Here is a 144,179-nt window from a genome sequence, read left to right as displayed (position 1 = left end):
CTGCTATAACAATGCTGCCTAGGCCCTTCTGACACAGTAAAATGACAACACAACAAAATCCCTATACACTTCAAGTATTATAAACAGTATCAATTTGCTTCTTACAGTCCTGGGGCCAAGAAGCCCAAGATCAAGGTGGGTATGCTTGGAAGCTGCTGAGGGGCTACTTCTTGACATACTCAAACAGCTGTGCCTCTGGGTCATTCTCCCACCGACCTCCAAACCCCAGAGACAGGGTTTCTCTGTGTAGCCCTGGCTGCCCTGGAACTCACTCTGTAGGCCAGACTGGCCTCATACTCAGAAATCCGCCTGCCTCTGCCTCCCAAGTGCTGGGATTAAAGGTGTGCGCCACCACCGCTTGGCTTTGGGTCTTTTATAAGAACACTTATCCTGGTCATTAGAGCTCCTCCTTTATAACCAAATGTAAGGGCAAATTTAAAATTGTATTTATGTACAGAATATTCAGCAGTGTACATATAACCTAGCTTAGTGGTGCGTTCTAAGATGTTGCCTCCCCAGTGGCGATTGATCTCACTGTATCCATTGTATTTGCTCCCAATAGCTTCCACCAGCTTAGCCAGAGCTCTATGTAAAGGCAACAGTGGTGTGTGTCTTCCTGTGGACCAGCCACACCCACCTGGCCTTCCCCTTGATGATATGGTAGGAGATCACCCTCTTGCAATACAGGGTAGGTAGGGAGAACACCAGCTCAAAGGGATGACCCTGTGAGATCACCACCAGTGACCTTCCAGTTCTCCACCAAGCTGGTGGAGCTGTTCTCCACCAAGGTGGTGACTGTATTGATCCCTGCTGGAAGGGCAGGTGGTCTCAAAGGAGAGGTGCCCACTTTGCCAGTGTCTTCCTTCTTAGCATGAGTCAGCAACCTTAGCTTCTCCTCTTTTGTCTCAGGCCTGTACTTGGGGGCAAGCTTAAGCGGCTGGGTAGATGTTTGCTGGTCCATGGCCTGAGTGAACTGGCTAATGATAGGAGGTACTTTTATATTGAACCTTTTATAGAGTAGAGCTCTTTGACACTACAGCCTGATGCAGCAGGGTCATTTGATAAAGTAAGTGATTGGTATTTCTTTTGGGCTTGATGTCCTGTCCAATGTGGAAGTTCTTAGGTCTTTTTGCAAGTAGAAGATTCAGCATATTTTTGTCCTGTTTATTTACCATGGTGGAGATTGAGGACACTTTCTTCCCCTTGGCTTTCTTTTCTCTGGGATCTTGCTCAGCTGAAGAAAAGGGACTTATTAATTCTTAACATACAAATTTGGGATGGTCCCAAGACCAGCATCAAGCCTACAGGATATGTGCTTACTAAACATTTCCATTATAAAATAACTGTATTTTCCTGCAACAAACCAAATAGGTATACAGAATAGTAAAGTTAACTTAAGGTTCTTAAAATCAGTATTGCATTTTGCAATGAATCTTGGAAACTCTTAGGGCGGTAAGAGGACAGAAAGAAAGGCCACTTAAGGACCATTCTCTATGAAATGAAACTTGAATTACAGTGTAATACATCATTTAACACTATATTCATTTGAGGGTCCTTATCCTATATTGTAACTTCTCATTGAGTGTGCTCTTCGTTGCGTCACAATCAAGAGGCACCCACTTCATCTCTGTAGCAACCCTACCAGAATCACTTGTAGGTTTACTTACATTAAATAATGGGGATCAATTTTTCTATTACAGACAAATTAGAATACTCCCAAATCCATGTGTGAATAAAAGATGAACCAAGTCACTACTCTGTCATTTGGAAGATTTAGAATCTTAATTTAATTCAACTGACCAAGGCAAAGCTTACTGTGAGTGTGATAACCTTAACACCCAAACCAAGCAAGTCTTATAGAAATAGCAGCTCCCCTGCAGGCATCTGGGGTTGGATGAACCCCACATCTGTGCAAGTCTATTTTCTGATTTCCTTCCTACCCATTGCAAAGGAACTCTCTCATTAAGAAGATTACCAGAATTTCCAGCTTTACATTTTAATCTCCTCACACTCTCAATTCCCTATGGAAAAATCCCCTAGAAAGGCTGCCATGGATTTGATCTCATCACTCTCCTATCTGTCTTTATCACTTTTTCTGTTGCTCCAATAAAATACTTTGATAAAAGCATAGGGTTTATTTTGCTTTATAAAGCATAGAGATTGCTTAGGGTTGCAATCTCTCATGGCAAGAAAGTCCTGGTGGTAGGAACTTGAGCCAGTTGGTCATGGTGAACCCACAGTCCAGGGAACAGAGAAAATGATGGTCTCATTCATATAACCCAGGATCTTAGCCTAGGGAATGGTGCTACCCATGATGAGTGCCTCTACCCACCACAATTGATCCAATCCATGTTATTCTCTTGTAGGCTTGCTCAGGGGCCTGTCTCCAAAGTATATTTGGGCATCAAACTGACTTTTGAGATTAACCATCATATCCTTCTCAGACATGTCTCTGTGTCCTAGGGAGTGAGAAACTATGACCTTCCACATGAGCATGACTGAGGGATAAGTTGAGGCGCTAGTCTATTGGGTGTGACTATTTGGTTCTCTACATGGAGATGTGTCAAATGGGCAAAATCAACACAGACTTCAGAGGTGTGTGTGTGTGTGTGTGTGTGTGTGTGTATGTGGGTATTTGGAGTAAATCTTACATTGATAGTATTTGCTGAGTCTCAAGCTTAGCATTAAAGGTTGACAGGCCGGTGCTTCCCATTAATACAATTAAAAATGGAAATAATCAGAGAAATGGTTTATAGTTTTGCTCACAGATTTTAAAGTTTCAGTTTATGGTCAGCTGGTTTCATCACTGCAGGTCCTGCAAAGACTGTGCTTTGTGGCAAGAAGCACTTGGTAGAGCCAGCTAGACAATTCCTAGTGGTCAGAAAATGAAAATCAAGAAGAGATCAGCACCCCCCAATTCCCTTTAAGGGCATGACCAACAAGTAGACAACATCTTTTAAAGATTTCTCTAATTTTTCAATAGCATGCTGAACTGACGAGCACATGGGTTTTTTGAGGGGCATTCACAGTCTAAATTAGGCCGGTTGAGCTCTCCAATAACACAGGACTTAACGTTGCCTTTTAAGGAGTTCCCAGAGCACCCATGCAGATCCAAGACTGCTCGCCCACTCATTTGTCTCGTGTTACTCGGAGATCAGAGTTCCCTTCCCCAGGCTTCTACCTGCCCCATATTCCTTTGCTCTAGTTGTACATAATCTTCATGTTTTCTCTCTTAAGACAATTGTCATACATTTTAACCGCTATTGAGTAGCCTGGCGTCTTCCTTTCAGAGGATAAGCCTGTGAGGCCGAGGTCATATTTATTTAAACTCTCTACTCTGTCACCAGCACTGAGCAAAACACAGAATAAAGTATGGAGGTAATTGCTAAACATGCCATCATGAGCTATAAGAATGAGAATTCCTGGAAGGAAGCTGTGTCTGCAAAGGTTTGTTGAGTGATTACAACTTCAGCCATGTGGAGAGGTTGGGATAATGCCGGTTCAGAGCCTCATTACAGTTAATCTTGGGCGATCCTTAGTTTCCTAAATAGTCATCCTTGTCAGACCTAAAATCCTGTCTCTAATAGAGAAAGTTAAACCTAACATCTTGAAATTAGGAGATTAAAAAGAAAAAAAAAAACCTCTTGGAATCTATTAACAAACTCTTGTTTGTTAATGGTTTGAATGAAAATCCCCCCCCCCATAGGCTCATAGGGAGTGGCACTATTAGGAGGTGTGACCTTATTGAAGTAGGTGTGGCTTTGTTGGAGTAAGTGTGTCTCAAGCCAGACCAGTGGCTCATATCCTCTATCTTCCTGCTGCCTGCAGATCAGGATATAGAACTCTCAGCTACTCCAGTACCATGTCTGCCTGCATGCCACTATATTTCCTGCTATAAGGATAGTGGACTAAACCTCTGGAACTGAACACTGGCCCCAATTAAATGTTTAAAGAGTTGTCCTGGTTATGGTGTCTCTTCACAGCAATAGAAATCCCAGATAAGACACTAGTTCTTCCAATTAAAGGACTAGAAGTAGTCTTAGCTAGCATTTAATGCCTATGGTAGAATTTTCTCCATATGGTTATAACTTTCTCTCCGATGTTTCCACCAGTATATTTGAGAAATATCTCTATTTGTGACTTTCTTTGCTCTGTTACCATATAAACTTCATGAAACTATTCTGTTTCTACATTGGAAAACAGAATTTGGAGTAACCTAAATCTGTGTGTCCAGGCCATGAGCACTCATATTTGGTTCCAGAATAAACTAACTCTTATCCCTTAGAGGTGAAAGCTGTGCTTTTGCACTGATGACTACTTACTTGACAAGGTGTGGAGAAAAAGCAAAACTGAGAATCAGGTAGTGACCCAGGGAAGCAGAGGCAATGATGGACCACAAAGGATACTTGGCTTGCAGGGTGTCACTGTGACCAAGCTAGGAGGAGGCTTCAATGAAAACAATGAAATTGAATTATTTACTGAAGTGCATCAGGAAGGAATAAAAATGTAAGAAGTCAGTGGGTGGGGAAAGTTCTTATTTAAAAAAAAAACAAAACGAACTTGAACACTTGATCTGGAGCCCAGCCTGTGTTAAAGATCCAGGATCCTCTTAGGGAATAAATTTAGGAAAATGAATAATTGTGGACCTTTCACTTATTCGTTTTGTTAAAGCTGAGACTCGTTTCCAGTGGGAGACAGAAGTGATTAGGTCTTTAGCTATGCAAAATGGTGCAGAATTTTATACTGGAATGGTAAATCTAAAACAGTGAACAAGGACAGTTTCATTACGTTATTGTAGTTGTACAGTAAACCACATGCAGAGGTTTTGAAATGTAACTGTATCCTGGCATCAGTTCAGAACGTGGGCATCCAAATCTCCACAGGAACAGTCCAATCAATCACTAAAATGCTTTAAAGCCCCCTGGGAGGCACTAATGCATAGCCAGGGCTGGGAATCAGGAAACTAAATTGCTTTATGTAAGGGAAAGTTTAGCTTTCTGTGGGGTCAGATATTGCTAAGAGACTTTCGGGAGTTTAACTTCTAAATGGAGCTAGAATTGGAATGTTGGGACTTGGGGCCAGAAATGTGAGAAGGAAGTTGTTAATCTGAACAAGGAATGCCCCTCCCCGTCCCTCTGAACATGATAACCAGCACTGAACATGATAACCAGTCAGATACTCACATCAGATGCCTTCGCTTTATCCCTGTTCCACTATGAAAGGCAAAGCCAGTGAATGTTAGGATGAGGTCTCTTGGTTATGATTGGTACCATACTTAACTTTTCTTGTCCTAGATGATAATTCCTCACATAAAGTAGTGTTGTCAGAACTATAGGGAACGAGGCAAGGAGGATATATATATATATATACTTGGCAACAGCTGTTCAGATGGCGAAGGGTCCCCTTTGTAGTTAGCTTTAACTGTGACTGATACAGCCAAGGGTCGCCTGAGAAGGTAATCGCAACCGAATGATGCTAATGTAAGACTGGCCTGAGGGCATGTCTGTGGGGGCCCTGTCCTGATTGGGAATTGATGTAGCAGGTCCCAGTCCACTGTGGGCAATGGCATTCATTGGAAAGTGGTTCTGGGTTATAAAAGGAAGCTACCCAGCTGAGCGTGAGCCTTTGATGATGATGTCAAGCATGTTCTTTTATGGTTTCTGCTGAACTTCATTCTCTGTGAGTTCCAAGGTCAATGGTAATGCGGCTTGAAATAGCAAGCATGGGTACCTTCGGAGTTCTCTCTTCTGCCTTGTCTTTCCTCAATGATGGACCATGACCTGGAAGTATAAGACAAAATAAGCCCTTTCATCCCCGTGCTGTTGGTAAGAGGGTTTTATGACAGTAACAGGAAATGAAAGTAGACCCCCAAAAGTATCCATTACTCAGGAATCTTAGGCCGTGTCTGACAGGCAGCTGGGTTTCTTGCTACAATGCTGAAAGTCACAGGAAGCAGGAATCATTTTGCCTGGGGACAAGAAGACCAAGGCTCAAAGAAGACTTTTAGATTCATCATTAAGATTTGTGAGGCACACTGGCTGTGGCACTTGGTAGAGATGGCTCCACCCCTCACCTGCTGACGCACTGGAGAGAGGGGGCCTGCACCTCTCCTGGGCAGCACAGTAAGCTGACTGTGGTGGTGGTGGAGGGGTGGGTGAGCTGGCCCCGGGGACATGAGGGCAGGAGAGCCGGCCCTGCCCCTTGCTGGTTGGGGCACTGAGTGAGGTAGCCGGGGCAGGGCTGGAGAGCTTGCCGTGATGTTGAGTGCAGAGAGCTAGTGAACTGATCTCAGCTATCACTCAGGCCCAGATCCAGGGCTTTGAGCTAACCCAGCCCAACATCTACTCTATCTATGAACTTCTGGAGTGCATGAAAGGGCTTCCATATCCAAAGCTGCAGGATCTCTGATGCGGAGTAATAGCAGATTATCTGAGAGGAGTCCTGGTGAGGATTCAGTATTGACAGTGGAACAGAAGTCAGAGGCCTATAAACCAGGCCAACGACTTACTGCAACGGACATTTTCAAGTAGAGATAGTTGGGGGAAAAATGGTATACTGTAGGGCACTCTACAGCTTCCACGTTGAGATTTTGTTTGTTTTCTTTTCTTTTGAGGGTAAGGTGGCAAGGGCGGAGGGTGGCTATGAAGGAACAGGGAGGTGAGAAGGAATGGGAACATGACGTGAAAATCACCAAGAATCAATAAAAAGTTTAAAAAACAAAAACAAAACAAACAAAAGATTTGTGAGGCATGAAGTTGCACTCTGGGGTTTTTAAGACCAGTGTCTGAGCACACATGTGTGCTGGGCATGGTATTGAGGATGAAACCATGCATGTACAATTCCTCAAGCCACACATCACCTGGTGGGGAGCATGTAATTTATAAGCCTGGCAACAAAGAGGAGAGAGAGAATCTCAGTGCGAGGCTAACGGTTAAGTATGAATGCTGGTGTGTGCTGGAGTTTAAGGAGGCATCTTAGAGGAGCTACAGATGTTGGAGGGGAAAGCTGGGGTGTGAGCTCAGGAAGGCAAGGAAATATGCATTTTCCAAAGTGTACCCCCTTAACATTTTATGATCATTTTATTTCCTATCAGGGACATATTTTTAAGAGTTTACTCTTCACAGTGTGTTTTCTTATTTTTAAATTATTCACATGTATCATTCTCATGTGCAATTTAAGACTGTCTAAAATTGATATTTTGAAAGGAAGATATGAAAAGAAAAACCTTTAAAATAGTTTTATTTATCTTGAATCGCAATTTAACAGTTCACATGCCAGCAATGTGAATGAAGGCTCTGACTTCAGCTCGGCTCACTGGGCATTTGATTTTCCGCCACAGTTGTAGAAATACAACACAGGGACGTGCGGGTCCAGCTGGAGGGAGGGCACCCTTTATTCTGCTCACTAAGTCACGAGGTTCCCTTTTCACTCTCATCCATTGGTTACAGAAGGGTTGCTGCTGAATTCGCCTAGGAAATTTCTACCTTTCCAATGCCAATCACTTGTTCTTGCAAACAAATGAAAAAGTATTCCATCTCTATACTTCTAACTTGGGGACCAGAGAAATCCTTTACTGGAGAATTTTTTTTTTTCTTGAGTGGTAACTTACCTAACAAAATACACTTATCCAAAAATCAATAAAGATTTTCAAAGGACTACAAAATTCAGCTGTCCAGTTTTCCTAGTGTATCAGCATGGCCACTTTTATAAGTAAAAGCATAACTTGTTTGAAGAAACATCATGAAATCATGGAAAACTTGTAATATCAGTTTTTAAAATAATATCTCTGTAGCATAAATGCATTTTAAAGAATAATGACTTCTTAGCTCATCTATTCTGGCTGACTTTTATAGTGCAGAAAAGTGCTGTGCATGGTGGTGAAGACAGGTGCTGTGTATGGTAGTGGAGGCAGGTGTTGTGTATGGTAGTGCAGGCAGGTGCTGTGCATGGTAGTGCAGGCAGGTGCTGTGCAAGGTAGTACAGGCAGGTGCTGTGCATGATACTAGAGAAAAGGAATCATCAGTGTTGGCATCTCTGACCCTGCCCTGTGTAATAGCGACCAACTTGGCAAAATATGCCCTCTGATACCATGGTGTTACCAAGGTCACAGTAGTAACCAACCACTATTTAATTGGATTTAAGGTCTGCCCCACAGACAGAACCCATTCCTGAAACTACGATCAGAGCCAAGAACCTGGGATGAGATAGGTCATAGCCTTTAGAATCTACTACTATTTTGTGAATTGTGCATGGTGATACGCTAACTTTAAATGACTTATCAATATACCCATGTTTGATGGTTTGAATGAGAATCCCTCCCACGAGCTCATATATCCTAATACTTGGTCCCCTATTGGTAAAACTATTTGGGAAGGATTAGGAGGTTTAGCCTTGCTGCAGGAGGTGTGTCACCGGGGCTTTGAGGTTTCAAAAGTTCTTGCCATGTCCAGTTTGTTCTCTCTGCTTAGTGCTAACATCTCTAGATGCTAGCTTTCAATGACTTCACCAGTTCCACACTTGCCTGTCTGACTGCCTGCTTCCATGCTACCTGCCTTGCTGGTCATCAGTTCTAACCCTCTGAAAATGAAGATCCAAAGCACATGCTTTCTGTTATAAGCTGCCTTGGCCATGGTGTCTTATCACAGCAATAGGAAATTACTAAGACACTGTATATGAGTACAGTTTTCAAATCTAAACAAAGAGTACCTCCCCCCAACAAGTAAATGGTGGTTAACACAGAGGTGCACAACTGGTCAATGTGCAGAAGATATGAAACTGTGGAATACTTAGCTCTGAATTTTATATATATATAATTCCCTCTTCTGAAGACTCTGGGGTCATTGCAGAAGAAGGGGTGGAAAGATCGTAAGAGCAGATGGCAATAAGGAAATGAATTTTCTGGATGCAACATTGTAAATGCACATATGGACTCAGTGATGGTGAGAGCATGTGCAATCCCTATATCCCTATGAGATGCTGAGGCCAGACAAAATCTCAGCATAGAGTGGTGTTGAATTCTCACCCCTTGCCTAGGAGGTCTTGGCAAGTGACAGCTACTTAGAGAAGGAGAGTGCTTTTCCCTTAAGGGTGTGACCACTAACTAGTAGGTTGAAAACCGCTGAAAGTTACCTTCTGACTTGTGCAGCCCGATGCTTTCACCGCTGCCTAATGCTTGTATCTTTCAGAAATGGACCTTGTTGTTCCAGAACAGTCGGTCCCCTTCCAGTCTTCTCTGGCAATGTGAAGCCATTTCCCACTTCCTGCACCTAATACCTATTTTTTGCAAAGACAGAGAGAGAATCTTTGTACTTCCTGGAAAGAGGGAGATCATGAGATGGTAAAAGCCATGGACCAGATGATACTTGAGGTAGCAGGATTTCATGCTGCTCAGGAAATAAAGCAACATGAGCAAGGAAGGAAGCAAACTGCAAATGGATTTCTTTTTAATAACATGGCCAAAGAGTAAGACAAGGAGCAGTCGGTCCCCTAAGGGGAAGGAGGACTGATTAGATTTGTTGTCAGAGTGGACTCTAAATCACTGGCAAGTGGGCGGGGTTTGCCTCCTTACCCAGCCTCCCCTGTTGTTAGCAGGATCGCTAATATTTCTTAGAGCCTTCTGCAGTTTACAGACAGCTTTGCTTGCTGGTGGTCCCTTCCCTACATCCTTGCTGGCTCCCATGAGCTTTCTCAGATCTGATCTCAGGAATGCATTTGCTTAATTCATTCCCAGCAAACAGCATGAGATCCTTCACGGAAGACAGGGTCAAATGGAAAAAAATATTATTCAAACAAAGGCAAAAATTACTGACAGTGTTGAATGTGTGACCTTTCCAGAGGCGCTCAAAATTTCTCCAGAAAATGAGGTCCTAAGTTAAACAGATGAATCTCAAATTCTGCACATCAGTCAGCAGGAGAGGTTTTCTGAGCATTTTCTTGAAAATGTCCTTTTGTGACATTCTCAAAACAGCTTTTGCGTTTAGGAAGCCATTTTGCTTGCTGGGAAGGCATCCCTTTCTCTCTCTAGGTCTGCACAGCTGGTAGCAGGCACTTCTTAGATTGGTTGAAATGAATTATTTAGTGTATACTTCAAAATTATCCAAAAATATAAATTCTCAGGATGTCAGCAATTGGGGGAACCACACACTCATGTGGTTGAGACTTTTATAGATAAGGGGCTAAACCAAGAGGAATTCTGGACCATTCTGGAGTTAGAACCACAAGGCTCACATGTTTTAGTAATCAGAGAAGTTGGCAGTGTGTAAACAAAGCACCAGGTTGACCAAGAAAGTCTCTTTAAATGTATTACAATTTAGACACATACCAAGGGTCATTTGCTTTGTAGCCTTGTTGTTGTGCCACAAATGTAAGTGAACTACATTGGAGCAGTGTAGAAAGTCCCATTTCTATCAGTGCCTGTCAAGACATTTGCTTGCCACAATGTAATCACTACTTTTCATTCCTATATCAATCATTAGATCTTGAGTTTAGTCATTCATATTCAGTATAAATACAGTATTTTTGGTATATCAAAAAATGAAGATACCAGAATTCTGAAACAGTTACATGATTTTTGTTAATACAACTTTTTACTACATTATGCAATATCTTCTTCCATGAAACAGAGCATCATTGAGCTGTTGGGCCCCGTGGTAGCTTTATATCATAGATTTCCTTTTCTTTTTGATATAGAGATCCCTATTGCAGTTCAAGCCCCAACCTGGTTATGTAGGTCATGCTAACTTTGAACTCACCATCTTTCTACCTGAGGATTCCCAACAAGCAGGATTACAGCTCATGCCACCATGCCAGATTCTTGAGATGGTCTTTAGAGATCATCTTGTCTAGCCATATCATGTCATTTGGTGATGACAATTTGGTGATACAATGATGTATACTCCTAGTTTCTCAGCAAGACAAGAATGAGACTCAGATGTTCCGAGTGCTAGCTGGGTCTCTGTCTGCCATAGCACAGGGCACCAGTTGACACTTTCAGAAGTCCCTGGCTCCAAAACAACGCTTGTCCCATTTCCTTCAAGGCCAGGGCCAGTTGGCTGGCATGACTCCTTCAAACAAACCTAATTTTATAGGAAGAGAGAATTGGTGATTCTCTCTCTAGGTCTCCTGAGATCACCGGCTGTGCTATCAGGTGATGTGTGATCTCTAAGAGTTTGATTTTCCATTCAGCTCCACATTTTCCTTTGGTTGGCCTTGAGAGGAAGGAAAATTCCATGTAAATGATAAAGTCATTAACATCTTGATTGTTTGTTTTGTGCTTTCCGAAGTATTTCCATTTTGTATTTAAAACTCAGGAGTTCATTTTAAAGGGCAGAGGTTACAATCAAGGTTAAAGTCACAAAACACTGTGGAACTGGGTTCTTAGGCCACAGAGAGAATTCTCTAAGATGGGCAGAGCCTTGTGCTGGTTATAGATAACAGAAGCTAGAACATTTACAAGCCAAACGATTTCTTGGCTTCATCCACCCAGAGTCATCTAGGGAAAAGCTGAAAAATAAACCATAAAAAACCCACAAGAAAATAAAACAATAAACCAATACAATAAAAAACCAATACAATACAAATCCCAGTGGATGGCTTGGGTAACTTGGCCACATCATAACAAATACAGCTGTTTGTAAATATCATATGACACCCTGATATATATTTTTTAAACTAGCTGTCTTTATAGCCATCTACTCTGAAATTCAAGCTTTTATTATCATCAAGGAACAATTTGTTTCCACAGGAACATAATTGGAAATTTCAGCTATGAGTTTTGATGATTACTATCTTAATGAATGAACTGAGTTTGGTGAGATGTGAAATTGTGCAACTAAAAATAAGCAAAAATTAGTTGAAAGGAAAATATCACGTGAAAGAAAGGATATAGCAATCGAGATGCGAGTTGCAATCAGAAGCCAGCATCCTTTAGGCATAATAAGGTGCTGTTACATGTAAATGCTCATCCAGTAACCATTTTAAAGTTTTCAATATGATAGCAGAGTCTCAGCAATGCTGGGCCCAGAGTTGTCCTGCTGATTGACAGGAGGAAATGTCTACATAGAACTTGCAGTTTCAAAGGCTAATAGTTTCTGTGTAGGAGTCTGCAAAGAAATCTCTGGGCCCACAAACACCTACTGGAGCAGGGGTCATTCCATGTGACCAGTCTATTCGAATCACATCTCTCAGATACTAAACCTTTCCCAACCCGTAGCTTGGACTTCATTTTCTTTGCTTTTTACATGTTTGCACAAGCAATAATCATTGCTATTAAGTTTAGTCATTGAATGATGAATATAATTTGGTGCTTGTTCTAGGCTTAGTTGTTAACTTGACATAGCTTAGAGCCATCAGAGGGGAGATGCCTTAATTGAGGAGTTGCCTAGATTAGGTTGGTCTGAGGTATGTCTCCAGAAATTATCTCCATTACTGATGGAGGTAGCAGGGCCCAGGCCAATGTGGGTAGCATCATTCCTAGGTTGTCCTGGGCTATATACAAAGTCGAGCCAAGCATGAGCCGATGAGAGAGCCAGAGAGTGAACCACTTAGCAGCATTCCTTTGTGACTTCCGCGTTCAGTCCCCTGCCTTGAGTTTCTGCCCTGACTTCCCTCTCTGATGGATTGTCACCTGGAAATCAACCCTTTCTTCTAATAGCTGCTTTTGACTGTGGCATTTAACACAGTAACAGAAAGCAGCTAGAAGGATGCTAATGACTACAGAAGCTTGATCTGGCCTTGTTGACTGTCACAGATGTCCCTGGCCACTCTGTCTTCATCTCAGATACAGCACCTTGCCACCAGGTATCTTTCCCACCCAAACAACCAGGACTATGTAAACTGTTCCGTATTTGAAAAGGGTGTCTGTTTGCAGTTCATTCCGTTGTAGCGTGCAAGCACTGTAAGAGCTGGTGGCTTAGCTGCCCTATTTGTAGCTGTGTCCATTGTTTAGGATGATCCAGTAAATGGAAGATACATCATAAACGTGTGTCAATCAAATATCTGAAACTTTAAGGCACATAGGCTTAATCGGATTTCTCTCTCTCTCTCTCTCTCTCTCTCTCTCTCTCTCTCTCTCTCTCTCTCTCCTAGAATGAAATTCAGATCCAAGTTGCCATGCAAAGTAGGCCTGGGTAAAGAATCATAAAGACAAACAGAGAAACTGGAAACAAACCAAAAAAGCAAAATGCAAGACTAAACAGAACCTGTAGAGCCAGACAGAAAAAAGGGAATAAGAATGAAATTTACACGATTTTACAGGTAAATGCTCAGAAGCAAAACAAAAAGTATTGTTTTTTTGGGGAACCCGAAAGAGGCATAAGTAGGGTCAAAGGCTTTAAACTGTAGACTCTATTGAGACGTCAGGGAGGGCAGAGGACCTGGACTTCCTGGCACAGCACATGAGCCTGGGCACTGGAAACATTTAGCTCAGATTAATGCGGATTTTCCATTTTCTGCCATGTGGCCCCAGTGAGCCACACGGTCCATGCTCCTTCTCCTCTGCTGATGTCTTAGATCGCTGCCACCGGATACATCAGACAGGCTTACTCGTAAGCAACACAAACCTATTGCTTCTAGCTCTGGAGGCTACAGAGTCCAAGACTGAGCTACTGGCAGAGCTGTTCTCTGGTGAGAGTCCCTTTCGGCTTCATAGTTGGTGTGCTGGATCTGTGTTCTCACTTGGGGTAAGGGTTAGGGTATCTCTCAGGCCTCATTTTAAAGGACAATTCTGTTCTTGGCAGCAGAACCCTAATGATTTGTTCATGGTTTAGAAGCCCTCATCTCTTAATACTACCTACAAAAGAATTAGATTCCTTTTAAGCTTTAAAAATATTTTATTTGTTTGTGTATTCATTCATTCATTCATTCATTCATGAATCCTGTGAGTTCGGGTACATGTGTGAGCACATGCATGCTACAGTGTGAGTGTGAGGAGGAGGACAGAGGACAACATGTGGTAGCTGGTTCTTTCCTTCTACCATGCAGGCCCTGGGGATTCAACTCAGACCATCAGGCTCAGCACCAAGCATCCTTATCTGCTGAGACATCTTGCCTATCTAAGGATTAGATTTCAACATGAATTCTGAGGGGGGCACAGTCAGACCACTGTGGCTAAAAGTATATACAGATAATTGTGATTTAGAGGATCCCATACTCTTTCCAATTCTTACTAAGAGTTCAGAGCTGCTCCTTTTATTTATACATTTTCTGTTCATAAGCAGAGAACTCATGAGCAAAGGTATCATGCTTCCCTTTGGGACTAGGTTGTTCCTGAAATCAAAGGAGAAGTGGAGGTCTGTAGAGAAATATAGTAACAACCTGCATGGAATAGTCTGTATGTTCCTATTCCTCACTACCACTACTTGGGTTTTTAGGGAACCCTACATCTGGAATGGAGAAGAATAAATTAGAGTTTAGACTTGGACTTAGCAGATCAAGTCCTATACACAGGGCTTGTCATCAGAGGCTCTTTCACATCCATGTTGTGCATTCACCCTATTCTCTACACTCTTCCATGGAGATACCCAGTTCCTACACCTGTGCACACATGTTCATGCCCTCTCCTGGAGCAAATCCTTCACAGCAGAGGCTTGTTCCACTCATTGCTATGAATGTATTGTGGTCTCCCCAAATCCAAGGTGGAAGTCCTAGTTCTTTTTTTTTTTTTTGGATTTGTTTTTTTTTTTTTTTTCAAGACAGGGTTTCTCTGTATAGCCCTGGCTGTCCTGGAACTCACTCTGTAGACCAGGCTGGCCTCAAACTCAGAAATCCACCTGTCTCTGCCTCCCAGAGTGCTGGGATTACAGGCGTGCGCCACCACAGCCCGGCTGGAAGTTCTAGTTCTGATTCAACTATATTTAGAGACAGGCCCTTGAAAGGAGTAATTACTGTTAATTGAGCTCATTAGAGTCAGACTTATTCCAGGAGGAATGGTGTCTTCATAAGGAGAAAAGAGATAAGACTTTTTTCAAGCTTTGGTGCTCACAGAAGATGCAGTGAGAATGCATCATGTTCCAACCAAAGAGGAGAGAGAATCCAGGAGAAATTGTAACAGCATGACCTTGGGTTGCTAGTGTCCAAAGTTTGGATAAATAGCTGTCTGTTGTCTAGGGCAGCCTGTCTGTTGTGGCTTTAGCAGACTACATTTATCCACTGAGACTATGAAAGTATCTTTTCTGACTTTATCCCAGTGTTTTCTTCCTACTATCTGAGGACTGAACTGTCCCCCTGCCCTGCTTCCAGATATTAATTTGATTCCCCAGTTAGGTAAGCTCATAAGAGATATGGAGGGTTGAGGTGCAGGAAGGAACCATTTCCAGATGCTACAAGTGCTGTTGCAATGAGCACAGTCCGGAGGGTTTTCCTGCAGAAGACTGTAGTGCCTGGTTCCCAGCTGAGAGTGTCCCAAAGGCTTCGAGACAGTGGTCGAGATGAACTCTGATTCATTAGATGGCAACAAAGCAGTGTGTCCTCAAACTCAACAGTTCCTAATGGTGGTCATCCCCTCCTCCCACTGCTTGAGGCAGAAGTAGCAGCTACCTTGGTGGGCCACTTTGGGGGGGGGGAATTTCAAGGCATCAGTTCCAGATGGGGTCTAGAATTTGCTGAGCTCTTCCAACTATTTTGTTTTAAGTGTTTAAACAGTCTTTCCCAAATGTTCTTCTGTATAAAAAGTGATGCCTGGTTTTTGCAGATGAACTGTAACAGATACATGCTTATCTGCCCTTGGTATTGAGTACAATGTTTGGAACATAAAAAAGATTAAGAAAGATTTACTGTGGATGTTTCCACTGGTGGTTTTCAATCAGTGTGTGTCACTATCAGACAGGAACCTAGTATTGGACATGAGAGCCTGGGATCACTGGGCTAGACTAAGTTCCCAGTCTTTGAATTTTTATCACTTTCTCTCAGGAATCCAAATACACATCAAAGTTTGAAAAGGACTGGTTCAAACCTTTTAGGAGGCCTATGAAGAACAAGACATACCGTGAGGTACATGAGGTTCAGTGTCTCAGGTAATTTCCCTAATAACCTAATAAGGTATGACATCTATTTTATAGATGAGAAAACCAAGGTACAGAGACCTTAGAAAAGTACCTAGATCACACAATTAGTGAGTAGGAGATTTTGATATCTAACTTTATGAGCATAAGCCACAAGCTCACAACTCACAAACTCTTCTATTTGGATGATTTCCCATTTGCAGTGTTTAAGCCGGAATCTTATTCAAGTTTAAACTTAATTCCTCTAAATATTTTTCACTTACTAATACCATAATCTTTCTGGCCAAGGCATTAATGTGCTAAAGACAGGAAATGGACTCATAGCTCCTGTCTGTCCAGGGAAGAAATAGTGGCTTAAATAAACACATATGCACTTCAAAACCTAGTAAGATTTATTTAAGTCAAGGAATGGACTGAGGAAATAATTGCTCTCAGACACAAATCATCATGTCTCAAGTTCTATTATTATCTTTGAAATGGGGGATGCCAACAGTGACCCTGGGTCTATCCATTTATGGAAGAAAGCATTATGAATTTTCAAGAAGAATAGGTGGAAATATGATTACTTAGCTGCAGAATCCCACACTCTTTTTCTTACTAATCATGTTTCTAACATTTTAAAGATTGAATCTCTAAGTTTAATAAAATCCCATTATCTTTTAATATTTAGAAATTAATAATGTAGAGTCTTATATCCAGCTCTGTAGCAGAAAACCTGCTGTGGTCTTCCTTTTTTATCTGACCCCATCCCCAAGGGACCACAAAGATCTTCTCTCTCACCCTTCCTTCCCCCGACTCATCCTATTATCCCAGCTTCCAACACCCACAGGCACTGGCCAAGATCTTACCATTAAGCAGAATAGGGAAACAGGTAAGCAAACTGAATTCTCTCATCACTATCCCCTCCTCTCCAAATCAGCCTCCCAGTCTCATTCCCAAGTGCTACAACAGAACACCAGCTGCCGCCTTCCTTCACCCCTGCCCACATTTTCTATGGACCCCACAGTGCATTCCTTCCCAACCCCCTACCTGACAAAGTCACTTTATCCCAGGCCCCAAGCCCAGTAGCAGTCACCTTCTGTCACACAAGGGCAGCTTTTCTCAGAGCAACAAGTAGTTTGAAGGCAGACCCATCTCTTTCCTACTGCTCCTGAGATTCACCCCCACCCCTAACACCAAGTCTCACCAGCTGAGCAAGCCAGTAACACAGGCAACATCCAGCCATCACACCTGATTTCTCAATGGAGACTCTAAAAGCCAAAAAGACCTGGAGAGATGTGCGGTAGACTCCAGGAGACCACAGATGCCAGCCCAGATGATTGTACCCAGCAAAACTTTCAGTCACTATAGATGGAGAAATAAGATACTATGATAAAACCAAAATTAAACAATATCTGTCTACAAATATAACCCTACCGAAGATGTTAGAAGGAAAACTCCAACCTATCATTAACTACACCCACAAAAATGCGTGAAATAAATAACTTTATACCAGCAAAATCAAAAGAAGAGAAGCACACACACACACCACCACCACCACCACCACCACCATCACTAGCAGCAGCAGCAGCAGCAGCAGCAGCAGCAGTGGCATTACTACCTCCACCAAAATAACAGGACCCAACAATCATTGGTCATTGATATCTCTCAATATTAACAGTTTCAATTCCTAATAAAAAGATACAGACTAACAGAACGGATGTGAAAATAGAATCCATCCTTCTGATGCATCCAAGAAACACACCTCAATATCAAAGATAGATATTATCCCAGGGTAAAGAGTTGGAAAAAGATATTCCAAATAAATATCAAGAAGCAAGGAGATGTAGCCATTATAACATATAACTAAAAAGACTTCAAAGCAAGACTAAAGGAAGAACACTCCATGCTTACCAAAGGAAGAACCCACCAAGATGACATCTCAATGTTCCCAAACACAAGAACATCCAAGTTAGAAATACTACTATAGCTTAAATCACATATTGATCCTCACACAAGATAATGGGAGACTTCAGTACACCACTCTTATCAATGGACAGATGATCCAGACAAAAACTAAACAAAGACATATTGAAGCTAATGAATGTTATAAATCAAATGGAACTAACAGATATTTATAGAATATTTTACCCAAACACAAAACAGCATACCTTCTTCTCTGAACATCATAGAATTTTCTCCAAAATTGATTGCATGCATACTTGGACACAAAACAAATCTCAACAGATACAGAAAAACTGAAATACTTCCCTGCATCCTATGAGACCATCACAGATTAAAGCTAGATATCAACAACTGGAACCACAAACTCTGTTTCTCAGAGACAGAAAGCTTATAAACTCACAGAAAATGAACAACTCTCTACTGAATGAAAAATGTGTCAAGACAGAAATTAAAGAAATTAAGGTTTTCTAAACTTTGATGAGATTGAATACATAGCATAGCCAAACTTATGGGACACAAGGAAAGCAGTGTCCTGAGAGGAAAGTTCATAGTGCCAAGTGCCTACACTAGAGAGAGAGAGAGAGAGAGAGAGAGAGAGAGAGAGAGAGAGAGAAGGAGAGAGACAGAGACAGAGACAAAGACAGAGACAGACAAACACATAGAGAGACAGAGAGAGGAAAGGAGAGAGAGAGACAGGGAGAGACAGACACACACACAAAGAGAGACAGACAGATAGACACACACAGAGAGAGACCTCATATGAACAACTAACAGCACTGAAAAGCTCTAGAACAAAAAGAAGCACACACATAAGAGAAGAGGATGGCAGGAAATAACCAAACTAAAGGCTGAAACCAATAAATTAGAAACAAAGGGAACAGTACAAGCAATCAATGAAACAAAGAGTTGGTTCTTGGAGTAAATAAACAATAGACAAACCCTTATTACAATCTAACTAAAAGACAGAGAGAATATCCAAATTAGAAACAAAAAGGAAGACAAAATAACAGACACCAAGCAAATCTGGACAATCATAGGGACATACTTAAAAACTTATACTTCAAAATATTGGAAAATCTTAAAGAAATGGATAATTTTCCTGATTGGTACCACTAACCAAACTGGTAGTTAACTAAGTTAAATACAGATCAGATAAGCAATTTACATAGACCTGTTATGGGCACAGAGGTCCTTGTACTCACAGGGAAGCACTAAAAGACCCAGGAATGTTAATCATGCATGAAAGTCCCCCAATGCAGGGATAAAATCAAATACCTGCATCCTATCCAGAAAGCTGAGAGTGGAGACTGTTTACAACCTGTTCAACATTTTGCTATCTTAAGGGACAGACTTCCTCCAAATTCCCTAGAATGATTATCCCAAACTCCTTCCTCTAGACCATTATCCATTCTTAGGGGAGATGTTATGAGTACTTTATAGTCTGCTGACCTCTATGCTATCAGTCAGAGACCACATTAAATTCTAGGCCTTTTAGCTATAGAACCCACCCTCATATCACATGTACCTTGTAAAAGAGTTTCTATGTAGTCACATCTTAAACTTTGTTATGTGTGTATAACTGGAATTGGACTGATTGGACTGATTGTTGCCTAGTAACCTTTTCTCAAATTGTACTGTGTTTTAAATATGCTGATAATGAACAAACAGGCATTAGATTCCCCAGAGTCTGGTCCAGGTGGACTGAGTCAATTTACACAGGATTTTCATTCTTATCTTTTTGTGGGGTTTGTTTCCTCATCTGGATACCTTCAAGGACCCCCCCCCCCCTCATAGAACTATAATCATTAGTGAAATAGAAGTAGTTATTAAAAGTTTTCCAACCAAAAAAAGCTCAGGGCCAGATGGTTTTAGAATGGAATTTAACCAGACTTTCAAAGAAGAGGTAATGCCAATACTCCTTAAATTATTCCACAAAATAAAAACAGTAGCAACAGTCCAATCCATTTTATGAGGCCACAGTCACCCTGATACCCTAACCACATAAAGACTTAACATATAAACAAAATTACAGACAATTTCCCTGATGGACATAGAATAAAAATATTCAATAGAATACTTTCAAACTGAATCCAAGAACACACCAAAGAGTTCATCCACCATGATCAATAAATAGGCTCATCCCAGAGATGTAGGGATGATTCAATATAAAAAAAATCAATAAATATAATCCACCATATAAACAAACTGAAAGCCTTAAAAAAATCACATGATCATCTCTTTAGATGCCGAAAAATCTTTGACAAAATCCAACACCTTCATGATAAAAGTCTTGGAGACATTAGAGATACAAAGAACATACCTAAACATAATAAGGGGGGATTTTATAACAAGCCCATACCCAATATCAAATTAAATGGAGAGAAGCTCAAAGTAATTCTACTAAAATCAGGAACAAGACAATGTCCACTTTCTCCATATCTATTCATTATAGTATTCAGCATCTTAGCTTGATCAATAAGACAACTGAAGGCGATCAAGGGTATACAAATTGGAAAAGAAGTCCAAGTATTGTCATTTGCAGATGATATGATAGCACACATAAGTGACCTTAAAGATTTCTACAGCTGAGAAACACTTTCAGAAAGGTAGCTGGATACAAGGTTAACTAAAAAAACAAAAACAAAAACAAAAACAAACAAAACAAACACTCTCGGTAGTTCTCTTATGTGCAGATGTCAGATTGAGAAAGAAATCAGGAAAACAACACCTTTTACAATAGCCTCAAATAATATAAAATATCATGGGGGTTACTCTAAGCAAGCAAGTGAAAGCAAGACTTGTATGATAAAACATCAAGTCTAAGAAGAAAGAAATTGAAGAATATATCCAAAGATGGGAAGATCTTTCATGTTAATAGATTGATAGGTTTAACATATTAGAAATGGCCTTCCAAACAAAAATACCAATCTACAGATTCAATGAAATCCTCATCACCATTCCAATACAATTCTTCAAAGATCTTGAAAAGACAATTCTCAACTTCATATGGAGAAACAAAACAAAACCAGGATAGCTAAAACAATCTTCAACAAGAAAAGAACTACTGGAGGTCTCACTATTTCCAATTTCAAGTTGTACTACAGAGCTTTAGTAATAAAAAAATATCCATGGTATTGCCATAAAAATAGACATGCTTATCAATGATATTGAATTGAAGACACAAACATAAATCCACACACATACTTAGACATCTGATTGTTGATAGGGAAGCCAGAAATAAGCACTGGAAGAAAACCAGCATCTTCAACAGATGGTACTTGTCAAACTAATTGTCTACATGTAGAAAAATACAAACATATCCATGTTATCACCCTGCACAAAACTCAACTCCAAGGCTATCAAAGACTTCAACATTGAACTAGATTGACTGATACTGATAGAAGAGAACGTGGGAAATAGCCTTGAATGCACTGGCACAAGAAATGGCTTTCTGAATAGAACATCAGTAGCACAGGCACTAAGATCAACAGTTTGTGAAATTGAGAAGCTTGTGTAAGGCAAAGGACATATCAATCTGACAAGGTTGCAGCCTGCAGACTGGGAAAAGCTTTAAAAAAAAACTAGCTCCCCATTTGATAAAGGATTAATATCCAAAATATATAAAGAACTCAAGAAACGAGGCAACAATAAACCAAGTAATCTAATTAAAATCAGGGAACAGATCTAAAGAGAATTCTCGATAGAGGAAATGCAAATGGCTAAGAAACACTTCAATAAATGTTCACCGTCCTTAGTCATCAGGGAAATTTGTTTTAGATAGGGTTTTGTTGCTGTGAAGAGGCACCATCATCATGGCTCCTTTTAAAAGGAAAACATTTCATTGGGGCTGTTTTACACTTTCAGAGACTTAGTCCATTATCATCATGGTGGGGACCAGGACAGCAAGCATCGCAGTGTGCAGGCCACCATGGTGCTGGAGGAGCTGAGAGTTCCACATCTTGATCCCCAAGTAGCAGAAAGAGACTATGTGCCACAATGGGCATAGCTTGAGCATTGGAGATCTCAAAACCTGTCCCCGCAGTGACACACTTCTTCCAACAAAGCCACACCTACTCCTCCTGATAGTCTACTCACTATGAGCCAAACATTCAAATACATAAATCTATGGGGCCATACCCATTTAAACCTCCACAAAATGCAAGTCAAAACTATTTTGAGATTCCATTTTACACCTGTCAGAATAACTAAGATCAATAACACAAGCAACAGCTCATGCCAATGAGGATGTGGAGCAAAGGGAATGCTCCTCCATTGCTGGTGGGAGTGCAAACTTGTACCACTACCATGGGAATCAATATGGCAGTTGCTTAGAAAGTTTGGATTCTATCTACCTCAAGATCCAGCTATACCACTCTTGGGCATATGCCTAAAGGATATGCCATCCTACAACAAGGATACTTGCTTAAACATATTCATTGTGGCTTTATTCATAATAGAAGGAAATTGGAAACAATCTAGATGTCCCTCAACAGAAGAATGGATAAAGAAAACATGGGACACTTACATAATGAAGTATTACTCAGCTACTGAAAAAAAAAAGACATTGTGAAATTTGTGGGCAAATGGAACTAGAAAAAGAAAATCATCCTATGTGAGCTAACCCAAACCTAGATAAAAAATGGTATGTATTCACTTATAAGTGGATATTAGCTTTTAAGTAAATGATAACCAAGTTACAACTGGTAGAGTCAGAAAGATTAGGTAAAGAGAAGGGGTCTGGGGAGGGTACATGGATCTGCCTGGCAGGGAAAAATAGAAAAGATTTTATAGGCAGCCTGCAGGTGGAAGCAATGGGAGCATGAGGAGAGATCAGGTGTGTGGGAGATGTGGTGGAGGAGAGTGAGGGGAGAGATAGCTGGAAGTGGAGGATATTTAGTGGGTAGTGTGGGACCCTAGTGCAGTGGAAACTTCCTGGAATGTATAAAGGTGATAATAATGAGGATTTCTAGTAATGGGGGATATGGAGTCTCAACTTGGCAACTATTGTCACTCAAGACTCCCAGTGGTGGAACTGGGTTGCATTCAGTTGAGTTGTTGGCCAAGGGAGTTCCATGGAAATTCTCAAACAGCCTAGTCTGTTGCTGAGTCATAGAGTAGTTCTATACAAATGAACAATGGGGACTCATTGCCAAGGACAACATCTGCACAACTCACTGAACACAAGAAAATGAGTTGGTGCCTCTATGGACCCTAAGCCTTACGTTCTAGTCTCTTTGGTGTGTGAGGGTACTCTGCAGGCTACCAAAAGAGAAATGCAGACACCAACACAACCACAAAACCTTTGACCTACAACCTGTCCTGCCTGCAAAATATACTAAGGCAATGATGGCACAGGTCTGTGGGAGCAGCCAACAAATGTCTGATTTGATTTAAGGCCCGTAATATGAAAAGGAACTCATACCTGACACTGCTTAAGTAACCAAGAACCAGAGACTAGATAGCCCAGAGACCTAGGGTGAAACCAAATTCTGGTCTAAAAAAAAAGTATCAATAGAATGTCTCCTAAAGATAGTCTGCTATATTCATAGATCAGTGCCTTATCTCATCATCATAGGAGAGGTTTCCTCTGAAAGCAGATGGGAACACATGCAGAGACCCACAGCAAGACACTACACAAAGAGAGAATCTAAGTTGGAGATCACCATCAAATCCCTCCCCTCAGAGTTCAGAGAATCCAGAGGGAGGGGAGGCAGAAAACTTGTAAGAGCCAAAAGGGAAGGCAAACACCAGGAGAATAGGGCCCTTTGAATCCGCTAAGCAAGGTACAGATGAGCTCACAGGGATGGACGCAGCAGGCACAGGGCCTGTACTAGGTCTTCTGCATGTCTTATTACCTATATTATAGCTATTAGCTTAGTACTTTTATGGGACTCCTGACTGTAAAAAATGACTGCATCTCTTGTGCCTGCTCTTGGAATTCCTTTTCTCCTGTTAGCTTGCCATGTCCAACCCTGATATGATAGCTTTGATTTCATCATATTATATTTTATTGTCTTATTTTGGTTTTTATCTCTTAGAAGCCTGCTGCTGGATTTCCCTGTCCAATTATATTAAAATATTAGTTCAGCAGGAGGCCTGTGATTGGACAGGGAAAAGGGAGGCAGAGCTAGGAGTTTCAGGGACAGAGAGAGACAGAACAGGGGAAGAGGAGAAACCAAGACGGAGGCAGTCAGACAGGAAGAAGATCTTGAACCAGTGTGGTTTTAAATAGCCGCAGGTAGTTATGATATCATAAAGGATAGAATAATTGGTATAATTTGTCTAATCTAGGTGGGCAGCTTTTATCATTATCAATTGGTTTTGAAATTATTATATTGGCATCCTGTGAATTGAGAATTTATTGATACATAACTCTGATTGGTTAATTATAAACGTCAAGAATTTTGTTTCTATCGGGTTGCTGTGTGTTGTGACTGCTGAACATGGCAGCAAAGGGAACGTGGGAGCTCCGACCCCACCAGAGAGTTGGCGGTTCTTTTTTAGTATTTCCCACAACAGAAGCCTGCAGACGTTAGACCTTGGTTCTTCCAGCCCCATTCCCCAGAAATAAAGACTCAGACTCAATATATATTTACAAATACCTTGGCCATATAGCTAGGCCCTTCTCTGAGTAGAATCATAACTTAAGATATAGCATTTATTTTAACCTGCACCCTGTCACATGGCTGGTGACCTGTGCTCTGGTACCATGCATGGTCTCCTCACATTTTCCTCAGGCGGATTTTCCCTTGCCTGGCTTTATCCCAGAATTCTCTCTCTTCCTAGTTTCTGCCTAAGTCATAGGCCATCAGATTTATTTTTGACAGGTGCCATATCTATACAGACATAAGATATTCTCTTTACAGAAGCCTATTCTTTTCTAATAATAGACAGAAAAAGACTGGATCCAATAAGGTGGGGAGGTGGGAAGGAGCCAGAAGTAGAGAGAGGAGAAAATATAATCAGAATATATTGTATGATAAAAGAATCAATTTTCAATAAAAGGAAAACATGAAAAAATTAATAGTGTAAAGGAAGATTTAGATATGCAGAAAAACTTACAGAGATGTGCAAAGATATTGGTGAGCTTCTAGACAATGAATGTTCTCAAATTTAAACAGTATCACACAAGGGGAGGGAGCTTTATAAACACCTTTTTGGTCTTAGCATTAAATGTTTATTTGACACAGCCTGGAATCATCTGAGAAGGGAATCTCAAGGTAGGAAGTGCCCAGATCAGATTGTCCCGTGAGTATATTTTGATTATTAATTAAATGTAGGAAGCCCATTGTAAGTTGTGTTGTTCTCTGAGTAGGCGTGTGGTCCTGGGCTGTCTGGAAAAGCTAGCCAAGCATAAACTTGTGCACGAACCAGCAAGTGTCATTCCCCTGTGGTTTTTGCTTCAAGTTCTTGCTTTGACTTCTCACATGAATGTGTAAACCAAATAAGTCTTTTATCCCCAATGTTTTCATTGAAATGTTTTTTTTTTTGCTTTTGTTTTGTTTTTGCCAATAATTGGGTAAGGCGGCATAATATTTCAATACATACATACAATTAGGATAATAGGAAAAATCCATCACTTCAAACATTTATTTATTTTTTTTTGTTTTGGGAACTTCATTCAAAACCCTTCTAATTGGCCCACAGAACCAACCAGGCAGGGTTCATGGGGCCTTACAAAGACTGAAGAGACAATCACAAACCTGGAATGGATCCAAGCTAGGTCTTCTGCATATATGTGAAGGGTATGTAGCTTGGTATTCTTGTGAAACTCCTAATACTGGGAATGAGGGTGTCTCTGACTCCTTTGCCTGTACTTGGGGCCCTTTTCCTCCTCTTGCGTTGCCCCTCCCAGCCTTGATAGAAGGGTCTGCGCTTGCTCAGTCTTACTGTAATGTGTTATGCCTCATTCAGAGGACGGCCTGCTCTTTTTTCACTCCTCCTCTTTGTCTTCCTCATCCTCCTCTTCCTCTTCCTTCTTGTTCTTTAAAGGAAATGGAGGAGGTGTGGTGGAAGGGGAAGCTGCTGTCAGGATATAATGCATGAGAGAAGAATTTAAAAACTTGTAAATGTTTTGAATAGCTGCCAGCTGTGGTTATCCTGATGTGCTATAGACATCAGAAGCTCTCTCTCCCACCTGCCTGCAGCGCCTGCTCATCTACCATCCTCCTCCCATACCCAGGACTGAAAATATTTGAGGAAAAAAAAAAGAATGTCAAAGGAGAAAATGTGAAGAAGTTGGGTTCTGATCCCTGCTCTGCCATTTGGAATTTTCCTGTAACTTTAGAAAAGTTCTTTAATTTCAAATGTTGGCATCTTAATCTGTTAACAATTAGAGACAATGGTTCTTAACTTGTGGGTGTGTCAATGGTTAAGTAACACATCATTACATCTTTTCCCTTTGAATTCCTGAGACTAAAAGTGCATGACGGAGAAATGAGTCAACAGCCAGGCACACACTGTAAGATGCACATTCCAGGAGAGTGAAAAATTGCTGTACAAATTTTCGGCAAACTCAGTTATGAACCTGGAACTGTGCCTACATCACCTTGTGTACCTTTCATGATTCTCTGAATTCCACCCTTGGAAAGAGTATAGTTCACTGTTGTTGAAGGAAAACGAAAAATTTAGCTTTCCAAATTTGCTATGACAACTAAATCTTAACACTGATAACGATTTTATACCTTTACTCATATCCTGAGTAACATGGAATGTATTTTTGACTGTCCTCATTTCCTGTCTTTTCTTTTTTTCATGTTATCCAGTGAAGTGGTTCTAGCAGGTGACTCTGTTAAGATGGGATAATTTATTTGTATGATGTAGTGTTCTAGGAACACTGTTTTAAAGTGTTGCCTGCATGATTAGACAGTAAGTAACATCACCAAACAAATAAAAATTCTTTGGCTGAATTATTCCTGGTGAATCATTGCCTTCCCTCTTTCTGCCCCAGGGATTAGAGTATGATCCCCCCCACTTTATTTCTCATAACAAAAGTGCAATTTGGCACATAATTTGTGTTTAGTTCCATTATTAAAATTTATCTTGTTTGGGCGAATCTGGAGACAGTCTTACATCTTGACTGAGTCACAATGGACCATTGGATACAGATGCTTGCAGACAGCATCTTGAACGGACCCAGGACCCAACTCAAGTGGTTAGGTCCAAAGCATGGAATCTCACTCAGCAGAGAAACAATGAACAGAAGAATGGAACAAGACCCGGAAACAGAAACAAACTACAAGTGGCGTGGAGCTAGCAGGGATATGACTGAGAAAATTGTGACTAGGATATGGCTGATATATCAAGGGTCATATCAAGATCATGGAGACCTGTGGCAGTGGCTATTACTATGTGCCTCTGTGGCAAGGCTATTGCATAAGTTGTTTAATCACTAATCCAGATGTTGCTGTGGTATTATCTGACAGACTTGAGGAGTGCTTTTGATCAGCTGATTTTAGGTGGACCTCTTCCATCATGTGAGGGTCTCCACAGTCAGCTACAGAAGAATGGATTCTGAGTCAGGACTGTAACACATGCCTGAAATTCTTTCAGAGTTTGTAGCCTGCTGGTCTGTATTCATTTCAGACTCAAGACTACAGTATTTCTTAGCTGGGGTTTCCATTGCTGTGAAGAGATGCTGTGACCACAGCAACTCTTATTTTTTCTTTTTTTTTATTGAATATAATCTTCATTTACATTTCAAATGCTAAAACCTTTCCTGGTTCCCCCTCCCTGAAAACTCCCAACCCCTCCTTCCACTCCCTGCCTCCAAGTATATGCCCCTCCCCCCTCATTTTCCTTTGTTGGGGCATCTATTGAGCCTTTATCTGACCAAGGACCACTCCTCTCACTGATGCCTGACAAGGCATTCCTCCGCCATATTTTGGCTGGAACCATGTGTATCTCTTGGTTGATGGTTTAGTTCCTGGGAATCCTGGGGCATCTGGGTGGCCGACATCGGTGTTCTTCCCATGGGCTGTAAATCTCTTCAACTCCTCCAGACCACCCTTCAACTCCTCCATTGAGGACCCCCACATCCAGTCCAATGGTTGGCTGTTAGCATCTACCTCTGTATGTGGAAGGCTCTGGCAGGGCCCCTCCAGAGACGACCATGGCAGGCTCCTTCTGGCATGTACTTCTGTTGTCCATAATAGTGTCAGGGTTTGGTGACTGCTTATAGAATGAATCCCTAGATACAGTAGTCTCTGGGTGGCCTTTCTTTCAGTCTCTGCTCCACACCTTGTCTCCTTTATTCACAGCAACTCTTATAAAGGAGAACATTTAATTGGGTCTGGCGTACAGTTTCAGAGGTTCATTATCATTGTGGTGGGAAACATGGCATCATGCAGGCAGACTTGGGATGGAGGACTTGAGAGTCCTACATTTTGATCTGAAGGCAGCCAGGAGAAGACTGTCTCTTCTGCATTGGGTGGAGCTTGAGCACTAGGATCCCCCAAAGCCCACCTACATAGTGACACTCTTCCTCCAACAAGGCCACACCCCCTAATAGTAGTCTTTCCTATGGGCCAAGTGTATTCAAACCACCACATGTATCAACTCTCACTTTGAGTTACACCACCCCAATTGTGTGAACCAAATTCTCAAAATATCCATCTTCTCTCATCCTCTCCCTTCTTTTCATCCTCTCCTTCCCTTCCACTTCCGCCACATTCTTTTTGGCTCTTGGTAATAAGGACAGATTCACCTCTCTTAGCACTTTTCCTTCTCCCTTGCTGGGTTTAGCAGATCTTGTTGATCTGGAAAGTTATACTTAAATCTCCAAGAATCCACCAACCTGCATCCTGAAGGAAAGTGGAGATGGTTGTGTTTTTCTTCAACCAGAACTCCTTAAGAACATTACCCTACTGGCTGCTATAAAGAGTTATGTCCATAAAATTGACAATGAGGTAAGAACTTATATATGAAAGGAACAGTGGCAGTCATTGCTGTCAACTCTGATAGAGGGAGAAGCACAGGAGAGAGGGAAAGGGAGGATGGCCACAAAGTCTAGGTTAATGAGTCTAGATGTGGACCCCTGAGATAAATGACACTGGGATGTCTGAGGGACTATGCTGTAGGGTTATGTATTTATTAGTTGGGTTCTAGAGGGTGTACTAGAAGCCAGGATTGCAATGGTGCATGATTTTAAGAATGCTGCATTATTTATAAGCGTTTCACATCACACTAATAAACACATGCACTGGAGTACCATCTTGTGATTTTTTAACAAAAAAGCAAGATCACTCATAGAAATTTTGTACTAAGAAGCATTGCTTTTCTAAAAAAATCACATTCTTTGCCTTTTTACCCCCATCTGTCTTTTGTATAATAAACATTTAATTCAATTTCTTGACCAAAGGATTCTCTTTGTTCACCACTTTGCTCCAAGGTTCACGGTCTTATTCCATACCCTGTACCAAATTTGCTCCAGGGTCAAAACCTGGTAATAGATGCTTTGTGCTTGCTCCAGGGCTTCTCCTGCTAAGGGCATCTTTGATGAGTCTGTGCTCATTCATTAGAGTTCTATTCTCTGTCTACACAAGGGTCCTGCTCCTGCTTACTGGGCCATGGATGTTTCTAATTCTATAAGCTTGCCCCAATTTCTCATCTTCACACATATGAACACCTTGTGAATGTCCTTGTGAATGTCCATGATGATTTCAGAGACACCCAACTGTACTACTATTCAACTTAACCTCAAGTGCTAATAGTTTAGTCACATTATTCTTTACATATGCACCTGTCTTGTACATATTGTTACACATTCAAGAAAACTGGCGGGAAGCTGCGGGTTACCGTGCAGACATGGCCAAGTCTAAGAACCACACCACACCCAACCAGTCCTGCAAATGGCACAGAGATGGCATCAAGAAACCCTGGTCACAAAGATACAGATCTCTTAAGGGGGTTGACCCCAAGTCCCTGAGGAACATGCGCTTTGCCAAGAAGGACAACAAGAAAGGCCTGAAGAAGATGCAGGCCAACAATGCAAAGGCAGTGAGTGCACACACAGAGGCCATCAAGGCCCTGGTGAAGCTCAGGCCTTCAAGTCCAAGATGCCAAAGGGCCCCAGTCACTAACTCAGTCTTCTGGTTTTCATTGCTCACCCCAAGCTTGGGAAGCAAATTTGCAGCTACATGGACAAGGTTCATAGGCTCTGCCAACCAAAGCCCAAGGCTCAAACCAAGGCAGAGGCTCCAGCTCCAGCTAAGGCCCAGGCTTCAGCTCCAGCTCAGGCTCCCAAAGATGCCCAGGCTTCTGTGAAGCCCCGTAGTAAAGGCTCCTGCCAGTGTGGAGACAGATGGCCTGCTGGGACACACTTACTCTCACATTGTTTGTAGATGACCAGTGTCCTATGCTGTTTTTACAAATAAACTTGAGGGGCTAGATCTGTTAGAGAGAGAGAGAGAGAGAGAGAGAGAGAGAGAGAGAGAGAGAGAGAGAGAGAGAGAAAACTGGCAATGTGCACACACAAAGATGGCAGATGGCACATAAGTTTCCAAGGAGACAGTAAAGAGAAAAACATATAAAATAAGAAAAGACCTGGAAAGATAAATATATAGGGTGAAAATGTGTGAATATGTGCGGGGAGGTTTGGTGGGACAAGTAAAACAGAGTGGTTCTTGAAGACCTGAAGAGGCACTGAACTAGGAGATCCTGCTCTACCGTCAGCCCTGCCTGCAGGACAGAGCTGGAGAAACTAGGGCATCATCTTCCCCTTCTTTTCTTTTTTATTAACCAGTAACCCCCACCTTCGCTCCAAAAAGAACACATTTTATTGCTAAAGTCCATTCCCATTTGTACGACCAGAGAAAATTACTGGGAATTCTAGTAGAGTGGCTTCCAATTATAGGAATTAGATGGAAGGAATTTACAAACAAACTACTTCCTTCTCAAGTCACCCGGTTTGATCTATTTTTTTAAAATACCTCTTACAAATATTCTCCTCTTGTCCTACAATCTCAGACCTCATTTTCAAAGGGCCATCATTTGAAAGTTTGTTTTCAATTTGTTTTTTGGTTTTGTTTTTGCCTTTAAAATACAACCATGATACCAAGGGAAATGCTTCATAAATAAATAATTTAGATTTTTGATATGAATTATCCGTGAGTAGTCTTGAATCCATATGTTGCCTAACTCTTAAGCATAGTCTGTATAATACCGATCAGACCCAGGGTCACCTGAGAATGCTTATTTACAAATATTCCCACCACATAGCCATCCCTATGCTAAAATCAGTTGGATCACATCTCATATCTCCCAGGCAGAGTCAACCCATTGATAAGTAATGGATATTGTCATAACTTATTTTTCCCAACGTCAGTGAGATGTAATCACATGTGTGATAGCATGGAACACACATGCTTGGATTTTTTAAAAATCTTTTAAGTAAATTCCTGACACAGTTCAATAAATTCTGTAACACTATGTGCTGAAATAGTGTCTTCTTTTAAAACAAAGGAGAATAATTCTCAGTGTAGCTTGTACAGTTTATGGAAAAAGAAAGAGGGTGCTTCATAGTACCTCTGGAGTGACGTAGTACCACCTCAGTGACTCACGGGAGTGGAAAGGATGTTATTGACATCACCCACGTCCTTTCATAAGGTGCCACTATTCAGTATGTTTGACTGCTATCCAGTGAGATCGACTCAGAGATCAGAGCATGGCTGAGAAAGGATTTTAGTGCTGTGAAGAGACACTATGACCAAGGCAACTCTTATCAAGGAAAACATTTAATTGGGACTGGCTTAGAGGTTCAAGGTTCGGTCCATTCTTGTCATGGTGAGAAGAATGGCAGCATGCAAGCAGACATGATGCTGGAGAAGGAGCTGAGAGCGCTACATCTTGATCCAAAGGCAGCAGAAGGAGAGTGTGTCACACTGGGCATAGCTTGATCATAGGAGCCCTCAAAACCCACCCCCACAGTGACGCACTTCTTCCAACAAGTCCACACCTCCTAACAGTGCCATTTCCCACAGACCAAGTCTTCAAACACTTGAGTGTATTCAAACCACCATAGGTGGGTTGGGCCCAGAGACCCAAATCTGTTGATTCAGAAACATCACTGTGAGGGTATTTCAGGAGACATCTTTCTGTGACATGTTTTTACTCATGCCTCTGTAGGCAGCTGTAACCGCTCAGGCGACATTGGACTCTGTTATTCACATAGTAGGCTGAGTCAAGTTTCACTGTGAAATGTGAAATCAGAGCATTTTCCCAGGCTCTATTCATTGTGGTTATAGTAATGATTTTGAATGCAAAGTCCTCTATTGGAGCCTGGAATTGAGACTTTTCCTCTTCCGTTAACTGTGGAACAGGGACCTGAATACAGTAAAATACACACAGGTGGGAGAATGACGTTGTCTCTCTCTTATGAAAGCTCTTTGCATATTGGCTATACCATCCCTGGGGGGCTGAGAATTACTCGAGAGAAGGGATAGTTCTTACTGATCTTTGTATTCCTACCAACCCTCGTCTGAAGCAGGTGCTTTGAAAGGTCTTTCCAAATTAAATTGGAAAAAGGGAGCAGAGGGCAGTCTTGAATTGAATCACACTCCAGCACACCTGCTTCTATGTCTGTCGGAAACATTTTTTAGTGTTATGATTAAAGGTTTATTTTTCTTTTGTATGATTTGAAGATTAAATCTACACCAACTTCTCGACTGTTGCTCTAAGCCTGAACACTGCTCTCTCTGTCAGAAACAATTTAAAGCATCTATCTGTGCAAAAACCTGGGCTGGACATGTTTGTATTTCTTGTATGTTTAGTTACTTTCTGTTCCCTGTTAATATTATGGGATATTATTTTCCATAATTATATCAGTTTTAATATCTTACTCATTAACATTATGAATACTAGGTATCCTTTCTTTATACAATACTCCCCAGAATAGGATTTTCTTTCTTTTTCAATTGAGGAAGCTGAAATTCTCATGGAGAAGGAAAATCACATAATTCTCAGAGCACATGCTAGGAAGGTAACTGGAATATTTTCTGATTGCAGGAGTCTTGCTTCTTTGCTCCAAGATCCTCCTAAGCCTAGGCAAGCAAGAGACAAGGTTTTCTCTTACCGCATCATTCCTTTATTTGCAACATCAAAGGAGCATTTACCAAAGTTTTTATTTTTAATTGTTGTTCGAAACCAGGTTGCTTTGAACAGGTTTATGACCAGGTAGGTTTTTAACTTGGAGGAACTACAAAGAATAGAGTTATTTTCATCCACAGGTCTGAGACACTCTGTGTTGAGGGAGAATGTTTTGTAAAGAAACAAAGAAAGTATGATATCCCTTTCCTGACTGGGTTTTCCTGAGCTATGTATACGAGGTGAGTTATCTCAAGATATCTGTATCTGTCTTCACAGCATTTCTGTGATGGTGTGACAGATGGGAGACTTTTCTTGCACAGATGGCAGATGTCCAATCTCACTGAATTCCTATTGTCTAGCTGCTTTAGTCCCTTCCCTATTTAGAGTTTAGGTCTTGGATCACAAGCGTTATAATCTTCAGGGCATTGTCAGCAATTCAAATGAGCAGATCCCACTAGAGGCCTATTGAATCAGAACCCATGTTTGATTTAACAAAATCTCTCGTGACTCTTAAGCTCATTAAAGTTCAATGTAATTAGGCTAAACTAGCCTTTTCAGCATTTTCAGCCTGTTTTTCTGAAATTCTACTCTTGCCTTGCTTTAAAAAATATGTATACACACAAACTCAAAATTAATCTTTAATTACTCTGGTGATATTATTCTAATGTGTAATTAGACCTTAGGGCTTTTGCTGACCTACTATTGGCCTTTGGATTTACATTCAATTAGTTAAATCAGTTATTTCTAATTATAAATATGTTTCATATATTTCCTTGAGGACAGGAATTGCATTTTATTAAATTTTGTGCTTACACAGTTCCTTGTATATAAATGCTTGATAAACTGAAAGTTGGACCATGACTAAAAGATGGAATGAACACTTAGAAATCTAGATGGTAAATTTCTTAAAGACCAGGACAGACAGGATCTTAGTCGGTTTTTCAATTAAGAATACTAAAAAAACAAGTATTAGTAATTGTTGTTGGTTAATTTGTATATGTAAGGAGACTAATTCCAGGATATGATGTTAGGCTCTAGAACAGCAGTTCACAACCTGTGGGTCCCATGCAACCCCTCTAGGGGTCTAACCACCCTTTCACAGGAGTTGCTTAAGACCATTGAAAAACACATATTTATATGTGTTTCATAACAGTAGCAAAGTTACAGTTATGAAGAAGTAATGAAAAAATTTTACGGTTAGGGTTCACCACAACATGAGGAACTGTATTAAAGAGTGGCTGCTTTAGCAAGATTGAGAACCACTGCTCTATAGAGTCTAGCGAATACAAACGGCTGCAAAATAGAAACGTGCAACTTCATGCATTGCTTCTTAACTCAGCCAACTATTAAAACGTCCTGCCAACTGGTGTAAATTAAATTCTGAAATTTAAATACCTCACTTAGGTGCAACAGCTAATGTCAGAGCCCCACAATTTTGGGGTGTAACTGGCAGCAATTGTGTTCACAGGCGTGTTCTGCAGAGATTGACTGGTGGAGGAGCTATGAACCTCTATAATACTGAGTCTATACACTAAATTTCAACACACACACACACACACACACACACACACACAGAGAGAGAGAGAGAGAGAGAGAGAGAGAGAGAGAGAGAGAGAGAGAGAGAGAGAGAGAGAGAGAGAGAGCATTCTCGGTTCTCTTTTTTGCGCATCCGAAACTTTGTGGCTGCGGAAGAACAAGCTTTTGTTCTGCGTTTTCGATCAGACTGGGTAGGAACAATGAAATGAAATCTACTTCCCGGCTCTGGTCTCTTTCCGTCCTCGGAACGCATGTGCGAGATCTTTTAGATGCAGAGGGGACTAGAAAGGGACGGACACGCGGCCCAGCGGTTGCCTGGCAACGCCCGCTGGAGGAGTCCCAGCGTAAAAAAGGTCCGGGAGAAGTGTCAGCGGCCAGGAGTGGGACCCTGCAGCTCATTCTTTCCTTGCCTGCGGCCGTCCTCGCGGCTGGCAGGTTAGGGCAGGGGAAATGTTGCAGGAGGAGTCGGACCTGTCTCTCATCATTGCCCAGATAGTCCAGAAACTCAAGGGTTCCAATTTATATGCTCAGCTGGAACGGCAGGCCTGGGTAAGCGGGGCTGATGGGAAGCTATGGAGACCGGCAGGCCGCAGGATGACCTGTCCGCCGCACTGCCTTCACCCAAGCCAGAGCTCTCTGCTCTCTCCACCCCTGTCTGCTGTTTTAAACCCTTCCCTGAGCCTTGCACCTTGTTTGCTCAGACTCAGGCGTGAAGCTATTGTATTTTATTAAAGATGGGTGGGGCGCATCACGCCCTTCTTCTGGCCAGAGAATGGCCAAGGCTTCTCATTCCTTTATCTATTCTTGTAGTCGTTTATGGGACTTTTTTTTTTCTTTTAAAGATGTTGGACTCACGAACAGCATGCCTTCCTTCCCTTTTACTGTTTTGTGGATGGATTGGAACTCCATATGCCTTTTTCTAATGTGTCACTTTGTTGCACTTTATTCTCCCTACGGTGATTTCCTATGCACCCACCTAGCGTTTATTGAATTCATTTAAACAGACTAGGTACTGCGAGTAGACAGAATAGCCGGGAGATCTTTACTATATGAGAATGTAGTGTAAATGGAACCCCACAGTACCTAAACTTTTGTGGATGTTTCTGTCCCCATTAGGATTTTGGGACCCATCCAAACTTCGTGTTTTAGTACTTCTGTTCCTTTTAATTGCTGGATAATATTCCATTGTTTGGAAGCCTGGCCATTCATTTCTCTATTTAGTACCTACCTAGTGGATATTTAGGTTGTTTAGAGATTATGGATAATGCCAATATGCATAGTCTGTGACTTTGACCCATGGGTTGTCTAGAAAATGTATTGTTTAGTTTTCAAATTTGGGGAGATCTTTCCAGTTTCTTTTGTTGATTTCTAGTTTAACTCGAGGATGGATAAGATATATATTATGTTAATTCTTTAAATTTTGTTGAAGTATTTTTTATTTTTAGGATTCATAATTTGCTTTAGTTTGTCAAACATCCCACCTGTACTTAATAAGCATCTTTTTTTGATAATTTAGAAATGTCAGTTACATTAAGTAGATTGAAAGTTTTGTTCAAGTGTTCTGTATCTTTATTGTGTGTGGTATGTGATGGTTAATCTTGTTTGTTGACTTCAAACACCTGAGAAGAGGAAACCTAAATTTAGAAATTGATCCCCTTCAAAATACCCATGGGTCACAGACAACTAATCACAGGGTCCCCAATGGCAGAGCTAGAGAAAGGACGAAAGGAGCTGAAGAGCTTTGCAGCCCCATAGGAGAAACAATAATATGTACCAACCAGTACCCCCAGAACTCCCAGGGACTAAACTACCAACCAAAGAGTACACATGGAGGGACCCATGGCTCCAGCTACATATGTAGCAGAGGATGGCCTTGTCAGACATCAGTGAGAGGAGAGACCACTGAAGCTATGAAGGCTCAATGCGCCAGTGTAGAGGAATGCCAGGACAGGCGGGGTGGGGGTGGGGGTTAGGGTTGGTAAGCAGGGGGAAGGGGAGGGGATAGGGGGTTTTTGGAGGGGTAATGAGGAAAGGGGATAACATTTGAAATGTAAATAAAGCAAAAAAATTGCAAACAACAACAAAGAAATTGATCCCCTAAGTTTCTTCTGTGGACATATGCATGGGGCATTTTCGTGATCCTAATTGAATGGACGGCCAAGCCACTGTGGGTGGTCCCATTTCCAGGCCGGTGAACCTGAGCTCTCTAAGAACAGTACTGAATGATGGCCTGAGAGCCAGCCAGAAAGCAGTGTTCCTCCATGATCTCTGCCTTAGTTTCTGCCTTGAGTGGCTGCTCTGGCTTTTCTCAATGACAGGCTGTAATTTATAAGACAAATGAATTCTTTACTCCCCCAAATTGTTTTTCGGCAGTGTTTTATCATAGCAACAAAAAGCAAAGCAGGATGTAGTGCTTCAGTTAGCATATGTAGGTCAGGCATGAAGCAAACTCTGAGATTTTCACTGTTACCTTCCTTACACCCTAGACTGCAGATTCCTCCACCTGACCTCTTTTGCCTTTTCTTAGCCTTGGAGCATAGAGAAGTTATCTCAACATTTGTTACCGCCCAGTTCACAAGTCTCTCTGCCTATGTGTTCCCTTTGAGGCAACAGGCTGCTTTAGTCTGTGCTAGCATCTTGGTAGGTGTGGGAGCTCCTGATTCTGCACTATCCGTTCATCTGCCTTATCTCTGCAGGCTCCTTCTTATCCCTGGCTTTTATCTTTCTCCTTTGTCTTGCAATCAAACTCTGCCTTGTATCTGTGGTGGCTGTGTGAGACAGACACACCTGCTCTGGCGTCCACTAACCTCTCTGGTCCCAGGCCCAAGAGAATTTTTTTTCAACCTGACCACAAGGCAGAGAGCTTTTATGACTATTCTAAACTGGGGAGTTATTAGCTGAAATGTTAAACAGAGAGTTTCTGTCGTTGCGGTTTAGGGCCTTTGCCTTACGTGAGAGGAGTATGGTTGATGTAGCAGATTTATGCTTGGTTTTACATACTTAGCCAGCAGAAGATACTGATTCCTGTGAGCCCATGGTAGAGGCTCTTGGGAAAGGGAGCAAGATAAAGGTGAATTCCTTCTCTGTTGTGCTCTGGGCTACTCTAGACTGGTGGTGCTAGCTCATAATTAGTCTGTATACTATGTACCTAACCTCTGTGGCTGTCTGGATTATAGCTCACATATGGAAAGTTTAAAAGCTAACGCCCACATGTAACAGAAGTCATATCATATTTATCTTTTTTGGGTATGGGTTACCTTGCTCATTATTATTCCTTTTTTCTAGTTCTATCCATCTACCTGCAAATTTTATAATTTTATTTTTTTCAACAGCTGAGTAATATTCCATTGTGTAAATAAACTGCATTTCTGTTATTAGTCAGTTGATGGACATATGGCTGTTTCCAACTTCTGGCTAGTTTGAATAGAACAGCAAGAAGCATAGATGAGCAAAAGTCAGGGTAGTAGGATGTAGAATCCTTTCATTATAGACTCAAGCGTAGTAGAGCTGAATCATAAGATAGATCAAGTCCCAGCTTCCTGAGAAACCACCACATTAATTCCATAGTGGCTGTCCAAGTTTGCACTTCCCTTTGAATAGAAACAAATAGACATTCCCTGCCCCCCACCCCACATCCTCACCAGCACATGCTGTCATTTATTTTATTGATCTTGGTTATTTTGACTGAGAGAAAATGAAATATCAAAGTTGTTTTAATTTGCATTTTCCTGATGGCTAAGGATGTTGCCCATTCCTCCAAGTGGTTCTGAGCCCATTGGGTTTCATCTTCTGGAAACTCTGCTTAGTTTTGTATTCCATTTTTAAATGAAATGATTTTTTTTAAAAATCAGGTTTTTAGTTTTTATTCTTTCCTAGTTATTTATATAGTTTTAGATACTAATCCTTTGTATCAAGTTGTAACAATTGATGAAGGTCATCTCCCATTCTGTAGGTTAATGCTTTGCCAGATGATTATGTCCTTTGCTGTAGGAGAGGCTCTCCTAAGGAAGGGGAGATAGAATATATTGTTATGGTGATAAAAAGGGGAAATCAGAATAGGATAATTAAATAAGGAGAGGGACGAGAGAGAACACAGAGAGGAACAACTAACAACAAAGGCGATTGGAAACACCAAATCGAAACCTACGCCTGTAGAAGCTTCCTAAAATATATACACCGTGAAAGGAATCTAAATGAAGTCACCAAATGACAGGGAGACAGTGCCCCAACTAGACATTTTAGTGTCTCTGAGTAAAACTTCGAGTGACAGGGATGGTTAATATTGTTAAGTCATTGGCCAAAAGGGTTCCACGGACACGCCTTCAACCCCAAATAGCGCAGGCTGTTGCAAAAGCTATTGTGTACTCTCCACAACCTACACTATCACTGAAGAAAACATTTGTACATGTTGTCAGACGTGGAGAAATCATGCTGGTGCCTAACTAGAAGCTGAAGCTTCACTAGTGTTGACTAGCATTCATGGTACCAGGAGGTATCCTGCACACTACGAAGAGAGAAAGTAATAACCAGTATCTCTTTTCTACAGCCCCTGCAACCTGCAACAGTGACCTGCCTGTGTGATAATACTGGTGCACAGTGTTAAGGGAGAAACATCAAGGCTCACGCCATGAGGTGGAACCCATACTGACTGTCTTAGGTAGTGTAGTTGGTTTTGGTTTTGTTGTTGTTTGTTTTGTTTTTTTCTGTGAAGAGACAACTGTGCCCATGGCAACTCTTTTTTTTTTTTTTTAAAGAACAAGGTAGTTTATGAAAGAGATAGAAAGGAAGATATACAACGTACTTTAAGTCAATCATGAGCACATATTGCATTAAGATTCAAACAATGTAAAAAAAAATGACCTATTTAAATCAATTAACAGTTGTAAGCATTTGGTAGCATTTAAAAACAAGAAACACTGAAGCAAAGTCCTTCATGTTTGGCCAAAGATTTATTCCCATATAAGATGATTCTGTTCAATGTCATTGAGGGTAGCTCTTCAAGATGTGTGGATTAGAGCAAGTATTTCTCGTGAAGTCAGCTCTGGACAATTTTACCTAGAACACGTCTGGAGTCTCGTTTAAGCATCCAATAGCAACTCTTATGAAAGAAAGCATTTCATTGGGATCCCCATTCAGTTTCAGACGCTTAGTTCACTCTTGTGGCAAGGAAGCACGGCATCGAGCAGTCAGACCTGGTGCTGGAGAAGCAGCTGAGAGTGCTGCATTTGGATCTGCAGGCAGCAGGAAGAGAGAGCCACTGGGCTTGGTTTGGGCTTCTGAACCCCAAGGCCTACCCCAGTGATACACTTCCTTTAACAAGGACACACCCACTCCAGCAAGGCCACACCTCCTAATCCCACTCAAGGAGTGCTGTTCCCTGACGACCAAGCTTCAAGGCAGTCTCCATGCTCAGTTTCTTTTGAGTTTTATGGTCTTTTGTTTTTGAGGGCTAGGGTTAGGATTAGGGTTAGAAAAAGAATGTAAAATTGGGTGGGTGGTTAGGTGGGGGGGGGAATCTGAGGGGCTTTGGGGAAAACATGATCAAAATATAGTGTATGAAAAACTTTTTAAAAAATAAAACATGAAAGTAATGTAATGATTAAAAATTAATGTAACAGGGACTGGAGAGATGGCTCAGCTGCGCTTCCAGAGGTCCTGAACTCAGTTCCCAGAAAGCATGTGATGGCTTGCTACCTCTGTAATGGGATCTGACTCCACTTACTGGCATACAGTATACATGCAAACACAGTACTCATGTGCATAAATAAAGCTTAAAAACATTAACATAGCAAGAGGGTAAAAGCCCAGGTCTGTTTGTTTAGTGGCTGATTGCTTATGGCTGCTGGTCAGCCTCGCCTTCCTCCCGTGCTCTGCCAGAGGCAAAAGAGTTTGGAGACTGGTTGTCCTTGCGTGACCTTGTTTAGAATTCAGTTCATTTGGTTTTCTTAAAAGGTTTTGGAGGTGTGCAGGGGAGACAAGGTGGAATACAAAGTATGCTTATATTGAGAATGACCTGCTATTGGTGAGAATTGGATATTGAAATCACTCACTGTTCTGTGTTGGGGGTCAAACTGTGCTTTTAATCCAACAGTGTGACTTTCATGAAATTTTCAACTAACAAGTTAAAAAAAAATCTCAACTATGATTTTGCTAAGGTAGAGCACGCATAGAATCATTTTTCCATTTCTGCCTCCACTCTGCCTCACAGCCAGATAATCTGTCCTGTAAAATTTGGGAAAATTTTGTAAAAATCCCCATCCTTTCTTACACAGAGTTCTTTGTAGTCTACACATAAATTTATTGTATAACATATGTTGTTATGTTTATTTATTGATATGTCTCTTATTGCTACAAATAAGGTTTTAATGGCAAAAATGTTATGGCTTTGTAAGTAATATATGTTTTTCTCGTTGTTCTGTGAGTGTCTGTCTCACGGTGACGCTATATGATGGAGGTTAGACAGTCTCACAGATATGAATGTTAAGGAGTATAATTGAGTTATGAGAAAAATTTCTGTGTCATTTTTTCTTATGTGTTTGTCAAGTCATATAAAAGGTATTCTGGCCTCATAAAATGTGTAGAGAAGTCTTACCCCTTTTTCATTTGTTATTTTCTTCAAGTGTTACAAAATTTTATTTTTTTAAACATTGGGGAGGGTTCTCCAATGTAGCCTGTGTCTAGGGGTTTCTGTTTGTGACTGTTTTTGTTTCTTAATTAACATGTTGTTAGACTAGCTTCTGGTTTATGTAAAATTGAGTGGAATGGACAAAGTCCTCCATCACTGCTCTTGTCTTCCAAGTATCTCCCTATATTATTAATGTGTCTCAGTGCTGTGTGGTGCGTTTCATGCAGATAACTAAAACTGATCAATTGTTCCTTACTAGATTCTATAGTTCTCATTAGGGCTTATTCATTTTTCTGTACAGCAATATATGTCATGTAAAATTTCCTGTGCCCTGAGGGACCTAGCTATCCCTCCTTTGGCCTGAGTTCCAGACTTCATCTACTACTATCGCTTTCTGTCTCCTAACTTTTTCCATTGGGACTGCCATACCTTATGCCTACACAGTATCTGGTCTTTTCACTTATTTTACTTAAGAATAATACATCCATTCAGTGTCTCTTGCACAACTTGAGAGATAATTTTTCTTCTGCTGAGTAATATATTGTATATTTTGTATACTTACCTGCCAAACAACAATCTTGGTTCCTTCCGTTTTGTCTGGTGTGATGAAGCTTCTATAAATTGTCCATGGTTATGTTTCAGGTGTGGGCATAAATTGTCAGCTGCTTTGAGCAATACCAAAGACAGTGATTGCTGGGTAGTTTGATAAGATTATGGTTTCTTTGCAAGAAAATGACAATTGGTCTTCGCTTGTGGCTGCTGCATGTTTGTATTCTCATCAACATTGGATGAGAATTCCCATGTCTCCCATTTTCTCCACCAGCCACCTGTGCCTGCCTGCTATGTATTGTGATAACTCATTGTGTTACTTTTTAGGTTCCTAATGGGATACCATTTCTTTGGGACAGATTTTCTAGATCAAATTGCTAGCTTTTGCATAGGGTCTGGGCTACTAGGTTCTGGGATTGATCCAGAGTCTTACTTGCATTCAGAGTTATGCTCTGAGTCTCAAGTTTCTTGGTTTTTTTTTTTTTTTTTTTTTTTTTTTTTAGATCTGTCTGGTAGTGCTTTATTTATCTTCAATGTGAAGGGTACGTCTTATGCACATGGCTTTCCAAGCGGGCAGTGATTTTCTTGCAGTGTGTTGGAGGTGTTAGCTGTTGTCTTTTTTCCTTTTTAGCTTCTGTTGAGCTTCTGTCATCACTGAATATGTTGCCTGCCTCTTCTTGGTGGCTTTTTAACAGTTTCTTTCTGTTTTGGGGGTTTCATCAGACTTGTTAAGATGTACATTAGTAAGCTATTGTGGATGATCATTTATTTTGCTTGGGTCTGTGCTGGCCAGTCTTATGACAATCTGACATAAGAGCTAGTCACCTGAGAGGAGGGAGCCTCAAGTGAGAAAATGTCTCCATGAGATCATGAGGCAGATAGGCAAGCCTGTGGGGCATTGTCTTAATTAGTGATTCACAGGAGAAGGCCCAGCCCATCGTGGGTGGTGCCATCCCTGGGCTGGTGGTCCTGGGTTCTATAAGAAAGCAGGCTGAGCAAGCCATGGGGAGCAAGGCAGTAAGCTGCACCCTTCCATGACCTCCGCATCAGCTCCTGCACTCCCACCCTGTTTGAGTTCCAGTCCTGACTTCCATCAGTGATTAACAGTGATATGGAAATGTACAGCAAATAAATCTTTTCCTCTTCCAGATGCTTTTGTCATGGTGTTTCATCACAGCTATAGTAACCCTACATAAGATAAGGCCTGTGTGTTGTAGGAAATATTAAAAAAGAACCCACCAACTCTCCATGCTCCTGCAACTCTCCAATCCCACCGGGCCACAGGGCTCCCACATGGTTCTCTTAACTCGGTGGTCTCTCAGTCCTCCAACTCTCCAGTGGGGACCCCCAAGTTCCTCTTGCTACCATGCAATGCCCCATGCACCCCACGATTGGCCATCACAGCACCCAATTACCCGGTAGAATTAAAACTCTTAAAGCTTATAGTTAACCAATCAAATTTATGTATCAATAAAATCAAATTACAAGATACCAATACAATAATTTCAGAGCCATTTGATAATGATAATAGCTTTATCCCAATTATTCTAACCTTATGGCATCATAACTGTGGCTTGTTCAAGCCATGCTGGCTTATGTCAGCCTCCATTCTCCTTCCTTCTCTCCCTGAGATGCTCTCTGTCTCTCCATCTCTCTGCTCTGCCTCCCTTTTCCCTGGCCAATCACAGGCTTCCCCTGCACTAATGTGATTGGACAGGGAGAATCCTGAGACACCTACAGCCCATTTTCAACACAGCATCAGTTTGGGAAATCATTTGACTCATCCTTTCAAATACCAATTCTGGTTCCTTGTTCCTGGTTCCACATTAGGACTCATAGCTAACTATGCCTCTAATACATTTTTGTAGATCCCTTTCCAACCCTTTCTGTTTAGTTTAGAGATTTCCTATGGGCCTTCTAATCCTGTTTTGTGCTATATATTATCTCTAATAAATTCACCTAATGAGTTCTTGTGTATGTGCTGTATCTTTCAGTTATAAAATGTCCAGGTGGTTTTTTAAAAAAGGTGTATTTTTATTTATGTGTCTGCACGTGCCTGCCATATGTGTGTGTGCACAGGTGGAGGTAAGAAGATGTCAGGTTCCCTGCAGCTGGAGTTACAGGCCATGTGAGCCACTGGGCATGGGTTCTGGGAACCAAGCTCAGGCCCTCGGGAAGAGCAGTGAATGCGTCTAACTGCTGAGCCTTGTTGACAACCCCTTCAGCGGTTCTCATTTAATGAAGCCAGGTCTGGATCTATTTTCTGGATTTTTATAACCATTTTTTCATGTGTGTGTGTGATGTTAGGTTCTGTGTCCTCCACAATTGTAAAGGTCCCTCTTCATTAAAATGTTGTCTCGATTACCCATGGAGCTCTCTGTAATCTTTTCTCCTCTTGCCTTTGTTTGTGTGCTGTCAGTCAGTCAGCAGCATGCCTTTACGGAATGCATTGCATTCTGTACAAATTAACATATAGCCACCGAACTTCATGGTTACCTTCTCCTCCACGGGTCAGTCTGGACTGGTTACCAGCTTTAAGCCATTATGGAATGTGCAGAGTCAGGGCTGAGTCTTCTCACGATCAATCTTCCCTTGGTTCTTTCCTGAGTCTCCTAGGTTTTCAACAAAGGATTTGATGTATTTTGTGCGTTCATTACATTTGGGTCTCAAACTTTAATCTTTTCCTTAGACCGCCAACGTACTTTGTCTGTGTATTTTATTGCTTCAGTTTTTAGCCTTCTATCCCACAGAGTACCAGTTTCTTGAGGATAAAACTGGCTAAGCACTTAACGCTTGCAAAGTCTTTACTTATTTCTCTCTGTGTCTGCGGCAGCCCTGCTGGCTTTGTGCTGGGCTAGTCCTGATTCTCAAGCCCATGCCTTTCGGAATAGGCTTACTATCCTAGAGGAAGTGTAACTTTTACATATACTCTAAGTGTTGTTTACTCAGCAACCCTTTTCTACATTTAGGTGTGTGTGTGTGTGTGTGTGTGTGTGTGAGAGAGAGAGAGAGAGAGAGAGAGAGAGAGAGAGAACTCTTGGTTCCAGACAAGTGTATTACTAAGCTAGCAGTTTGTCCATCCACCTTATCCACCTTTTACACATTCATGCCATTTGGTGAGTACTGAACAAGATAACATACCTCTCATTTATATGAGTAAGTGCTTTATAAAAGAAAACCTGGCTTTTTTAAAAAAGAGGTGCAAATGATTCAGCATGTCTTCATCCAATGTCCTTCATTGTCTCAGTGTTCAGTGTGGTACTTTGCCCTTTATACTTGAAACACTGACCCATTTTTCCTTTTAATCCACTTTGCTAATGTACTTTTAAACAGCTGATTGGATACTTCGTGTTTTTTACATTTAGTGAGTGTATTTTCCTGCTAGTACGTCTCCTATAGTGCCTTAAGTTTTATGTTTAGGTATACTTAGAAATTGATAGAGCAACTTCAGGAGTAAAATATAATTGTATAGATGTTTAAAAACTAAATACAGATTAAAAAATATTTTTCTCCTTGTAATCAGATGTCATCTTTAGCATATATAATTAACCACCAATTATGTTTTAATACATTTCTTATATTGTAGAGTGGTCAAATATTTTGTTTTCTGACTATTCCAGAGTAACTGTCTTGAAGTTCTTTTGAATCTTAGGATGGAGTTTTCTCATCCATTCTGTAGATACTGGGGTGACAGTCTAATTCCAGATTGATATCCTGGGCTGTATTGATATTGTTACCTTATTTTATTTTTCATTGAAGTTGATGTTGCATAAACATGTTATTTTCACTCCATTAATCATCAAATATGTCTTGTTATTCAATAATAGAATTATAACAGGCAGGGCCCTGAAAGAAGATGAGCTTTGGAGAGAGGAGTATATAATAGGTATTGTAGTGCCTAGAACCCCAGAATATCTTGCTAGTAGTAAAAAAAGCCTCATGAAATATTATCTCAAATATATGGAATTTATATTAGTATGAAAGGTCTGTGCCATGAGCAAAATATGTTGTCTTTGAAAAAAGATTTTTTTTGATTATTTTAAAATTACATGCATGTGTGTGTCTGTGTGTGGGTAAGTGTTTGTGAGTACCACTGCCTACAGAGGCTAGAGGTATAGGGGTCTCTGCAGCTGGAGTTATAGGTGATCATAACCTACCTGGTATAGGTGCTGAGAACTGAACTGGGATCTTCTGGAAGAGCAGTGTACATAACCTGGCTTTGAGTATATTTTCAGGCAACATTTGGTGTATACTTGGGAAGATCTAGATTGTATTGTTGCAGTTGATAGATAAATTTGAAACTCAGGGTCTCTTATTGATCCTGAGCCAGGAAGCAATGTCATCTTTAACCTTTGTATGTTGGTTTTCATTGTATCTTTAATTTATAAATATAGTAAAGAAGTGAATGGAGACATGTAGAATTCCAAGAGAAGCCGGGAGGCGTGGGGTTGGTGCACACCTTTAATCCCAGCACTTGAGAGGCAGAGGCAGGCGGATTTCTGAGTACGAGGCCAGCCTGGTCTACAGAGTTCCAGGACAGCCAAGACTATACAGAGAAACCCCATGGGGCGGGAGGAGAAAAAAAAAAAGAATTCCAAGAGAAGAAAGTTCTTACCTGTCTGGAATTTATACTTAGAATACAGGATATACATTACAATGTGAATTTGGCTTGTAAAGTATATCTCAAGTTTTATGTCAGCACCAAGTTGCTTAGAAGTGTCATGGTTGGGTCTTGGAATAGTTAGAGCAAGCCTAAGGGACTAGGGGAGAAGATTGGTCACAAAAAGTAAACAGAATGATTTCACAAAAGGAACAAGAGGGCACAGTAAAAATGGAGAAGAGAGTTTAGGTAGGAAAGTGGGTCAGCTTGGGGATGCCAGCAGAAGGTGGTCAGGGACAGATCCATCTTCAAGGTGAGAGAAACTGGAGCAGGGAAGAAATTATACAGCGCATGTTGAGTGTAAGGCTCAGTCAGCGTTCAGGGCGCCGGGTCTTCCAACCTGAAATTAGCACGTACTCCTGGCTACAGGGTGTTCCACTGGGACTGCTAGAGTTACAGCAATGAGTCTGCACTATGGTTTTAGATGGAACCAGAAGTATTAGGAAGAAATGGAGATACCCAATTCAACTTGTTTACATTGTGTGTCTCATTAGCGATGGTAATGGGCTCTTGAGAGGAATTAGACTAAGTCCAGAATAATGACAAGTTTATCTGGGAATTACTGTGGGAAAGGGCAGTGTCATTTTAGTACTACATCTCTCTTTTATGTTTATGTATTTAATTATGCTGTGAGATTTTTAAAAGTAAGAAAGGATATCTATTTTTAAACTCAGCAACTAACACATAGAAAGAACTCAATTATTGCAAGAACAGTGTAGATTAAGAGAGCATAAATGCACATAAAGGGAATAGCTGGGGAGTCAGGCAGTCTGTGTAGTGCTCAAGGACGGAACCCAGTTCCCAATGTTGGGACAGTGAGAAGGCCACACAGAAACTTTCCAGATAGATAGAAGTATCTAGGCTGAGTGACTAGCTTTTTGGGGAGTTGGAAGTTCCTGAATGAATATCATCATCATCGACATCGTCATCGTCAACAACAACAACAACAACCAACACAGGGTACAAAGGGGTTGTTGAGGTAATTTCAGAAAGGGAAGTCACAGGATTATTTACAGAGCACACTCAACATGCCTCTGATAATCAGGAAAGACAGAGGAAAGAGTGCTATATCCTCTTCCTCTGATTGTTTTTACTTTCTATGTTCTGTGGGATCCTCTGTGATTCCACAAACAACCTGAGAACTGAGGTCAGGAGGCCCCAGCTACACAAGAACTACACACAACTAAGGAATGCTGAGTGGAGGAGAAGTGGTTTTCCACACCCATTGATTACCTCACACCAAGTTGTCAGCTCTAAAAACATACAAGAAACATTATGCAGACTGTGCAGGTTATATGTAGGAATATATATATATATCATATATGTATATTATATATATGTGTGTGTATATTCATATACATCTCTTTATATTATATATAATTACTTATAATGCATATATTATATAATTACTCTATATTATTTGTATATATTCACCATAATTTCCATATATATTCCACATATAATTATATATAATTTCCATATACATATTTCACATATATAATTATATATAATATATTCATTATAAGCATATATAATTTATAAATAATTCAATATTTCTATACTATGAAAGTTAATAACAAAAATTATATATATTTATATATAATTACATATAATATGTAATATAATGTACACTATATTCCATCAATATGGAATATATATGGAATATAATACATATATATTTATATAACAACAATGACAAAAGAGACCATGAATTTAAAAATAGCAAGGAGAGGTAATAAGAAGGTTTGGAGGGAGGAAAGTGAAGAAGCCTATAATGTAATTATAGGCTCAAAAAAGAAAAGAAATAATTAAAAAGCACTTAGGAGTTATAAGCAAATGGATTTGATTTTTCAGAAGTGAAAGAGTTATGAAACTGGCAAAAGCCACTCTAATCCATATGCATTTGTGTAAGCTGTTATTCATAGAATTGATTCTGTTATTCAGAAAATATTTGGAAGATGCTTTGTCACAAAAAATGTGATGTTAACTTAAAGGAAAGCAGCTGTGTGTGGTGATGAGTCTCAAGTGTTGAATAAAGATGAGCCATTGGGAAAACGTGCCTGCCTCTGCGACTTAATGGCTTCTCAGTGTCCAAAAGCTCTTTGTGGGTGATATTGGTGGTGACATTAATGACTATTACTTTCTGATGTTGCTCGATGAGTAAGTCAGTCACATGACTTAGTTAGCCAGTATCTGACCATGCATGATGTTACAGGATCACATGCAGGGAAAGGCTCAAGGGCAAAGCTGAGCAATGCATTTTTGTGTGTTAGAGACTGGAGAGTTTGGTGATATTAAATTCCACACCACAGACAATCTTTAGGAAACCATAGGTTATCAGATTTTGATGCTTCATAAGAGAACACCTTCAGTTGTCTGCAAAGGATGATAAAATTCTACTCTATTTCCAGTTACACCTATGTAGAGTCCAAACACATCAGACAAAACAGCAAGCGTCATAGGCTGACTACCAGGAAAATTACAAGAGTGATAGTTTTCATCTACTACTTTATACATTGAAAAGATTTTATAATGCTTCTTACAGATGTTTTCAGTTTGTGTTTGTTTCTAAAAGTAAAGCTACTTTTAATAAGTAGTTAGGATAATATATAATGGGTTATGATGATTATTATAAAATGAATCAGACAATCCTTTCTTGTGGTCCAACATTCATAAAATTTACCTGTGCTCCTCAGTTGAGCCATCCTTTGGCATGAGGTACATTCACACTGTTGTTAGACACACCACCATCCGTGCCCAGAACTGTTTAAAGCCGTCCTGGTTGAAGTTGTGTGCTTTATACATACTCCCCAACCCCTCCCCATCCCAATCACCACATTCTACTGTTTCTCACTCTGACTGTTCTGACAGAAACATAGCATAGTGTTTGCTTTTAATTTCCTTAAATGTGTGTCCCTTCTATGTAGCAGGATGTCTTCAAGTTCATTGTATTATATTCCATGCCAGAAATAACTTTTAAAAGGAAGAATAATATTCTAACACAGACAACATTTGCTTCTCTGCTCATTATCTATAGTTTTTGGGCTGTTTCCACCTTTGGGCTGTTGAGAATCAATACTGGTGTCAAGTGTCTATTTGCTTCCCTGCTCTGGGTTCTTTGGGGGTGCACCCAGAAGTAGAACTCCTGAATTGTGGGGTAATCAGTGCTTCCTTTTAAAGGAACCACCAAATAGAACCACCATGCTAACCATTACTTTTAATTGGTCTTACTTTAAGTCTGATAGTGTGCCAATACTTACAACTTATATAAAGCATCCCAGAGTCCTCAGTGATCTTTAAGAGCATGAGGAGCCTTCGATTGAGAATCAGCATTGTAGAGGAAGGAGCTCTAGAGGCCAGTTCTGAGTCCACAGCAGTGGCGGACAGGCGACAGGAGAGCTGCTCAGAGTGACACAGAGCGAGGCCTTGGATACGAGAGAACTTGATGAAGGTTGGAACATGTGGCCTTGAGGAAAGCAAATTCAGAGAATACATAGTAACTATTATTAAAAGGCTCTCAGCAAAAGGGATCGAGTTTACTCTGTGGCCTGAGGTAGAAGGGTTAGTGTTGGCACATGTTAAGTCAGTGCTGCCTGGCACTAACTCAGCCCAGCAATGTAAGGTAAGGGAGGCATTGCTGAGGTAGGAACGGAAACATTTGTAAGCTGGAAAGCAGCTCAGCTTCCATGTTGGATTTCCTCAGGCAGATGACCCGGTGGAGAGGGCAGTGGCCTCTAAGTGGTTGGTGGCACAGCAGAGCTTCCTACAGTCCCTTCTCATCCTACATTTCTACGATGTTCAGGCACAGACGATCCCTAGAGTCCAGATCAGTATGTGAGTGTGGTGAGAGGGGAGGTGATGGCCCCGTCAGGCCTTTGCTGTGTGCTCTGCTTTCCTTCCCAGGGCTCGTGGCCTGGCCTTCCTCCCTCCACTTCACTTTCCTGTACTCACCAAGATCAGGAGTTTAAGATTTCATAGCTAAGGCTTTGAAGTTGGGACTGTTCTAGTGGAAATGAGAACTGCATGTGCACCTGTGTGTCAGCAAGAGGAGGGACATGTGCCTTAGACATGCAGAAGACTGATACTGCTACCATCAGCATGAATGGATGAAGAATGTACAGCCTCAAAACAACATTGCCTGCCTCCTGGTTTTCAAGAGGAATATTTTAGTTCTTGTCGTGAGCTGCGGGCATTGAGTTTAAAGAAGGCTCAACTTCTGGTTGTAGATTTCCCCAAAAACCTCTTTCTCCAAGACTCATAACTTTTCCCATGGAAATCTGTTATAGATGTGTAGTCCATTACCATCTGGGCACATCTCATATTTTATAACATAATTTTAATTTATACTGGACTACATAGCCAAAAATTTGCTTTGATAATTTTCTACTCAATTTTCATAATAACTTCATTTAGCTTCTTTTAGAGAAGAAACAAATACAGAGATGTTAAGTGGCTTAATCAAATTATTAAGTAAGCCTGGGAGATAATTTCATCTCTCTGGTGCCAAACCAGTGCTCCTGCCTGCCATCCTCAGTGTTTTGTAAGCTGTGCTCCATCACAGCCAGGCTTAACAATGGCTAATTAAACAACTACCAAAGGAGTCCTCAGACTCCTCAGCATCAAAGGTCAGTGCAAGGCTGCACTGCTCCTGTAACTATTGGCACTTGCACGTGCTTGTGCTGGAAGCACCACACAAGTGAGGATGCAGCTGCAGCTGCTGTGCATGGCAGTGTGGGCCAGGGAAAGCACATGTGCCCATGCTCACACGGTAGCACGCTGCTGAGGTACAGCACCCCAAGGAGAAGGAGGCCATGTACACACAATTGAGCAGTCGGGTCAGAAGCCCTGGTCTCATCTATTAGTGATAAAGGAATTTTGGAATTTTCCTAAAAATAAAAATTTCTAACCACTTCTCTGTCAACTTCCTATGTCTCTTTAGGTTGAGAGTTTGATTAGATTACTGGGAAATATATTAGTAACATGGATACTTCTCTGTGAATCAGAACCTTTCTCCTCATTGAGTCATCATAATGCAATACAGAAATAAGATGCTTAAACTGTATCACACTAAAGCTGCTGCACCTTTTAAACACTGAATGCGAGTGAGAAAGGTTTGTTGTCAATGTATAATAATGTTGCCTTCAACGTGGTTTATACAGTAGGATTCCCAAAGTGTCTCTGACAGAGTTTTTCAGAGAGGCTCGCGCTACTGAGTCGTATGTTAGAAGCGTGTCACCCTAGCACGTGGTGCTCCTGTTACTGCTGTGCTGTGTGTTGGTTTGTGGCTGTGCCTTTGGAATGGCTTTGGTCCTGGGCTCCAACCCAGATCTTTGAGCCTGCTATGCAAGCCCTCTACCACCTAGCTGCATCCGCAGGTACCCTGTCCTGGTTTTGATTCTCTATTTTCTAAAGATTTTAATAATTAACCTGATAGTTAATTCGGTTGATGCCATGTCCAGCAGGGCTCAGGGAATGGACCTCACTGGGGCAGCAAGGAGGTGCAGAAGACAGCCAGGCAGGCAGATAGGCAGATACTCGGGCAGCAAGCTGGGAGCCAGTGGTCCAGGCTCTCTGCTAGAGGAATTTCTGGCCCGGCCCCTGGCCCGCTCTCACCTCAAACTCAATGTGTTATAGTGGAGTTAAACAGAGAGGTGGGGTTATTGCATACAGATAGTCAAAGAAGCAGGGTTTATGGTAAATAGCTGAACCAAAGAGGCAGACTTAGCCAGTCATATTTCGAAGTAGTCTCTAGACAGTATCTCAGAAGAAAGCTATGGTGGATATTTTCTGCACTCTGACAGCATCCATACACAGAGCAGAGCGGAAGGGAGGCTTTGCTGTTCCTCCACGGATCTGAGACCCTGGAATCCGCCATGGCTGTGCCGCATCAGCAGTGCACATCCTCTCGGGGTTGCACACTCAGGCGCTCGGGGCTGCACACTCAGGCGCTCCAGGTTGCACACTCAGGCGCTTGGGGCTGTGCACTCAGGCACTCCGGGCTGCACACTTAGGCCACGGGGCTGCACACTCAGGCGCTCCGGGTTGCACACTCAGGTGCTCTGGGTTGCACACTCAGGCACTCCGGGCTACACACTCAGGCCACGGGGCTGCACACTCAGGCGCTCCGGGTTGCACACTCAGGCACTCCGGGCTGCACACTCAGGCCACGGGGCTGCACACTCAGGCGCTCCGGGTTGCACACTCAGGTGCTCTGGGTTGCACACTCAGGCACTCCGGGCTACACACTCAGGCCACGGGGCTGCACACTCAGGCGCTCCGGGTTGCACACTCAGGCACTCCGGGCTGCACACTCAGGCCACGGGGCTGCACACTCAGGCGCTCCGGGTTGCACACTCAGGCGCTCCGGGCTGCACACTCAGGCACTGCACACTCAGGCACTCCGGGCTGCACACTCAGGCCATGGGGCTGCACACTCAGGCGCTCCGGGTTGCACACTCAGGCACTCCGGGCTGCACACTCAGGCCACGGGGCTGCACACTCAGGCGCTCTGGGTTGCACACTCCGGCGCTCGGGGCTGCGCACTCAGGCCTTCTTTGCTCCCTACAGGCTTGCGTTCACTCTAAAAAGTCTATCAACCTTGAAATAGTGAAAATGTTTAGAAGAAATAACAAGCTTTTTTTCTTCAAATTCTTTAAATGGTACTCTATGACTAATTTCCAAATACAAACCAGAGAAGAGAAAGGAAAACAAGAGAAGTTAAATTTCCATTTGCCTCCGTCATTGTGAATAATGAGCCGGAGGTTTTACAGCGTTTAAAATAAAATACTTCTGGGGATAATGGACTGGAAATTACTCTGCTCAGTTAAAAATAATTTTATGAAGTTCCTTATTTATTTTGGGATAAAATTGACTAAAAAAGATAGAACATGGTTTGGTGAATATAATTTTGTCAAGCAGCAATTGATGTCAGAGCAGTAGATGGGATGAAGCGTGGAGGCCGGGCCTTGTCAGTCAGTTGATAGTCTAGTCAGAAAGATAAATGAGATGAGAGCTCTGTTGTAGTCCCTGTGCTGTCACAGAGGACATAGTGTTCTGTCTTTGTTGGGGGAGCTAGAAGGAGGGGTTTGGAAATTGCTATTTTGTGATTTGTGATGTATTTGTCATGAGGGAGCGTTTGCTTCTAAGGAAATGACACAAACGGAAGCTTGATGCCCTAGAGGGTCTTCCAGTTGTGGGAGCATGGGATACTGACCAGGGCCTGCTGTGGTGATAAACCAAGAGGATCTTTAGTGTGGTCAGGCAGCACCAGCAGCCGATCTGTAGGGATAAGGTAGATTTACAGTGTAAAGGGCTACATCTGCCTGGTGGAAAGTTCAGGGTACTTTGTATGTCTGCAGAGCCACAGCCAGGAAAAATGTATTTTAGGAAGAAAGCACTAGAAGGCAGATTGGAAAAGAAAGATGTTGGTACATTCATTCATTCAATAAACATTTATTATGTATCTGTTTTGTGAAAGTAACTATTTTAGGCACAAAGATAGCTGCTGTAGTGGAACTTGCTATTAAACGATGAGGCATATAATTTACCAATGAATACAGTAAATGAATCAATTGATAGTGAATGCTAAGGAAGAAGAGGTAAAAGAGCGTGGGCGTGCTGGGCTACGAGCGCAGTCTGAGTAGGGCGGTGGATTAAGTTCAGAAGCCATGGCAGTTGAGTGAGGGCTGAGGAGGACTGGGCTGTGAGGAGCGCTGGGCCGTGAGGAGCGCATGCTTCCGAGCACTTCCTCTTTCAGATTTTAGTTCCCAGTACTGGTCCTGAGTCCTTACCACTGTCTGTAATTCCAGTGCTGGGGATCTGACACCCTCTCCTTGCATAAATTTTAAAAGAAAAAAAAAGAGGACTAGATTAAAAATAAGACCTTAGAATGAAGAAAACGAGTGTATTGGAAGATGTGTTTTTCTTCTTTTCCATTTTTGAAGCTTTTCCTTACAGATAACCAGTCTGTAATGCATGGTTCAAGGTGAAGGGCCTTTGTAATGCCTGGCCTGGGAGGGGTTGGCGTCACAGACCCACCCCTCCATGTGGACCATTAAAACTACACGTCAGTTTCTCCCTGGCCACTTGATGTTTATGCTAATCGACTTCCTGCATCTGTATATCTCTCAGTGTATTGGCCAGGGTTCTCTAGAGTCACAGAAATTATGGAGTGTTTCTATATATTAAGGGAATTTGTTGTGATGACTTACAGTCTGTAACCCACCTAACCCAACAATGGGCAGCTGTGCTTGGAAAGTCCAAGAATCTTGCAGTCGCTCAGTCCCACGAGGATGGTTGTTTCAGCTGGTCTTCTGTAGAAGTCGGTTCCAGCAGATGTGCTGGCAAGTAAGTGCAAGCAGGCCAAGAAGAGCGAATCTATCTCCAGGGTCCTTATTTAAGTCTCCAGCAGAAGGTGTGGCCCAGATTAAACGTGTGTACCACCACGTCTGGATCTGGGACTTGTTTTGTCCTAGGCTGACCTTGAACTTAGAGATCTTGCCTTAGTCTCCTGGGATTGAAGGTGTCTACTACCTTCCCTGGGCCTAAGCTTTTCATAACCACTATGCCTCAAGATCTCCATGCCAAGATCCAGATCAGAAACTGGTATCTTCCAGTCTCAAGATCTGGATCACAGGTGAGCCCTCTAATTCTGGATTGTAGCATTCCAGATATAGTCAAGTTGACAACCGGGAATAGCCATTGTACTTAGTATAGATTAGTCTTGCCAACTTAAAAATCTAATGTCATCTAGTATTTTAAAATATAGGTTTATTTATTTATGTATGTGTTATGTATGTGTATGTGTGTATACATCATCACGCGTGTATGCTCATGTATGTGTGCTCAGGTGCATGTGCACAAGCGTTTGTGTGTATATGGTTGCCAGAGGTTGATACTGGGTGGCTAATCCAATCATTCTTTCCTCCTCTTCCTCCTCCTCCTCCTCCTCCTCCTCCTCTTCCTCGTCTTCTTCTCCTCCTCCTTCTTCTCGTCTTCTCTTCTTCTTCTTCTTCCTCCTCCCCCTTCCTCCTCCTCCTCTTGCTCCTCCTCTTCCTTGTCCTCCTTCCTCCTCCTCCCTCCTCCTCCTGCTCCTCCTTCTCCTCCCCCCCTCCTTCTTCTTGCTTCTTCCTCCCCCTCCTAAAACCCGGTGTTTCACATGAACCAAGACCTTTGGCTACTCTAGTGAGCTAGCTTGCTCTGGGGTCCCTTGTCTTTGTCTTACAGGTTCTAGAAATAAGAGCAGGCAGGCACCATATCTGCCTGGCATTTAATGTCAGTTCTGAGGATGCCATGTCTGGTGCTCACATTCTCACAGCAAGAATCTCACTTTATTCATTGAATCTTCTTTCAACTTTCCTTCCTTCTTTTAAAAACATGCTTCCTCTGGTAAAGGCTGACTGATGATCTTAGTGTTTGAATAACCTGGACTTCACTGGCGGTAAACTCCTAGTGCAGCTCTCCATGTTCTGTCTTTATATGTTCTGTCAGCTGGACCCCAGGCTTCACTGGCCTTGGGTGTCAACAGCTGTTAGTAGTAGAGTGTTCTTTCATTGACTAGCACATACTGTCTAAGTATCTTTTCTGCAGATTTAATAGCTGTGTCTACTCAATGCCTAGAGCCAGCAATTCATTGGGGTTCTAACTGGATCTGTTTTAGTTTTAGCTGTAATGCTTTAATTTTTATGTGTACAAATGTTTAACCTTAATGTATGTTTATGTACCACATATATTCCTGGTGACAGTGGAGACCAGAGGGTATTGAAACCCTTCAAGTGGAGTTAAGGACAGTTGTTTACGGCCATGTGGGTGCTGGTAACTGAACTCAGATCTTTTGTATGAGCAGCAAGTGTCCTTAGAGCTGTCTCTCCAGCCCACAAGCTGAACTCCTTATAAATTAAACATTCCCTTGTACTGTTTGGTTTCTCACTTGAGACCGGACAGAAAGCCGGGATAAATGTGTTTTCTTTTCCTTCCCAGTTTTCAAGGTAATGAGTTATTCCCCTGCCGTCCACAGTCTGATTACCTGTTTTCACTCTATGTGTTCTCATCAGAAAAAGGAGCCCCAGGTGGCTACCATGCTCCTTTCCTTCCATCTCCACTGGAGTTGGCCAAACCCCTGTAGACTTTAGGTCCAGCTCTACAGTACGCTGCTTAACTGTTCCAGAGCGTAGTTGTGGGCTCTTTTCCTCACACATGACAGGTACCCTTGATCACTTAGTTTCTTTGCATACAGTTGCTAACAATGAACTGATCTCCTGGCTGGTAAGTGGTCAGAGCCAGTGTATTTTGAGTTTATAGTAGATATCATCTCGTTTTTCTATAAATATTTTTTCCAGAATTTTGGTTTTGATATTAGTTGGTCTATTTTTATGTGATTATAAAGGAGATTTTTTTTTAAAAAAAAGAAAAAGCTCCAGATAGAGATGATTCAGTTAAGAGAGTGTATTGTACTTGAGAAAACCCTAATTTGGTCCCAGCATCCATGTTGGGCAGTTTACAACTTCCTGTAATTCCAGCTCCAGAGAGATCTGTTGCCTATAGCTTCCATAGGCACCTGCGTTTTTCTACATATATACCTGCACAGAAGGGCATATGTTCACATAAAAAAATAAAAATAAGTAAAAATAAAAATGTTCACAGTCACCTCTTTGCAGGAAGAGGTTGAGCCACAGAGATGCTAAAGTGTTGTTGAAACTTACTAAATGTGAAAATTCTGACCTGGAGGATCATCAGGTGGGTGGCAGTTTCCTTGCAGAAGATTTAAAGTTTGAGGAAAGGAGCAAGGTAGATGGGAAGTGAAAACAATCTTTGATTTCATATGTTTGAAGTGAGCATAAAATACCATGTATTTTAAAAGCTCAAAAGTAACAGAAATGGCTTGTTAAAAACTGTGTTTCTTGAATTTCCCAGACAGAGCTGTGTCATGAAATGCAACACACTGATGAAGATCAAACCCACCACAAGCAGGGAAAACATGTTACTTATGGCAAAGGCCGCAGTGTGGAATGCAAAGCATCCATTTGAAGATGCAGGAGACCTCACAGTAAACACTAATGAATAGGGATTTAATCTACTTCTTAAAAATAGCCACAGCATATGTATATTGAGCAGCAATTGAAACTAGAAGCGAGTATCCAGATATGCATCACATCAGCAGATTTTTGACCAGGTGTGGCTGCCCTGGACTTTGGATATAATGTGAGAATACATGACTGAAATGTGAGCATATTTCTACTTGGACTTTACCTAAGCATGCTAAGTATTTGTAAGTTATATGTTGCATTTCGCGTATGTGAGAGCGCTGTCATGAAAGTAGGCAAGGCCTTCTCTGTGGGATGCCAGTTCAGGTAGGTCTAGGCTGCTGTAGCCTCCAAGTGCATTTCAAAAAGAGTCAGGTGTTTCTCCACATTTGTTAGCATTGCATATGAACTCAAATGACATAACTTTTTACTTCTGTTTTCTCTTTCCTTTGTTTTCCAAAAATCTAGGCCTGTCTTCAGAGACCCGAGATCAGACTTGAATCACTCAAAGAAGATATTAAGGACTTCTTTAAAGTATCAGGTTTGTAAAGTCCCGTTACCTTTAAGGATCCTCAGACTTCCAGCTACTTCAATACTGATGTCCCTTGGCTGCGGGCTTCTGTTTGGAGAGGGTCAAAATGCACACATCTTAATGAAATGGTGCTGATATTCAAGGACACTGTAGAAGGGACTGCTTCACATTAGTCACTTGTTTTCTTTCTAGTCAAAATTGTCTCAAGTATAGGAAATAGATCCTTATTAAGTAGCCTGTATTCTCCTTTTACATTATTTTTCTCTGCTCTCAAAACAAAACAATACTGTTGTATTGCCAAAAAAAAAAAAAAAAAAAAAAAAAAAAAAAACCCAGAAAGAAAAATCTTAATTTTTGGACCAGAAGGGGCAGCGTGGGGCCAGCACTTGCAGATGGGAGCTGAGACTGCGTGGCAGCTCCTGACAGCAGTGTGTGTTTGTTGGCCAGGAGTGTGAAGAGTAGCCGCTGTACCTGGTTCTCGTGTTCGGTCTCTGGTATGGACCGACTGTCTATTGGCCTTGTTGCTGACACTCTCAGCATAGCGTCAGTTCAAAGACGTTGGCACTCACTTAGAGCTTTGGTAGTGGAAGAAGGCATGACTCTGAACTCAAGACAGCGATTCAGTAGGTTCACTTAGAAAGCAGCTAATGGTTAGTACAATTCTTTGGCAAAAAACCATGATGCCAACATTTTAGTGAGTTAAATTTATTAAGTTCAGGCTAGAGAGTTAGCTCAATAGTTAAGATTACTGATTGTTCTTGTAAGAGTTTCTGGTTCAGTTCCCAGCACCCACATGACAGCCTACAATCACCTATAATTGTAGTTACAGAGCATCTGATGCCCTCTTCTGACATTCACAGGTTCATGCATGAATTTGTGTGTGTGTGTGTGTGTGTATGTGTGTGTATATACACATACACACACACATATATATATATCTATATATTATTTATATGTGTGTGTATATATACATATATATACACATTTAGGCACATACACATAAAATGATAAAGTTAAGAAACTATAAAAATTGCTATGTTGCATATTTAAGAAACTAATATTTATTTTTTAAAACTTAAAAACAGGTTGGGAGAAGAAACTTCAGAATGCTGTTTATAGTGAACTGAATGTGTGAGTTTTTCCCTCATCTATTTTGAGATACTATTTTGTTCAACTATACTTACTTTGTGAGTATTAAAATTATTGTTGCTGTCTATACCAAACTCTCATTAGCATACTTATTTCAGGAAAGTTAATGTCACAAAAATTTTATTAGACAGGTACAGACAAATGAACTATTAGCAGATACTCTGTTTTGTTTGCAGCATTGACTTCTTACCAAAGTAACCATTATTGAGAGCTCAGCAGGCTACTTATCTGCCTCTCTTTGCTTGCAGGTTTCCTTTGCCCAGTCATCCTTCTGCACCTCCTGAGCATCTCAAAGAACCTTTGGTGTACATGAGGAAGGCACAGGTCGGCCCGTGTTCGTCTTCATTTTCTTCTTGCATGCCAAGCAATGCAATGCATAGTATATTTTGTTGACATAATATATATTATTCATCATATAAAGACTGAGTAAGGACCTCTTAAATAATAATAATTATTGTACACTCTGCCTTTTTATTTTTAGTAATCAAGGATCATACCTATTTAACTATGGTAACCTAGAAAACATTACATAGAAAGAAAGGGTTGTGTACCATATTGGTCTGAAGTTTGAAATAGAGTAAAGCCTTCTATAACCATCTTCTCCTCATGGCCTGTGAAGTTAAAAGAATCAAATCTCAATGAACATCAAAAAATCCTCAAACAAATACTATCCCCCAAAAAACCAACAAAAATCCTCTGTCCTTTGAAGCCAGTGTTACTGATACCATATTTAAAATAAATTTACTCTCCCAGCAGGCTGTCACTGATAGTTGGCTGCCAACAAGAAAGAATCCAGTTTAAAAGTTAAAAAATAAAACAAGTACAAAAACTATGAGAGGACATTGACACGCAATGAGCCTGTCCCCTGCTCGCATCCCTCTAGCCGTCCTTTACTGGGCACAGCCCACCCACCTCTCTGGCACAGCAATATTTGTGAACTGTCCTCTGAGTGCTGGAAGGAGCTGTAGCACCATCACAGACAGAGATGGGGTTCTTCTTCCCAGAAAGGCCTCAGAAATAGATTAAATTTTTTTTATTATAAAGATTTAAAATCATTCCTACAGAAATCCCATAAACTCATTTATCCCTCTGATCCAGGCCATGCCTTTGCTGCTGTGGATAAAACTGTGCTGTGTCCCTGCCAGGTTCCCTGTAGTTTATGTTAGCAAGAGTCTAACTTTTACTTTCGTTAAAACCTCCTTCAAATGAGATGATTGTCTTGGTTAGGTTTCCATCACTGTGAAGAGGCATCATGACCAAGGCTGTTCTTATAGAGGACAACATTTATTTGGGACTGACTAACATTTTCAAAGGTGTGGTCCATTATCATCATGGCTAGAAGCATGGCAGCAGGCCAGCAGACATGGTGCTGGAGGAGGAGCTGAGTGTCCTGCATCTTGATCTAAAGGCTACTAAGAGAAGACTAACTTCCAGACAGCTAGGAGGAGCGTCTTAAAGTCCACCCCTAAAGTGGCACACTTCCTCTAATAAGTCCACACCTACTTCAAGAAGGCCATACCTATTTATAGTGCCACTCCCTGAACCAATCATATTCAAACCTCTACAATGATGGTGCAGTATAACAGAAACCATGGAGATTTTGAGGAAATATGTAATATATTTATTCTTGGTGCTGTCTCTAAAGACTTGCAGTTTTCCTACCAGTCAGGGTTTCACAGTTACATAAGTCTTAACAACATTGGATTAACTGAAATTTAAACATTTAAGATTTTATCCAGTGTTACTTAAACTTCCATGACTATGAAAGTCCATTTCTGTATAAAACACTTTGGGAACTACACTGGTACATTCAAAGAAAGTGGCATCTGAAGAAACTAGTACATGTATGGTGCTTGTAAGTGCTAGCAGCACACGGAGCTCTAATGTGACAGCAGCTTAGCACTTGACATGGGCTCACTTGTTAAATACTCATGGAAACTGATGAAGTGGCTCACCCTGCCCAACCTCACACAGTCAGTGGTAGGCCTGGAACATGACCTGACCAGTATGCTCCAGAGTCCATGCTTCCCACTGGAACTCATTTAGCGCTATACACTTGTGGAAACTCAAAATACGCTATGTGTATGTGGTCCCAAAATGACCTACAGGACTCCCTCCCAGTGCCTTAAAGGACCTCTCACTAAGCTCTAGTTCTCAAAAGTTCCCTTGTATCTCAACTGTACCCCACTGGGGTAAAAGACTTTACTACATCTCTCTGAGACTATTCAAACCACACGACTGCTGACGTCACAGCACTCTGAACAGTAGCTTGTGCACAGGAGTAGTCAGTGTTTGTTGAATTAACTAATGAGTGAGGATAACCCTCTCAACCAGCTTTGCCATTTCTGTGAATATCATAGTAACTTTTTCTTATTAGGATAGATATTAATGAAAAACAATGATACGTTGTTCCTTTTGTTTCAGGGAAGTTGGGAAAAAAGAATCTTGAAGAGTTTAAATAGTATGTGCACGGAACTGAGTATCCCATTAGCACGAAAGGTACATTAACCTTTTTCTACTGAAGTATTTTACTGTGAGTTAACTACTGAAGAATGTCATAAAGTTGTATAACTGTATAATAGGCTTGGTATCTTCATTTAGTGGTATGTCTTTTTAAATAAAAATTTGTAAGCACCAATTGTTCTGTTATCTTTTATGCATATTCTTTATATATTTAATGATTGCTATAATAAACCTATGCTGTAGCCTATGCAGTCATTTGGTTATTGACTTACTTGGTTTCCTATTGCTGTGCCAGTTATGGAAGGAAGAGTTTATTTGGCACTTACTGTCCCGGAGGGGTGGAGTCCATCACTGTTATGGTCAGGAAGCAGGCAGTGGGCAGGCATCAAGACTGGAGCAGCAGCGAGAGCACCAGCAGAAATCAGAGAGGAACTTGGGAGTGGCACAACCCTTTGAATTCACAAAGCGTGTCCCAGGGACATACTCTGTTCAGTAAGGCATTGCAACACGTTTTAACCCGGCACTACCAACAGGGGGATCACTTGATTCTAATGCCTGAGATTTCAGGGGACATCTCACTCAAACCAGCACAACTGTAAAGAATAAGTATACTTTAAAAATTGTAGTGACATTTAGTCTTCATACATGCTGCGTAAATGAGCTCTGTAGCACTAAGCCTTCAAGTTCAAGATCCCTGCAGCCTTGAAACTGGCAATGTGATGACATCTTCCTATTGTATTAATGTAATGAATTAAAAGAGTAATTTGTTGTATCTCTGCAGCCCTTGGATTGTAGTTAGATCTATTCCTTACTAAATGGTGGAAGAGGTTGGAAATGAAAGAAAAATCACCGGGAGTGAGTTTGTTCTAGATGCTACTCACAAGGAGGAAGGCGTTTCCCTTCACTTTCTTCTCAGCCTGTTAGTTATCCTCTGCTGCTGAATAGACTTTTAATGAGAGCCAAGGAGAAGCCACTGAAGCACTAACAGGATAGTGTACAGGAAAACCTCAGATGAATGCAGAGTATGATGTGAGTCTGCCTTTCACATGAGTAGATAGTGCTGCAGACTCAGTCGTTTTCCCCCAGCCCATCCTGCCATGCATTCCTGGCTTACTGATGGGGTAAGAGCTGAGGGGCACGGCTGAGGAGCAGTTCTTTGTGGGGTTTACTGGCCGAGCTGATCTTGTACCTTCTCATCTTAAACCCATTAGCATCATGTTCTAACTAAACTATTGAGACTAGATATGTTCCAATCATTGTAAAACTTAACTTAGGTGTAATTCAAAGAGGTTTCAGTGCTTAATTGGTTTCCCTTATGCTCTAGTACCTTATTTAAACCTTTAAATAAGTTACTGAGTTTTGAAACTAATTAAAAAATTCTTTTAGAGACCAGTTGGGGAGCAGAAAGAACTTCTCAATAAGTGGAATGAAATGGGAACTGATGAGCCAGGTATGTGTTGGACTTCCTACAAGATTGGTAATTGAAGTCAAATAACATAGAGGCACAGTGACCTTCCACCTCCCCTAATCCCCAGATATCTGATTTGTTGATTTCTGTTTTGCAGCATAAGACTTTCCAATTTTAGACTGTGTTTTCCATTACTTGGATAATATTAAATCATTTATCCATTGTTTTCCAAATAGCATTTTAAAACATTTTTATAAAAGAGTAAATAATTTTTCTTTCACCTCTTCTGTGATGTCCCTGGAACCTTAGGTGTAGGAGTTTTGTTATAGATTTATCAACTGGGGAAAAGGTTGTAAAAGACAGAGGACCAGGGTATTTGCTGTGAAATCATGTCTTCTGTACAGGACAGGGAAACTGTACCCACAAAATAACAGCAACACCGTAGGGTAACCTAAACAAGACCCAAATAAGGACCACACCCATTGTTATGCCAACATAGACCGGGAAGATCTCATGAACGTCCCACTCCTAGATGGCTGCAGACAGTTAATGTCTGCTGAGAGAGGAGAGATCAGCCCTCCTTAGGGATGCCCCGAGCCTTTATCCAATACCAAGGGTTCAGCCCTAAGACATATGCTTATGAACAACTCTAAATGGACTTGGTTGTATTTATAGACTTATGTGAATGTAACATTAATAATTAAAGAAAAACATGCAAACAAAATTCATTTAATAGGTTCATAAGACTTACCTTAGCATAAATTTCAAGAATTTCAAGTGTTTTTAAATTGTGTCTTGTCTTTAAATTTAATACATAGTCAACTTTATAAACATAATAAATAACGACTGTCTATTGTAGATGCCTGTAATAGTTTGGACAGACACACACATGGCTGCCCTCCTCCCAGCCCCTACTGCGAGAGCTATCTGGGAACAATAATAGGGAACAGGACAACTGACATTGAAAACTGAAATCAGAAAAGTTTAACCAAAGCAGAGGAATTCACTGAGAATGAATTATTTGTATTCCAAGTACTTTGAAATTCTCATACAGAATCTTTATAAGAAACTCTGAAGATCTTCTGTATTTCTGTTTTCCCAGTGTCTCAGATAATGTAATTAATTATAATACTCTATAATTAAGTGATTCTTCTCTGTAGAAATGCAGGAAAGTGACATTAATATTTATTGATTATTTCATATATTATCTGAAATTTTGTTTTACTCTAACTCCTTCTAGATTTAAGCCTTTTTCGACCTGTTTATGCACCTAAGGACTTTCTTGAGGTATGTTCTATCGGGTAGATATGCAGATACGATGGGTGTAATTGAAGAGCTGTGCATGACCCCAAATGGCCTTTTACCCTGAGGTGATACAAGCATTATGTTGGCAAAGGAAAGCATATGAAGAAACTAACCAGGTTGTTGTTTATTTTTAAAGGTATTAATTAATCTCCGCAACCCAAATTATGAAAATGGTGATTCTCTTAGTTTTAGGACTCATTTGGGTTTAATCCAAGTTCCTCTGAAAGTAAAAGACATCCCTGAATTGGTAAGTATACACATTGAAGAATAAATTTATGTATGTTAGAAGATAACCATCAGAAAAACATTTTAGTGCAGCATATATCTGTTATAATCAGAGTCATGGACATGTTAAACAATTTGCTAATGTGACATCCTTTTTGTTGTAAATATGTACATAGAAAGAACAAGTGTATGTGTGTACAGGTCAATTAAGCTAACATTGGCCTATAAATGTTTTGCCCATTCCAATAAAGAACAAATATTTATGAGGCTGTTTGCAGAGACCCAGGCATTTGCAGAGAGATGTGTGCTTATAAATATGATTGTGGGGCTGAAGAGATGACTTAGTGACAAGAACAGTGGCTGCTCTTCTAGAGGTCCTGAGTTCAGTGCCCAGCAACCACATGGTGGCTCATAAACATCTGTAATAAGATTGGTGCCCTCTTCTGGTCTGCACACACACACATGCTGTATATATAATTAAAAATTGATTGGAGCAAATTGTACGATTGATAAAAGGCTGTTTAAGAAAGCACATGTTATTTGGTGTAACCAACGTCCCTGGAGCCCAGAACGTGATGGGACACCAAGAGAAACTGCCTTTGCTCTGAACACAGCGAGGCCTTCGTTTAAAAGGAAACTGAGGAGATTGCCTGATGGTGAATGAAGCTGCTGTTACTTCTTCTTTTGTTGCTCACTCAAAATTAAGAAGGAATGCAGCATTGTTAGTGCCTTTGTGGTGAACTGTTAACTTTACAGTAGATAGGTCATAAGTATCTAAGGCAGGGAGAAGTCAGAGCAGCCGGGCAGTGTGGCTGACAGGTGCACATCACCGCTCCATCTGTTGGCCGCAGCCTCCGCTCTGCTCGCTGCACTGTGCTGGGTCTGAACTGTCGTCCTTTGGCCCAATGGCTCAAGTTATTTCGTGACTGAAGGGATGATTGGAAGGGATACTTGGAAGGCTCCAGCAGGACAACGTTGTTTCCCTTCTAGTTCCTGGGTACAATGTCCACTGCAGCCCAGCTCCAGTCTGCTCCCTTGGCATTTCTTTTTTGTCATGACCATTGGTCTTGGTCACAGCCTTGAGCCCTGGGAGGAGACTTTTCTGATGTCACACTTCCTTTCATGCATGCTCCTAGAATCCACAGTTGCTTTCTACACTTGCTACTTCTGTTTTTCCTTTTGACATCTGTGGCTTATATTTTCCTTCTTAACTAGTAATTAACTGATAATAGAGGCAAAATGGCCTTCTTCAGAGACCTTGGAAAGGCTCAAGGGTCAGAGACACCGTGGATCCCTGCCTTGGCAATCTGTAGGGCTGAGAATGGAGGGTCTGTCTGTGAAGACTGTCAGGTGGAACGCCTTCCCATTGTGCAGTCACATGACTCACGTAAGCGCCCAGAGCATCGTCAGCAGAGATACAGACTCACAGCAGCTATTAACTCAGAGAGCTCTAATGTCCAGTAGGAAGGTAGAAGTCATTAACATAGGACCAAGTGAAAGTCCAGGGAGTAGTGAGAGCAGCATTCTTATTTCTGCTGCTGTGCTTTCCCACCCTCTACCGGCTCTAGAATACCAGACAAGCTAGCAAAGATTTGGAGAACCTTTCTAGTTAGTTCCACAGCTGGCTGCCTATAGAGCTGCCCAACAGAGTGGCCTACCACACTCTAGGAAATCCCTGCTGCATGGCTCCCAGGAACATCCTTTTATTGCCCTTTTTCCCAGACTTGAGTGTTGAACTTAAAATCCCAAGATGTTCAAACTTTTGCAATTTGAGAACATGAGACAGTGAATTCAGAGAGCAAAAGGAGGGGGGAGGGGAGGAGTGAGGGCAGGAGAGAGAATGAGAATAATGCATATAAGAAAGAAAATTTATAAAATGACCACTAGTGGGTGTTGTAGATGTTTAAGGTTGGACTTAGGGTGCCACAGAAGAGAATGACTACAGTTTGGCTCCATATTATCTTAGATTTATAGAATGACGCAAGACAGAAAACAGACATGCCCCCATGTTCCAGCGCTGGTGTCAAAAGTATATTCTCCTTGTAGTCTCAGGCTCTGGCTGCGATTTGGAAGCAGTGTGTTCTGGACCCTGGTGGAGTCTTTTCCCATAAACTCTTTCTGAAAATTCTCCTTCTTTTTGGTTAGAGTAGTAATTGTTGAGCCAAATAACAATGGCAGGTTCTTCCCTAAGCTATGATCTTCTGTCCATTGACAAGGAGGATAGCACCAGGCGTGAGAGTCCTCTTGTGGAGCAGGCCTCAGATCTAATCAGACAGTGGTTAGTTACGCCATGACAGTCATGTCTCTTTTGCACCAGTGGGCAATACTGCAGCATGTGCGAATGTGGGTCCTCTTCATCCGTAGTCAGCAGGACTAGTTCCTGCCATCCTTATACTGGGTCAGGATGATTGGATGATGTCGACTCTTCCGTGTTACAAGGAAATTTCATGACATGGAGTTCTACTTCTCTCTAAAGAGAAGTTGTGACTAATTTAGTGGCATAGCCAGAGGGGACTAGACACTTGTGGTTCAGTGTTTGCCGGGTCAGCACTTTGATATGTACTGGGGAGTAAGACAAAGAGATGGTCCTCATCTTCAAAGGGCTGCAAGCTAGGGGGGGATGGGCAGGGAATGGCAGTTTTACTAACCTGAGAGTAAGTGTTTAGGTGAGGCTGAGAAGAGATAATATTGGGAGATCCTGTTGTCAGTCTGGAATAGCAAGGAAGGCTTCTGAGGATGCATACTTCCTATGATCGCTTTGATGGAAATTGAGAGTTTGCTAATGCTGAATGAAAAATGGTCCAGAGCAATGACATGGAAAGTGGCCATCCAGATCTCACTGCATAAGTGAGACTCTCCAGTCTGTAATCAGAACACAGAATTGAGGTGGTTGCTGCCTTAGCGTTTGTGTTTTAGGGTCCCGATGACTGCTGCTGTTCAACTGAGATGTCTGTTCATTAGTGATGAGTCAGTGAAAGCCGTTATAGAATACATGGAAGGTTGTGGTGGGAACAACAGAAGTATGAATCTCAGAAACCTACATAGGAGAGGACTTGAAACAATTAAAATTAATTCCATTTTAAAGGAGAAGGAAGTATGGCTCACCAATCAGAATAGTTATAAAGCACTGGAGCAACTACTAATAGGAATATTTAATTTCTTGTAGAGTAAAATAATATGAACAATGTGTTTTTTTATGCTTACAAAATATAGATGTGATTTTTGACCCAGGATATTACCAGAGAAATGAAGGAAGTCTTAGGAGTAAATCTAATTCATCCTTATTTTAGCTGAGCACTTAATAATCCAATTTTGCTAAAAATGAACCTGTTTTGGATATTTGTGATGTTTGGTTTGTTAACATGAGAGTAAGAGAGACACCAGATGTAGAGGACACAGAAGTTTATGTTGGTGATTTTGGACAATGATGTTAGGGAAAATTGGTAGGATGATGTGAGTGAGTGGCTGGGGAGGGGGAGGGGAAGGGACGGAGGGAGGGAGGAAGGGGCTGTGCATTTGCTTGCTTGCATTCATGTTTTAGTAAAGGTTAAAGCATTAATGTATCTCTTATCTAGAATGATCAGTATCATCTCTCCTGATGTGATTTCTATGTCAACAAAGAAGGCAAAATCAAGGCAAAAAAGTTTTCTTTTTAAAAAATCCGTGCCAAAATAAAAGAAAATAGAACTAGAGTTTAAACTGGAATACCCAAAACATAATCCACACATCAAATGAGATACAAGAAGAAAGCAGGAGTGGTCCCTGGTTCTGGAAAGACTCAGTGAAACAGTATTTGGCAAAACCAGAACGGGGAACTGGGAAGGGGTGGGAGGGAGGACAGGGGAAGAGAAGGGGGCTTACGGGACTTTCGGGGAGTGGGGGGGGGCTAGAAAAGGGGAAATCATTTGAAATGTAAATAAATTATATCAAATAAAAAAAAAAAGACAAAAAAAAAAAAAATCCGTGCCAGCATTCATACTATCCAAAGGGTTCAAAGTAAAGAGGTTTAGACAGGGAAAAGTGACAGGAATACTACCAAAGGCCCTGTGCCAGAAAAGTGCTGTATGTGTACATTTCTTTTCTCATCGTGTGTGCTAGTTTTTACTAAATGCTATTGCTTTTCCTGTTATGTCTGTATCACATAGATGTGATACATAGCCACATCTTCAATACACAGTTCCAATGTTAGAGTCTGCTACTGTTCTTTTGTTTCTTAGATATTTGAATGAAACAGTGATTCAGTTTTACATGTAGTTTTGCATGTTGATATTTAGGTACAAGTAACCTTTTCACATGCACCATAGCCAGATGTATGCTAATTCTTCATATGTTATTTTTCAGAAAGAATGCTTTGTAGAACTTGGCTTAAACACAGGACAACTGGGTATAGATGACTCTACACAAGTGCCTCCTGGTTAGTATTTCCCATGCGACATTAAATTAGTGCCAAGTATAGCCACGAGCCATCTCTATGCAGATCAGTGGATTACAAAGTAGACACACTGTGTGACCTCCAACCCAACCAAGAAACAGCACATCACAACAGTTTATGCCACCCTGTAGTAACAGCTGTCCTCTTCGAAATACTATAGGGCTGGTGTGGCCTGTTTGGAATTATTCACTGCACACACTTGGTTTTCTTTGGCTTATAGATGTCTATAAGACCCATAGTGTTATGGAGACTTGTAAATTATTTGTTTCCATTTTTTATTGTGATTCACCATATGTAATTATTATTGTCAATCTTGTCTGTTGTTGGAGGCCATTTTATTTATTCCCACTATTTGGTTATCATCGATTGTCCTGCAGTGGATATGTTTTTCACAGGCCATTTAATGTGCATATGTGTCTTCAGGCACATACCTGAGTGAGTTGATGGTTACCGGATGTGCACCTGAGCAATGGCGGTGGATAGTGATAGTTTTCCAAGCTTATCATGTCAACTCACACTCTTGCCACCTTTGTCTAAGTTCATTTACTCTGTTTTTTTTTTTTTTTTTTTTTTTTTTTTTAAATTCTCAGTCTTTTCTGTTTTTCCTACTACGGTGATCTGGCCTTCGTATTGGTGATCTGGCCTTCGTATTGGTCCAGTTTTCTCTGAGGACTGTTGTATCCTGCAAATTTTCTGTTTCCTTGTCTTCGTAAGTTACCATTGTTGGTAAAGAACCTTCTCAAGTGTTTGGCTTGTGTCTGACAGTTGCTTCTATAAGGCTGTCTTTATAAATTCTGGATACAAATCCTCTGCCAGACACACATTACAAATATATTCAGGAGCTTACCTTGTCAAAACTCTCTTAATGGTGTTCTGCTCTTTTTTGTGATAGAAGTTTTTCATATGCTATAGATAGTTAATGAGCTTATTTGCATTATGATTGCTATGACTTAAAAGCAGCCATTCCAGTGGAAGCAGGTAAACAGCGTCCTGGAGCTGGTTCCTGCCTACAAGATGCAGGCTGTGCGTCGACCGACAAATGCTAAGCTAGCAAGCTTGTTTGCTTGCTTTTTAATTTAAAGATTTTTTTCTTAACTACAATGTTAATGAATTTTTGTTCTATTTATGTGTTTGCTCCTGTGTCTATGTAATTGTGTGATTACATGTGTGGGGTGCCCACGGAGCCAGAAGCAGGCACTAAATCCCTTGGAGCTGGAGTTTATAGGTGGTTGTGAGCAGCCCAACATGGGTGCTATGATCAGATCTCAAGTCTGCTTGAGTAAGCAGCAACAGCTCTTAACCCCCGAGCCAGCTCTCCTGCCCCTGGAAGGATTTTAAAAGTGATATCTTCTTTCTGAATGTTCAGAAATATTTTTTGTACAAGGATATATTCTGTTTTAACAAAAGAAACAATTTGCCCATTTTTACTTCCAAATTAAATATGTGAACTTACTTTAACAACTTAGGAAAACACCTTCTTCTGTTTGTTCTGGTTTGCAGGGCCAGGTATGGTAGTGTGTGCCTCGAAGCCTAGCCATTAGAAGGCTGAGGCAGCAGGGTTGTGTGCTTGAGGCCACCTCAGGCTACATTAGTGAGATTGAAACCAGCTGGGACAGCAAGATTCTGTGCCAAATAAACACACCGAGAAATTCTTATGCTATATAGTTATCCAATTTTTAAATGAATTAAAAGTATTAGTACTGGGAAAAATACTTCTCGTTCTAAATAGTAGTTGATCATGTTTGTGTCTTATAATTTTATTTTCTTTTAATATTTTTAGAACTTTTTGAAAATGAGCATGTGCGTATTGGGCAGAAAGGTAAGTTTAGTCAGATTTATTAAAATCTATAAAAACTGAGACAGCTAGGTAAAGGTTCCGATGAAATAGGCTCAGTTGAGATTTAGTCTCTGTAACGTGAAGCACTGGAGAGTTAGAACATTTAGCTGAACAGGTATTCTAACAGAAATCTTTTTTAGAAGCAAAATGCAGCCTATTAGCTGTCTCAGTAAGTGTCGTCAAGCACACAGCTGGCTGCAAACAGGAAATGCAGACCGACATCTGTCAGCTTCCTGAGAGTGGGGCACTCTGCAGCAGAATTTTGTCTCACAACCAAGGAGGCAGCTTCCTCTTTGATACACCCACACACCTCTCATTAGTACTAATGAGGGCATGCTCCTGCATCAGGAGAGGATGGAGCTCTTCAATCCCACTGACAGCTTACAATGATAAGGCTTAATAACTGTAGCAGGTCTCCATATCCTGGGGAACAGTTGCCCATCTTTTGGGTGCTCTTTTTCTTGTTGCTATAATCCTTTATTGTCTTTGGGATGCAAACAAGGCTTTGTGTCAGACAATTCCTGTCATGTGCCAATGTCCCTACATGTAATTTTCAAAGTCATGTTAGTTTCAAAGACCTCCTTTGTAAGCTCGGCCTCTCTCATTAGACGTTCCGATACCGAGCGTCCTTGTACATTATTATGCTGGGTTTGTCTCTTTTCTTCCTGTCATTTTCATTTAATAGAAAATTTCCATTTCCCTATAAAAGGAAACGAGAAAATGATGCTATTAGATGAATATTGCTTATGTAGTATGTCTCACTCTTTGTTTGTTTGCTTTTATTTTGGCTTTTTATTTCCGTGTTGAATAGCTCATATTTTAATTAAAAAAATAAAAATGAAAGCAAACTGTTACTTTACTGATTTTTAAAAAAATATGGATATTCAATGATAATTTTGTTGAAAGTTTATTAGTCTTTATTTTGCATTTTTTTCCTAATTTTTTTTTTTTAATTTTTGCAAAGCTAAGAAGCCATTTGGTAGACTGGGTGTCTTAACATTCTTACATTGTCTTGGGCAGATTCGTGCATGTACAGTGCTCCTTCTAAGTAACAGAAGCTTCATGACTTGGTAGCATACACTTATGAAGCTCACAGGCTCTGAAGAAGCCAGACATCAGTCTCAATAGTAGTTGTAGGTCTGTGGAGCTGTGGGAGAGCACAGTGAGGAGCTGGGGAGATCAGGACTTGACCCCAGGCAGGCTGGGGCCACCTGGAGAGGCAGAGGGCTAGGAAGGCAAGGACAGATGGGGTTCTGTCAGAGGCAGAGGCTGAGGCTCCCTTCCTAAAAGATTTATGATAAAGGTTTCCAAGATACTCCTTGCACTTTGAATTTTCTAACAGGATTATCCTATGCATTTGACAGTTCTAGCACAGCAGGATAGCGCTGCTGCCCAGCAGTACATCCGGCAAGGAAGCCCCACAGCACTGAGGGCTGAGCTGTGGGCACTCATTTTGAATATCTCCAGTCAGCCTGAGGTAAGGAGCAAAGAAGCTGGAGCTGTTGGTTTGTTTTCTAAGGAACCCTTTTCACTGCAGAAGGCTGGTAAGTAGCCTGTTTCTACCATCAGCTTCATCTCCAACATCAGTGCTCTCTCAGAGTCAGGCAGGATTTAGCACAGTTTCATCACTACGCTCAACGACATCTTTGTTAGCAAATAGTGTGGTCATGTACATATGTAGTACAACAGGCAGTAATCTTTAAAAGTCTTAGGTCAGCAAAGCTATGGCAGAATGGAATGTTTCAATAGCAAGTAAGAAAGTAGAGCAACTGAGGACGAGACAGTGAATTCTTGGTAATTTTTTGTTTGGGTTTTTTTTTTGAGGTAGACTCTCATGGAGCCCATGTTGGGTTCAGACTCGCTTATATAGTTGAGTCTGGCCTTGAACTCCTGATGCTCTTGTCTCTACTTCTGAAAGTGCTTGAGCTAGAGGCATGAGCAACCAACCACCCTTAGTTTTATGGTTACCTTTAAGTGTATACTGTCTCTATGGTTCTAAAATTTAGCAGATAAAGTAGGAATAATATTTTTCCAAATAATAATTTTTTCAGGAAATGAGATGAATATTAAAGGAAGTGACTAAATTACTAACAGAGAGATCAGGGACTTTTTGTTTTCCAGTGTTGGAGATGGAGCCTAGGGCTTCATGCATGCTAGGCAACTCTACCAACTGAGCTATAGCCCCAGTCCAGGCCAGAGATATAGTGATGAGAACTTGCACAAGACATTGACCTTTCTTGGAATATTCTCACTGTGTATACATGTGTAGTTACCTATGTATAGTGGCTATATATGTGTATAAAGTCACTCATTTAAAGATTTTTAGTCACTGTCATGTTTATAGTATAACAGGTTCTATGGTTATATAAATCTGGTTTACTGACTACATATCATTGAGTGACTTACTTAAGTTTCTTCAAGTCTCAGTTAACCCATGCGTAAAAGTATGTAATGATATTTATGTCATATAATTGTGACAAATAATAAAAATTAATGTATGTGAGTCTATTAATATAATAGACACAAATGTTTGCCACTAATGGCAATTATAATAATTAATATGACTTGTAATTATGTTACAAGTTAATAATTATGATAACAAAAAACATATGTTTTAAAACTATATTTTTAACCTTTTAAAATTATGGTATATGTGTGTGTGTGTGTGTGCGCGCGCACACGTGTGTGCTTGTGTGTGTGTTTTAAACCTCCCTTTGTAAGCAGTACTGTCAACATCTTTTATTTGAAAAGATAAAGCTTGTGATTTATTGCAGAACAGTTTTAGAGTATGAGATATTGCTAATCTTTTGTGGTAACACTTTGGAGATAATTGTTTACAAAACAGATTTGATTAAGTTGGACAGGTTGTTTCTGTTTGTATGATCTGAAAAGCATAATTCTTGGCTGGATTTAAGTTCTCAAGTAGTATGCTGCCTTCACTACTGTGGAGTGATGCAAAGTCTGTTCTCTTTGCAAAGGAAGTGTTACCTTTTCAAAACCTAATTTCGGATATTCCAAAAAATATCACCTTAAAGTGACAGATAATGATTGGTTTTTGTAGTAGTCCAAGGTGATTTTTTTTTACATTTGAGTTTTGAGGAGGTAGGCATTTTTATTTTTAAATTTAAATGCCAAATCTAATATTTATAACTAGGAACTAGAATTTCAGAAAACCACTGGAATGGTTTCTAAATAACTATTACAGGTTATTGTTGAGGGTGGGGTAAGAAAAGGGGAAAGAGGAAAATACTTTTTGCTGAATTAATTTTCTGTCAGTTAAACTATATATCCACTTATATAAGGCCTATGGGCTTTAGGGTTTTGGTAGTCTGTTTCTTCTCATTATATATTTATACAATTAGTAAGACTCCTCAACTCCCCAGCTCCGTCACAGCTCCCTCAGATTGACAGTCTTGTCAAATGTCAGCTTCAGATGGGGCTGCCTAGTGGGCTGTGCTGCACATGGGTATCTTTAGAGCACCTTGGTTCAAGATGTCTCAGCTCTTCCTCGAGTCCTCGCTTATTTGTACAACTGTCCATCAAAGAACCCCAGCTGAAAGGCCATGCTGGTCTTTTCTTCCCACCTGACTCTCATATTACAGCCAGCACTCATTCCCTCTTGACTCAGTTCCTCAACATGATTGAAATTCATGCAATTCTCTCTATAAACCAACATTCCTACCAGTCCATTTCAAAATTCTGTCTTGTACCTGGATTCAAACATCCAGTGGACTGCATGCAGCCTCGGTCCCTACAGATCCTTCCAAACATTCTCTCTATAGCATTCTCTGTGCTATCTCTGCATTTTTCTCTTTGTTTTTGTTTTTTTCCGGAAGGGTTTCTCTGTGCAGCTCTGACTGTCCTAGAACTCACTCTCTAAACCAGGCTGGCCTCAAACTCAGAGATCCACCTGTCTCTGCCTCCTAAGAGCTGAGATTAATGGCAAAGGCGTCACCCAGCTATTTCTGCCTTTTTGTGTAAAACATTTTAAACCTTTTCTTTATGATTCCTTAACATATCTTATTTTTCTTTGATTTATGCATATGTCTCATATACCAAACAAACAAACAAACAGTATTTCCCCTGTTACAGGCTATGGTACTCCAAGTCTGTTATGTCCGTTTCTCTAGAAAGCCTGCCCGGCACCTCTGCAGACATTAGACTTTCTTACTAGATAGGTAACCAACAAATTCTTACTTAGTATTATTTTTCTGTTCTGACTGCTATGGCAAAAGAAAAAAAAATCATACCTAGTACATACAAGATGGCCAGGAAATAGGTATTGAATTAATGGATCCTTATTTAATTAAAAAATATTGTTTTAAAAAAATTTGTGTGTGACTGGTGTGTGAATTTGTGCACCACTTGCATGCAGGCCACATGGAAGCACTGGATCCCCTGGCCCGGGAGTTTACAGCCAGTGACTGACAGAGTTCTTTAGAAGAGGAGCCGGTGCTTCTAAGTGCTGGCCTACCACTCCAACCCACAACGTATTTAATTTTTGAGAAGTCTAAAGATACGTATATTCATGAAGTATTAATGTGGCTATCTTTATGATCATCAAATTCTTTCTTGGAGAATGGTGTCCAAGCAAGCGAGATGAACAAACACTACTGCAGAAAACAAGCCCGTGTCTCCATGCTGCCATCCCTAGACAGCCACTGCAGGCTGGAGCCAGCAGGAGGCAGGTCGGCTCCTGGCTTTTAGGAATCAAAGTAGATTGTAGAGTCTGTGTTTCCCCAGCTGTCTCCCTGTCCCTCTTTCCTTTCAAAGCTGCATCTTAACAAACGTCTGTGCTATACTGAATTTCATTAATGATTTGCATTAACTAATAAGATGAATTGCTTTATTTAATCAATTACTCAATCGGCCATACTCTAGTACACCCACCCCACTGCCGCCCTGCACAGGCTGCCCAGAGCAAGAGGAACACTTTTAATCTTGTAATTGCAGTATTTGATGCTGTTGCCTGTTTTGTCCTTGGAAGAATCTTGGTCTTGATTTAAATTTACTTTTTCCTTAGTTTTTTTCCTTTTTATTTCTATTTTTCATGGGAGAGTAGGGCTCCGTAGAGGTACATGACTAGTTACCTCCTTCTCTGTTACTGTCCTGAGGGTGCAGACAGCCTTAAAAATGGTTTAGTAGATGCTTTTAAATCTTGAGGAACTGCAGCAGTGTGGAAAATAGCATTTACCTTTAATTTATGAATATTTTGTTTTGAATAAATGAAGGCGCTGTAAAGCATAGGACTGTCTGTGTCCCTAGGAAAGGATAGCTTATGTCACCTAACAAGAACTGTATCTGAATTGCTGCCTAAATCCCTTGATTTATAAAACAGTCTTGGGGCTGGAAAGACAGCTTAGCAGTTCAGAACACTGGCTGCTCTCCCAGAGGACTGAAGTCCTAGAGTCCATACAGTAGCTCACAAAACCATTTGTAACTCCAGTCCCAGGGGATCCACTACCTTCTCCTGATATATAACCATAAATGTAGGCAAAGCACCTATACATATGATTTTTTAAAAAGTTCCTTTATGTCTTAGTTTAACCCATTTTTATGAAGATAACTTGTCTAGATTCTTGCCATATCTCTAACTCCAAGAAATGGAATATTAAATATCCAAAACATTTTAACCAAAATATACTAAAAGTTAAACATCTGTTTAGCTGAATGATATAGCATATACAAATAATTAAAGGAAAAATTAAAAAATATTTAATTGCACAATTATTTCCTGTATACACAGAAACTTTGGTATATACCAGTATCAATAAATTATTATAATTTATTTTGTATGTTATTAGTACTAAAATCAATGTGAAGTGCTATTGCTATCTTTATTCTATAAAGGCTACAGAAACTTCTTCATATGATTATTAGAAAAAGCTAATATTATTTTAACTACATATTGAAAAGAATAAAAACTTGTTTTGTGATGTAGTTTTGACATCTAGCCTGCAGTTTTAAAGTTGTTAATTGACAGGTGAATTTCTGAACAAGCACGGCCTTGTTCTCATTCAGTCATCCAGCATTTTTATTTGTTGTTTTGCTGATAATATTTTATTACTTGTCTGAAGTTTAGCCAGTTCAATTAGTTCATGAGATTGCTGCATAATTATATTTATGAGATTGTTGACTGTTTTGGATAATTGGACCCAGTAAAATTTGTCTTTATGTTTAAAGTTTTATTCAATGCAATTGAATATATATATTTTTTATGGAAATGCTGGTCCTAAAATTAGTATTTTAATGATTTCTCTTATTAAGATACTTATTAATTTCCTAGCAATGACTAGGGAAAGCATTGGTTAATTGATAATAAAAAGCATTACAGGTACAATTGCAAGTAGTTTATTGTTGGGCATAGCAGTTAAAATGAAATTATCTGTGAACATTTATAATTCATGAGTAATACAGATAAAAAGTTTTAATGTATATCACCTATGGAAATAACTTCTGTGATTGGTTTTATTTCAGTTTTTAATGTAAGCATGCATATGAACAAACATTTTTAACAAACTGAAATGAATATTAATAGTGTAAACTCATTCAACCTCTTCTAAAGCAGTATTCTTTCAGATGTCACCAGGCTATGTTTCCCTCTGCTTTGTAGAGGAGATCTAAAATTCCTAGGGCAATGTAGTTTAATGCCCTTTATCAATAGTACTTCTACACTGCAGAGCTGTCTGCCTCTGACAGGAATGGCCATCTTCTTTGGCTACACATATGCCACAGATGACCACAGAGGGACGGAAAGACAGCTGTCCTGTCCAGCTTGGGGCAGCTGATTTCACATAGGCAGAGCACTGAACAGGTGCTATAGCCATTGGGCCTTCAAATCACATATGTCAGCATATTGATGAAGAAAAAAATAACAGTAAGTGCCATCTGGCTATGGTAAAATCCAAAGGCCATTCCAAATCAAATCTCTCAATCAAAGTATTGATCATGAATATGTCATACTGGTCTGAGTAAGAGCTGAACAGACTTCTAACCCGCTCTCATCAGGATCAGGTTGAGGCTGCGGTTTACCACTGCTATGCAGCGTTGGCTTTAAGGCTCCAGCCAATGTTGTAAGATAGGGAAATGACCTGGTTTAGGGTTGGAGAAAGAACACACACAGACATGCTCCCTAGAGATGATTATGATTATGTTAAATACCTGTAAAATAAAAGCACTACTATAATTAAAATATTTTAGTAAGATATTATAAAAATATTTAAAAATCATCTTTTATTCATATTATTAATAAGAACTTGCAAAAGTAGAAAACACCTAGTTTGTAATAGCAGAAGCATGAAAAATTTAATATTAAGAAAGTAGGAAAGCTACAGAGCTCATATAAGGAAAATGAACACAAAAGACAGAGAAAATAAAACCTGACCCTCAGAAAATCTGCCAGGCCCCATTTGGAGCTTATTGTATATATCCATTTTCCCTCAAATCAACCCTACAAAGGGAGTGTTATCATTTTTCTGAAGCCCACAGAAGGTTGTGAATTTGTCTTACACTACTAATATCTCCATTATGTTCTTTAATGGGATGCTGTAACATCACCTTTTCTGAAACAAGTATTTAGGACAAACTCTGTAGCTAGGTATAGTTATCTTCATGTTTTTATGGAGGTTAAGTATCTAAGAATAACCAAACCATTATTAAATAAACAGCACTGAATTAATAAACAGCTCTTATGCTATAACTGTACTCAGTGGAGCAGGCCGATGCTGGTAGTTCACTGTCACCCTCGCAGAGGACAGTCGGACCCTTTGAGACCAGGAGACTTACAGAGATTTGAGTGAACAGTTTTCCAAAACTTTTCATATAAACATGTGGTGTCGAAGCCTTTTCTAATACAAGAAAACCCACAGCCATAAATAATATTTAAGAGCTGGAGAGATGGCTCAACGGTTAAGAGCACCGACTGCTCTTCTGAAGGTCCTGAGTTCAAATCCCAGTAACCACATAGTGGCTCACAACCATCCGCAATGAAATCTGGAGCACTCTTCTAGAGCATCCGAAGACAGCTACAGTGTTCCTACATATAATAAATAAAATAAATCTTAAAAAAAAACATTTAAAGAGTTGGTTGCATTTACCATAAAATTCAAGCAACATGTTATTTTGAAGGAAAATGTTTGCAACATAGTGATGAGAGGGTAATTCTTCATGAAGAGTCTGCCACGTTATACAGAGAAAGACCACCTAATGCACAGGCCAACAATACTGTGAAGGAGGAATCCGCTGTGGAAATTCAAGTGGCCAGGAAACACAGGGTTTCAGGTTGAAAAAGCCCAAATGAACACAACAGCCAGCTGTTGCTTCTCACCTATGACAGTTTATAGAGGTAAAGGTGTAGATGAAATAGCACCTTATTTTGCTGGGAAAACTTGAACTGGTTTTGCTCTTGAAGAGTACTTAGGCAGTCTATACCCTGATGTAAGGTGTGTACAATTTTCACCCTACAGACAGAAAGTATAGAGCAGTGGGATTTATTGTAGCATTATGCATAGGGACAAACTGCTTAGAAACAGCCTGAGTCTCCGTTTATAGTGACATAATTTTAAAATTGTGATATACAAGACTTAGAGGAATTGAGCTGGCCTAGCCTGAAAGCCTTCTCTCAAGAACCAGCTCTCGTAGTATTCAAAGGAGCTGCCCAAGCTGCCAAGGGGGAAGCCATTGGTGGTCCTGCCCCGCTGCACGAGTGTCAGGCTGGAGCTACAGCATGACCAGTCTGGCTTTGGACAGCGACTTAGGTTCTCCTTGGGCCTAAGCTCCTCAGCTGTGAGTGAAGATAGTTCTTTCTCACTGACCTATTTCACACTGTTCAAGAAATCATAAGATGCACCCAGTTCATAAATATTATGTTCCTTATTATAATCAGTTTAGCAAAACTGAATACCCACTAGGTACCAGGGATGGATACAGGCATATTATTGAACATCTACTATTACTTAGCTATCATATAGTAATAATTTTATTACTGATTATTGTTTATTAAGGTTTGTGCCTGACCTTATAAACACTAAATCTTTGTACATTTTACTTTTAAATTTAGGATATCCTGTATTATGAGCAGCTTAAGACCAATGTGATACAGCATGACCTTTTGGTGGACAGTCTAATTTATAAAGTAAGTAAAGGTATCTATGGTTTTCCCATCTCATTAATAACTGTTAAAATGGGGAATTTTCTCTCTGCAGGGCTTGAACTAGGGGAAAAAGTACATATGAAATTTGAAAAATAATTTGAGTGGCTGTGTATGGTAGTGCATATCTGTTATGCCTATATCCTGAAGGCAGAGGAAGGAGGATCAGGAGTTCAAGGTCATGCATGGCTTCCATAGAGTTTGAGACCAGTCTGGTCCTGGTAAGGCCCTGATTCTAAAACAGGGGGCGGGGGAAGGAGGAAATGCCAGTGTGATGGTGATACCTGAGAGGCTGAGGTTCCCTAGGCTGGGGTCTGCTCACAGCCCAGCACTGTCTTCTTCCCAAGGGACTGATCCTCTGTTCCTTCCCCAGTGCTTCATAAAGATAAAAACATTGACTATCTTAAATTCAAGTCTTTCACATGAAGAAAATGGAAAAAATAACCAAAATTAAAATATGAGTATAGAATTTTAGTCTTCTTTGTCTCCTAATTCCTTACATCTTAGTTGAATATTTTCTTTGTAATAAAGCTATTTTAATTTATTTTATATTTAAATTAATAACTAATTTAATTTATTTAAATATTTAAATAAACATATTTAAATATTTTAAATTATACATATGTGTATCTGCATGTGGGAGTGTGTGTGCACATGAGCACATGCACCGCTGAGGCTAGCGTTACAGGTAGTTGTGAGCTGTCTGAAGTGAGGAAACCCGGGTCTTCGGCAAGGGCAGGCCCATACTTGACCACTGAGCCGTCTCTCCAGACACATTAACACACTTTTGTTTTCTTTCACTTCTAAATATGTGGCCAAGTATATTTCAACTTTTATGGTAGGGATACACTGAGTAGTTGGTGCCAAAAGCTAGACTGTAGATAAAGACATTCCCCCCACCCTGGGATGATTGTAGCTCAAGGAATGTGTGGGAAGCAATATCAACTGCCGTCCCTGAACGGACCTCGTAGATTCTCATATTGTACCAGGTTCTCCTTACCTCCCAACAACTAGCCTTGTGTCTGTACCCTCTAGTTCTGTGGTTTACTCTGGTCTGCCCATTACACCAATGCTTCTTCATTACCATACTCTTAAGGCAAAAGCTTAATTAATCCCTAACAATGATAAATGATAATGAGCAAGATTATGTTGGGTGGGGATTAGCTTTTGGTGCCTCTGTAATACTTAATTTATAACTTTTACTTCCAAGAACCAGTTTTGGCTCAGAGTATCACCCTTGCTGAGAATACGCCACCTTTACCTTCACCATGGGACCTCCAAGTCAGATGGATGACTCTTTCTTTCCCTGTACACGGCAGTTTCAAGTTTTCACCAGAGCTATCCATGACTTGTGCCATAATCCCTTGATTGCTGTTTGATTCAGCTGCTGAGTAGAATGTTCTAGACTGTTTCAGCTCTACAGTCATGGGTAGTTACGATCTGTCATTGTGATTCTCCCCATATTTTTACTGCATGCATGTTTTTGTCATTGATGTGGTAGACCTATTCTTTTTTTTTTTTTTTATTTTATTATTCGATATAATTTATTTACATTTCAAATGATTTCCCCTTTTCTAGCCCCCCCACTCCCCGAAAGTCCCGCAAGCCCCCTTCTCTTCCCCTGTCCTCCCACCCACCCCTTCCCACTTCCCCGTTCTGGTTTTGCTGAATACTGTTTCACTGAGTCTTTCCAGAACCAGGGGCCACTCCTCCTTTCTTCTTGTACCTCATTTGATGTGTGGATTATGTTTTGGGTTCCAGTTTTCTAGGTTAATATCCACTTATTAGTGAGTGCATACCATGATTCACCTTTTGAGTCTGGGTTACCTCACTTAGTATGATATTCTCTAGCTCCATCCATTTGCCTAAGAATTTCATGAATTCATTGTTTCTAATGGCTGAATAGTACTCCATTGTGTAGATATACCACATTTTTTGCATCCACTCTTCTGTTGAGGGATACCTGGGTTCTTTCCAGCATCTGGCAATTACAAATAGGGCTGCTATGAACATAGTAGAACATGTATCCTTATTACATGGTGGGGAGTCTTCTGGGTATATGCCCAGGAGTGGTATAGCAGGATCTTCTGGAAGTGAGGTGCCCAGTTTTCGGAGGAACCGCCAGACTGATTTCCAGAGTGGTTGTACCAATTTGCAACCCCACCAGCAGTGGAGGAGTGTTCAAAGAATATATGTTTTGTTTGCATGTACATCTGCACACCAGAAGGTGGGCCACAGATCCCATGGGGCTCCAGTCTGTACTGAGGGTTGAACTCAGGATCTCTGGGAGAGCAGCCAGTGCTCTTTAACCACTGAACCACCTCTCCAGCTGATGTTGTAGACTTCTTGAAGACCAAAATCATCCTCATTTTCTTTGTGTTTTGATTTTATTGTACTTAATCCTGATCAACTAATCAGTACTTGTTGAATTGATTAAAAGGTGGGTTCAAAAGTATCACCATGCTTTGGGTGTAGAGGTTTTTCATACAAGGTGCAGTGCCTCTTTTTAAGTATATACCTGAAGGGGCTTTTGATCAGAGTTTTCTGAGTATTGTCTCAGAAGCTGATGCTATCAGAAGCATTTATCATAGCTTTTGAAGCAGGTAGTCATCTACCTATTTACGGCCATTGAGACTCAGCGTCCTCTTGTTACAGTGACGTGCTGTGTGATGCACTGACGTTTAAGAGGGAGTGGTTTACTTTTTTGTGTATTTCACAAGTCTCAGTCATGGCCATGGGACCTGACTGCATTCCGGTTTGTCACGCCAGTACCTCCTGGCAGGAGTCAAGGGAGAGAGCAAAGCCACTGACCTCATAGCAGCTGGGTACAAAGAAAGGGACACAAAGGAGCCAGGGCCCATGTCCCCTTCAGAGTCAGCTCTCAGCAACAGGGCTTCTCTCATGGGCTATGGCGTGGGAGAGTGCTCAGGCTTTACCACATGGGCTGAGGGGTCACTCACTAGCTCGGCAACAGGGCTTCTCTCTCTCATGGGCTATGACATGGGAGAGTGCTCAGGCCTTTACTGCAAGGGCTGAGGGGGTCACTCTTCAAAGCATACGGACCTGCATTTGGAGTCGCTGGCCTAGGCCATGCAGCTAGAAGCAGCGTGACTAAATTTCTACAGTCAGCATGTTCAGCTCACCATAAAACATTGCAATATTATTTCCAAATATTATATTTATTCTTTAGAGTTATAAGCAGATTCATTTGAGTAATTTTCAGTGTTTTGTACCTTTTAATTGCAGGATGTGAAGCTGACAGCAAGCAATGATGATTACTATTTTGTATTTGAAGATTATTTATATCAGGTAAGTTTTTAAATTATATAGTATCTTTTGTTTTAGGTTCTCTAAGTTATAATGCTTAAAAGATACTCTGTAGTTATATAAATTCTCTGAATTCCCAGATGAGATTCTGGTTACCTATTCTGGTTATATATGTTGCAGCCAGGGTGTGCTAACAGTCAGTTTCCTATCATTTTTGTTGGCACAAATTCTAAACCTTGATGTCAACTTAATATAGAAGCAATTTCAAGACGGTTAGAGATTCAAGATGTTTTACATGATCCTTTTTATCGGAAATATGAAGAAATAATTGTTTGAAAATCAATGTGAAGAATCATGATTATTCTCATCATTTTGACAGACACAAACTTCAGAGCAACCATTAGAAATATTTCAAAGTACAGGGAAAGTGAGAGGGGGATTTGGGATGTATAGAATGAAGATGTATTATATATATGTATAAAATTGAATAAACATTCTTTAAAAATAAGTATGTCAGGGAACTAAAAGAAAAATAAGTAAAGGAAGGTGTAATAACTTATGTCATCAATTACAAAGGTCAATTAAGAGATGGAAATTAAAAAAATAAATTCTAGAGTTGTGAAATAAAAGACTGAAGTAAAAAACTCATTGGATGGCTCAGTAGCGTATTTGAAAAATCAGAAAGTACTCAGTGAGCTTGGAAATAGATCAATATATAAGTGAACAGAGCGTGTTTTTCTTATCCAAAAGCTGAGGTGTGTGTGTGTGTGTATTTTAGTAATTTTAGTATTTTAATATTACTAGCTGACTGGGGTTTCCTGGCACCATAGAATCCTAGATTTCTTTTTCTTGTGATATAGTTTTCTGATATAGTGGATCTTCTTCCGAGCTGATTCCTAAGAAAATGGAGAGTAGTTAATGTTATACAAGTAGAGAGATAATTTGAATTAAAGAAAAACCTGAAACATCCAAATTCCTCTGCTTATTAACGTTTTTGATTCTTTCTGTTTTAATTATGAACACAAAACAGTTACAATAGGGCCAGGGAGACGGCGCTCTGAAGAAAGTGCTTGGCTTGCAAGCTCGGGGACTAGAGTCCATATCTCCAGAAGCGTGTAATACTTGGTGTGCACGTGGCTGGGCAGCAATTCCAGTTTTCATAAGGCGCCGGCCGGGATCCCTGGAGCAAACTGGCAACTAGACTAGCTTGTTTTCTCTCTCTGGGTTCAAGTGAGAGACCGTGCCTCAGTGAGTTAGGTAAAGAGCAATCAAGGAAGACTAAAATCACCCTTGGGTCTCTCTATACACGTATGTACATGTACACACATGCAAAGTATATAAATTACTGTATATTACTATATATATGAATATATAAATTACTATATATATATACAAAAGAGTCAATAATGATATGAGTTGTAGTCTCTGACTATGGTATTTCAGAGTGTAGTTCCAGAGAGTGTAAATTTGACACATTTATCCTGTTTTGTGAATGAAAAGAGACTGTCAGCTTTAAAGTCTTGTGGTGGGGCTACCAAGAGCTTGGGAGGTAACATGCACCTCACTTGCTGAACAGAATCAGTGAGCAAGGGTAACTAAACACTTTCTTAATACTATACATAACACATTGAGCGTATTCACCCTAACACATAAGTCACTTATATCTAAGAAGCTTGAAAATGGACAAGTCAGACAGCAGAATCATTTTCAAACAGTGGTTGTGTTTTCTGAGGAAGTTCAGAATGATCTCCAGGAATCCCACAGTCACCACGCTGTGTAAACTTCAGTTCCTGGGGTGGAGAGGAGGCAGGGCATGAATGTATAGTGCGTTTGGAGATGGTGGTAGAATGCTTATGCAAAGACAAGGAGTACTCTAAACATAGACTTTAGTCTCTACTTCCCATTTTAATATTTTAGTAAAATATTTTTTCTAGTCACATCTCAGAAGTACTGTTGTTGCTGTTAGTGGTTTACAAATAATATTAAATAAATAAGATTATTAAATAATTACTACCCAGTACATGTGTTGCACAGCCTATATTGTGAATTATGATAACTTTTGCACAACTGAAATGCTATTCCACTATCAGCTCACTCTGAGCCCTCCTCCTGGGAAAATCTACTCTAATCTCTGCTGCTGTGCATTTGACTGTTAGAAACCACACCAGTTCAGTCCTGCTATCTTTGTCTTCCTGTGGCAGGCTTATCCTAATTAGTAGTATCTTCAAAGTTCACCTGTAACGCCTCATATGGCAAGATGTCCTCATTTTTAAAGACTAAATATCATTCTGTATATATTATACACCATCTTCTTTATTTTTCTGGACAAGCTTCATTATGGATCTTTATCATTACTGCATAAACAAAAGATAATTGCAACACATAGGTTTCTCTTTTAAGGAATTGCACAGTTAATTTTTTTTTTAAATTTTAAATTTTATTTAATCTTTTTTTTCTTTACACTCCAGATTTTATTTCCCTCCCAGTCCACCCTCTAACTGTTCCCTATCCAATACCTACTCCCCATCTCCCCACCCCCGTCTCCACGAGGATGTCCCCACTCTCTCACCCCCACCCCACCAGACCTCTAAATTCCCTAGGGCCTCCAGTCTCTTGATGGTTAGGTTCATCTTCTCTGACTGAACCCAGACCCAACAGTCTTCTGCTGTATGTGTGTTGGGGGCCTCATATCAGCTGGTGTATGCTGCCTGTTTGGTGGTCCAGTGTCTGAGAGATCTCAGGGGTCCAGGTTAATTGAGACTGCTGGTCCTCCTACAGGATCACCCTCCTCTTCAGCTTCTTCCAGCTTTTCCCTGACTCAACCACAGGGGTCAGCAGCTTCTGTCCATTGGTTGGGTGCAAATATCTACAAGCTACTTCTTGGGTCTTTCGGAGAGCAGTCATGATAGACCCCTTTCTGTGAGCACACCATAGGCTCAGTAATAGTGTCAGGCCTTGGAGCCTCCCCTTAAGCTGGATCCCACTTTGGACCTGTCACTGGACCTCCTTTTCCTCAGGCTCTTCTCTATTTTAGTTCCTGAAATTCTTTCAGACAGGAACACTTATGGGTCAGAGTTTTGACTGTGGCATGACAACCCCACCCCTCACTTAATGCCCTGTCTTCCTGCTGGAAGTGGGCTCTACAAGTTCCCTCTCCCCACTTTGGGGCATTCTGTCTAAGGTCCTCCCTTTGAGTCCTGAGTGACTCTCCAGGGTCTCTGGTAGATTCTGGAGGTTCCCCCCACCTCCTACTTCCCAGGGTTGCCTGTTTCCATTCTTTTTGTTGGCCTTTGTGGTTTCATTCCTTTTTCCCCACCCAATACCAGATCATGATCCCCGTCTCCACACCACCCTGTCCCCTGTCCTACCCAGGTCCCTCCCTCCCTCCCCTCTTGTGATTTCGTTCTTCTCCCTCCCAAGTGAAATTGAGCCATCCTCACTTGAGCCCTTCAGCTTGTTGACCTTTTTGAGTTGCGGACTCTATCTTGGGTATTCTGTACATTTTGTTTTGTTTCTTTTTGGCTAATAACCACTTAATAGTGAGTACATACCATGTATGTCCTTTTGTGTCTAAGTTACCTCACTCAGGAGGATTTTTTCTAGTTACATCCATTTGCCTGCAAAACTCAGGATATCCTCGTTTTTAATAGCTGAGTAGTATTCTATTGTGTAAATGAACTGCATTTTCTGTATCCATTCTTCTGTTGTGAGGCATCTGGGTTGTTTCCAGCTTCTGGCTATCACAAATAAGGCTGCTGTGAACATAGTAGAACATCCCTGTAGTATGGTGGAGCATCTTTAGGGTATATTCCCAAGCGTGGTATTGCTGGGTCTTCAAGTAGATCTATTTCCAATTTTCTGACGAACCTCCAGATTGATTTCCAGTATGGTTGTACCAGATAGCAATCCTATCAGCAATGAAGGGGTGTTCCTTTTTCTCCACATCCTCGCCTACATGTGCTGTCACCTGAGGGTTTGATCTTAGCCATTCTGATTGGTTTAAGGTGGAATCTCAGGATCGTTTTTTATTTGCATTTCTCTGATCTCTAAGGATTTGAACATCTCTTTAGATGTTTCTCAGCTATTTGAGATTCCTCTGTTGTGAATTCTCTGTTTAGTTCTATAGCCCACCTTTAGATTGGGTTGTTTGGATTTTTTGTGGTTAGCTTCTTGAGTTCTTTATATATTTTGGATATTAATTTTGTATTTAGCCAGTTAATAAAGAGTACTCCTCATGATGATATTTTAAAGTTATTTTATAATTAACTTGATTATTTAAAACTTTATAAATAACCTACTTGCAGTTGATATGATACATACATGACCCCAGAAATGCCATCAGGAATCTTGTACAGCTGACAAACACATTCAGCAAAGTGACAGGTCACAAAATCAACATACAAAAAATCAGTAACCTATCTATACAAATGACAAAAAGAAATCAGAGGAGCGGCACCTTTCACATTAATCTAAAATAACAGCAACAAAACCACGAAATAACACTAAGCACATAAAAGGCTTGTATAAGAAAAACTTTAAGACACCAAAGAAAGAAACTGAGGGAAACTCCAGCAGATGGAAAGATCTTCCATGCTCATGAATTGGTAGGATTAATATTGTGAAAATGATACTAAAAGCAGTCCACAGATTTAATACAACGCCCATCAGAATTCCAACATGGCTCAAAATCATTGAACAAATTATTTCCAACTTCATGTGTAAACATACACACATACATACATATACATACACACACACACACACAACATAAATCAAAACCAAACAACAAGAGACAACCAAAAATATCCCAAATAATAAAAGAACTTCTGGGGATATATATCACCATCACTTATTTAGAGTTGTATTATAGAGCTATAGTAATAAAAACAGCATGATACTAGTGTAAAATCAGATACATTGATTAATGGAATGAAATTGAAGATATAAACATAGTCTGTACACCTATGGACATGTGATTTTTGATAAAGAAGCCTAAAATTACATACTGGAAAAAATGCAGCATCTTAAGATATGGTGTTCATCAGACTGGTTGGCCTCATGTAGAAGAAAGAAAATAGATCCCTACTTATCTCCCTGCACAACATTTAACTCTATATGCATCAAGGACGTCAGCATAAGACCAGATGCCCTGAATCTGATAGAAAAGAAAGGAAAGAATAGGCTTGATCTCACTGGCTCAGAAAGGACATTCAGACCAGGACACCATAGCACAGCACTAAGACCAGTAGTTAATGACTGGGGACTCATGAAGCTGAGAAGCTTCTCTATGGCAAAGGATTCCATCGTTTGGGCAAAGAAGCAGCCTACAGAATGTGACAAGATCTTTAGTAATTATACATCAGATAGAGAGATGGTATCTCAAATATATGAAGAACTAAAAAACCTGAACATTAAAAATACAAACAATTAAAATGGGGTACAAAACTAAGCAGAGAGTTCTCAAAAGATGAAAGCCAAATGGCTGAGAATACTTTTTTTTTTGATTTTTTGATTTTGTTTTTTTCAAGACAAGGTTTCTCTGTATAGCCCTGGCTGTCCTGGAACTCACTCTGTAGACCAGGCTGGCCTCGAACTCAGAAATCCACCTGCCTCTGCCTCCCAGGTGCTGGGATTAAAGGCATGCGCCACGACTGCCCAGCAAAAATACTTTTTAAAAAAACCTTCATCTTATCCTGGTCAGAATGGCTCAGATCAGTAAAAGAGTGTCAGCAGGTGCTGGCAGGGACATGGGGAAAGGCGAGCACGTAGTCATTGCTGGTGGAGGGCAAACTGGACAAGCACTAATGGATGCCTCAGAAAGCTAAGCTGGATCACTCTGGAGATCCAGATCTACCATTCTTAGGCCAATGGCCAAAGACTCTTCTTCCCCCTACAGAGGTAGGACAAGTGTTCATCCATATTTATTGCTGCTTTATTCACAATAGCCAGAAACTGGCATCAGCCTAAATATCCACCAACCGACGAAGAGATAATGGAAGTGTGGTTCATTTACACAACAGGATAGTGTTTAGCTGTTTTTAAAAATGAAATTTGCAGGGAAATTTGCAGGTATCTAGAAAAAATTATCTGAAGTGAGGAAATCCAGATCCCCAAAGATAAATAGGGTTTCTCTCATATGTGGACATTAGCTTTTAAGCCTGTGATATGTATGCTGCAATCCAGATAACCACAGAGGTTAGGTACCTAGTAATGGGGAAGAGAAGATCTCCCAAAGAATGGGAACTAGAATATAATGTTATCAAGAGGATCTCTCAGAGAATAGAGTGTCATAGACTAGGTGAAAACTAGAAGTGGAGATTAGATAGGAAAGGAGGTGGGAGAGAAGGGTAACGGAAGGAATCTAGGGAAGGGCAGCTAACACTATGAACACCTATAGTGTAGAAGCTTTCTAAAATATATGAATGGGTCACATCTTGTTGAGTTGTTGGCCAAAACATCCTATATAAACTCATTTTATATATTATACATTGAAAACAACATTATACTATTTTAAATTGCATTCTTTTTCCTCGGGGAAAATTATATAGATTTTTACTCATACATATACATTTGTATGTCAATGAAAACAGTTAAGATAAGAAAAACATTTCATTGGTTCCATTCCGGTTGACAGTTTTCTAGCAACACACCTACTCCAAGGAAAACTGTTGATAATAAATTTGGCTATCCTGGTATATAGTAAGGACTCATATTCCTGTGCTCAAGTTCCTGTGAGTTTATTGATTTTGCAGCTAGACTACAGAATTAGATCATGTGTGGCATGGTGGTACCAAGTCCAGAGGGGGAATCTCCAGTGATCTTTAAGGCAGCCTGGCCATTTTACACCTAGGGCAGGCCTGCACCGGGTATCTCTTACTTGCCTCTGTATCTAGGAGGCAGCACAAATTCCGTAGAGAAAATGTTTTCAATACAAAATCAACTTAACATTTTAATTTTAGTTTTTATTTTTCATGAAATTCTTACAAATATTTAGTGATACTGAATTTTCTGTTATCTCAGAGTTTTAAAATGTGTTCAATCAGAAACCATCTTATTCAAGAAAAATAAATTGGTTGGTTTTACAGAATCATTTAGGTTCCTTTACTAAATATTATCATCATAAAGTACATAAGTTAACGTGTCCAAAGTATATAAAAAGTTCATGGAAAAGAATCCATATAATAAAGACTGGAGGTTTTACTCTGTGTTACATGCTAAATCTTCATCATATGTATCATGTTCTGAGTAGCAGAGCTGGAAGATATGCTGCATTTCAGTGTGTTCTGTCACTGAATGGGGTTTAGGAAAGGTCCCAAGATAATCAGGTATTTTTCCCTGCATATGTATGTTCACATGTGATTGGGTGCATATCTGTGCAAGTATGTGTGTTCACACATGTTTGGGTGCACAAGGGTTCCCTGCATATGTGTGCTCACACATGATTGTGTATACATGTTTGTATATATGTTTCCTGCATATGTGTGCTCACACATGATTGTGTGTACATGTGTGTATACATGTTTCCTGCATATGTGTGCTCACACATGATTGTGTGTACATGTGTGTATACATGTTTCCTTCATATGTGTGCTCACACATGATTGTGTGTACATGTGTGTATACATGTTTCCTGCATGTGTGTGCTCACACATGATTGGGTGTACATGTGTGTATACATGTTTCCTGCATGTGTGTGCTCACACATGATTGGGTGTACATGTGTGTATACATGTTTCCTGCATATGTGTGCTCACACATGATTGGGTGTACATGTGTGTATACATGTTTCCTGCATATGTGTGCTCACACATGATTGGGTGTACATGTGTGTATACATGTTTCCTGCATATGTGTGCTCACACATGATTGGGTGCACATGTGTGTATACATGTTTCCTGCATATGTGTGCTCACACATGATTGGGTGCACATGTGTGTATACATGTTTCCTGCATATGTGTGCTCACACATGATTGGGTGCACATGCATGTGTATGTCTGCATGTGGAAGCTGACCCTCCTTGATGTCTGCAGTCTTCCTCAGTTGTTTGCTTGCTTACTTACTGAGGAAGAATCTCTCATTAGAGCTCAGCCGTATGTCTGATCTAACTTCATCTGGGGACTCCCTGTCTCCACCTTCTAAGTGCTGGTGCTGGAGTTACAAGCAGGTCACCACACCCATCTAACGTTTTTTGTGGCATTGAGAATATGAACTCTGTTCCTCATGATTGCATAGTAAGTATTGGGCCATCTCCCCAGCCTATAAGGTATCTTCCATTCACATAACCACTTAATCAAACTTCCAAATGTTCTGATACAGATATTGCTGGGTGCTAGCAAAAGATGATATTTATAAAAGCTTATATCTCTGGGAAGATTGGAAGAATTATAAATCTATAGTTAAAATTTTCCAAGTATAAAAGAGGTTTATGTTCAGGTCTATGCAAAGCAGTTAACATTTTAGAAATGCACATAGTTCAGTAGTGACTGTGGAGAGGAAATGTTTTAAACACTAATTCTTTCTTATGGCTGAAGAATTGAATACATGTATATAAGTATACATTCCCATTCCCTCCCTTCAATTCCTCTCTACCCTTCACTTTTCCTGCCCAACTTCATGTGCTCCTTTTTAGAAAAATAAAAAATAAAAAAATAAAACTACCACTAACAAAACCTTGAGTCCAGTTATGGCTGCCTGCCTGTGTGTGCATTGATGGTTGATCACCTCCTGAGCATGGAGAGCCTCTGAGGGGTCGCATCCCTGAAGACAACTGACTTTCCCTCTCCACCATCAGTGGCTGGCAATAGTCCCTCAGCTAGGGGAGCGATGCCATGGTCCCCTCCCCATGTCTACAGGGAGTTTGTCCAGCTTGAACCTGTGCAGGTCTTGAGCACAGCCGCTGTGAGAGTGCGTGTACAGTTGACTGTGCCCTCTGGAGTTCCCTGTCCTGTCCTGGTCTCTGGGATACTCTGCCCATGAGCTTCCCTGTGGTTTCCTGCCGGCATTCTCATTTGGCTTTCTGGTTTCTCACTGTTACCTCGTCTCCAGTGTTTTAGTCTGGAATCTCTAAACTCTCACTTCCCAGGCATTAGCTTTCCTTCTCCCTTCCTCACTCCAGCACACCCAGTGGTCAGTGCGAGGCCACAGGTTCCCATGTCTGTTCAAGCCAATACATTTCTTTTTCCTTTCCTTATTCCACAAACCCACTTATTTCCATTGCTTTCTCTTCGGCTCTGGTGACTTTTCTACCTGTTCAAATCTGCCTTTCATCCTTGCAGTGAATTTTCATGTCAGTTAGGGTCTTTCCTGCCTCCTGAGTTACTTTTTCATTGTGTTAGTGTTGCTTTTCTGAGTTTGTCTCTCAGTTGGAGTTTCCACTGTGTTCAAATGTCATTGTTTATTTTCTCCACATATTTCTTTTTGTGAGCATCTTCAAGATCATTGTCCTAACACCCAAACCTATTAAATTTACTATCAGATCTTTTCGTTTGACATTTCTCTTTGAATGGCCCATACTTCCCCATTTCTTTGTATTTATTCTTTATGATTTTTCTGAAAACTGGACATTATAATAATGAATTTCTGAAAATGACGGTTCTCCTCACCTCTCAGCCCATACCGTTTTTGTCCTAGTAAACCTTTTGCAGACATTCTTGGTCTGACTCTGTAGTATCAACCCACAGTTCACATGAGTGCCTGGCTCTTAATCTTCTTAACAATAGAGATCCCAGCTGTGAGTAATCTCACCAAATACATTTAATTTTTTTCTCCAATGACTCTGCCATCTATTGACAGATAAGGACCTCAGAGCTAACTGCACTCAGATTAGCTGCACTCACTTGGCAGCTCTCTGCTTGTCTCCCAGGGCTGCACCCAGGACATATTGTCTAACACACTACCTCTGCCATTCTCACTTTACAGTCCCAGGGTTCTCCTTAGAGAAGTCTCAGATGTCCTGCCTTCTCTGAGGCCGCAGGCAGCAGGGCCTCTGTGGGGATATATTTACGCACAGAGCTTCTTCTAACGTTACTGTGCTACCTCAGCCTGCTAAACTGAGGGGACACCGATACAGACATTTCCTTAGGATCTTCCTTTCTGAGCAATGGTAGATTATTACTTATAGGTGGGTATTTTTTCCTTTCCTTACATTTATTTATTGGGTTAGTTTATTATCTGCATTAGCTTGTGATTGCAATGCATTAGTATAATAATTCACTGATTTAAAGAAACTTGGAATACTCAAGACATAATCCACACATCAAATGATGTCCAAGAAGAACTGAGGAGTGGCCCCTGGTTCTGGAAAGGCTCAGTGCAGCAGTATAGGGCAATACTAGAACAAGGAAGTGGAAAGAGGTGGATGGGGGAACAGGGGGAGGGAAGAGGGCTTATGGGACTTTGGGGAGTGGGGAGCCAGAAAAGGAGAAATCATTGAAATGTAAATAAAGAATATATCGAATAAAAAAAAACCTGAAAAAAAGTAAATAAATCCTCTTGAGGTTCTAAAACATGGAAATCTAAATGGCTTTACTTGGCCATATTCATGATTCGCAGAGTTGTATTACTTTCGGGGCTCTGAAGAAGAGCCATGTCTTCCTCTTATCCTGCCTCAGGAATGCCCCGCCTCCAGGGGCGCTTTCATTCCGTGGCCCCCAGCTGCTTCCCTCATTTTCAGAGCCAGCAGATAGTATCTCACTTTGACGTCCTTTCTTCTGGACATCATTTATAAAGATCCTTATGATTATGTTGGTCCAGTTGTATAATTCTGGATAATCTTACCATTTGTGGATTGTCAATGGTATCTGAGACTAATTTTTTAAAAATATTTTTTATATTATAATGATATTATTTATGACTTCCCTTTCCCTCCCTTAGTGCCCTCCTGACAACTTGCTTTCTTTCAGATTCTTGGTCCTTTTCTGTATAATTGATTAACTTTCAAATGTATTTATATATTCCAAAGTACATAAATAGAGCCTACTCAGTCCTATAATGTTACTTACATTCCAGAGATGAGCATTTGGTATCAGATAAGCAGTCGGTGCACTGTTCCCTGGGAAGACTGTTTCTCCAGCTCAGCACTCCTTGGTCGTCTGAAGTTCTTTATCTAGGATTGAGACCTCTTGAGTTATCCCTCTTCCTCATCTGCATGTCTCTAAGTCTCTTCATTGTGTAGCTCATGTCTAGGCAACCATGTTGCTAGGATTCCATGGGTGCAGCTGTAGGCACTTCTAGAAAACACAGTCTGCTCTTCTGGTACGATCTTTCTGTCCTTCTTCAAGATGATCCCCGAGCCTTAGGTACAGGAGTTGCTCAAGAGACTCCCAAAGTATTATAGGCTATTGTTTTCGATATTGCATCCACCCAAAGTAGAAGATAAGTCCCTATTGCCAAAGACACAACACACTTTAAGATACAGGGCCCAGAGGCCCCTGAGCTGGGACTGACTGAAAGCCTCCTCCCTGAGGACTAGCTTTCATGGTTCCAGGAGTCACTGTGCCACTTCTAAGGGAGGAAACAACTAGAGGTCCTACCCAGCTGTGATGCCTGTGAGCATCAAGGACCAGCATGGCATGATAACCTAAGGGTGCAATAGTGCCGTGCAATAACGAGTTAGCTTCAGGCTTGTTAACCAGAGGAAAATGATGCCTGGTACTGAAAACCTAGGCAGCTTCCTGGGCCTAGTGAAGTCATGTGTCTTGGAGGAGAATCTACAACTGTTACTTTATTAAACCAGCCCAATTCCTCACTGCATTCTAAATATTTGTCCGTATACCCACAGGTAAGTATAGTTCTCACCTCTCATCAAGGAGGTGAGATGAGAACTTGTTTTGCATAAGACAGAATATTACAGAAAGCTACCACCAACCAAAATGCTGAGTTGTAGAGCCCAGTCCCCACTGATCCAGCTACATTCCTTTTATTGAGGAAGGCCACATAGCTACAGGTCCCAAAGACTGAGATGTGTGTATCTTTGGTGCATTATAATATACATACATACATATATAAATACACATACAAACATACATATACATATATGTGTACAAAAGTACTTGAAAGTCTAGCAAGAGAAAGGTCAACCACTATTATCTGTGGGTATAAGGAAAAATCTTTAGAATTTAGTTAGGGATCATGGTGGCTTAGCAAAGTGGCTGTTATAGGTTCTACTCCAAGACCTATGACTTCATTAGGCTTAGGTCTTGTCCAGGGTTTCAGTTCCAGGCTTGATTTCCCTCTTCCTGAGTCTGCATTAAGTCCAATGAGACCTACTAGGGTTTGAAGGCGCATATTGCACCGCTAGAGGTATTGTGAAGCAGATAGAGACCATTACAACTGATGAGTTATGGGCCCCAGTCCCAACTGCTACATCTAGAACATCATCCCATTAGTTTGGCTCAGGGATCATTGTGGAAGAGGGAGAAGAAACTAAGAGACAGAGGAAGAGGAAATATGTTGTGAGATTGTGTCTTCTAGAAATCTGTCAGAGAGGCTACGTCCACGAAGTCCACCGATATGGTTGATTAAACATGACCTGAACAAGGACAACATCAGTAGACATACTACCACGGAAGTGGGGTAGCTCACAAGGCTTCTGCCGGGGGCAAAGTAGTATAAGCAACTAAGGGATCCTGAGATCAGAAATATTTTTCTCTAGGGAAAAGTATACCAGTTGGTTATCCAATATCAAATGGTCAGCTCTGGAAACATATACACATACAGGTAATATAAGATGGGTTGAGTAGGCTGTATTTATAGAGTTAGGAACACACACACACACACACACACACACACACGTAACAACAGTTAAAAAGAAAGAGGCCATGAATTTGAATGAAGTAAGATGGGGCTATTTGGGAAGGATTGGAGAGAGAAAAAGTACAGGAGAGAATGTTATAATGATATGATGATCTCAAAAATTGTAAGAAAACCAGCATATACAAAGAGACAAGATGAAAATTACATAATGGTTCAATAATATTTCATGACGTTATGATTGTTTAGAGCCCAAGATTTTGTGTGATTATTGGGAAATATCCATTATATTAAAATGTCAAAATTAAAAAAATTTTCTCAGTAGATGCCAACATTGTTCTGAATTGAATTTACTAAAATATTTTTAAATTGTGGTTCAAAACAGAACAAAAATTTGTCACCTTATCCATTCCTAAGTGTGCAGCCAGTGATATTGTTTACATTGTCAATATTGACAATCTAATATCATTTTATACCATTTTTATCCTAGAAAGGAAATATATTTCTCAGCATAGCAGTATCTGTGAAATACCAGCATTCACTCTCTTAATAGTAAGTTAGTTAAGTTGCTCCTCGCTGTCAGGTGCTGAGAACATGCCCACAGAGGCAAAGGCAGCTGCTCCTACTGCTGGGCATCTGCGCTTCCTCTCCACAGCCCCAGAGCCTCCTCTCTCAACTGAGTCCCAACTGTTGCCGCTCCCTCCCAAGCCACTCTTCCCCAGTTAGCCTCTCAGTAATTTTCTCGGCAGAGGGCACCTCTCAAGAGCCACTTTGTCCAGAATGCCAAGCCCTTCTCTGGGCCTCCGTGGTCTTGCTCCTCCGTGCTCGCCACCCACTGCCCCTGCTGATGTAATCACTCAGCACACTTGCTGTGTGTTACCTCCCTTCACCACGGCTGAGCTCAGTGCTTTGTGTGTCTTTCTCTTGATGTACCCCTACTTCACCCCAAGATCTGTGCTTCGGTAGTAAGAGCATAAGAGAACCCCTGACCTTTAGAAATCTGTGGATGTCCTCCACACTGAATCTCAGAGTGATAAAAATAATTTAAAAGGATGGCATGTTGAACAAGTGTAGGTCATAATTATAAGGTTCTATAAAGGTAAATAGAGAACAGTGGGGATAATTCAAAATCCACTGCTGGAGTATTTTCCAGAAATGGAGAAATGATATCTTAAGTTGAAGAAACATGACAGTTGAGCAATATAAATAAACAAATCCTAAATTAAATATATTAAGAGCCAAGAATAACAGAATATAGAAAATGAATAGCAATGTAGTAACAACTGTAGAGGTCATTTTAATCATGTCATATCCCAGGTGCTATTCTAAACACTTCCATATACCAGTTAATCCCCAGTGTCCTCTGACGGAAGCATTAGTACATTCATCTTGCATGTGAGAACACCGATACCTACAAGTGCAGTCACCAGCCCTTGTCATCCAGTTAATAAACGGTGGAGCTCCAGCTTAAAGTCCAGCGAAATGTCTAGGTGGACAAGGGCCCTGGCACAGAGGGTTCTAATCCACTCCTCATTCTGTGCCCAGACCCTCTGCCCCTCCCCCAGTTTTTGTGGTATCCTTAGACTCCTGGGTCTTATAAATGTCCCTTCATCGCCCTGGGACTGGACCCCTGTCCTCAGATTTCAGGCTAGTGTCAGCAATCCGGTTTCTTGTGTGGGAAGCCCTGGTCCTGACTGACTCTCTAGTTTAGCTCTTGACAGAGCTGCCATGAGCCTTTGCTGGCCGGGACAGCCAGCTTCTACTTGTATTGGGAAAACCGTTCCTTTGCTGCTGCCATCCTGATTGAGAATGGAGACCCACTCCTCCTTTTTGACATGCCGACTGTGAACTGCACACCAATTAAGTCTGGTCCAGTTCCTAGGCCCGCAGTGCTTGTGTGTGATTACCCATGGGTAGGGACCTCAGTGTAGTCTCATCTGTTAAGTTTCTCACATGTGATTTTTATTTCCAGATAAAACATAGGAAAATCAGCACACAGCCAGCAACTTCTGTTTTCTGCTGGTCAAAGTCTGGGGTGCAAATAGGGAAAATTTATGAGAGCTGGCTGCGTTCACATGGAGTCCCTCTGTGAACATTTAATGTAGGTGTACCGATAGAGGGCGCTCTTCCCATTGCAAAACACTGCACTGAACTTGAGAGTTCCACTCCAGTGCTTCCTCCTCATGAAATTAAAATTAATTAAATTACCATCAATTGTGTGATAGCAGTGCTCACTGTTTATTTTTCCAATGTCATATCCAGGTGTTACTTTGCTTTTCACGGGACACGTCTGTACTGGGTCACTTTGCATACAACAGTGCTTCTCCACCGAAATCATACATCAGAGGTAACAGTTTAATAATTCTAAAGAGAAATTACTAAAGACTTTCATGATCATTCTAAGAATGTTTGAATATTTTATATTGGTATTTCCAATTTTTAAGTTGAAAATTATTCCCAATTTCTCAGCAGTTGTTATTACTGCCTTTCCTTTCGATGTCAGGACCCAAGCAACAGATCATAGAACACTCTCAAGAAGTGGCAGACATCGTATTTCCGTTGCCATTTTGGTTCTTGACATATCCTGCCTCCTCTGTCCCATTTGTGCCAAGTCTGTCGTTTTCTTCTTCTCGCTACCCATAATCATAGGGACTTGTCTTTTCAGTTTTTCGTAATTGTCTTGTAGTAATTGGTCTTGAATTCTAGTTCTGCTACACTCAAACATTGTGCTGTGCTATATGTGCTACATTACCCACCTCTGCTAGCTGCCTCAGCATGCCCATGTACCATTCAGTCCATTGTCCTGTCCTCCCCTGAAGACTGAGCCCTTCCCCTCACTGCGTGGTCAACACCGAGCACTAAAACCCCATTGTCCTGCTGTGTGTTTGTGTGCAGCCCTTCTGCTGCTTCCATGAAGAGTAAACATTTCTTCAGGATTTTATTGCTGCCTGCTTGTTGCAACTCTTGCCCTAGGACAGACCACATTATCTTGTGTTGGAGTCAGACTCTTCCCTCAATGTGGGGCTGCTTTGCTTCTGAAATGAATACATAAAACCCTCCTTTTCTTTTTATCTAAGGAGGTTATTGGGCTGAGGAAATGGCTCAGTGGATACAGTGCCTGTGGTGCAAACATGAGAGCCTAACATTGGCTCCCCAGTGAAGCCAGGCAGAGCAGGGTGCCTAGAGCCTGGCACTGGGGCACGGAGACAAGTGGGCCCAGGTGCTCACTAGTTGGCCATTCTAGCTAACCTGTCAGAAAATAAGGTGGAGGGTGATGTAGGAAGACAGCTGACTTTGATCTCTGGCCTCTGCATGTCCCACCCCCTCCACACACACATGTACTCACACAAATATACATATACTACACACACCCTTCCATCTCATCCTGTACACAAAGTGATCATAAAATTTAATTACCTAATGGCCTAAAATGAACTATAATTTTAAGTCCCTCCACCTGGCCACACCATCTTAGCCTAGCTTGCTTTCTTTCCCTGATAATCTCACAATGTGCTAAATTCATTCTAGCCCCTCCATAGCCCTAGTGCACGAAAAGCTTCATAGTCCATCACCACAAATTGTAGGTCCTTGGTGGACTAGCCTATATGTCATGTCTACCAGCCTACCATCAATTTCCCTCCCCCCAGCACTGAAACCCTTAAAGGCTATTTAAAAGCAGTCAGCAAACATTGTGTTATTTTGTGGTTCGGTCTGGATTATAGACCACTGGAGGGCTGTACCCCGTATTTGCTGTGCTTGTCTCAACACCTGCTGCTGTGCTCAATTGTGGATCTGCTTGTTCATCATTCCTCTTTCCTCACACAAAGATCAGCCCTGTGTGTCTTCACCCTAGCCTAAGATAGCCACTCTTTTTACTCCTATCTTCTCTCCTACAACCACTTCAAAAAAACCTTAATAATAAATTTTAATAAATCCCAGCCCAAGAATGAATATAACTTAAGACTCCTGTTAAGATGGAAGCCACCAGTCTTGGTTAGGGTTTCTGTTGCTGCGATGAGAAAAGCAACATGGGGAGGAGACAGTTCATTTGCCTTATACTCATCACTGAAGGAAGTCAGGACAGGAACTCACACAGGCAGGAACCTGGAGGCAGGGGCCTGAAGGCGGGGACCTGGAGGCGGGTGCCTGGAGGCGGGGACCTGGAGGTGGGAGCTGATGCAGAGGCCGTGGAGGGATACTGACTACTGCCTTGCTCCGCATGGCTTGCAGGGTCTGCTTTCTTATAGAAGCCAGGACCACCAGCGCTGGGTTGTCTCCACCCACAACCCTGGGCCCTCCCCGTTGATCTGTAAGACTTGTTTACTTGCACCCTGGTCTTATGGAGACCTTTTGTTCAGCTGATGATCCTTTCCGATGACTCTAACTTGTGGTAAGGATATGACACTCTGCAGCCCACCACCTGAAGTTTCTCAGTGGGAGAGGAAAGAGTGCGAGGCTGTGGAGCAGGAGAGAGAATATTTAAGTTTTAGCTCTTCAGCATGTTTTCTAAAAACATAAGCTAACAGGATATGGCAAGACTTCAGACTTGCTTTAAGGAACTGGATTGTTACATTTAGAAAAATAATTTTATGCTTATTAATTATTCTCCAGTACTTAAGAACATTTGAAAACACTGTTTAATCAATATTATTGAGTTTAATTTTTAAAAGGCTTTACTGGTATCAGACAACTGGCTGACAGATTTTCAGTTAATTTAATATCCTGAAATGAAATAAAGTTGGACTGTGGTTATTTTAAACATTCCATTCATTATCCACTGCTTATTTGGACATTCACAGATGTTGCTTTTTGAAACTTCACTGAGTATATGGCTTTCCCTTACAGGAAAACTAGGATTAGAAGAATATGCTGTCTTCTATCCGCCCAATGGTGAGTGATGTTTCTGCTTCCTCTGGAGGGAAATGGAGAAATAACAGCTTTTGTACTAGGGATGTCCTGAAAATGGAACACAAATTATCATCTAAAATAATCCTTCCTCCTGGAAAAGGTGTATTTTAGTGACGTCCTCCATGTGTGTGCAGTTTAAAGCCAAATTGTACACATCTCTCCATCTCTGCTTAGGATCAATAGAAGATTTGTGAGAAGTTGAGTCAGCATTAACGCCTACATCTAAGACATGTGGTTCCTTGAGGGATGCTAAGCAGCTCATCTGGGACCTTCTTGTTGTGCCATTGGCACAGCACAGGAGTAAGGGGAACAGACTGCCCTGTGTTGCAGTTCATTGTCTTTATATGTGGCCAGTATGGTATTTACTAAATACAGAGATTGTGAAGACATGCTGTCATTGACGTGCTGAGAAGTGATATGACCCTGTCTTTACTATTGAGACATTGAGTGTACAGGTCTTTTAGTACACTTAGAAAGGCAGCATATAACATCCTTGTCCTGATGGTATTAATCCACACTCTGTGGAACTTTTCTTTTAAGAAGTTAAGAGCTTGGGTATGGTAACCCAGTAGATCCTGGTTCAGATCCAAGCTCTGCCAATTCACCCCCTGCCCTTACACAACCTCCCTGACCTGGAGCTTCATTAATTTAGCATGTGGGTAATGATCACATGAGGTATGATAGGAGACGCCAGCACAGGCCTGAGCACAGGAAGTGCAGCCGTGATGATTGCTTTTAGCAGTATGGAGCAGTCTGAAAGTCGGCTGTTCTCCTGCCTGTTCCCCCTCGTGCCTTTCGGCACCCGACCTGGTCCTTACACTCTCCTTCTGTTTCTCTCTCACTTCACACATTTCCCTAGGTTTCCACCTGCTTTCATGGGTCTATTTGTTAATTACTAAAATGTCTCTATAGTTCTAACCTCTTCCATGATTACCTCAAAGCTAATATGACTCAACTGAGCATATATATTTCCTGTGCCCCTCAAGAGAAAAATAATTAAAATATCAAGTGGACAGTCTGTCTCGGTCAGCTGCTATTTTCATGTACCCAGCCTGAACCCTGGAGGTCATTGTAGAATTGTAGATGGCCCAGGCTTGCCCCGTCCTGTCTATGTCTTTCACCTTTTGTTTTCATTTGGGGTGTCTTTTTCTCACTCATACTGCTGCTTTGTCCACTATCTGATCTTGCCATAGCTAGTGTGGGTGTAATAGCCGTCTACACTGCTATCTCCTCTCTACCTTTTCTAGTTCTCTGGTTTTCCCTCTGTTGCTCAGTTATAGATCCAAAATGAAAACTGAACATTTTCCATTTTTCTTAAAGTTCCTTAGCATTGTTGAAAAGTTTAATGCCCAGACTTCTCAGTGTGACATACACAGTGGGACCCTGGAGTCTCACCCTATACAGTCTGCTACTATCTAGCTTCATAGATTACTGTTGCCCACCTCACCGTTTAAAAATTAGTATCAATATCCAGCTATTCTCACACAGCTAGACTCTGCACAGGCACTGTGTTGCCTCTTACCTCATGCCCGCTGTGGTTTCCAGCTTAGAGCAGACCGTGCAGCCTTGTCCTTTGGCATCATGGAGGCTTGGTTCAGGCATGGTCCTGTTGGATGCATCACTGCAGCCCCGTTAGGTTAAGGGCCCTTCTCTAGGCTCCATGGACCTTGACTGAGACTGGGAAATGACACAGGTAATGTAGAATGATGCTTAGGATGGAACTGAAAGCCGTGGTGCACCGGACATTAGCTCATGGAAGAATCATTACACATCCTCTCTAATGCATTAAGTTCTTGCTAAATAAGATTTCTGAGCTCAGGGAGCCGCCTCACAGGTGTCCTGTAAGCTCTCCATGTTTACTGTTATGGTTTAACACGTATGTACTGCCTCTGTTCATGTGCTGAATACTCACTTCCTGTTCTGACTCAACGCTGTGAGTGACCCACAGCGTAGGACACAGATGAAGGACCTGCTGCCCAGGACCTTTTGTGCGAGTAAAGTAGATATGCAAGAAAGGGAAGCTATATCTCAGAAGATGAACAATCCAGGTATCATGGGGGCTTGGGGCAGGCCAGGCTATTGTAGATAAGGCGGATGAAAAGGTGCCTCTGAGGACGCAGAAAAGACTAGAGTCCGGCCGAGCAGAGGGAGCTGTGCAAAGCTGCAGGAGATCACATTCTGGAGGGACATAGCATGTGTAAGGCCAAGAGGAAGACCGAGTCTGTTGGTTTGGAGAACACCACAGTGGTGAGTTTGACTTCTGGTGAGCTGGTGCACATGCTAGAGGAAGGAGACAGGGGCCAGAGCAGCGTGGAGAGGACTGGGGGGAAGCTGCCTAGGACTCCTCGACGACATTCCTATTCATTTATCCTCACTTTCCCCCTTGTGGCTAAGCTGTACTTAATTTCGTTTCACACCTAGTAGGTTTTTTTTTTCCATTGCTGAAAATTGACTGTCTTCCCTATTATAATGTGATAATTCTGGGAACCAAACTGCCTCCCCTCCAGAATTCACTGTTGTTGCTTGTACTGTATAATTGTGTGTTTAGTGATTTAGGAAAGCATTTGTAAACTTTAACTCATTAGTAAATTTTAGTAAACTATTTCTGTAATTATTATATTCTTTTGTGCCTACTGATATCTGTGTTCTTTTAGATTAATTAGCTAGTGATTTGATAAGCATCTCCTTAAATGTTTTTGATTCAAAATTATAATCCCTTAGTGTTGCAAATTGGCTTGAGTGGGTCACACCGTAAAGCTTAGCTAAGCCATTCACACCTCTACACTCGTCCTCACTCTTGTGAGGCTAACAGTCAGAGGTGAAAGCCCATGTCCTCAGTCCTTCCTAGCTCCCTCTGTATGCTACACAGGAGACTTCAAAGTCCTCATTCCCCATGTAGTTTCTTCTGGGCCACCTTTTCCCCATGCTTTTCAATCTGTCCGTTATTTTCCTCATCTGTTATTTCTTCTTTGGGGCCATAGGTAGTGCATTTTCCTTTAAATGCTTTTGACAGATGCTGTGTGGAAGATCACTTCAGTCTTGAGAAATCACTGGGGCTAGCAGGTACAGCAGAGCATAGCTGGGCCCATCCTCACATCCCCGAGCTGCTACACAGGTGAAACACAAAGGCGCTTTTCCATAAAAGATCTGTACTGTTCACTCTCACACCAGTGAGTTTCACCAGGAAGGTGGGCTACTGTGTCACTGCTGTCGCCAAGCTGGACATCTCCCTTGGATAAGGTTAACTTTTGATTAGATTCCAGAGTGCTATAGCGATTGACTCTGGCATTTCTTTTCAGTTAAGCTATTCAGGAGGGACAGTAGTAGAGTTTTTCCCCACACTCTTCTCAGTGGTGGCTCTCCTCCACTTTCTGATTGGTACTTTCAAAAATCATGCTGTCTGCTCTGTAGAATGTGAGTGTTCTTAAAATGTAAATTTGAAGAGAGCAAAAACTTCAGTAGTTTTGATGACCAGTATGTCCAACATTTGCAATATTATGTAGCACAAAGTCTATGCTCAATAAACATTATGGAATGAAGTGCAAATAAAGGGGGAGCTAGCACAGCAGAGTCCAGGGGAACAAGAAGAGACTTCCTAGGCCAACATGAAAGATACACACATCTGCCTGACACTTAACTGTGATTTCTAAGGTCATATAAAATCATTAATCACTAAATAATGTTGAGCAGGGAAGCTTTGTGCTCTAGAACAGTGATTGTCAGCCGAGGTTAATAATCCCCAGCAAAACACACAGACACACACAGACACACATACACACACACATACACACACACACACACACACACACACACACACACACACACACACACACACACACCCCTAAGGGCCTTATCTGGAGACTGAAGCATTTCAGCTTAGGAATGGGATGCTACTAACATCTTACACAGAACAACTCATAACAAAGATGAGGGGACTCTGAAAACATAATGAAAATACATTACTTTAAATCTCTTTGTAGGCGTTAAGTTGATAACTTTTTATCATCTATATTAATTAAATAAATTTAAAGTGCCACTAACCTCATATCTATTTAGAACATAAATTTAGATAGAAGTGGAAAAACTCATTAAAATTTTGTTTTAAATATAACCTCTGCATTCACATTTAGATGTTTTTATTGTAATGGTTTGGAAATTTTTATGCTAAAGTATCAAAGTCATAGTTATAAGTTTTAGTTGGAAAGATAACGAAAAATCTAATTTCTCCATTCTTTCAATCTGTATCTTTACTGACATGTTGATTATATGTAAGATGAGAATACAGAGCAATTTATTATCTCAACAAATGGATGTAATGAACTTTACTAAGGAATTCCAAGTGAAAGGGTGTAAGCACTTCATCTGGTGCGAGATGAAGTGAATCCGATGAAAGTTATAAAGATGATAAGGAAGGGAAGGCACAGCCTGGTCAGTGAGAAGCATACTACCATCTGTGGGCTTTACGAGTCATATCTATGTCCTATCCAGTTCAAGAACTGTTTGTTTGTCTGTGGTTAGACTAAGTCTTCTATTTCTTTTTTCCCCATTAATTTATCCATATATTCACTTTATACCCCAACCACAATTTCAATTACCCCCCTCACACAATCCCTCCCCCTCCTCTTCACCCCTCTCCTCTGAGAAGGGGGAGGTCCCCCACCCCTGTCCCTGGGTACCAACCCAAGTCACTGCAGGACTGGCACATCCTTTCCCACTGAGGCCAGGCAAGGAAGCCCATTTAGGGAAACAAGATCCTTAGGCAAGAAAGAGTCAGATGCAGCCCACTCTGCAGATGTGGGGAACCCGCATGAAGAGCAAGCTGCACATTCAGTGCACATGTGTGAGAAGCCCAGGTCCAGCCCATGCATGCTCCTTGGTTCATTGGATTCTTTCTTTTATCTCTTGTATTCTGTTGTTAATACTTGAATCTATGACTCCTGATTTCTTTCTAAGGTTGTTGTCAGATATTTCCTATCCATTCACAGTGAGGCAGTGAGAGGCCAGTGATTGGAGGGGAAGGAGAAGGAGGAGCTAAGAGAAGGGAGGGAGAGAAGGAGAGAGAGACAGAGACAGAGAGACAGGCAGATATCCAGACGGCTTAAGATATATATCCTGTGTTTTGGTGAGGTAGGAATATTGGGATAAGACTTTATCATTGTAAATTAGCATTATGAAATTGGGAGTTTCTTATATATAAATATATTTGGTTAACTATTCAAGTTTAAGAGTCATGCTTTACCAGATACTTGGAAGGAGTGGGTGCTGGGCAGAAGCTTGAGACTCCCACCGTTTACAGAGTCTATGGTGGAGAGGAAACACAGCTGGGATGCTGTGAGAACTAGCTAGAATAGATTGGCTCAACAGCGACAGTGAGACCCGCCGGAGCAGTACTCATTTATTAATTATTTCCTAGTACCCAAGGTTTTCTATCTCCAGAGTTGTCTCCCTTTGTGATTTCTTCATTGTTTCTACTTCCACTTTTAGATCCTGGATAGTTTTGTTCAGTTCCTTCACTTGTTTGTTTGTGTTTTCCTGTATTTCTCTAAGGGATTTTTGTGTTTCCTCTTTAAGGGCTTTTACCTGTTGATCCATGTTCTCCTGTATTTCTTTAAAGGAGTTATTTATGTCCTTCTTCAAGTCCTCTGTCAGCATCATGAGATGCAATTTTAAATCCAATTCTTGCTTTTCCGGTGTGTTGGGGTATCTGGGACTTGCTGTGGTGGGATTACTGGGTTCTGATGTTGCCAAGTAGCCTTGGTTTCTGTTGGTAGGGTTCTTGTGCTTGCCTTTCACCATCTGGTTATCTCTGGTGCTAGTTGGTCTTCCTGTCTCTGGCTGGAGCTTGTCCCTCCCATGTGTCCGTACCCCTGGAAGACCAACTCTCTTCTGGCAGGGTCTGTGCACAGAAGGCTGTGGAGCTGCCTGGCTCGCTGGTGTAAATGGGACCTGGAAGGCTCCTGTCCCAGTTGCTCCACTGATTGTATGCCCTGTGTGCTCCTAGATGTTCCTCTCCAGAGAGATATTGGAGAGAAGGTGGAGATCTCGCCTCCACGCTCAGAAGTGGAGGCACTGCTGGGAGATCACTCTCTCCTGGCGGGCTGAGCACAGAAGGCTGTGGAGCTGCCTGGCTCCTTGGTGCAAATGGTGGCAGGAAGACTCCTGTCCCAGCTGCTCCACTCCCTACGCTTTATCTTAATCACACATATATAAGTGAATTTTTACTTCAGTGCTTTTTATTTATAGGCCCTCATTGTACTTACAAACAGTAACAGCCTCATCTGTCACCGCACAGAAGATGCTGAGCTAGAATCTGAAGATAATGCATGATATGAAATGTAGCCCTTGCATTGTGTAGAGCAGTTGATGATTTCAGATTTTAGGAATGTAATGAAATTTTAATTGAGCATGAGTGATATTGCTGTACACAGCTCTTTGGACTGCTATGCAGATCACTAGCCCAATACCTATAATCTTTGTTAAAATGCCTTCACATCATCAGAATTTGTAGTAGTTGAAAATAACAATAAGGGTTCATTTTAATCCACTGGTTGAAAATGTTTCAGTAGAGGCTTAACAGGAGAAGACAAAAACAGGTTCTTAAAAAATATTTTATTTTATTTTCAGATATACAGGGGATGGGGCATAAGAATGCAGGTGCTCTGTCAAGATAAATGTGTAGTTCGGGTTAAGAGGGTAAGGATTTTGTTTTTAGGTTATAGCTTCCTTTAGTAGGGTTCTGATAGGATGCATTGTATACAGTATTATCAGTGAAAGCTACTGAAGTCTGAAAGCCTGCTGATGGTGAGTCTAGTATATTGTACCTCAAAGACTCTGTACTCAAGATCAGACAACAGAGGAAGCAGAGATACATGCGGAGTACACCTGAGCTACATGTGGGGTGAATGAGCGGTCAGCAGAGGCCTGCTGACATACAGGCCTTCCTCTTAGTCTCAGTACTATTTTCAGAAGATAACAAGCAATTTCGAAAGTTGGTTAGTGAGCAGGGCATTTGGAGGGAGGAACAGAAATTAGGAGGCTTTTGTAGAACCACAGGTAAGAGCTTGCCAGAGCCCAATTACAGGCCCTGGATGGAGGTAACTAAATAAACAGTTCAAAAATAGCAGAGGCAGAGTCTCCAGGCTTCGTGTCTTTCTGCAAGCATGTAATGGGCACAATTATATTCTTGTCACAGTACTTATCTTAGTGGGTGGATAAGTAATATCTATCCTATGCTCAAAGGATTTGTGATTTACAAAAATAAAACTAGACCAGTGAGATAAGAGAAGGAAAGTGGTTTGTCAAGTATTGGACTATAGTGCACACGGTGGCTTTGCTAGCTCACCCTCCAGTTGGCCACACTATAGGCGGGACATCACACTCACAGGATCCATCTGTCAGAAATCCAAATATTCAAAGTTGTAGCCAGAGCAGGAATCTAGTAACATTTTTTTGTGTGTGCTTTCTTGCCTGGACACAGATACCTTTATAAAATGTGGAAGGCCAGAGTTGACTTCTCAGTCTTCTCAGCCCTCCCTAGAGTACAGTAAGCACACCTCCTCACATCCTGTTGATGCTTTCACAGAGAACCACCCTTGGACTCCGTCTCTATCCTGCAGTACACACACACACACACACACACACACACACACACACACACATATTCTTCAGGACTGAAAAGAACAATCAAGCCTTCTGAGCTGGCTTTAGGAAGTTTGGCCTGGAAATCTGGGGTGGTCACAAAGAAGAGTGACCTGAGCTTAGGGTCACTGTCCTCAGCCTGAGAGTGTTGTGGAAGAATAAATAGGCTAAATAACTTATCTCCATGTCTGCAGGCAGTGACAGAGCCAAGACTGCATAGTGTTGTCTGGGCATACAGAGAGCCGTGCCCGGCACATGCCCTAGCTCAGCTGTAACAGGAGTGCTCTCTGATGAACTGTTCTGGGTGAGAAGTTCAAGGACTACTGCGAGATGATTCTAGAATGTTGCTGAAAATGATCAAAATACATTATATAAAATTCTAAAATAATAATGGTATTTTTTTTAAAAAAAACTTTGAAAGAGTAAGCCAGGGGCAGGGCTAGTGGGGAAGAGCATTGCCTAAAGCCCTGTCCACTCAAAGGCTGAAGAGGATAGAATCCTCTTCAGAATTGAGGATTAAAGCCCTGTTTGTAGGTTGGGGAAAAGGAATGATGTTGGTGATATAGCCCAGCTGACCAGAAGGAGACAGCATTCTACATCAGGTACCAGAACCAAAGGAGAACTAGGAAGCAGTAATAGTCCAAAGGGTCTTTTCTTGTATGTCAGGGGATGTACTGAGCAATCATGGAGACAGCATCCAGAAGACAGCAGGATGCTGGGGTTTCACAGTGTTGATTAAAGATTAATAAGGAGACCTCTGGTAGAGAGAGTGTGGAGGTAAATATGACAGTCTTGGAACTAGTTGAGATTAGGCGTGGCTATAAGAACCTCAGAAGACCAGAACACATAAGCAGAAGGTTTGGGGAACTGCCTCCCCTCTCAGCTCATTGCCACATAAGGCTGATGGAGAAGGAACCTTCAGGTGTCTGCAGCAAATTTAACCACAGCAGGCAGAGAGAGCCCTAGATTTAGCTATCAGAAGTTAGGACTGCATAGGCAGAAAATATACTGCATCATGTAAGGGTGTCTGGGAAAGTAAAGAGAAGGGCTGTAGAAAGTTGATTTTTTTTTTCTCTTAAAAAAAATGAGCCTGGCTTCAAAAGAGTTTTACATCTATTTAATGGAAATGTAAGACCTGAGAAAAATGGGTCTTTAATAATGTATGATGAAGGGTGTGGGGGGTATGTAAAATCTTTGGTTGAAAGGTTTCTATAGAAACTAAAGATACATAACGTAGAAGCTCACTGTGCTTCTGTGCTCCATCAGTAGAAAAGCAGATCCTTGGCCATCCTCCTTGCACAGCCGTGTCCAGTGGACTGTTCTCCCAGCCATCACTTGCTGCCAGAGCATCCAGCCTCTGGCTTCTGCTCCCTTTGCCTGGCCTACTGTGCCCCTCATCCCTCTTTAGCCTGCTATTTTTCTTGATAGCATTTATCACTGTCTGAATGTAGAAACTTATTTTATGATTTTTCCATAACAAACGGTCAGTCCTGAGAATAACATCCAGCACATCCTAGATGTCCCGGAGATACTTGTAAAGTAATAAACATGAAGGGGAGGAAGGATAATTGATGGAAAGGATTCCAAAGCAGGGATTGGCAAGCTTGTAGTACAGCCAGCCAATGGGTAAATAGTCCATGTTTTCCCGGCTACTGTCTCTCTGCTCTGTATTACCATTTGTTTTTGTAAATACTCCTTCAAAAGTACAACAGCCATTCCTAGCTCACAGTGAAATTAGCTTGCTGACAGCTGGAGAAGGCAAGGAAACAGGGTTTAGCAATCTGAGAGGGGAACAGGAATTGTCTTCCTGCTGAGGATGCAAGTGAGAAAAAGTCAGGAATAAACAACAGTCAGGCCAGAGTTGATGCCAGTGGCCTCAACCTCCTAGTGCAGGGAAGGGAGGGTCTGCTAGGCATTAAAAGGGAGAGCATTTTCAAAGCATAGAGAAGCTAAACAAAGAGCGATAAGAAGAACTCTAATAAGCGCCAGATACAAAGTAGCACCGTGTCTATCAATCTGTCCATGCTATCAGGTGAGACAGCGGAGAGAGAGTTCCTGAGACTTAGAGCATGTTACACTTAGTCATGTCGCCTAACTCCTGGGTAGTCTGGCACACTAGCTCAAAATACTGACTGGATTTCCCATGACGGTATTTTTATTGAGTTGTTTTTAACAAAGAAATATTGACATTATTTCGTGAATGTCTATTTCAAGTGTATACATTTATTGTAAACCCGTGCATTTTAATTCTCTATTAGTAGCTGAGCCACACTTATCTCCTTTAATCATGTAAAGTAGGTTTTATTATGTTCTCTGATTTGTGGATAAGGGAAGTGAAGCTTGCAGACGTTAAGAAACTTACTGAAAGGCTCGAAAAGCTCCTAAGTGACAAAACTAGATTGGCCAAGCAAGTGTGCTGTCACCAGTCATGGCCTTCACTGACTGCACTAGGGCACTGGGTCGTGCACTGATACCCCGGGACAGTTACTGTCCTTACCCTTTCTCTGTCACCATTTTTATGTTGTCTTAGATGAGAATATAGATAGTATATATCAAGGAGAATAACAAACACGTTAGAAACAATCCAAACCCAGAATTATCTCCAACTGGAATGATTTACAAAAAAGAAATGTAGCAGATAAGGACACAGACTTACTCGGGTCCAAAAACAACTGTCCAAATGCACTGTCTTAGCTGTGGCTGTGTAGGGAGGAAAGTGCTTAGAGGTTTTAGTCATCAGCTTCAGATGAGGATAACATGGGTGTCTGTGCCAGACCATTTTTTTTCTGAGGAGCAAATGAAGAGCCTCATAGACTCTCAAAGGCTCCCACTCGTGACATGGCTGGGGCTAAAGTGACTGTTTCTGCACATTTCCAGGAGGGCTGTACATCACCTTCATGGTCAAAATTGGGAATACGAAGTAGACATCACAGGGTGCTGGAGTTTGAGCTGGCACAACCCAAGCATGCCTTGGGAACACCCAGGTCCTCTCTCTATTACTGGGCGTTCCTTAGACTGAGATCCAACTGTGTCTTCTTAGAGCTTAGTCTAGGCGGCCTGCTGGCACTGTTTGGCCTCCTTATTGGTTAGACGAATACAGACTTTCTATATGTTAAAATAAGTAAACAAATCAATAAAAATCTTTTGGATTTTTTTCCTAGAGTGCATTGATAAACTAATTAAATATACTACAAAATATCCAGTAGTATAAATTACAAGTATTCTGTTTGGAACCAAGCCTATATAAGTTCTAATTTTTCATGGAATATAACAAGTTTAGAGTGCCGAAGTTATACTTTAAGTCTTTATTTGCAACTGATGTGGACTTTGTGTGTAAACTTTTCAACTGATGTGTAAAGTTCTTGCCAATTATTATACCGTATACATTTATACTAGAGCCCTGGCAATATGTCTCCTAAGTCACTCCAAGAATATAATTATTAGTAAAATTGATGAAATAATTGTGGTATTTTATATAAAGTGATGTTTTCAAAAATGCCTTGAAAATCTCACTGATCCTTGGCAGTCTAGACCCCAGTGTGGGATGTCATAGTTTAAGGGGAATGTACTAAGTTTAAGGACACTGCAGTAGTTCTCAAATTCACTTCCATGGCCAGTCTTACAGCTTGACCCTCTTCTTTGTAAGCATGTATATTAGTTTCTATGGCTCTACCATCTCATCTCATGGGGGTAGATTGCTCTTCAGTCTAGTCTTTTCAAAAGAAAGAATTGAGCTGAGAGACAAAGACAGTGTAGCAGAATTTTATTTACAAAGCAAAACAGAATGATAGTACAACCCAGAGAGATGTGAGCAAGCTGATCCGAGCCTGTGTGTGTGTGTGTGTGTGTGTGTGTGTGTGTGTGTGTGTGTGTGTGTGTGTTAGGGGTGGGGGCGTGAAGGGCAAGGAGACTGCGCAGATCCGTGGGTGTTGCCCTGTTGATTTTCTTAATGCATTGTAAATATTTATGAGGTGTGTGGTGTATTTATTCATGGGAATAAGGTTATCTTTTTGCTCCTTACAAATCATGGTAAATCCTATCGCCTTTATAGGGCATTTCTTCCCATGATTCTATTGAGAGGCCCACAAAGGAAAAGGTCCAGATCATAATGCAGATACTGTTACAGTTAAACCTTAAACCTGGGCTTTGGAGGATAATAATGAGTTGACTCCTTGCTAGTACATGTGTCACAGTTAGGAAGGGACAATGACTTTTACTTGGTTTCTGACACAGTGGGAACAACCAAGCCGTTCAAGGATGTTCAAGTCAAGGATGTTCGTACACAAAGCTGCAATCTGACTATAGCTGGGCTCACAGGAGCAGAATGTCAGCTCTCTCATTTCTAACTCACGAAGGCGGAGGCACAACTGTAGTTTTCCAGTCACTTCCTGGCTAACTCCCTGTTTACTCAGTCTCAGACACAAGTTTGAAAATGTTTAGTTTACTTTTCTAAGAGTGTTAAAACACTGTTGTTGGTTACCAGCACTGTCTTTCTGACATTTCAGACAAAGTGAAAGCAGAAAGTAGAGACCTGTCCATTTGCAGTTTTGATTCTTTAACTGTCTGCAGGAAGCAGCAGAGTGTGACTGATTCACTGTTTACATTTCAGGTGTCATCCCTTTCCACGGATTTTCCATGTATGGTAAGTTAGGCTTGATATGGTCATCATTCTTGTTATGCTTGGGAAATTTCAGCATAGTGATAGTGCTCATTATCTCACCATTTATACAATGTACTATATACATTTAAAACATTAAATTTAGTATTTTTATATGTCTAATTAAGAAAATTAAAAATAAGATCATAATTGTTCAGATAATGATTTTTCAGCAGAAGAGAATTAAAACACACTATGAAGTTTGCTGTGAGCTTTGCCATCTAATCTAATGGGACAAGACCACATTAATATTTAACTTTACTATAGTAATAAAAACAGCATGAAACTGGCACAAAACCAGGCATGTTGGTTAATGGAATCAAACAGAAGTCCAAGACAAAGGTTCATATGCTTGTGGGTGCCTGTTTTTTTTTTTTTTTTTTTTTTTTTTTTTTTTTTTTTTTTTTTTTTTTTATGAAGGAAGCAAAAAGCACTGGAGAAAATACAGCATCTTCAACAATTGGAGCTCATCAGACTGGATGGCCTCATGTAGAAGAAAGAAAATAGATCCCTACTTATCTCCCTGCACAACATTTAACTCTATATGCATCAAGGACGTCAGCATAAGACCAGATGCCCTGAATCTGATAGAAAAGAAAGGAAAGAATAGGCTTGATCTCACTGGCTCAGAAAGGACATTCAGACCAGGACACCATAGCACAGCACTAAGACCAGTAGTTAATGACTGGGGACTCATGAAGCTGAGAAGCTTCTCTATGGCAAAGAACTCCATCATTTGGGCAAAGAAGCAGCCTACAGAATGCGACAAGATCTTTAGTAATTATACATCAGATAGAGAGATAGTATCTCAAATATATGAAGAACTAAAAAACCTGAACATCAATAGTACAAATAACCCAATTAAAATGGGGTGCAAAACCAGTAGCTAAGATCTAGCTATACCACTCTTGAGTATATCGATCCAATATAAGTGGAATCTGTCCTACTTCAGAGAAATGTACTACTCATTCATGACCATTGCTGCTATATTCCCAGGAGCCAGAAATTAGAAACAGGTTTATATTTGACTGATGAATAGATAATGAAAATGCAGTACATTTATACTAAAAAAATACAACTGTGAAAATAGCAGGTAAATGGACACAGCATCCATTTTGTCCTCCTTGAAATAACCTAGACACAAAAACACAAATCTTTTATGTTTTCTCTTATGTGTGAGCATTAGATTTTAAGCCTTCAATATATGTGCTGCAATACAAATAACCCCAGAGCTTAGGTACCTGTAATGGGCAAGGGTAGAGGAGAGACTCCCAAGAAATGGGAACTAGATGTTACAGAGTATCAAAGGGAGACTAGAATAAGAGGATTAAATAGGGAGGGGCATGGGAGAGAAGTGTAAAGGAAGGAATATGGGGAGGGCCATTGGAAAACTATATGAATACTGCTACTATAGAAGATGATGAAATATACATGTATAAAAATATGTATATTTAATATATTTATATGCAATAAATTAATATACAAAATATTTAATATTTAAATTAATATATTAAACTTGATATTTATTTGATATAAATGATATGTAATATACATTATATATACACATACACACACACATACACATATGAAAATAATATAAATGAAGTCACCAAATAGCAGGGGAGACAATGTTCTAACTAAACATCTTGAGCCACCTAGTAAGCCCTCCAGTGCAGGAATAGGTTACATCTTGTTGCAGCATTGATCAAAGGAACTCCATGGAAACCCCCAAACATAATAAGATATGTCTAAGGCTATTGGATGCTCTCAACAATCTGATGGTGACCCTTTTTTTTCCTTTTCATTGATTCTTTGTTTCACATTCTATACCCCAGTCCCACTCCTCTTTCTGCCCCCTTGTATCTGCCCTCTACCCATAGTGTAGTCTACAGTTTATCTCTCTGTTCACCTATCTTCACTAGCAAATGTTCATCTCTCCTTCCCTCTACAGCCATTAACTGAATATAAATCTTCAGGGACAGTTGATGCCTGATGAGATCCTCCCCACTGTATGACCGGATATTGCTCGTGTGCATATTTGTGTAGGTGTTCACAGTCACTGACATGGACTTTTGTTTTTCCACTGTTTCCTGATTCCCCCAGCTCTTACATTCTTTCTACCCATTCCTCTACAATGGGTCCCGGAACCTGGAGGTGGTGATGTAGTCATCCCACCCATGGCTGAGCACTCAGCTGCCACTCATTTCTGTCCTTCTAAGAGTCATGAGCATGTGCAGTTACCACTGAGAACTGCATAAGGAAGCCAGAAGATAACTGGTGGGAAATATGATCAAGGTGCATTATATATGTGCACAAAAATGTCACAAAACATTATGAATAATTTATACTAATAAGTAGCAAAATATTTGTGGTAAGAACTAAGGAGGGGCCGGGTGGTGGCAGTACACGCCTTTAATCCCAGCACTTGGGAGGCAGAGGCAGGCAGATTTCTGAGTTCGAGGCCAGCCTGGTCTACAGGGTGAGTTCCAGGACAGCTAGGGCTATACAGAGAAACCCTGTCAGATAATATCCGATTGTTAGTAAATATCGTACTTTAGCAGTATTAAAAGTTTTGTCTTTAAGAAACTGATAAAGATGCTCTCTTGGTAATGCTTGTATGATATAGACCTTTGAAAGTCATATCCAATGAAATAAAATAAGTAAATAAAGAAAAAAAGGAAATAAACAAATACTGGAAAAACAAAATAAAACTTGTTGTAAGATATTGTGTTTTTGTGCATAGAAAAATCCAAAAGAATTATTAGTCTGTGAGGATTGATAAATGAGTTTAGTAAGACTGATGAATACATAATCACTACAAAAATAAATTTTCTTCCTATGTTCCAACAATAAAGGTGCAGAAAAATTACACATTTTACAGCAGCTCTGATTTAGTAAAAAGTGTAAAAATGTCGCCTTTAAGAGGTGCTGTGGGGTGGGATCTTCATTTCTGAAGATCTCTGAAGGTATGTGAACAGAAAGATGGTATACTAGGTGAAAACATGGTCTACATTGTACCCTCGAATAAATATCTTAGCTCTCTTGTGCCTCAGTTTATCCATTTGCCAGGGGTCTGCATACTTCACTCTTTAAAAGGTATTTGAGGTAGTTCGTATGACTCTTTGAGCTTTGCATGCATACATATTCATAAACATACACGATCAGTTCCTTCTGAGTTAACTGAGAAGCTGAGATAGATTCTAACCGGTTGTTTGTAACTTCTACAGCTATAATATTTGGCAGTTATTTGAATATATACACATGTGCATATATTCTCCCTTTCAACATGAACACACAGGGAAGCGTGATAAGAAAGCTTTGCTGCGGCTATAAATGCTGTACTTCTCGATTCGCCCTTTGCCTTTCATGAGCTCATTCGAAATGCTGTAGTTCTGTGATGTTACCGATTATGTTCTCTTTCAGTTGCACCACTGTGTTTTCTGTATCATGAACCTTACAAATTGTATCAGATATTCCGTGAGATGTACGTCCGCTTTTTCTTCAGACTCCACTCCATCTCCTCTCATCCTTCCGTAAGTCCATCAGTTGGATCTGCTCAGACTCTAAACTCTTCTTTCCCTAAAGAAAAAGACTCTTACTTAGTTTGGAAAGCAAGAAATTTTAATATATGGTGTCAAATAACGCATTTCTAGAATCAGTGAAAAAGAAGAAAGTGATGTTGAAATATTTTGTGGAGTAGAGAGGAAACATCTCTTGTTAACTAGATTTTAGCTTTTTGTGCTGGGGGCAGGGGCTGCCTGGATTCTCATCCTTAACTAATAGGCCTACTGTCCTTGTTGATGTCTCCATGCGAGGAGGGAGGTTGGGGAGGTCCTCCGGGCTGCTTCAGGGAAGTTAGCAGAGCAAACCCGGGCTGGCTGGATGCTCTGCGCATGTCTACTTTCTTGTTCCTGTTGTTGCTATAATCACCATTATCACTTTATCTTTTTAAATGTTACTTTGCTACATATTTTCCTTATGTTTATTCAACACCTACATTGACAACAGTTTAGTCTTTTATATGTTTTATTTCTTTACTCTTTTTGTTTGTTTGTTTTCTATTTCCCATGAACCCTGGCAAAGACAGCATTTACTTTTCTGTCAGCTTCCCCTTTGCTGTTCTCTGGCCTTCCTACGGGTGGCCTGCCTAGCTGCCTGTGAGAACCTGTTCACTGGAAGGAAGCGTGGGCCTGCCAAACTGCCCAGTGAAACCTGTGTTCTTCCTACTAAATTGAACAGCTGGTTTTTATTCTTCCATTTACAACTGTATGTTCCTGCTCCACTTTCTTTGTCTTCAGTTTTCCCTCTTGCATTGCTAGTGAAAGTTGGCAACTAAGAGAATTCTAGAATGTCACAGATAAGCTAACAAATCATCTTGAGACTCTCCAAGAGAATTGGATTTAGCTATTATTTTCCATTCCTATTTAATCTAGAATAAACAGAAAGAGAATATTAATTTTCTTTTCTAATATCATTGTCAGGATCACATTCTCATAACCCACATTCACATGCACACATTCACATCACACCACACATGCATATGGGTACACATCAGCACACAGAAACATGCACATGCAGACTCGCATACACATTTTATGTCTCAGAGTTTTGCAAAAGCAAACTATCTGGATAGCCACACCTTCCAGCCCTGCCCCTTCCCTTCACAGGGGATTGACGGAAGCTCATCTCTTTTTCAGGCTTACAGCCAGCCAGAAACTGTGGAAAACCATGAGTTTAGAAACTCCAAACAAGGGTGAAAACTTCCTTATCAAGGACAACCCAAGGAACACCGAGCCTCAGAAAAACTTTATTCAGAGTTACTGAGGAATAAACACATTTGAAAAAAATACTTGCATAAATTATTTATTTCTGCTTAACAAATAATACTCCTTTTAAAAAAGTAGATTTAGTAAATAAACAAAACCTGTATTCTGAGTAATGAGATATTTTTGCTTGAAAACTTCTTGATGTGATTCAAAGAAGTGAGAAAAGGAGGAAATATTTTCCCAAAGGGTAAGACTGAAGGCAAAGACATGCACATGGGAGAGACAGGGATGGCAAAAGCACCAGGAAATGCCTAGGACCTGGAACACATCCAGTGAAAACAAAGTTTGCTAGACCTACATGTCCGTATGTGGCTCACAAAATGGCAGGGTTTTTGTAAAGGATGTTTATGTTTGCCTTAGATTCTTTGGCTATTGGAGGGAGAAGGTGGAGCTCCTTTAGGGAGTTCGTATGCTTAAAAGGAGACTGTGTAGCATGTGAGCAAGTATGTATCCATGACCATGTAAGCTTTGCCTCTAAGTATAGTGTTAGAGATCCTCTGGTGTCTTCTCTCTTTTTATTCATAAGGAATATTTGTATGCATTGTCTTTTTGAATGATTTGTTGCCACACTTCATATTTAAAGACTAAACTGTGTATTCTGACTTGTTGTTGGATCCAGGGCATTGTGTCACTCTGTTTGCTGTTTGAGACTCTTCTTCAAACGTATCTTCCCCAACTCTTTTATCATCTTCGAGAAATCGGAGCTCAACCGTGAGTATTTTCATTGCCTTGCTACATCCTCACAATGCTGGAAACACAGGAGCCTGCTTTCCCATCACTCACAGACACACTATGTCCTCAAGGAAGTAAGGCAACAGTTCTCCCCTCAAAGTGATCATTGTTAAGTACAACTATATTGTGCCCCCCACCCCCGCAAACACACACAAATGAAAGGCTTCTTAGCAGAGGCCGGGGATGTAACTTGGTGGGAAAGCACTTGTCCTACATGTGTGAGCCTTTGGGTTCAGTTTCCAGCACTGAAAACAAAATGTGCCTAGGATCTAATAGCACCTATTAGAGGTTGTATTCACAGGTATTGATTCTTGTGTCTGATATAAGGATCACCACATTCATCTAATTTCATCGAATGAATGATGTTTCCATTCATCCAGTGGAAACAAGTCCAGCCTGGGAAATATGATAATACCAAGATTAAGTCAATGTATCAGATTGCAACATATGAAATATGTCAAGTTAAGGATTGCTGTTTTCACAGAAGAGAAGCTGAACAAACACATCCAGCGTTGTCCTGTGTTTTCTCCTTACAGAAGTTTGGATTTGCTTCACTGACTCAGTATGAGCCATAGGTGAACGTATAGATTAGCTCTGACCTTAGGAAGTGGTTCTGCTTCCTTTTAAATGATATTATCTAGATTAGTGTTTTGCCTCTGTTCTCTCTATGCGCGCGCGCACGCACACACACACACACACTGTTAAGGAAGGTCTGTGTAAAGAATGAACACTCCCTCTTTGAGGCCATGGGACTTAAGGGCAGCCAAGTATGGTATTTGTCTTCATCACACTTAAATGTACACAGATCCTTCCTGAGTGGGTGTCAGTGTAACCCAGCTGCAAACACCACTTCTATGAAGCTGTGCCATCAGGTAACATTATTTATGCTGCAAGTTCTTTATGCTTAAATCAAGATAACTCAATTTCCTTACCTTATAATGAGGATAATTCCCAACTTATGGAATTGTTTGCAGATTCAATGATTACTGACAAGATGCAGACATGGAAGGGGAGGGTGTGAATGCTTTATCTCCTTTCTCTGAAGCCCCATTGGATCTGAGAAAGATTTCAAGTGTTATTTAAAAATTACTTCATATTCTCATTTGATAATTCAGAATTGATACTCTTTGCTTTGTAGCCCCTTTTGAAAAGTACAGGCTTGACAGTGCCCGCCCCACCTCTTTTTGTTGATTATTCTGCCTAGAGATTTATTAACTTTAGCCATCTTTGAAAGAATGGGTTTTCTGTTCTGTCAGGTTTTCTCTTGTTTTCCAGTGTCAATTGCATTGACTTATGCTCTTTCCTTCTTTCCTCCTTTATACTTTGTTTATTTTGCTCTTATTTAAGGTACCTTTATCTTTCTTGATACAGGTATTAATGTTAACAAATTTCTCTCCAAGTCAATTTTACCTTCAGTCAATGAAGTCTGATAAGTAATCATCTCATATCAGTCAATTTAAAATGTTTAATTTCTTTTGGTATGGTGGCACATGCCTTTAATCCCAGCATTTTGATCCTTGTTTCTGTGATTGCTATTTACCTTTCAGCAACGTGATTGTAATATATCTAGACTGAGATTTCTTTGAATTTATTCTGTTAGTCTGTTGATCATCCTATGACTTTATATCTGTTATCAAATTGGATTTTTTTCTTTAGTTCCCTTCCTCTGGATATGTTTTGTGCCCCACACTTACTCTCCTCTTCTTCTGGGTTACAATGACACCCTGGCAGTGCTTTCAATTTTGTCCCCTAGACAATTGAAGTTCTATCTATGCTTTTTGTTTATGTGTCTTTTTAATTTTTATTTATTGGGTTTTCCAATCATTTTGTGATTTGGACTCAATACTTCTTTAGATCATATATTTCCCATTAATTAATTAATTTATTACTTCATATCCCAATCGCTGCCCCTCCTCTTCCTGGTTCCCCACTTACAGAATCCTTCCTCCCATCTCCCTTCCCTTCTCCTCTGAGAGGGTGGAGTTCCCCCCCCCCATGGGTATCCCTACAAGTCCCTGCAGGGCTAGGTGTATCCTCTCCCATCAAGGCCAGACCAGGCAGCCCAGTTAGGGGATGGGGTCCACAGGCAGACAACAGACTGAGGGACAGCCCCTCCACATGTTGGGAGACCTACGTGAAGACCAAGCTGCCTAGCTACTGCTAGGTCCAGCCTGTGTGTGCTCTGGTTGGTGGATCAGTCTCTGAGAGCCCCAAGGGTCCAGATAGTTGACTCTGTTGGTCTTCTTGTGGAGGCCCTATCACCTCAAGGTCCCTCAGTCCTCTCCCCAATTCCTCCATAAGAGTCCCCAAGCTCCCTCCGATGTTTGGCTGTGGGTCTCTACATCTGTTTCAATCGAGTGTTGCAGGGAGCCTTTCAGAGAACAGTAATGCTAGCTTCCTGTCTGCAAGCATAAAGGAGTATCATTAATAGTGTCAAGGATTGCTGCTTGCCATTGGGGTGGGTCTGAAGTTGGGCAGGTTATTAGTTGGCCATTCACTCAGCCTCCGGTCCATCTTTGTTCCTGCATTTCTTATAGACAAGACAAATTTTGGGTCAAAAGTTTTGTGAGTGGGTTGGCGTCTTTATCCCTCCACCAGGAGCCCTGCCTGGCTATAGGAAGTGGCTACTTCAGATTTCATATCCCCACTGCTAGGAGTCTCAGCTAAAGTCCACCTCCTTAAACTCCTGGGAGCCTCCCCCATCCAAGGTCCCTGGCACATCCTAGAGATTCCCCTCCCACTGCCCATCCCCTGCCAGCTGCGACTTCTGTTCATTCTTCAGGCCTTCTGTCCATCTCTTCCCCACACCTGATCCTGAATTCCCCTCCCCAGCCCCTCTCCCACCCAGTTTCTCCTTCCATTTCCCTCTTATGACTTTTATTCCCCTTCTAAGTGAGATTCAAGCATCCTTGCTTGGACCTCCCTTCTTTAGCTTCTTTGGATCTGTGAATACTCATAGCATGAGTATTCTGTACTATTAGGCTAATATCCACTTATAAGTGAGTACATACCATGCATGTCCTTTTGGGCCTGGGTTACCTCACTCGGGATGATATTTTCAAGTTCCATTCATTTGCCTCTAAAATTCATGATGTTTTTAATAGCTGAGTAGTATTCCATTATGTAAATGAACCACATTTTCTGTATCCATTTTTCAGTTGAGGGGGGTCGGTGTTTCCAGTTTCTGGCTATTATGAATAAAGCTGTTATGAATATAGTTGAGCAAGTGTCCTCATGGCATGGTGGAACATATTTTGGTTATATTCCCAGGAGTGTTATACATGGGTCTTCAGTTAAGATTATTCCCAGTTTTCTGAGAAACAACCAAATTGATTTCCGGAGTTGTGGTACAAGTGTGTACTCCCACCAGCTGTGGAGGAGTGTTCCCCTCACCAGCATCTGCTGTCACTTAACTTTTTGATCTTAGCCATTCTGATGGGTGTAAGGTGGAGTCTCCGAATCATCTCAATTTGCATTTCCCCGATGACTTATAAGTGCTCCTCATGTTCACGCTCATTGTCTCTTTCCTTGGTCATCTCAGTCTACCATCAGCCTACTCAGTCATTTGGAGGTTTCATCATTGTGTTTCATTTTTTGCAAACAATTACGCAATTCTACAATTTTCATTTAGTCATTCCTCATATAAAACTCATGGAACTATATACTTGCAAGGGTAGATTTTGCTATGCTAAGCCATCCCCCAGCGAACTTTATTAAGATATTTTGGCCAAAAGTGTTCTTTTGCTTGATTTAAAACAAACCAAAAGGCTTAATTTGTGACTACCACTGACCAATATGTGGACTTACTAGAAGATACAATAATTCAACTGAGAATATGACAATGATCTTTCAGGGACAGTCGAGGGATTTTTTTTTTTAGATGCTCATGAACAACACAGAAATGTGAAAGGTCTATTTGTCTCTTAGGATGCTAAAGCAAAGGGCTCATTTTCTGATTCTGGAGGAAAACTGTTATTGTAAAATAGATGATTTATAAATGCGAGGTCCCATACATCTTTGAATTTTTTGAAGCAAAGTGAATTCAGTTGAAATTGTTTTTATCACCTTGTCACTAAAATGGAGGGTTTGAATAAGATCCCTAAGGTCTCTTGTTGGTTTACACCGTGTGTCTTCCAGACTTCCTACAGTGTGGGTTTACTTTACTTTATCCACTTCATAGAGCAGCGTGGCTGAGATGCATGGGTAAAATTTGTTGAAATGAAAAGTATAAAAGCACTGAATGTTCTCTAAAATATCTAGAACAACAATCCAGATTGCCGTGCTTGTCTAACATTAAGAATGTTAGAATGCAGCTCTTAGTCACATGCTGAAAAACTACAGTGTAAAACTGTTTATAAATATAAATATATATTTGTATAAATAAATATAAATATGGTCATACATAAGTCTTCCTCTTAATAATTTTAGAATATTAAATGAGGACCCACCTTTTTTATTAGATATTTGCTTTATTAGATATTTGCTTTATTTACATTTCAAATCCCCTTTCTTCGTTACCCCTCTGAAAATCCCCTATCCCATTCCCCCTCCCATTGCTCACACCACTACCCCACATTTCCTGACTTGCACCCCCCCCCCCCATTCTGGGGAATCTAGCCTTCACAGCACCCATGGTTTCTCCTCTCATTGATGTCTGAAATGATCATCATCTGCTACATATGTAGTTAGAGCCATGGCTTCCTCTTTTGTTGGTGGTTTAGCCCCTGGGAGCTCTGGGGGTTCTGGCTGGTACATATTATTGTTCCTCCTGCAGGGCTGCAAACCTCTTCGGCTCCTTGAGGCTGACATTTTATAGCTTTTAAGAAATAAGGGGTCTCAGAAGATCTACAATAATTGGTTGGATTCTTCAAACGTTGCCTGTTTTAATAGGAAAGATCAAATAATACTATTAATCCTTATTTCCCTTATCTACAGACTTCGGATATCATTTAAATGGATGGTTCGAGCTTTTTCTGGATACTTAGCTACAGATCAACTCTTGCTTTTATGGGATAGAATCCTAGGATACAACTCTCTGGAAATTCTTGCTGGTAAGAGTAAGCATTTGTTTGTGAAACCCATGTTGTTGTTATATAAAGCCCCTTTCCTATTTAACACTCACTGGTCGTCATTAGAGAATGGTCTTCATTCACTATTTCTAGTGCATGGACATAATAGATTGAGCAGGCTTAGAAAACACATTCTGAAGTTCTACATTTCTGATGCATCCATTTCACTGCTTGCTCTAGTCTTAGTCCCTGTGAGTTTTATACAGCAGATAGTGTTGCCTTTTGCTCTTAACCATGAGCTTCATAACATTCTGTCCTGCACCCCTTCTCAGAGGATGAGCATCCTGCATATGTTCAAGCTCTGTTCTTCTGGTCTGCACTTTATCCTAGATTTCTAGATTCCAAACCTTTTCATTTTTGCTAGTAATCTCTGGCTTCGACCCTGGTGCTAAAATTACTTCTTTTAGATATTGCCTCCTAAACAACGACAACAACAAAACAAACAAACAAACAAACAAAAAACAAGTAAACCATTTCTTCCTTTGCTCAGAGGAGCCACAAAGTCATCTATTGTTGCTGCTTAAGGAGCTCATACAACAGATGAGCAGCAGGCCCCCACACTGACACACTAGAAACATGCTCCTTATGTGCACTGCACCCGAGTGCACGGGTGGCTGCATTGCTTCATCACTAGGATTATTAGACATTTCCAATAGCAGGACTATCTCTACAACAATAGATGGGGCACAGGAAAGCTTGCGATGGTGTTCACTTCCTTTCTTTAATGTTAAAAATCACCTCTCTGGGAAATTGTAGAAATAAGACTGATGTAAAAGAAAAATGTGCCCAGAGTGTTCTCTAGACACCATATTAACATTGTCTTGAATGCCAGAAGTTCATAATATTTGGGTGACATTTGGAAAGGTGAAAGTAGAACAACTGTAAAGTGCCGTGAGGGTAAATGTTTCCCCAGACACTGTAAGATGGCCGTTGACTAATGTTTCTACAGCTCCCGGCCTCCTCCCCTCATTGTTCTTAAAACTCACACAGACTTTTTAGACAAGAACCGCCCGCCCGCAGCATCTTAGCTGAAGGAAGGTGACAGATCATCTAGGAATGGAAGGAATGCCAGAGAGTGTCTGGATTTTCAGACATTCCTAACAAACTGCCCTTCTCCTCTGGTGTAGTGCTTAAATGCTAGGTGATCCTGCCCTTCTGCGGCCCATTTCTTTAAGGATAGTGTGGCTTATTAACATTTGCCTTTGTTAGGCCTTTTGAGAAGACTCAGAGAAAAGATACCTACTGCCATGTCTGACAACCTGAATTAAATACCCAAACCCGTATGGTGGAAGAGAGACCCACAAGTTGTGTTCTACACAATCTGATTTCTACACACCTACTATGGCTCCCATATGTATACCATGGCACTCACTTACACACACACACACACACACACACCTATAGACATATACACATACACACAATAGCATAACTTTTAAAATTAAAAGCATCCCTCTTTTCTTTTTAAAGATTGTGTGTGTGTGTGTGTGTGTGTGTGTGTGTGTGTGTACCCACACACCAGAAGAGGGCATCAGGTCTCATGGAGCTAGAGTTGCAGGCTGGGAACTGATGTCAGGTTATATGAAAGAGCAGCACGTGCTCTTAACCTCATGTCATCTCTTCAGCTCCAGATCTGCCCCTTTCAAGCCAAGATCGTTTCATGGTTTTCTCTACTTTCATTACTGTTCCCTTCCCTAGAGCCTTCTAGTTTCCCCCACAAAGCAGCCTGGTTTTCTGCTACCATTTTCAAATGTCTGGATTTGATGTGTCACCAAGTTCCTCTCCTTCTGGTATACCAGACACTGGTAAGAGCATACTCCACAGCCTTTGGCTTCATTTTGGAGATAACATTGGGCAAGTGTTAAAGGAGGGAGCTCAGCCTAAGAAAGTACTTCCTCAGAGAGTGAGTAAATAGAGTGACCTCTGTGTCACCTGAGAAGTGGTGACGGTGTAATGTGAAAGAAGCATTGAGTTAGCAAACTTTCAAGGCCCTTCAGACTTAAAGTCTCTAACTTTGTTTCCTCATCGCGCCCGTAGCTGAAGGGAAAGGGAAAGACAAGTGTGCAGGATCCTAGATTAGCCTCTGCACAGAGGCGCTGCTAACCCCGACTGATGCACGAAGCACATCTACCCACCTTCTCACGTCTACACATGAAACTGGGGGGTTGGGAGCCCCCAACCTTGGAAGTCACATAAAAGTTCATAATAATAAGTCATTGCGCATAGAGATACACAGATTCCCATTGATTATGTCATACAATTTTGATACAGCTATTTAAAGGCCACCTTTTTTTAATTTTACTTTTTCCATTTTATTGAAGATAGATTCTTTTTTTTAATTTATTGATATATTTATTTATATTTCAAATGATTTCCCCTTTTCTGAACCCCCACTCCCCGAAAGTCCCATCAGTCCCCTTCCCTCCCTCTGTTTTCCCACCCGACCCTTCCCACTTCCCTGTTCTGATTTTGCTCTATACTGCTTCACTGAGTCTTTCCAGAACAAGGGGCCACCTTTTTTATATCAAGTATATATTGTGGAATCTTTAGAAATCTTTCCACAAATATATATGTCCTTAATTATGATTTACAGACCACTAAAGAAGAGCTTAAAACAGAAATGATATAATGTCTTCATATGGTTTATTAAGTTTAAATTAATGAGAATAGTTGTTTTAAAATAAAGAAACTAAACACAAGTTCCATATCTCATATGAAGCATGATTTCAGTTAAGAATATCCCAAAGTCTAGGCCCTCTCCCCATGGCCAGCAAGCCTGTTGTGAGCAGAAGGGCTGGACAACCTCAGCATGAAGCAAACAGAAAGGCACTTGAGTGATGTGACAACCAGATAAATAAAGGCTATGAGCACACATTTGGATGCTGAGTTCAGTCAGTGGGCTTACCTACCTTTGGACAGCTGACCTCCATCTGAGGCTCTTTCCTGCTACAGCAGAATATTTGGACAACCTGTCAAACTTTCAGCCAACTGCTCAACTGTCTACAGGAATGAAAGTGGGGATCATATTTCTTAGCTTTAAAAATGTTTCCACTCTCCAAAACATGATTCCAGGTAATGGGAGGTCATAAACAATCGCTGGCCTACAGAATGGTTTTGCTGCTCTTGTGAAAATAATGCCCCATAGCTTTAAATTCATTTTTAATCCTTTTCTATGAAAGAGAAAAATCCTTTGTTCCAGATCTCCTGTGTGCCTTATTTCATGGTGTATAATTCCAGCTGACTTATTCTTAATTTGTATTATTATTATCCCCTAGTTTTCTTCATGGCCTTCCTATCTAATTATGATGCTCTAGACAAGACTTCTCAAAAATCTCTCATTCCCAAGGAAAATGTCTGAGCTCTTTCCAGTTATGGCTGCACTGCAGCTTACCTGGGGTGGTTTGGAGGCCTGGACAGCAAGAGCCTCATATCCATTCCTCAAGCAGAGCCTTCCCCCTGGGAGGGCCCAGGACCACCATCATCCTTCCTCGCAAGCAATATCTAGAAAACCCTCTGTGGTGCAGCAAAACTGACCCTCCCAAGGAAAGCACACAGTCAACGGTTCAGAGCTGAGTCCCTGCTCCTTGTCTTTGGACTCATTAGGGAAATCATGCAAAGGTTACCTGCACAGGTTTTAGGACCAGACAGAAGTATCAGTTCTACCGTTTCTACCTGTGTGACCACAAATGTATCAGCCAACACACTGTGCCTTAGTTTCTACAGTAGCAAAATGGATTTGATAATAGTGCTTAATGCAGAGTTCATGGGATGAGAATTAAGTGCCAAGGTTATTCTCATAGTAAAATATTGTTTAAAAGTTTATGTTAGCTGTGCAATGTACCCAGGAACCATTCTCCTGAGTCATTAATGCTCATTACCACATATTCCCTGACTGTCAATGCTCTAAAGGGTAGGAAATGCACTAGCACCTCGAACCTCAGGCCATGGGGACCAAAGGTAGAGTCAGGAGTCCTTTCTAGGCAATTTCGCCTTTTCAGGGTCACCTGTCTCATACGTGGGTCCTCTGCTCCCCATAACCCACTGCTCTCCTGGAGTTGTGTGGTCGCTTCTATTAATGGTGTGTGCTTACCCGGCCCTTCTGTGTGTGCTCAACAGAGACAAACAGTCCCAATGTTTTCTACTTAAACTTCAAATTGTCTATGTTTTCAAATTTTCAACTTATTTTAACTTGTAATGTTACAAGCTAGCATTGTAAATATCAAGATTAGCCTCACATCAGCCTTCTACATAGAAGTATCCATTTGTGATACTATAAAATATTATAAAATCACTTTTTAAAGTTTGCATATCTATGTTTATATCAGGATACCTCTCTCAAACTTATTATTAAAATGAGTTTTTAAATTTTAACTTCATATTCCAAAGGCTTCTCAATATTATATACTAAAATCTGTGAGATATTAGAGCACATTTCAGCAGTTATAATGTTAGTTGTAGGTGTGAAAGAAGTCATTTAAAAGTGACTTTTTAATACCAACAAATTTTTCTTTCTCCAAACTGTGGCACTCTGTGAAGGAGCCAGTGCCATCCTCTAGAATAGATGCCCCACTCCTTATGACTCCTAAGGCCGAGGGCAGAGCAGCAGCTGCTCTGCCTGCTCCTTCGCCTTCTCACGGTGGCTGTGGGCACGGCATGAGTGTCTGGGCTGCTGAGGAGGCCAGCTATTGAAATGCTGTGCGTTCTTTTCCAGTGCTGGCAGCTGCCGTGTTTGCTTTCCGAGCAGTGAACCTGATGGAGGTGACATCACTGGCTGCAGCTGAAGTAAGGATAAATTTCACTCCGGTGGGATGGAAATAGTTCCTGAGAGGCAGCCAGGCCGGCACTTTAGTGTCTGCTGCATAGGACATGCACTACTTGTAGCTGAACTTTTTAACTCGGGTAAAACCTATAAATTCTGAGTTAAGTATTATTAAGTACTCAAATTTCCCTAATTACTTGAAAACAACCTTCTTATGAAGGGTCATAAACAAGATTATTACAGGAAACCATTATAACCATTATGGGAAACCAGATACCTAGTGATTTTAATTGGAACCACGAGGGGTTATGGCATACTTTCTTGTTGCACATGTGTGACAAACAGGAAAACTACTTGAAAGAGTTAAATAGCACATATTTGAAGGGCATACTAATGACACAGGCTCTGGATTCTTTTTGGTGGTGAATGAATGCTTTAAAACTGATTCCTCCCTCCCTCCTTCCCTCCCTCCTTCCTTCCCTTTCTATGTCAGCTCTGTTTATTTCTATCCATCTCAGAATCCAGTCATGCTCCTAAGACTCTTGCTAGTGCTCCACCATTACCCCTCTCTTCCTGTTCTTTCTTGATGAAATCTTCTTTCCCATTCTCTAGTACCCATGCATGTATCCCTTGCTGCCCGGGGTATGGGTGGCACCCTTGGGGTTTAATTAGGGTTGCTTTCAGGAGCTCAGGCATAGGAGTATTTACTGAAGTATGGGCAACTTACTGGGAGCTAAACCACTGAAGAAAACGACCCCCCCTTCCTCTATCAGCCGTTAACTGTCATGACCTAAGAAACCCATGAGGGCCTGTGAACCTGTCACCCACACAGGGTGCAGTTTTGACAGACTTTAAATGTATCCAGGTAGGCCTCACAAGTGTTCAGCCCTACACCCTCTCCTCCATCTCTTACATTTTTTCTGCCCCTTTTCCACAATGTTCCTGAGCTTTAGTAACAGGCTAAGCACTTGACAATCCCAAAAAGAAGATTTAATGATATAAGGTTCAGATTAGCCCCAATCTATGGGGGTGAAGCCCATGAGAGGGACTGTTTGCAAGTAACTGCTATTTGAGGGGTGTCATTCTTCTCAGCAGTGTAACCACTGATAAACTTTAAAACTGATTCCTTTCAGTGATAGGGTTTATGCCTGAGATATGATTCACTTAAGCAGTGTCTATCAGGTGCTGTACTTGTTATGTCTCAGAGATGGAAGTATTGTCCTTCAGTAGCCTTCTACATGTTGTGTATGAGGGGAAGAGGATGTTTATATATCTTGTAACTGAATAAATATTAGCTCCATCTCAACAAGACTCCCTGCAGTCCTTTACTCTCTACACTACAGTAACGGGTCTAGGATTCATAATGGAGGTTTATTTATAGAAGCGAGCTGAAATGTTAGACCTAGAAACCCCTGCTGCCTCGTGTGTGTGAGGAGAGTGCAGTGCTGTGGCTGGGTCACTTTCTTAGCACACTGTAGACTGTATACATGTTCAGAGAGTCCGGAGGGGAAGTTGTAGCACAGTGAGAGACTGAAGCCACAGAATTTAGCGGGAGTGGCTTCCAGGGACACAGAGCAGGTGTTTCTGTTGTGTGTGCTTTGACAGACCTTGGTGTTAATAATTCCTTTTTGGTTCTTTGTTCCAGGCAGTTCTGGCTGACCTTTCTACTTTAAAAGTCATGCCTCTTCTTCAAATTTTTCTGTTTGCTACCGTCACCTGATCCTCGAGGTCGCTGACAACACCTCTCGTTTTTCATTAGAAACTAATCATGAACTATGCAAACCTGCATACAACCAGAATTAAACTTTGCACATAAGCCAATAAAGATCATGTTCCCTCCTCGGTTAAAGCTAAGAAGTTTTCACTTTTTAAAACAATAACCCTACACACCAAATACTGCACTTGCATGCTGATGATTGTCAAGAGAGAAGCAATAGACATCAGTTCTGCTGGACTGAGCACCTTCCCTGCAGATTCCTAACTGGTAACAGGCACGCACCGTATATGCAATAAGAACTAAAGACACTGTAATAAACTTGAAGACGTAACACGCTTCTTGTCAGTTTGTAAACTTTTCCCTAGATAATAATTTTATTTTATAAATTGTTCCCCACTAAAGCTAATTGGTTGGATAGGGCTTGAAAGGGCTTGAAAATAATGCATTTCAATGTTTTTTCGTATTTTTTATCAACTTTTAATTTATGATGGATTTTCAGATCCCTCCCATTTTATTTCTCCATTAAACATATCTATTGGAAAAAGGTATACAGATATCTCTAATAATGTTTTAGCTTGTTTTTGTTATTGCTTTTTTTTTTTTTGAGACAGTCTTATATAGCCGGTCTTACATAACTACTCACTGTGTAGCAGAGGATGACTGAGTTCCTGATCCCCTCACCTCCATCTGATTACAGATCCATCCCACCCACCTGCCCCCACCTGGTAATAGTTGATTCTTCCCATTGGAAGTCAGAATGTGTAGAGGGATCCCTTTGCACTTCCCCGCCTTCCATCCTTTACACAGAAGCCTTGACACCGCTTGACACTCAGGGCCGGATTTTGTTCCTTGGAAGAATACACGGAGGAGCGATCAAGCCCAGTTTGCTCTGCCAACTTGGTCCTTCCAGATTGACTTCAGGGCAGAGCAGCTCAGAGATACAAGTGTTCATTCCTTCTAGAATGGAAGCCACTGTTCAGGGCACTGGGTCTTATTTTAGTGTTTATTAGAAGCAAAGTGTTTTGGTTTGTTTTATATTTCTTAATGATATGCCATTTCAGTACATGGAATAATACAATGTAAAGGGAAAAAAAACATTGTCTTCTGATTTTAGGTGAAAATTGAGGATCCTGATCACCCTAATAAAACTCAAATCAGTAGATTGATACTCTCATTATCTGAACTTTATTAAGTTTCATCCAAATACAGCTTACAAATCTGTTATTTTCACAGCATATATTAGGAAAACTATGATATTCAGCATAATACTTGAAGCATGGTGAAATTTGGTGTCAGTAGTTTACTGATAATCTAAATTCTCTTATTCATCAGGCACTTGCTGACTTACTGAAGTCTAAACTATTTACTCTGTCATTGATTCTTAATAAGTCCCCATCTTACTGTTTTGGTGACACATCTGTGTCATGTGTCTTACCATCCTGCATGTCCAGGTGTCCTTCCATGGAGGGGACAAGCATGATTCTGGGACTAGTGTCTCCCTTTGTCACAGTGGCAAAACTATTAGGAAGCAGTTGTGTTTTAGATGATTAGTAGTAGATGTTCCCATCTTTAAACTTTTTAAAGAAAAAATGTGTTTACTAGTTAGAGACATTGTGGTTGCCTGATACACTCCACTGGAGAGTTCTCCTCAATAATTAGAGCTGTTATTGGCAGTTAAGCAGGAATACCATACAGACAGTATCAAATTAATGTTTCTGCTGAGTTTACCTTACACAGTTATAAAGGACCACATGAGTAAATATATATGAAAGTGATTTTCTTAAACTTTAAAAGACCAATCAAATATGGTGTTCATAATTTTTATGTAACAATTTAACCCCAACTGCTAGAAGGTAACACATAAAAAATGCCCAGCTTCACTGGCGTGTGTGACAGCTTGAGATCGTGTATGTTGAGAAATGAACCTCTCTATTCATTTCTCCAGGATGGGTGCTTTCGCCCGGCGCGGTCTACTCTAGCCAGTCACTCAGAGTTTCAGTCCCAGACCAAAGCTGAAAGGCAACCCCACACTTTGCCGCTATGGCAACCTCACATTGCTGCTGTCAGCTGCTGGGTAAGCACTAGAGAGAGAGAGAGAGCAGTCAGGTCGCTCTGCCCATTCTATCCCTAACTGCTTCTTCACTGCCTCCCCTGGCTTCCTTCCCCTGGCCTTCTCCTGGGCCGTCTTTGATCAGCCATTGACACCCCCTTCCCTCTGCTCTGCCAGTGACCACAGAAGTCTGGTAGGCAAGTGGCGACCTGCTAACGGCCATGAGCATAGAGTGAGACAGCCTCACAGGCAGGTTATGTTTGATTCTTCTGAACTCAGTCCACTAACACACACCATGGCTTTGTGTGTGGAAGAACCTGTCTAACCATGTCTGAACCAGGATGTTTTGCCGCTGCAGTTTCCTGAATAACTAAAATACCCAGCTCGACTTAGCTGCTTGCCCAGCGCGTCTTGCCCAGCCGGGGCTCTCTCCTTCCACTCCACATGGAGACGGGAAACCAATAAGCTCTCCCCTTCTCACTGTGTAGTCTAAAACTTAGCTTCATCCCCATTTGTAATTTCTTCCTTAAGTCTCTATTTCCGTCATGCTTTAAATCCTGACTAGTCTGGGTTATTTCTGTCTTTACAAAGTTTAACTACTTATTGCTTAAAGGATGAAGCCTCTGCTCATTAGCATAGCCAGAATAATTCCTCATTTCTTTGTCCCATGATGATCCGCTCTCATGCATCTCAGCCTCAGGAAAATACGTGCTGATCTTCAGCCAGTTCCAGATGGTCATGTCCTCTCTGTAGAAGGAACCATGTGCTCAAGGCCCTACTCAGAAAAGGCTCTTCTGTTGCCAAGATATACAGTATCCCACACGTTAGAATTATTCCTGTGTCTTTGTTCATCCATTAATGTGCTGCTTATACTAGTGGGTATTATTAAGGTCATCGTCGTTGACTTCCTAGCTGTCGAAGCCACAAGAAGAGATTGTCTACATGAGTTTGTATTTTCTGAGTTGTTCCAAACTTTTTGGGATACATTTTTCTTAAACACAAATAGCCAGTCTCATCCTTCCACAAAGCTCTGAGCTCTACTCAGTTTGTCTCTTAACTGTGTACTTCAGGGGACACGGACTCCTAACCCCAAGCTCCCTGGGTTGGTCAGTTAGCCACATGGGCCATCCCACTGGCCATGGAATGAATGACTCTGATATCAACTCAAAGTCTATGACCAGTGAAAGCCAAAGACACTGGGTTAGGAGACTCTGGTTTAACCTTTCAGGGAAACAATGTGAGAAAGAAAGACTATGACCCAGTTCCAGTATCTTGTGAATGGAGAGACAGAAAACACTGCTCTTGTTCCTTGTGGATCCTCAAAACACACCCTAGCAGGCCTCTGCTGGACCTCTTTTACATAGGCCAAAGGATTTTCTTTGTTCTCTGCAGCAGAGAGGATTCTAATATCTGTAGATATTTTCCTTTGAGACTTGAGATCTATTAGGTATAGAAGCTCAGTCCACACACTGTTCAAAATGGTGTAGGACTTCTAAACTCCTTTAGTTAAGGCAGAACCGTGGCCTTAAAGGATAAAGCCTGTCTTCCATGACTACCTGATACACATAACTAGGGTCTTTGACCTTTGGCCCTTTATCATAACTCCTTCATGTAGAGTGCTTTCTCTTCTCTTCTTACCTAACTATAACTTGTACCTTGGAGCCTACCTCAGGTGGCGCATCATCAGGAAACCCACTCCCCTAACTCAGCCCGTGCCATGCCACTCTCCTAGCTTGTCTTTGATCTCTGCTACATGGTAACTCCTTAAGGTCAAACAAACAAACAAACAAACAAAAGAATGGTCTCATTTTAGCTTTACATCTCTAGAGCCATAGTCCTTGCCCCATTATAGGCTTACAAAATGTTTACAAAGTGAATGATCAGGGCCATCTAATTCAGTAGTCATGTTCCTTGCAATGGGGACACTGTTCAGAGGGACATCTTGTCCAGCATCATGTGGCCATTTTACCTTTAGTTTCCTAAAGAAAAAGTTTCAAAGGGAATGATATCTTTAGAGGAGAAAATTAATGCTTTATTTTTTCATTTAAGTGAATACATATACATAAAACTGAACAATGTAAAGTAGAATTCTCTTTAAGTATACAGTTTGGTACAAATGGATGTACCTACGTCACCACTATTGATAATTGAGGTAGCAGAGTGTTCCCCTCGCCTTTCCCTTTGTGCCCTTCCTATTCAGTCCCCTGTACACTCACAGGGGGGACTCCAAACAGTCACAGAAGTGCGGCTAGCCCTAAAGATTAGACTTTCTTCTCTCGAGAGTCAACATCTATGCTCTCGTGTCTGGCTTGCTCTACCTGGCACAGTGTGCTGGGATTCATACTGCAGCATTGGTAGTTCACTGTCAATTATGGCCAAATACACATCTTCATAGAGGCACGCATCTTCCTTTCCCTGAGGCAAATGCCGAGTATAACTGACAATGTGAGTCATGTATGCACTTGTTTACTGTACTAGAGAAGTCTTCGGGTTCTTCTGTGAAGCGATCCCACCATTTACATTCCCACCAACAATTTTTGTGGATTTGGAGCAAGTCTTGAGGTTGACAGTATAACTGTTCATTTATGTCAAAATTATTTAAGCTATTTCAGTATTATTGCTTTTGTATATAATTTTTAGAATCAACATTTCAGTTTCCAGTCCTGGTTGTCAGTGGCTTACTTAAGCTAATCAGTGGGCCTGGTTCTTCTGTTGTTTCCCCCGTCAGATAGAACAGCACCTTATTATGCTTAGTTGCTGTCTATATTTAAGTTATTATTTTATAGTCAAATCTTTTGTTCATTTAAATCAGTTACCTTCTTAGAGATCCCATTCTGTGGAATTTTTATTAAATATTCCTTTTTTCTTTATTTTTATTTAAAAATTTGCCCTCACTCATATTTACATACAATTTATTATTTCCCACACATACAACACTAATTACCTTTCTCAAGAGCAAAAGCTTTAATCTTGTTGAAACCAAATTTAGCAATTTTTTTCCTTTTAAAGAGGTTTTCTGTAGTATCTATAAAATCCTTATATGACTCAAAGTTGCACATGTCTCTCCATGTTTTCCTCTATAACATTTTTAAATTTAGCTCATTCACTTAGAGCAATGGCTTTTTCTTCTGTCGTTCCTTTAGTGTGTGTGACAAGAGCTGAGGTCGCTGCTTTCACTCTGGTGGCCGCCTCTGCTAACCAGGCCACCTCTCCCCTCTGCCTCCGGCCCCGATCACGTCAGGAGTTGCCACTCACTCGTATCTGGACGTGATTTTATTTCCTGTGGATTTTTCTCTGTCCTTACTGCAACAGTGTAGCCTCTTGATTTTTGTGGATTTGGAGCAAGTCTTGAGGTTGACAGTATAACTGTTCATTTATGTCAAAATTATTTAAGCTATTTCAGTATTATTGCTTTTGTATATAATTTTTAGAATCAACATTTCAGTTTTCCACAAAATAGGTTGCTGTTTTTTTTTTTTTTAAGACAGCATTAGCCCTATAACTAGGCTTAGGAACAGTTGATAAACTATCAAGCTGTCCAAGCCATGAGCACAGTGTATCTTTTCATTTACTTAGCTCTTTTAAATTTTCACTCAATAATATATTGTAGTTTTGAGTGGGCAGTTTTTACACACATTTCATTTACAATATCCCTAGTTATTTCATATTTATGTTATTGTAAATTATATTTTTTTAACTTTAAATTTCCAGTGTCTTTTTGCTAATATATAGAAATACAACTACATCTTTTATATTGACCCTGTATTCTAAGATCTTGAAAAACTTAATTCTTCTGTTATCTTTGTTTGTAGCTTCCCTAGGATTTTCTACATATATAACATACCAACTGCAAATAAAAATTATATTGTTTCTTTCAAATCTTTGTGCCTTTGGTTTCTTTTCTCTCTTTTCTCCCTGTCTCTTAGCCACTAACTAAAACCTGCAGTGATGAAGAGGAAGAAACCAAGAGGGAGAAGAGAGCCAAGTTCTCCAGATGAGGAGAAACAGCCAGGTCACCCCACTAGTACCATGTGGAGCAGAGGTGCCTGCTGCTAGCGCAGACAGCAGCTGACCATAATACCATAACACCAGGCAACCTCCTCCACCAATGGAATAAACCATAAAGCTCGCTTGAACTCTAGAGCATAAATTCTCTCTAATATGCAAACAGTCCTGAACACCTAGTACACAAAGCTTGCCACCATCGACTTGGACGATGGACCATCACATAGGCTGGAGAGAGGGAGAGAAGAAGGGAAGAGAGGAGAGAGGAGATGGATGGAAAAGGTCACACTTCTCCGTGTGCTGAAGGGTTTTGTCCTCTACAAGTAAATGACAATGGCAGTGATATGTGTAAGAATGGAAAGAACAGAGTCTCTGTGCAAAGGATGCTTTGTGTGACTTCAGCTAACAAGACTCCATACTAAGAATAGTCCCCAACGCTGTCGGAGGTCTACATGATATAAGACTGGAATTCACGTACAGAAATGAGGGACAAGGAGATGAACTCTCCTGAACAGAATGCCAACCCAGAATTTAGGTCTAAAACAAAGTCAGTGGACTCAGCAAAAGAAAAAGAAAAGGCAAAACAGGCAAAAGCACCCTTGTTGACATTCTAGATTCTTCTTACCATATAAGTACTTGTTGTATGATGACATCTCCAAGCATGACCTTCAGATGTCCCTTCACTTCTTATTTTAAATTTTTTATTAAACGAATAAAATGTATTTTAAATTATACAACTCAGTATTAACATTTTTTAAGTCATCAAAATAATTTTTAATAGGTAAATGCCTCTTAAATACATGATATCCTCTGAAGCTAAAAGTAATATGCACTCAACTGGTTTTTTAAATCTATTTGGAACATTAAACATGATAGAAGTAGAAAAAAATCTCTTAAAAAGTTCTCTATGAAAGGAAATTGTGGCCAGGTGGTGGTGGCGGCGCACGCCTGTAATTCCAGCACTCTGGGAGGCAGAGGCAGGTGGATTTCTGAGTTTGAGGCCAGCGTGGTCTACAGTGAGTTCCAGGACAGCCAGGGCTATACAGAGAAACCCTGTCTCGAAAAAACCAAAAACAAAAACCACAAAAGGGGTGGGGGGGGGGAAGAAATTGTGACAAGTTCCTGATTAGACAGAAACTGTTCCATCTCCAAGGGAGAATACACAGTGTAACTGTGGCTTTATAGAACGAATTGTGTAGTGTTCCTTCTGTTTCTATTTTGTGGAATAGTTTGAGGAGAATTGGTATTAGGTCTTCTTTGAAGGTCTGATAGAATTTTGCACTAAGCCCTTCTGGTTCTGGGCTTTTTGTGCTTGGGAGACTTTTTTTTGTTTGTTTGTTTTTGTTTTTACAATAAAATATTTTATTTCCTCAAAACCTCAAAAAATCATTTAAAAACAGATCTTGCATGAGATTTATCCCTTCGGGCTGAAATCAAACATTGGAGTTTTGTTAAGGGAAACATTTCCTAGAAATGAAAGAAAACAGAGCTGTAATGGAGATGTGAGTACAGCCCTCACAGTCATGCCATCTGAAAGAACATCAAAACTGTGCAGTGCTGAAATGCTCTAATTTTATGTACATATATTATTTCACAATAACAGCATTTATTTAGTTTTATAGATTGCTCTCACTCATTTAATTGGTGATACAATTACACCCTCTTAAAAAAAGCTGAAAATTTCATGTTGGAGCACCTTCTGGGTATATGCTCAGGAGTGGTATAGAAAGGGTCCACAGGTGGTACTATGTCTAGTTTTCTGAGGAACTGCCAGACTGATTTTCAGAGTAGTTGTACCAGCTTGCAATCCTACCAACAAAGGAGGAATGTTCCTCTATCTCCACATCCTCACCAGAATGTGCTGTCACCTGAGTTTTTGATCTTAGCCATTCTGACTGGTGTGAGATGGAATCTTCGGGTTGTTTCGATTTGCATTTCCCTGATGACTAAAGATGTTGAACATTTATTTAGGTGTTTCTCAGTCAATCAATATTCTTCCTTTGAGAATTCTTTGTTTAGCTCTGTACCTCATTTTTAATAGGGTTATTTGGTTCTCTGGAGTCTAACTTCTTGAGTTCTTTGTATATATTGGATATTAGCTCTCTGTCAGATGTAGGATTGGTAAAGATCCTTTCCCAATCTGTTGGCTGCCATTTTGTCCTACTGACAGTGTTCTTTACCTTGCAGAAGCTTTGCAATTTTATGAGGTCCCATTTGTTAATTCTTGAACTTAGAGCATAAGCTATTGGTGTTCTGTTCAGGAACATTTCCTCTGTGCCCATGTGCTCGAGGCTCTTCCTCACTTTCTTTTCTATTAGTTTCAGTGTATCTGGCCTTATGTGGAGGTCCTTTATCCACTTGGACTTGAGCTTTCTACAAGGAGATAAGAATGGATCAATTTGTATTCTTTTGCATGCTGACAGCCAGTTGAGCCAGCACCATTTGTTAAAAATGCTGTCTTTTTTCCACTGGATGGTTTTAGCTCCTTGGTCAAAGATCAAGTGACCATAGGTGTGTGGGTTCATTTCTGGGTCTTCAATTCTATTTCATTGATCTACTTGCTTGTCCCTGTACTGATATCATGCAGTTTATTTTATTTTTTTAGTATTTGATATTTCTTTTTTTATTGATATATTTTTTACATTTCAAATGATTTCCCCTTTTCTGGGCCCCCACTCCCCACAAGTCCTATAAGCCCTCTTCCCTCCCCCTGTTCCTCCATCTACCCCTTCCTGAGGACCCTGTTATACCACTCCTGGGCATATACCCAGAGGATTCTTCAGCATGCAATAAGGACACGTGCTCTACTATGTTCATAGCAGCCCTATTTGTAGTAGCCAGAAGCTGGAAAGAATCCAGGTGTCCTTCAGCGGAGGAATGGATACAAAAAATGTGATATATTTACACAATGGAGTACTATTCAGCCATTAGAAACAATGAATTCATGAAATTCTTAGACAAATGGATGGAGCTGGAGAACATCATACTAAGTGAGGTAACCCAGTCTCAAAAGATCAATCTATGGTATGCACTCACTGATAAGTGGATATTAGCCTAGAAACTTTGAATACCCAAGACATAATCCACATATTAAATGATGTCCAAAAAGAATGGAGGAGTGGCCCCTGGTTCTGGAAAGACTCAGTGCAAAAGTATAGGGGAATTCCAGAACAGGGATGTGGGAAGGGCTTGGGAGACTTTTAATCACTGCTTCTATTTCTATTTTCTGTTTTTGTGGTTGGGACTGTTTTGATGGTTTACCTGATCCTGATTTGACTTTGGTATTTGGTATCCATCTAGAAAATTGTCCATTTCATTCAGATTTTCCAGTTGTGTTAAGTATAGGCTTTTGTAGTAAGATCTGATGATTTTTTGAATTTCCTCAGTTTCTGTTGTTTTATCTCCCTTTTCATTTCTGATTTCGTTAATTTGGATACTGCCTCTGTGCCCTCTGGTTAGTCTGGCTAAGGGATTATCTATCTTCTTGATTTTCTCAAAGAACCAGCTCCTGGTTTTGTTGATTCTTTGTATAGTTCTCTTTGTTTCTACTTGATTGATTTCAGCCCTGAGCTTGATGATTTCCTGCCTTCTACTCCTCTTGGGTGTATTAGCTTCTTTCTGTTTTAGAGCTTTCAGCTGTTCTGTTAAGCTGCTACTGTATGCTCTCTCCAGCTTCTTTTTGGAGACACTCAGAGTTATGAGTTTTCCTCTTAGCACTGCTTTCATTGTGTCCCATAGATTTGGGTATGTTGTGCCTTCATTTTCATTAAATTCTAAAAAGTCTTTGATTTCTTTCCTTATTTCTTCCTTGACCAAGGTATCATTGAATAGAGCATTGTTCAGCTGCCATGTGTATGTGGGCTTTCTTTTTGTTTTTGTTGCTTAAAGACCACCCTTACTCCATAGTGATCTGATAGGAGGCATGGGATTAGTTTGATCTTCTTATATCTGTTGAGGTCTGTTTTGTGGCCAATTATATGGTCAGTTTTTGAGAGGGTACCATGAGGTGCTGAGAAGAAGGTGTATTCTTTTGACTTAGGATGAAATGTTCAATCCATTTGGTCCAAAATTTCTGTTAGTTTCACTGTGTGTCTGTTTAGTGCTTCCCTGATCTGTCTATTGATGAGAGTGAGGTGTTGAAGTCACTCACAATTATTGTGCTTTGAGCTTTAGTAAAGTTTCTTTTACGAATGAGAGTGTCCTTGCATTTGGAGCTTAGATGTTCAGAATTGAAAGTTCTTCCTGGTAGATTTTTCCTTTGATGAGTATGAAGTGTCCTTCTGTGTTTTTTCTGATGACTTTTGGTTGAAGTCAATTTTATCCAATATTAGAATGGCTACTCCAGCTTGTTTCCTGGAACCATTTGCTTGGTAAATTAGTTTTCCAGCATTTTACTCTGAGGTGTGTCTCCTGTATGCAGCAAAATGCTGGGTCCTGTTTACATATCCAGTCTGTTAATCTAAGTCTTTTTATTGGGGAATTGCGTCCATTGATGTTAAGAGATATTAAGGATTAGTGATTGCTGCTTCCTGTTATTTTTGATGTTCTTTTTATGCTTGTGTGGTTATCTTCTTCTGGGTTTGTTGAAAGAAGATTACTATCTTGCTTTTAGTTGCCCTCCTTATATTGGCGTTTTCTATCTATTATCTTTTGTAGGGCTGGATTTGTGGAAACATAGTATATAAATTTGGTTTTATCATAGAATATTTTAGTTTCTCCATCTATGGTGATTGAGAGTTTTGCTGGGTATAGTAGTCTGGGTTGGCATTTATGTTCTCTTAGGGTCTGTATGAGATCTTCCCAGGATCATTTTTTGCTTTCATGGTCTCTGGTGAGAAATTTGGTATGATTCTGATAGGACTTCCTTTATATGTTACTTGGCCTTTTTCCCTTACTGCTTTTAATATTCTTTCTTTGTTAAATGCATTTGGTATTTTGATTATTATGTGACAAGAGGTATTTCTGTTCTGGTTCAGTCTGGAGTTCTGTAGGCTTCTTGTATGTTCATGGGCATCTCTCTCTTTAGGTTAGGGAAGCTTTCTTCTATAATTTCGTTGAAGATATTTACAGGCCCTTTAAGTTGGGAATCTTCACTCTCTTCTATACCTATAATCCTTAGGTTTGGCCTTCTCATTGTGTCCTGGATTTCCTGGATGTTTTGGTTTAGGAGCTTTTTGCATTTTGCATTTTCTTTGACTGTTATGTCAATGTCTTTTATGGTATCTTCTGCATCTGAGATTCTCTCTCTTCTCTCTCTTGTATTCTGTTGATGCTTGCTTGCATCTATGACTCCTGCTCCCTTTCCTAGGTTTTCTATGTCTAGGGTTGTCTTCCTTTGTGATTTCTTTATTGTTTCTACTTCCAGTTTTAGATCCTGGATGATTTTGTTCAGTTCCTTCGCCTGTTTGGTTGTGTTTTTCTATAATTTTTTAAGGTATTTTTATGTTTCCTCTTTAAGGGCTTCTACCTGTTTATCTGTGTTTTCCTGTATTTCCTTAAGGGAGCTATTTATGTCCTTCTTAAAGTCCTCTATCATCATCATGAGATGTGATTTTAAATCAGAGTCTTGCTTTTCTATTGTGTTGGGGTATCCAGGGCTTGCTGTGGTTTGAGAACTGGGTTCTGATAATGCCAAGTGGCCTTGGTTTCTGTGACATATGTTCTTGCCCTTGCCTCCCGCCATCTGGTTATCTCTGGTGTTAGCTGGTCTTGCTGTCTATGACTGTGGCTTGTTCCTCCTGGAAGCCTGTGTTGTCAGTACTCCTGGGAGACTAGTTCTCTCTGAGAGGAATTTGGGTATGGCGAGCTGTGGCTCTGGGTCTACTCCAGGGTGCAGATGGAATCAGGAAAGACCCTGTCCCCAGCTGTTCCTTGGTCACTGTGTCCTGATGGCTTTGGGTGGGTCACTCTTGGGCCAGGAATTTGAGCAGAAGTGGTGGTCTTACCTGTGCTCACAGGTGTGTTGGCACTCCTGGGAGACCATTTCTTTCCTGGAAGTATTTGGGTATGGAGTGCTGTGGCACAAGATCCCTCCCTTCATCTCTAAGGTGCCACCAAGACACCTAGTCCCGAATGAGAGAGGGAGATGAGAGGGAAGGGAAAAGTTTTTATAATGAATGGTGTTTGCATAATATTCACCCTTGAGCTGGAAGCAAAGAAAATAGACAACAGAGTTGCAAACTTTCTCACATATACCTACAAATATTTTCCCAATTATTTTGCTGACACTCTACCAAAAGTGCACTTAAATTCTACTTGCACCATTGGTGTGTTACCCAGCCTTTATAAGCTTTCATTTCTTGATCTGTGATGTGCAAATGAATGTCAATTAAATAGGACTTGCTCTGTTCACGCCAGAGGCAGAATGGACTTGATAAATGGATTAAAGTCTCGTGTAAAAGCCAGCTTTATTCAGAGCATCAGGCAGTTCATATTCTGAGGGTTAAGAGGATTCACATGAGTAAAGTATCCGATCATAAGGGCAGGCCGCATGTGACAGACAAGCAGCACACAGCAAAAACGTGTTTTTCCAGAGAGGCATATAAACAAACAACAATAGTCAGCAGTATTGAATAATCTGAAGCACGCTCACCCCTATCTGCTACATCTGGGAGGGGCGTAAAAACATTCCAAGGAAAAGCCCATATTTCAAAGCAACTGAGATTACAAGACTCTTGTATGTTTTCTTAGAGTTTTCTCACAAGTACTAGGAATTCTTACACACCTCCATTCTGGGACTCTGTTCCAACACTGGTCCTCTGAAGATGAGAGGAGAATGCCTCTAAAACATTTAACACTAGGAAGGTGAACTCCTAAGGAAAAAAGACAGCACTCATTACCTGGGTTATACAATAAAGAGGTAAGTAATCATGCAAAACAAACAAACACCCAGCAGGCTCCATCAAATACGCTTTGCCATTTTGAGTTTTCTAATAACAAATTTTGGAACTTGTCCATACTATGTATCCCTCATGGAAGTTTACACTGCACATAAGGACATTAGGGACTCTAAGAATTCTTACAGTGAAATAATCTGACCGAGCACCTCCATGTTGTGCCTTGTAGGTTAGGCTTCCCCAAAACACAGTCTAAGAGGATTCCAACTTCAGAATAAGACGGAGATTAAAGACCAAATGTGCCTCTCTAAAATCATATGATAAACTCCAACATCCTGTGGGGTGAAATCAGAAGGCAGACACTTTGGAAGGTATCTGTGCTTTAGAGAGACCAGAAGATTAGAGTCCCTATGGTGTATTTAATTTTCTTTTAAGAAAAGAACAAGACTGATGATACTTTCTTCCTAAGTGTCCACCCAAGACCCCTTGAACAAATGTTGAGATGGTGGCCACCTACAAGCCAGCAGAAGGGTCTCACAGTAAAGCCTACCTTGTTGGGACCCTGGACATTCTAGCCTCCAGAACTAGGAAAAATTAATATCTGTTGTTTAATCCATTCAATTCATAACATTTCATTGTGGCACCCCACCCAAGCAGTCTAAGGAAACAGATGCAGTGGAAGCAGATGTAGCAGGAGAAACAACCATTCTCAGGTTCAAACAAAACGCTCAGAGCTGTGAGCCCCAACGCGTTGCCTGTAAGAAGATTCCATTATGCAATCGAAGAAGGAGGCTCCCAGAAGTCAGGGGTCTCCTGAGTTATAGAAGGCTGGAAGTGCAGAAAGGACAGAGCAACCAGAGTCTGAAAAAGGACAGACGGACCAGAAAAGAGAAAAAATGCACCAGGAGAGAAAACTAAGTATCCAACAGATCCTTCAACTGTGCAGCTGAGAGCTTCCCTCGTGTAAGAAAAAACTACTCAAGGTTAAAAAAAAAAAAGCTACTCAAAAGGAATAAAGGGAACATGCCTTTGAGCTCACATGGGGCC

At 40.8% G+C, this 144,179-nt stretch overlaps 1 protein-coding gene and 1 pseudogene across 1 annotated transcript; both read left to right on the top strand.

Moving 5' to 3' along the window:
- Positions 1-29,747: 29,747 nt before the first annotated feature.
- On the top strand, positions 29,748-30,283 carry LOC127696758 (60S ribosomal protein L29-like; annotated as a pseudogene).
- Positions 30,284-34,889: 4,606 nt separating this feature from the next.
- Tbc1d19 (TBC1 domain family member 19) lies at positions 34,890-130,572 on the top strand. The gene is made up of 21 exons (XM_052199158.1): positions 34,890-35,111; positions 57,886-57,958; positions 59,035-59,080; positions 59,347-59,422; positions 61,523-61,597; positions 62,948-63,011; positions 64,210-64,256; positions 64,411-64,521; positions 68,841-68,913; positions 70,712-70,750; positions 72,133-72,245; positions 79,827-79,901; positions 83,163-83,225; positions 98,198-98,282; positions 100,781-100,825; positions 113,091-113,123; positions 116,562-116,671; positions 118,584-118,675; positions 123,632-123,747; positions 128,477-128,547; positions 130,170-130,572. Exons 1-21 carry the CDS (start codon positions 35,013-35,015, stop codon positions 130,242-130,244), a joined length of 1,581 nt encoding a protein of 526 aa, XP_052055118.1. The 5' UTR covers positions 34,890-35,012; the 3' UTR covers positions 130,245-130,572.
- The last annotated feature ends 13,607 nt before the right edge of the window (positions 130,573-144,179 follow it).

Source organism: Apodemus sylvaticus, chromosome 11 (genome assembly GCF_947179515.1).
Source record: "Apodemus sylvaticus chromosome 11, mApoSyl1.1, whole genome shotgun sequence".
Lineage (NCBI taxonomy): Eukaryota > Metazoa > Chordata > Mammalia > Rodentia > Muridae > Apodemus > Apodemus sylvaticus.
This window is presented reverse-complemented; position numbering and strand designations above follow the sequence as displayed.

Excerpts from the sequence above, each read along its gene's own strand:
- Tbc1d19 (XM_052199158.1), top strand. The coding sequence starts at position 35,013 with ATGTTGCAGGAGGAGTCGGACCTGTCTCTCATCATTGCCCAGATAGTC. Across the intron at positions 61,598-62,947 it reads GTATCCCATTAGCACGAAAG|AGACCAGTTGGGGAGCAGAA; the intron begins GTACATTAACCT and ends AAATTCTTTTAG. Across the intron at positions 100,826-113,090 it reads TGTCTTCTATCCGCCCAATG|GTGTCATCCCTTTCCACGGA; the intron begins GTGAGTGATGTT and ends TTTACATTTCAG.